General features: G+C 49.7%; 8 long non-coding RNA genes across 9 annotated transcripts; 4 read left to right on the top strand and 4 right to left on the bottom strand.

Moving 5' to 3' along the window:
• Nucleotides 1–43872: 43872 nt before the first annotated feature.
• LOC145531672 (uncharacterized) lies at nucleotides 43873–45866 on the top strand. Its single transcript, XR_014072650.1, has 2 exons — nucleotides 43873–43916; nucleotides 44090–45866. It is a non-coding gene; the product is annotated as an uncharacterized LOC145531672 (long non-coding RNA).
• A 6214-nt stretch (nucleotides 45867–52080) lies between these two features.
• LOC145533230 (uncharacterized) lies at nucleotides 52081–55620 on the bottom strand. Its single transcript, XR_014073929.1, has 2 exons — nucleotides 55515–55620; nucleotides 52081–52635 (listed from the first exon to the last, which is right to left on the bottom strand). It is a non-coding gene; the product is annotated as an uncharacterized LOC145533230 (long non-coding RNA).
• On the top strand, nucleotides 54120–61751 carry LOC145533226 (uncharacterized). Its single transcript, XR_014073925.1, has 3 exons — nucleotides 54120–55180; nucleotides 56910–61030; nucleotides 61508–61751. It is a non-coding gene; the product is annotated as an uncharacterized LOC145533226 (long non-coding RNA).
• Nucleotides 61752–74451: 12700 nt separating this feature from the next.
• On the bottom strand, nucleotides 74452–83002 carry LOC145533234 (uncharacterized). Its single transcript, XR_014073934.1, has 4 exons — nucleotides 82906–83002; nucleotides 76027–76096; nucleotides 75000–75245; nucleotides 74452–74863 (listed from the first exon to the last, which is right to left on the bottom strand). It is a non-coding gene; the product is annotated as an uncharacterized LOC145533234 (long non-coding RNA).
• An 18426-nt stretch (nucleotides 83003–101428) lies between these two features.
• Nucleotides 101429–102886, bottom strand: LOC145533229 (uncharacterized). Its single transcript, XR_014073928.1, has 3 exons — nucleotides 102801–102886; nucleotides 101933–102485; nucleotides 101429–101687 (listed from the first exon to the last, which is right to left on the bottom strand). It is a non-coding gene; the product is annotated as an uncharacterized LOC145533229 (long non-coding RNA).
• A 4362-nt stretch (nucleotides 102887–107248) lies between these two features.
• Nucleotides 107249–120625, bottom strand: LOC145533232 (uncharacterized). Of its 2 annotated transcripts, none has more exons than XR_014073932.1 (2): nucleotides 120399–120625; nucleotides 107249–107482 (listed from the first exon to the last, which is right to left on the bottom strand). It is a non-coding gene; the product is annotated as an uncharacterized LOC145533232 (long non-coding RNA). The 2 variants fall into 2 exon arrangements; XR_014073931.1 differs by lacking the exon at nucleotides 107249–107482 and adding an exon at nucleotides 117773–119252 and having other exon boundaries at nucleotides 120399–120619.
• Nucleotides 120626–120742: 117 nt separating this feature from the next.
• LOC145533231 (uncharacterized) lies at nucleotides 120743–123342 on the top strand. Its single transcript, XR_014073930.1, has 3 exons — nucleotides 120743–120799; nucleotides 120886–120939; nucleotides 121060–123342. It is a non-coding gene; the product is annotated as an uncharacterized LOC145533231 (long non-coding RNA).
• Nucleotides 123343–125870: 2528 nt separating this feature from the next.
• On the top strand, nucleotides 125871–139889 carry LOC145533233 (uncharacterized). The gene is made up of 3 exons (XR_014073933.1): nucleotides 125871–126305; nucleotides 131136–131373; nucleotides 139752–139889. It is a non-coding gene; the product is annotated as an uncharacterized LOC145533233 (long non-coding RNA).
• Nucleotides 139890–143029: the final 3140 nt, after the last annotated feature.

The following is a 143029-nucleotide window of genomic DNA, read 5'->3' as shown; positions in this document are numbered from 1 at the left end:
ATTTCAAATCTGAAGCAAAGCTCTGAAACAAGAGCATGCTTGCTTTGTTGGAAGAATAACAAAGAAGTCAGTGTGGCTGGAACAGAGAAGACAGGAGAGAGAGAAGACGGGGATGAGGGGACAGACTGTGAAGGCCTGGTGGCCGTGATGAAGACCCCGGACTTTGTCCTGAGGGTGCAAGGGAGCCACCAGAGGGGTTAGGGCAGGAGAGAACCTGGTCAAATGGATGCTTTAGGAAACCCACTCTGGCTACATGAGGGGAGGCAAAGACTGGAGAATTTGAAATGTGAATTGAGAAGTATTTGGGGGGCTCTGAGATGACCCATGTGCAACCTAGAGCAACAGTTTTCACATTTAAAACTCTGCACTAGTGTTTCTCAACTTCAGTCATCCAGCCACTGCCTTCGTTATGTACGTCCCCTACTGCCTATAGTATGTCGACCTACTAACTTACTTAGTGTTTTTCTTTAAACAAACACATTTATTTTACTAAAGTAGATTTACTTTTAAAGGAAATATTTTATTTCTACTGTACCAGTCAACTCAGGCTAGATTCTGCTGCAGTAACAAACAACCCAAGAAAAAAGAGCAAGTGGCAGGACCACATGCTGGCTCTCAAAGCTCCTGCTTGGAGGCTTAACTCAGATGCTATTGGTCAAAGGAAGTCACACTGCCAAGGCTGCCATCAGTGGGGAGAGTTACCAGGGAACTGCCAGTAGGAAGGACTGATAAACATTGAAAATAACACAATCTGCCACATCTATTGTAAATGGAAAACCAGCACCACTTGCCTTTGACAAAAGGCAAAATGTAACAAAATGTAAATGTAATGACAAAAATATAAATATGAAAACATTTAAGTTTATTAAATTGTGGCCAAATAACTTTGCCTTTTGAAGGCTCTAAGCCTAAGGCCCACTTGTTTTTTGTTTAAAAAGAGGATGGGTGAGCATTAGAAAGGCATTAAAGACATATGTCTCAACCTGTTGTTGCTGTTCAGTTGCCCAGTTGTGTCCGACTCTTTGTGACCCCATGGACTGCAGCCCACCAGGCCTCTCTGTCCCTCGGGGTCTCCCGAAGTTTGCCCAAGTTCATGTCCATTGCATTGGTGATGCCATCCAGCCATCTCATCCTCTGATGCCCTCTTCTCCTGCCCTCAATCTTTTCTAGCATCAGGGACTTTTCCAGTGAGCTGGCTAGTTCACATCAGGTGATCAAAATACTGGAGCTTCAGCTTCAGCATCAGTCCTTCCAATGAGTATAGTATTCAGGGTTGATTTCCCGTAAGATTGACTGGTTTGATCTCCTTGCTGTCCAAGGGACTCTCAGGAGTCTTTTCCAGCACCACAGTTCAAAGGCATCGATTCTTTGGTGCTCAGCCTTCTTTATGGTCCAGCTCTCACAACCGTTATGTGACCACTGGGAAGTCCATAGCCTTGACTATATGGAACTTTGTCGGCAGGGTAATATTTCTGTGTCTAGGTTTGTCATAGCTTTCCTTCCACGAAGCAATTGTCTTCTGATTTTATGACTGTAGTCACCATCAGCAGTGGTTTTAGAGCCCAAGAAGATGAAATCAAACTGTTATCTAGATGTAATAAGAACATTCAAAAGAAAATGGAGTGTTACTGGATGGAGCAGCCCTGTACCTACTAACATCTTCCCGTGAAGCATCATTGGTACTTGCTCTATACTTTGAGAGATTCTGATTTAGAATCACTCTGGAGGAGGATGTAGGAGACGAGAAGTTTGAGGGAGTGATGATGACAGCTGCGTTCTCCCAGGTGTTTGTTGTATAATATAGCGGCCTGGAGATGATGTCCCTGGATTACCCTATTTACACCTCAATTATCAGTTCAGTTCAGTTCAGTCACTCAGTCATGTCTGACTCTTTGCGACCCCATGAATCGCAGCACACCAGGCCTCCCTGTCCATCACCAACTCCCAGAGTTTACCCAAACCCATGTCCATTGAGTCGGTGATGCCATCCAACCATCTCATCCTCTGTCGTCCTCTTCTCCTGCCCCCAATCCTTCCCAGCATTAGGGTCTTTTCCAATGAGTCAACTCTTCGCATGAGGTGGCCAAAGTATTGGAGTTTCAGCTTCAACATCAGACCTTCCAATGAACACCCAGGACCCATCTCCTTAAGGATGGACTGGTTGGATCTCCTTGCAGTCCAAGGGACTCTCAAGAGTCTTCTCCAACACCACAGTTCAAAACCATCAATTCTTCAGCGCTCAGCTTTCTTTCTTCACTGTTCAACTCTCACATCCATACATGACCACTGGAAAAACCATAGCCTTGACTAGACGGACCTTTATTGGCAAAGTAATGTCTCTGCTTTTAAATATGCTATCTAGGTTGGTCATAACCTTCCTTCCAAGGAGTAAGTGTCTTTTAATTTCATGGCTGCAATCACCATCAGCAGTGATTTTGGAGCCCAAAAAAATAGTCTGACACTGTTCCCACTGTTTCCCCATCTATTTCCCATGAAGTGATGGGACCAGATGCCATGATCTTAGTTTTCTGAACGTTGAGCTTTAAGCCAACTTTTTCACTCTCCTCTTTCACTCTCATCAAGAAGCTCTTTAGTTCTTCTTCACTCTCTGCCATAAGGGTGGTGTCATCCGCATATCTGAGGTTATTGATATTTCTCCCAGCAATCTTGATTCCAGCTTGTGTTTCTTCCAGCCCAGCGTTTCTCATGATATACTCTGCATAGAAGTTAAATAAGCAGGGTGACAATATACAGCCTTGACGTACTCCTTTTCCTATTTGGAACCAGTCTGTTCCATGTCCAGTTCTAACTGTCGCTTCCTGACCTGCATACAGGTTTCTCAAGAGACAGGTCAGGTGGTCTGGTATTCCCATCTCTTTCAGAATTTTCCACAGTTTATTGTGATCCACACAGTCAAAGGCTTTGGCATAGTCAATAAAGCAGAAATAGATGTTTTTTCTGGAACTCTCCTGCTTTTTCGATGATCCACACTTCAGTTATGCCCTACCACAAAAGCACATTTATCTCCGCTTTACAGCTGAGAAAAATGAGACCCAGAGAGGTTCAGCACCTTGCTCAAGACCACCGGTGGAGGGGACAAGGAGACACTCCCAGGCTCTCAATAAGCCTGAGGCCTGAAGGTGTAGTTTCGGTCTTGGCCACTTGGTGTCACTCTTTCCAAGCTGTAGGAAGACTGCCCAGCAGAGATGGGCTTCATGGGAAATAGACGGGGAAACAGTAGAAACAGTATCAGACTTTATTTTTGGGGGGCTCTGAAGTCACTGCAGATGGTGATTGCAGCCATGAAGTTAAAAGACGCTTACTCCTTGGAAGGAAGGTTATGACCAACCTAAATAGCATATTTAAAATCAGAGACACTACTTTGCCAACAAAGGTCCGTCTAGTCAAGGCTATGGTTTTTCCAGTGGTCATGTATGGATGTGAGAGATGGACGGTGAAGAAAGCTGAGCGCCGAAGAATTGATGCTTTTGAACTGTGGTGTTGGAGAAGACTCTTGAAAGTCTCTTGGACTGCAAGGAGATCCAACCAGTCCATCCTAAAGGAGATGGGTCCTGGGTGTTCATTGGAAGGACTGATGTTGAAGCTGAAACTCCAATACTTTGGCCACCTCATGCGAAGAGTTGACTCGTTGGAAAAGACCCTAATGCTGGGTAGGATTGGGGGCGGGAGGAGAAGGGGACGACAGAGGATGAGATGGTTGGATGGCATCACCGAGTCGATGGACATGGGTTTGGGTAAACTCCGGGAGTTGGTGATGGACAGGGAGGCCTGGCGTGCTGCGATTCATGGGGTCGCAAAGAGTCAAACATGACTGAGCGACTGAACTGAGCTGAACTGACTGACTGGGGACCCTGGGCAGAGCTATTTACAAACTAATCCTGAAGAAGGCAAAGGGACCCTACCCTGTCCTTCCCGTGTATGTGCACAATCCCCGCCTGTTCTATTTCCCATCGTGCCCGAAATAAAAACCAGGTCTCACTATGTGTCCACCCTGAGCCAGGAGAGGAACTCGACAGGCATCATCTCATACAAGTCTGCTGGCAGCGCAGCAGTGTTTCCACACCGTGGATGAGAAAAGAGAGGCCGAGAGAGTTGAACTGATGTGCCCAGCTAATAAATGACAGATTCGAAGCTGATTCAAGCCCCAGTATGAGTTGGAAGCTTAAGGGTTTTGATGGTAAAGAATCTCCCTGCAATGCAGGAGACCCGGTTTTGATCCCTGGGTTGGGAAGATTCCCTGGAGAAGGAAATGGCAACCCCCTCCAGTATTCCTGCCTGGGAATCCCATGGACAGAGGAGCCTGGTGAAGCGGAGTCCGTGGGGTCGCAGAGTCAGAGTACAACTTAGCGACTAAACAGCAACCATCCTTAAGCCCTGCTTTCCAGCTCCAAATCTCCAAGATTCCCTGTCAGGAAGTCACCCTGGCTGTCGTTTCTTGGGGATCATTGCAGAGATATCCAGAGTGTAGATAAGCAAATGTGTGCACGGATTCCTGTAGCTGTTTCTCTAAATGGAAGTGCACTGCACTCCCTGCTCTGCACTGGTTTTGCCTTTTACTTAATAATGCACCTTGGAGATCTTTCCAGATCAGCACTAGGAGAGCATTCTTCACACATTCCATTGTCTGAATATAATAATTTATCTAACCAGTCCCCGGTGATACCATGTAGGTGATGCCAGTGTTTCGCTGCAGCAAACAATGCTGCGATTAATATTCCTTTCACAGGAGTCTTTCCGCGTATGCGGATCTGTTTCCGTAGGGATAAATTCTTAGCCCCTGAACTGCCCAGTCATAGGGCAGGGACATTTTTAAATTTTAACACTTATTGTCTAAATGCTTTCTGAGGTCGTGCCTACCAACTGCCATTCAGGGCAACGACTGACTTGAGCACGGTTTCTCCACACTCCAGCCAACGCCAGCTATGACCCGACTGCTCCAGCTTGGCCTTGCCGATTGGGGAAAACATGTTCACCGTGGTTGTCATCTGCATAGTCTTTCTTTAGGCTGGTAATTAAAAAATATACCTAAAGGCCATTTGTTTCTCTCTTCTGGTAGTAAAGCATTCACATCCTTTGCCTATATTTCTATCTGATAATTGTCTCTTCATCTGCAAGAGCTCTTTATATACTAAGAAAATTATGTCTTTGTTTCTCACAGATGTTACAAATGTATGTATTCTAAAATCCAGATATGTCAAACAGAAATGGGATCCCCTTCTGCACCATGTTTTTCAGGCCTGAGGTTATTTGACAATATGTTGTGGATCCCATTCTGTATAGCAAATGTGCCTTTGCAGCAAAATTATTTTTTGAATTTATTTTTAATTGGAAGACAATTGCTTTATAATGTCGTGCTGATTTCTGCCAACGACAATGTGAATCAGCATAAGTATACATATCTCCCTTCCCTCTTGAACCTCCCACCCCACATCATATCCCACCCCTCTTGCAAAATTATTTGTTTGAGAATTATTTAAAAATCATTCTGGATATATTGGAAGCTCATCCCCATGGCTCTGGATCTAGGTGAACACCCGTGTCAGAAAGGAGGATTATGAAGCATCTGGTATGCACTGTCTGTTTATGTATGTTAGTTAATATAATCCTACCCACAACACTGCTGTAACATCATCCCCATTTTACAGCTGAGGAAACTGAGGTCCAGAGGGGTCATAGATTTTGTTCAAGGTCTCCCTGCTGCTCTGTGGGAGAGCTGGGATCCAAACCCATGTCATTTTGTCTCCTAAGCCTTTGCTACCATCTTTCATGACCTTAAATCTCCACATTCCCACTGAGTCTGGATGAAGATGGCCCTGGGGTCAGTCCCTATTCCCCACCACCATCCCAGGCTGGAGAGCTTCACGCAGTTTAGGTATGAAGCCACCGGGAGGTGCTAGGGACACATCCCTTGTCTAACGGCGGCAGCCTGGAAGGGATGCATTGTGGCAGCCTAGGTCTTTAGGATTGCCAAATGGCCCTGGGTTTAGAACCCCTGTTGTACAGGTCACCCAAAACAACCAAAGTTGGTCCTGGTTCACACACAGAGAGTTCCGCATGTGGGAGCTCATTAATACCCAGAGGTGGGAACTGACACCATCTTTGCCTTAGAGACGAGGACACTGAAGCCCAGAGAGGTTCAGTGACTGGCCCAAGGCCAAACAGCCAGCATCCAGCAGACCCGGGGCTGGAGCCTGGTTCTCAAGCCCCAGCACCTGTGCCCTCAACCACTGTATTCTACTGTCCCTCAGGAAAGTATACATTGTGTGGGCATCAGATCCATAGGATCATTCTCTACTTCCACAAACAAATAACGTCTCTCCCAGCTTTCTTTCTACATGTTTTCATTTTCCCACTTTTGATGGAAACTCAGGTACGTGAGATTTTCCATTTTCATTGCAATTATACCATGAGAACACCAGCCTGAAGTGCCGTAATAAATGGCAGCCGACACCCAACCTCAACATCAGAGATGGGCTGGGGAGTGGCGGAGACTGCAGGCGCAGGTGGCTCGGCCCTGTCAGCCTTGGAACATTGCTTCCTGGCATGTGAGCTGGCCCAATTTTGCGAGGATGTGCTTAGTCGCACAGTCGTGTCCAACTCTTGGGACCCCATGGACTATAGCCCTCCAGGCTCCTCTGTCCATGGGATTCTCCAGGCAAGAATACTGGAGCGCGTTGCCACACCCTCCTCCAGGGGATCTTCCCAACCCAGGAATCAAACCCATGTCTCCTGCATTGCAGTCAGATTTTTTGCCGTCTGAACCACCAAGGAAGCCCAACAATATTGGAGTGGGTAGCCTGTCCCTTCTCCAGCGGATCTTCCTGTCCCAGGAGTTGAACCGGGGTCTCCTGCATTGTAGGCAGATTCTTTACCAGCTGAGCTGCCAGGGAAACCAGAGATCCAGATTTCTAATGTGAAATTTCCTAATTTTAAAATAATGACAATTAATTAAAAAGTTAAAAGCCCTGGGATGGCCAAAACAAAACATGTCTGAAGCCTGATTTGGCTTGAGAGCTGCCAGTCTGCAACCTTCCTGAAGGGTGCATTCAAGGTCCAGGAACAAACAGGCATCCTCTCAGCACCCGTGGCCTCTCATGGTCATTTTATTAATTCTTTTACCTATTCAGCCATACTTTCATTCCCTGTTTGCCTTCCACCCACCCACTCATCCATGGATATCCATCCATCCACCCATCCATCCATCCCTCTATTCATCCTCCATAGGCTAATTCATTTATCCAACCATCATTATTGTCCTAGACCCCGGCCTCACGTGCTGGACTCTGGCCAAGCCCTGGGGACACAGTGAAGCCTGCGAACCCACCCTTTTCCTCTAGAAACTCATCATTTGGTTTCATAGAAATGAGAAGAAGGAGGCCTATCATAGACAAGGATGGAACCAAGTGGTGATAAATTTAGACGCCACCATTTACCAGCTCGCCAACCTTGGACAGATCACTACATCTTTCAAGCCTTGGTTTCCTTCTCTGTGAAGTGAGGCTGACACAGTGACTCTCAGCTTGCTCGCAGGCAGGTTGTCAAGACCAGGTTAAGCCAGGTAACGCATGTGAAGAGGGGTAGGGACACGATGGGGTGACCCCTGTTAGGCCGTACGGACACGTGGGGCTGCGGTGTGAGGTGGGGTCACCAGCCCGGTCTGGGGTCTGCGGAGGCTCTGGGACGTGGCAGCGTCCACACGTCCGCCAGGCTCATGCTGGGAGAGGGCGTGCTTGCTCATTTTCCGCACAACTTCCCCCTGGTCGGCTGACACCTTCCGCCGGCCCAGAGCGCGCTGGGTTTCCCACTCTTGCCTCACTTCTAAAGGGCGGTTCTTTCTCTGACCACGCCGCCCCACCCCACCCTGCCCCAGTTTGTGGGAAAACTCTATGGAACAGAAAGGGCTTGCGGGCTCCCCCTTTCCTAGATTCGTTGTTATTTTTTTCCCTTTTAAATTGAAACCATGCTTATTAAGGAAGATTAGAAAAAAAACACATTAAACAAGAAGAAAAATTATTCCTTGTCCCATTTTTCTAATGCAACCACACTACAGTCTGGTTTTCTGTTTTCTTTTTCCTCTTTCTCCTAACCTAAGGTATTTGTGTGTGCATGTGTGTGTGTGAGTGTGTGTGCATGTGTGTGTGTGTTTGCAGGTTTGTAAATCATACGACTATTTAGTGTCGTGCTTTAGAAAGCTTTTCCATGATATCACAAGCATTTTCCCCCACTGCTCATCTTCAAGAACGCATGTGAAGGGCTGCATTAATTTATCTAGCAAATGTTAAGTGAGCACCTACTGTGGTCTGTGGGAGAGAAACGATGGAATAATACTGAGCAACATTCTGTGCCAGACACTGCTCTTAGCCGTTCAATTAAATTGCTTTTTCCTCGCAACCACCCTATGAGGTGGTGCCATCATAATGTCCACTTTATAGATGAGAAAACTGAGGTCCAAGGTTGTACAGCTAATAGGGGAGCCAGCATTTGAATGCCGGCGGGTCAGATGCAGAGCCTGGACTCTGGCTATGCTGGGTACTTTGTGTTTAGTCACTCAGTCGAGTTCGACTCTGCAACCCCATGGACTGCAGCCTGCCAGTCTCCTTTGTCCATGGGGATTCTCTAGGCAAGAATACTGGAGTGGGTTGCCATGCCCTCTTTGAGAGGCTCTTCCTGATCCAGGGGTTGAACCCAGGTTTCCTGCATTCTTTACCATCTGAGCTGCCAGGGAAGCCCTTTGGCCACCCAGAAATGGTGACCCGGATCCAGAGGAGTTGGAGCTGAGACAGAGAATATACAGGAGCATGAGACAGCCCTGAGGGGGCTCCAGACCCATCCTGGGCATCATGGAAGTCTTCCTGGAGGAGGAGGTATCATCTTGACTAAGGAAGTGGAAGGTGAGAACACTGCACAACGAGGGAGCGGCACTTACGAAGGTCTGAGGTAGGAGCAGTGTGGGGTGTTGACAAGCTGACAATGAAGCTGGTTGAGGTTGGGGAGGTGGGTGGGGCCAGATGGTGCAGGGGCTGTGGGCCCTGGGAATCTTGGGGAGCCCTGGGGAGCCCCAGGGAGTCGTTCAGCTGGAATGTGTCCTGACTGGGGAGGCTTTCCCTGCCCTAAGCCAGGCAGTGCCCCTGCTCAGTTCCCACAGGGAGTCTGAGACCCCCTGGGAACTCCTGGACAGTTCGTCACCTCCCTGTTATTCTCGATGGAAGAAGGTTCTGGAAGGTGGGATCTGGACTAATTCATTCACTTCTGTGGCCTGCGACCTCGATGGGTGCGCGCAGGTGAGATTCCTGGAAAGAGGTAACAGCTGACAGCCTGTGGTGATTCTGTGTCCAGACTGTGGCACGGCCGTGGAGACTGGCCCCTCTGTGGCCCCCTGGGCCCCTCAGGGTGCAAGGCCTCTGGAGATGGGCCCGAGGCCTGAGCTTTGCCAGGACTTTGCTCTGACTGGCCCACGGTGTCTTGTTTGGTTTCTGAGAGGCCCCGGTAAACAAGTCGACCCTTGTGGGGACCCTCTCAGAGCTGATGTGAAGGCCTTGAGGAGCCAGAGAGGAGCGGCTCGCGTGCAGCTGCCCCCACCCCACCTCCTCCCCTTCCCAGGCCTGGCTGGGAGCGCGGCTTCCCCCTCCTCTGCTCGGCCGGCCGGCCGAGGGCCTCCAAGGTAACTATTTGCTCCCGCCCCCTCCGCCAAGCCCACTATCTTATCAGCTCAAACACTTCAGGGTTCAGGCCAAGAAGCCAAAGTCAACTTTGAAAAAGTCTTTAAAAGGCCAAAACACAAACACCAGGGAGGACATTTGGAGGGGGTTGGAGAGGAGGGTGGGGGGGAAGAGCGCTGGGTTTCCTCTAACAGACTCGACGCTTGTGACTCTCTGGGTCCCCAGAGGTGTGTTGGAGGACAGTCACCGTTTTCAGTAGCGAATGACTGAATTCACCCACATCCATCAGTTGGGAATGGATAAATCATGACCCACTGTACAGTCTCTAAAATGAGCAAAGCCAATTCCTCTGCAGCGATAGGGAAATACATTGTAAAATGGAAAAAATAAAAAGCAGGGATACAAAGCTGGTTTATGTATAATCAATCAGATCCTTTTTGTGTAAATAGTAAAGGTGGGGATATATCTCCCCACATGCCTGTTGATGTGTAGAAATTTTCTAGAATCATTGCCTGGTGTCTGGAAATGTTAGCTGCTTCTGGGTCTGGAGTCAGGGGGAGACAGGCTTCTCATTATCCTCTTGATATCTTCTGAATGACTTAATATCATGTTAAAGTATTATTCTAGAAATAAATAAGCTAAATAAGAACATTAATGATTTTGTTCCAGGCAAACGGCTGTAGAAGGTAAAGTGACTTTTAGCACGGTCAGATTATTGAAGGTCTAGCTTAAGGGGAAAACCTAAGCCTAACTAGAGTCCTCCTAGTAACTGACCATATTCGACCAAGGCTTTCAAAGTTCTCCTGTGTTTTATAAACCTGGATGCTTAAAACGCACTTTCAAGACATCATCTCCTTGAACCTCTCGAACATTCTATAAAGTAGGATCAGATCCCTGGGTAGATTGATTCATTCATACAACAAATAGTTACTGTTTTAGGTGGTGAGGATGTTAGCAATCAACAAGACTGTCAAGACCCCTGATTTCAAGACTTGCCTCGATGGTCCAGTGGCTAAGACTCTGTGCTTCCAATGCAAGGGGACTTGGTTCAATTCCTGGTCAGGGAACTAAGATTTCACACGTTGCAACTAAAGACCTTGCATGCTGCAGCAAAGATGGAAGATCCTGCATGGTGCAACTATAACCCAGCGCAGACAAACAAATAAATATTAAAAAAAAAATCCCTGATTTCATGGAGCTTGTGGGACCAGAGGGAATGCTGAACAAGTAACAAGCAGACAACAGCAACGCAAAAAGCAAGTATGATCATTGAAGGTGGAGGGGCTGGGAGGAGAATGAGACCAGGGAATGGAACTGATGATGGGTAGTGTGGGTAGTGGTCAGCAAAGGGGCTCTCCAGGAGGTAATACTTGAACTGAGACATGAATGAGAGAAAAGAACCAATCACAATAAAATTAAGGAGAGGAAAGTAGAAGGAATAGCTAGTGCAAAGGCCCTGTGGCTATACTAAGCTTTGCTTGTGGGAGAAACAGAGTGGTGGCCAGTGTGGCTGGCGTGTAGACAGAGAGCCAAAGAGGGCTGGTAGGTCTACCTTGGACAGGGTGGCAGGGGCTGATCCTGGGGGCCTTGTGAACTTGGAATCCAGACGAACAAACTGAGGCTCAGAAAGATTATTTGCCCAAGTGAAAGTGAAAGTGTTAGTCACTCAGTTGTGTCTGACTTTTTGCGACCCCATGGACTGTAGCCTACCAGGCTCCTTCTGATTATGGAATTCTCCAGGCAACAACACTGGAGTGTGTAGCCAATCCTTACTCCAGAGGATCTTTCCAACCCAGGGATCGAACCTGGCTCTCCTGTATTGCAGGCAGATTCTTTACTGTCTGAACCACCAGGGAAGCCCAATCTGCCCAAGGTGACACAGTCATCAGTGGCCAAGCCAGGATTCAGGCCCAGGTTTCCTAGCTTCATATCCAATCCTTTAGAGAGTAGTGTACATCTACATGTAGCAAAAACATGAAGCATGTATTTCCATACGGCATAGCCCGTGTTCTGAAAACACTGGTGTCTTTTCTTTTCTTTTGCAGAGAAAAGTGTGCACATCCTACAGAGACTTCTCACCAAGGGACAAGCTCATCGAGTCAGCATCCAGATGAATGTTCCAGAATGAAACAGAACATCCCAAAAGCCCCCTGTATGTCTCCTCCCAGCAAATCCCCCCATGGTTAACAAACCCCTGTCCAGAGTTCTAACCCCAGAGCTTAATTTTACTGCTTCTGGACTTTATATAAATGGAATCACACAGCATGGGCTCTTCCCTGTCTGGTTTCTTTCACTCAGCATTACGACTGGAAGATTCATGAAGCTTCAACAGACTTTTACTGTGTTACTGCCCGGACCAAGACAGCACGAAGCACGCAGATGCTTCCCTCCTCCAAAAAGAGGCCACGAGGAAGGAGCTTACGTGGGAAGCCGTTCAAGGTATGTCGTTCCGTGAAAAAGGCAGGTACAAAACAATATGTGTAAAGCAATCCCTGTTTTGTTGGGGAAAAGAGTGTTCCTTTTATGTGGAGCCAAAATGATCCTAGAAAATGAGTTAAATTGTCTCTCAGCCATAGTGCACTATGAACTCTCTGTGAATCGAAACAGCCGCTGGATGGAGGGACTGCCTTGTATTTGAGGACGTGCTGAAGAAAAGATAGGATCTGCGCGCTGGACTCACCTGAGCTATTTAGGTTATATCTTTCTCCCTCCTATCCCCACTTTGGCCCTCTGTTCATGGAGAAACTGTCGAGTTAAGTGCCTGTATCATGGGACTCAACCCTGGAGTCAAGGTTTCATAGAGATTCTCCCTGCATGCTGGGGATGACAGGTGGATTTTATTTTTCCTTATTTGTTTATTCTAATTTGTGTAGAAAGAATAAAAGATCTGGTGTGTTAAATAATGACCACGGCAGTGGCAACAATCTGACAGACAAAAAGGAAGCCTTTTCTATCCGTAGTTGATGCTGCTGCCAGAAGGTCAGGCTGAGAAAGGGGATGTCACCTGGTGTACCAAGTCAAATGGGACCAGGGACAGAGCCTCGCTCCCCTCGTCACGGCCGGAGGTGTGGTGAGCAGCGCTCGTGTGGTCATAATGGAACGACTCTGCAACCAGACAGACTAGGAGGTGAATTCTGAGCTTGCCCCTTGCTAGCTGGGGGGTTTGGCGGCTACTGCTGCATAACAAACACCCCCAAACTTAGTGGCATGAAACAGCCATTTTATTCTTTTGGATTTATGTCCCTTGGATCCTGTGGGCCAGGAATTCAGACAAGACACAGAGAGATGTATCTCTCCGTTCTATAATGTTGCCAGTCTCAGCTGGGATGATTTGAAGATTGAGGGTGACTTGGTGACTAGAGGGCACTTGTATCGTGCCAAGAGTTTTCACTCGTATGGTTGGCGGCTGGTCCCTCTGCAGGGCTGGCGGGAGGACACCCTATGTGTGACTTCTCCATGTAGTCTATTCACTTGGGCTAGTTGGGTTTCCATATAACGTAGCGGTGGGGCTCCCAGAGCAAGCGTTCCACAAAATCACACTAGAAGTGCAGGGCGTTTTAATGATCTGGGCTCGGACGTCACCTAGGATCATTTGTGTTTTGTCAGTTGATGCAGTCATAAAGGTCATCCAAGATTCACGGGAAAGGGACAGGAGAGGTTGGTGAGACCTTCCTACTCAATGGGAGGAGAGTCAGAGTCACTTTATAAGAAGAACCTGAGGAGGATATCCAGAACCTGGAACCTCACAGATGGCTGGTCAGAGTTTAGCATGAGGCAGACATTTTGGAAAACAGTTTGGAAAAGCACTTCCTTGAAAGGTTAAACATGGAGTTTCATTAGTCATTCTCCTACATATATATATATACACTCAAGAGAGTGAAGACATACATCACACAAAAACAGAAGTCTGTCAGCAGATGAATGGATAAACAAAGTGTGCCATATCCACTCAGTGGAGTATTATTCAACCCTGAAAAGGGATGTGGTACTGATACAGGCTACATCCTGGGGAAACCACAAAGACATGCCAAGTGGAAGAAGCCAGGCACCAAACCCCACAGATTGTACGATTCCGTTTATACGAAACATCCAGAAGAGGCAAGTTCACAGAGACAGAAAGTAGGTTACTGATAATCAGAGTCTGGGAAGGGGTGAATGGGGAGTGACTGCTAACAGACAGAGTTTCTTCTGGGGGCAAGGATGATGTTCTAAATTAGTAGTGATTTTTGTACAACTCTCTGAATATACCAAAATCCACTGGTTTGTACACTTTAAAAGGATCGATTCTTTGGTATACAAAATATATCTCAGTATAGCTGCTTCTCAAAGAAAAAGCAAGAAAAATCACAAGGGTGGGAGACACGGCTGTGAACCTCTTTAGAAAATGCACAGGGTGAACAGGAGCTCATGTTCCTGGGCCTCATCTGTAAAATGGGGCTATTTGACAATCAGACGAGCTCCTAAGGTGTTTGGGGGATTAAAGATATGGCCCTGAGGCTGCATCGTGCAAGGACAGTGCGGCTGGATAGGGCGAAAGAGGAAAGTTTCTCATACCTGCCGAAAAGAGCCAGGTGGGACATACAGTAGTTATGACCCGAATCCAGCCTCTTCTCCCGCCTCCGTGCCAGCACCCTGATCTGGCCCCCATTACCTTGTGCCTGGACTACTGCAGTAGGTCTTCGCTGGTCACCCTGCTTCCATGCCTGTTCCTCACCCCACCCTCTACACACACACGCATGTACACAGTCCCCTCATGCAGCCACAGGGGTGTCTATTAAAGTCTAAGTCCAACCATGTCCCTCTTCTGCCCAGAACCCTCCACGGCTCCCACCTCATGCAGAGGAAAAGCCACAGATCCTATGAGGCCCTCCAGGTACCTCTGATGCCTCCCTGACATCATCTCTCTCACCGCCCCCGTCACTCTCCAGATGCATCAGCCTCCTCACTGCCCTTCAGACACACAAGGAACGGTCCTGCCTCAGGGCCTTTGCACTCGCTAGTCTTTCTGGCTGGAGCATTTTCCCCACAGATATTCTCAAAGTTTGTTCGCTCACCTGCTTCAGGTACTTACTCAAATACCACCATTTCAGTAGGGCCTGCCTCAGCCATGCCTCACAGTCTGTATCCACTTTGGCTGCATTATTTTTCTCTGGCATTTTATGTATTTTTAACTTATTTTTTTGTTCATCATCTGTCTTCCCAGCTGGAACGTAAGTTCTATGAAGTGGGGGATGTTGTTCTGTTTTGTTCACAGCTATAATCCCAGGGCCTGGCACATGGTAAGTGCGCAGTAAATATTGCTTGAGGGAATAAAGTGTAAAAACAAGCAATGAATGAAGCAGTGCTGACGGAGGATAGCAGGGAGTGGTGGAGACTGTGGCACAGCGGTAACCCTGGTCCCATCTGCAAGGAGCAGCTAACGCTTGGCTATATACAGCCTAACGCTTCCATGTGGGAATATGGACCCACTATGGCCAAGCGCCAAGTGTTTCAACGGAAACCAGAAACTTCTGTATTTATGTGAAACGTCTTGATTTTGAAACCATTAAACCACTGCTGATTAAAAATCCACGTCGGCTGCTTACATAGGTGTGTGCATGCAAGCGTGCTTAGTTGCTCGGTCATGTCTGACTCCTTGTGACCCCTTGGACCGTAGCCCGCCAGGCTCCTCTGTCCATGGGATTTTTCAGTCAAGAATACTGGAGTGGGTTGCCATTTCCTCCTCCAGGGGATCTTCCTGACTCAGGGACTGAACTCACATCTCCTGTGCCTCCTGCCTTGTAGGCAATTTCTTTACCCACTGAGCCATCGGGGATGCCCCTCTCTAGGTGGGAAGCTGCCATCTGTGACCTCTGACCTAGGTCACAAATGTTTCCAAAGGGGTTTCACAGAACCCCAGACTTCTGGGAAAGCTGACAGGACTTCCGAGAGCGGCAGCTGAAGAAGTAAACTTGGCCTTTGAGTGTTTCTGTGAAACGAATGGCATTTTCTTATTTAGGTTCTTGAGATGATTTTATTTCAGGGTGAGTTCCTTTCTCTTCTCATAACTCTCAATTCTACCCTCACATTTATGCTGTGCCCGGGCATCTTTCCGCCACGCTGGAGCAAAGATCAAAAGTAAATATTGGCAGAACATTGGTTTTACTGTGACCCAGATAAGGAACAGCCTAAAACGGAAATAGCGAGATTTTATTGTTCCTCCCACAACTTCCCTCCTCACCGGACTCCCTCAATATTTACTTATTAATTTCACTTCATACAAAGTCTTGGTGTTAATCTGGTTGCCAACAGGGCAGGGCCTGAACAACTCCAGGAGCTCCAGGCTATAAATAACCCCACGAACAGCGCCCCCTGGAGTTGTGCCATGGCTGCCCACACGTGTTTATTCAGATCATCATCTCATTCTCATTGACCGGGCAGAGGAATCCTTTTTGCTTCAACAAATTTTTCCTGCTTTGTGAAAGGAACATGAGCACATGGAGAAAAATTCAGACAGGGTAAGAGGGTTGTGGGGAAAACTGTCTTCCTTCTGCCTTCATCCGATCTCTCCCAGTTGCTGTCTCCAGAAGCTCCAACTGTTGCCTGTTTCTTGTGGGTGCTTTTAACTGTACATACGAATCTCCGTCAATCTCCCCCTCTGTCCAACTATATAGTATATCACACACATACACATCCATCCGTATATGTAGTATCTCTTTCTCTGTTTCCCATGTTGCCTGACATTTCTTTTTGTACCAACGGTTTGTACAAGGCATCGGCCAACGACAGTTTTCTCAGGACACATCTATCTTGCTGCCTGTTTTTGTACAGCCTGCAAGCTAAGAATGGTTTTTACATTCTCTTACATTTTTAAATGGTTGAAAACAAATCAAAAGAAAGATAATAATTTACGGCCCATGAAAATGATATGAAATTCAAGTCTCAGCATCCATGAATAGAGTTGTATTGGGACACCATCCTGTCTGTGTGTTTGTGTGCCCTCTGAGGCTGCTTTCATGCTCAGACGGCGTCCTTGAGGACTTGCAGCAATGGCTGTGTAGCCCACAAAGCCCCAAGTATTTACCATGTGGCCCTCTACAGAAATTGTGTGTTCACCGGTTTATATTGTACACGTTCTGCCTTTTTCACGCAACCAGAGCTCCTGGAAGTCTTCTGTTCTCAGCACATGCAGGCTTTGTTTATCTTACGATTTTTTGATTTTATGATAGTGTAAAAGTGATACGTGTCCAGTCGAAACTGTAATTCTGATTTTGAATTTTGATCTTTCTCCAGGCTCACCGTGGTCCAATCCTCTCTTGTGATGCTGGGCAGGGTGGTGAGCCATAGCTCCCAGTCGGCCCCATGGCCACCAGGGGAACAACTGATACCCTGACAGCCGTTCTGGATCCAGACAACCATCCTGTTCTTCCCTGTCAGCACGGTATCAATAGATGACATGAGATATTCAACATTCTATTATTAAATAGGCTTTGTGTTAATTGAATTTGAACAACCCTAGGCTAATGTAAGTGTTCTGAGCACGCTTAATGTAGGCAAGGTTAAGCTGTGATAATAGGTTAAGTGCATTAAATGTATTTTCTTCTTCTTTTTTTAAGGCTGCATTGTATAGCTTATGGGATCTGACCAGGGACTGAATCCTGGCCACTAGAGGGAATTCCCTTCAGTGCACTTTTAACTTAATATTTTCAACTTACGATGGGTTCACTGGGATGTAACCCTATTGTAAGTTGGGGAAGATCTGTGTTGATTGACCTCATTCCTTTAAACAAAGGCTCAAGCATCTCTCATTGCATCGCTGGGCCATCGTTGATCCAGTTCTTAGGACAGACTCCTGAAATTCTTGTCTAAATGAAAAGCGTTCATGTCTCAGGACAGTTTGAAAATTCCTGACAAGTACAAGAAATCCCAAGTTGTCTCTCTGTTTATAATTTATCTCTTGTTCTTTGAGAAACGGGATTTGCGGCAGCTTACAACAGGAGGGGCAGACCCAGTAAAACTGTAAAACTACTAAGACAGAGGTGAAATACCAGGAAAGGATTGGAGTCGAGATGCTTGCTCCTCTTGGCTTAGGAAGCCTGGATTATATTTGAGCTCAAAGCTTTATTTGAATCATATTTGCAGATGATGCAGAAATCTTTGTGGATGTTTATTTTCCTCGAGAAGGAGGTTGAAGGCAGAAGGCCTCTGAGAAGCTGGAAAAAATGCCAATCAGAGTAACAGAAGACAGTGTTTCCTACCCTTACAATTGCCAAATCTTGAATTAAATGAATTATTATTAACTTAATATTTTTCTTTAACGTACATAATTTTGTAAAAACCTTAAACATGGTTGTTTCATCTGGAGAAAAAATACCCATGAATTCATGGTTCTGATGAGTTAGTAATATGTGTGCTTTTTCAAATGTGTGTAAATACATAATAAACACTAAAAATTTTTTGAAAGCATAACTTTATCCATGTACCACCTACAATAATCTTGAAAACCAACAGTGGTGCTTGTGCTAAACATTTAAAAATGCTGGGGTGTCAGACACTGGTGGTTACCATGCCAACTGCCATTTCTCCCTTCCTTTCTGCTGACGGAACCCTGTCTTTGTTCTGCTGGTCATGTACCCAGGCCTGGGAAATAAACCACATTTGATTTAAGCAGTTATCGCCATCCTATTCTCCTGGACCCGTGATTGGTCTAGAGGTAGTCTTTTGACCCAGTTCTGGCCAAAGGGAAACTCTCCTGGGGGCTTCTGGGAAAGGATTTCCTCTCTGATAAGAAAGAGGCATATGAGGAGAGATCTGTTTGCCTCTTTTCTTCCTTTCCTGCTTTGGATGTAATTGTGTGAAGAGGTGATGAGTGAGCTGTGGCAACCATCTTGTGACATTAGGTGAACAGCCTAAGGACAAGTTGCTGACTTGCAGTTGAAGGCAAGGAGCATTGATTGGTCCTTTATGTTCACCCTGAGATTCCAAATACACCCTAGGGTCTCCAGTCTCCAGAAGTCTTTTAAAAAACAATAAATGCTATTATTATCTAAACTGCTATTGTGGAGCCTCTGAAAACTATCATAAAGGATCCAGCTGGCTTTGTCCTTTAGAGCTGGACTCCAAGAGCCAACAGATTGAGGGCCATATTCCAGCCCCACCGAGCACTCTGCTATCCTGGCAAGTGGCTTAACTTTTCTAAGCCTTAGTTCTTCTGATCATAAAATATTTATCTTTTGCAGTGATTTTTGAGAAAAAAAATAAAATTCATTTAAACACTTGGAATATGAAAGTACTGTTAGTATTAGCATCAATATTACTTCTTTAGTATTCATATTCTCCTCTAAGAAGGTGGGACAAAAAAAATAAAAAAAATAAAAAAATAAAAACAGAAGGTGAGACAGAGACAGGAGGTTCACAGGACCTAACTAAAGACCACTAGTCTAGCACAAGCAAGAGAAGATGATCAGAGTGTCAGAACTGACCACAAGCTGCAGATGAGTCAGTGCTTCATGGGACAAGCTTAGTGGAAGCCTTGGGGTCTAGACTACCAGTGTGATAGGCAGATTCCTGGCTGTGAACTTTCTGGTTCAGGATTCGTGACTCACACTTTCCAAGAGCACAGATTCTACGTTTGGTCATCTCATCTTTTTAAAGGATGTGGGAAGCTGTCCTGGGTCCAATGGCTTGGAGGCAGTGGCCTGGGGGCTATTTACGTAAGAGACTGGAAAGATTCAGGGGCAAGGTCGTCACTGCCGTATGTTTGGTTTACGGAGCAGCTGTTGGCCGTGTCTATAGCAGCCTGAATGGAAGGAAATAGACCGGGAGGTATAGCATGAGCATTAGGTGGTGAGTCAGTAAACTCGTGACTCCAGCGTGTGCCCCAAGGAAGTTTCTTCTCAGATCCAGACCTCAGTATCTCCCTATGTACAGTGGGGCTCCAGGGCAACCTAAGGTCTTCTGATAGATAGAAATGCATTTGGCAGCAAGGAGATGGAAATGCAAGTGACTGATGCTCAAACTAGCAAGGGTTTATTTTTCCCCATAATAAGAAGTTCAGAGGGAGACAGTTGTTGGTCTTGACTTAGTGGCTCAAGACAATCAGGGCTCTTGCTGGCATCTCTGCAGTTCTCTAGGCTTCCCCACCATGGTTTCAGGGTAGATGCTCAGTGCTTCTAATGATAAGAAGAGAGGCGGCACCATCCGCTCTGTCCCCTTTACCCCAGAGTGAAAGATATCCCTGCATGCCAGGAGCTCCCCTTGCATTTCTTTTGGCAGAGCTGATCACGTGGTGGGTCACATGCCTGAGCCAGCTGCCAAGGATGCTGGGAAATTGAGGACCTGGTCACTGCTGTGAAGGTGAGAAAGAGAGGGGAATGCGCATGGGCTTGCCAACCACACGGTCTCAGGGCTGCAAACCCCTGATCCTGGCCCCCAAGGTCTCGGGCATCCAGAGACACTGTTGTCCTCCTACGGCCCTTCCAGCGACAGTGGAAGTTGCGAGAACAAGATCTGGATTCGAATCGTGCCTCCGACACTGACTCTTTGTAGGACTGTGCGAAAGTCCCTGCATGTCTGAGACCTCACGTCTCCAATAGGATAGAATATAAAATCCAGCTCTTCCCTAGGGCTTCAGGGCCCTCTGCAGTTACACAGCACCCCGTACACCAAAGGGCTCTGCCTTTGGACCCAAACTGAGTTTACAGCTCTGCAGTTGCCATTTTGAAATCCTTACTGATTTCAGAACAAGTACCCTGCGTTTTCATTTTACATCTGGTCCTGATAATCCCATAGCAGGTTCTGTATGGTTTGTCAGACCCTGTGTGAATTACCCATTTACCCACTGGTATATAATCCAGGTCTTCGGGTTGAAAATGACAGAAACAAACCCAGTTCAAAAAGAGTTTAAGAACAAAGTGAGTGAGTGTGTGTGTGAGAATGTATAGCTTTATGCAAATTGGACTTCCCTCGTGGCTCAGAAGATAAAGTGTCTGCCTACAATGCTGGAGACCCAGGTTTGATCCCTGGGTCGGGAAGATTCCCTGGAGAAGGAAATGGCAACCCACTCCAGTACTCTTGCCTGGAGCATCCCATGGACAGAGAAGTCTGGTAGGCTACAGTCCATAGGGTCACAAAGAGTCAGACATGACTGAGCGGCTTCACTTTCCCTTTACGCAAATTGAATTCTTGAGATGGGTTCAGCTTCAGGAGTGGCTGGATCCAGATGCGTACTTGCTCTTTAGGAGCCATGCCCCTTCCAGCTCTCAGCTCTCTTTCCTTCTGCATCAGTTATAGTCACCCTCTAGCCCCAGGAACCCAAGCTGCCACTCTACCAGGTCAGCAAGCCAAGTGGATAAAAGCTAACTTTCCTACGTTTTCCCAGCATCAGTCTGGGGTTGACTAGGGTTGGCCTGACTTGGGTCCCATGCCCATCCCAGAACCAGTCCCTAGGAATGGGGATAGAATATGCTCATTGCCCAGGCCTCATACACCTATCGCTCTTGTTGGGGAGACAGCCCACTTCCTCTTGAGCCACATGGAGTGACAGTGGGGAAGGAGTGGGTCCCAGAAGAGGGCGGGGGGTGGACAGTGGTCAGGTACAAACAACAGTTGGCTATTGAACCCCCCCCAACTATCCCTGTTCCGAGGCCTCCTTTGTACGTGCTTAGTGCTCCATAGATGTTTGTTAAATGAATGAGTGATTATACAAAGTAAACCACTAGAAGAAAAATCCACCTGATTTATCAGAATTCATTGTGATCTTACAGATCGTTTCTGATTTTCCATGTCTGGCCCATTTTTTACTCTATTCTCCCAGGCTGGCATCATTTCAAACCTCAGAACCCTGATTCCTCCTGCTTGAGTGCGCAGCGAGGCTGCCTCATGGGGCCGAGTCGCATGCGGGCCCCCGCCCACCGCAGGCCCAGGCAGATGAAGGCTGAATCAAGAATGGCTCACTCTGCCCCGTGGGAAATGCCCAGGAGGCTCTAGCCCAGGGAGATGGCAAGCAGCGTGTGATAAAGGCAGGCGTCACCAGGTCTTTTTCCTGCCTTCACTGGCCGGCTTCAGCAGGGCACACTTTCACCCAGTTCTCTTTCGCATCAAGAGCTTCCAAAGACTCCTCTCTGTGCCTGAGTCACACGCAGGGCCTGGGCAGGGGATGCTGGAGCAGACAGACTTGGAGCCTAGTGCACTCAGGCACACACGCTCCACCTAAGGGGGTCCCTAGGACTCAGCTTAGGGGGTCCCTCCCACTGTGGCTCCGTGAAAAATGTGCGTGGTGTAGCCAGACCTTCCGATTTTTCAGTAGACTGTTTTAGAGGTTCACAGCAAAATCGAGCAGAAAGTACAGAGAATTCCCGTATCTCCCTGCTCCCACCCTATCCCACGCTCAGCCTCATCACCTACCAACAATCCCCCACCCCACCCCCCTGCCAGAGCGGTACGTTTGCTACAATCAGTGAACCTAATGGACACATCATTAGGGACCCAGTCAGAGCCTGTAATTGCATTAGGGTCCAGTCTTGTTGCTGTGCCTTCTATGGGTTTGGACAAATGTGTCCTGACACGTGTCTACTGTCATAGTATGGTACAGAATCCTTTCACTGTCCTACAAATCCTCTCTGCTTCGCTCAGTCATCTCTCCCTCCCTTCTAAGCCCCAGCAACTCCTGATCTTTTTAATGTCTCCATAAGGTTGGCCTTTTATAGGCCTTTTGATTATCTTATTGCATTTTCTTGCAATACCCAGGGTTTGGGCTGAACTGCCAGCGTCCACTCTGAATGGTAGATGCCCAGGTCAGTCTGGTTAAATATTTTGCATATTATTCCTGGACATATCCCTTTCTTTAAATGCTGATGATAAATTCTAATTTTATGAAAACATCATGCAGGCCAAATCAAATAGGCTGCAGGCTGCGTTTGGCTCGTGGGCCACCAGTCTGAGAACTCAGATATGGGGATGAAGAAGGGTGAAGTTGGAGTCTAAAAGCCCTAGTCTGCTCGGCTGCTTCAGAGCTGAGTGACCTTGGAATCACCTGGGTCTCATCTCGTCTGTTAGGTGAAGGCCTTGAGAATGCGATGATGCAGGCAGGGACACAGTCGGTGCCCACCTCTGAGGCTGGATGTCCTGGCATTTTCACAGGCTCCCGTGGCCTGCAGTGGGCACAGTAAACCAAGGCGCAGATGTACTGCTCTTGTAAAATCTGAAGACGGTAAAAACATCAAAAATTCCCAGACATACACAGGCTTTGAGGGTAGGGAGAAGTGAGAGCGCAGCGAAGGGAGCCTTGCTGCCTGCTTGGCTGGGCAAAGGGAGAATTTCTCTGCCTCCCAGAAACTCTCCATGACAACAACCATCTTGATGAGGGCAAAGTTGATCCACGGTTAGGAGCCAGGCTGCCTGGGGTCTAATCCTGGTCTTACCGTGTACTAGCTGTGTGCCCTTGAGAAAGTAACTTCACCTCTCTGTGCACCAGAGCGTCAGAGGTGCTGTTCTTATCGTGGTCTATGTGGTCGGTGCCCCTTGAGCTGGGCAGCACATGGCTGTCTCTGATGACCCTGAAGTTCTTGTCTGGAAGATCAAGGTCAAATGAATTAACTCATGGGTTGTGCAGGAAGTGGTGGATGCTCAGCACCAAGTAATGGCTCCCTAAGCATCCACCAAGGGAGGTGTTATTATCTCTGCTCTGGGCCACGTGCTTCACCTGCAACTAGCACTACTGTACGGTAATCGCCCATTTTAAAGAAGAGAAAACCGAGGCCCAGAAAACAGTTTCAGAGAAGGTGAGTAACTCTCTCAGAGTCACCCAGCTAGAAAGTGGCAGAGAACAACAACAACAAAAAGCAGGAATGAACAAGATTGCAAACAGCTAGTTCTGACTCAGCGCCCCTTGTCTCATGATGGGCCCATCGCTTTAAGCACATTATCTCAGTGCAGCTCCAACACCTTTGCCCTCCCCCGCCTCCCAGGGCTCCATGCCTTAAGAGGGTGTATTTTCCACTGTCCCTAACCTCCACTTCAGAGGAGAGAAGGGCCCCACTCCAGACAAGGCTGCCAGAGCTGAGTCTAGTTCTCAAGGTTCATGGATGGGTTCCCAGTGGGGTGCTCTGGCCCCGTGACCAGAGCCTCACCTCTTCTTCCCCTTTAATCCTCAGATTTCAAAGCACTTTACACACATACTCTAATTAGAGAAGACACCTTCCTGTACTCTAATAAACTCTCTTGTGGGGCCCCAGGGCATCAGGGCTGCAAACACTACTAATTCTAGGATATACTCACAGGATGTGGCCAGAACAGCCTTGACTCAGACTGCCTGATTCAGGGTAGCCCCCCTCCTCTCTCTCTCCAGTACCTGCTCTGTTTTCGATGTTGCACTGATCAGTTATTTTAAATTGTGTATTTGTTTAATAGCATATTGACTCAATATCAGCAGCTACATTTATAGGGCTGCCACTACATGCTGGTCTTGCATTTTGCTTTTACAGTCATCTCTCAGCAGCCATGGGCTTCCCAGGTGGTGCTGGTGGTAAAGAACCCACCTACCAGTGCAGGAGACATAAGAGACACAGGTTCGATCCCTGGGTCGGGAAGACCCCCTAGAGGAGGGCATGGCCACCCATTCCAGTCTTCTTTCCTGGAGAATCCCATGGACAGAGGAGCCTGGCAGGCTATGGTCCATAGCGCCACAAAGAGTCAGACACAACTGAAGTGACTGAACATTCACGTGCACACACACATGCTCAGTATCCACAAGGCATTGTTTCCAAGACCCCTACAGATAAGGAAATCTACGGATGCTCGAGTCCTTTATGTAAAATGTCAGAGTATTTGCATATAGCCCACTTTAAATCATCTCTAGATTACTTAAAATACCTAATACAATGTAAATGTTATGTTAATCATTGCTGGCATATGGCAAAGTCAAGTTTTGCTTTTTGGAACTTTCTGAAATTGTTTTTTCCAGACAGTTTTGATCCTCTGTGGGTTGAATCCACAGATCCGGAACCCTCCATGTAAAGGACCGACTATGTCAATCTCCTGGGGCACAGAGAGGTTAAGTAACTTCTCCGAGGTCACACAGCTAGTGAGGAAGCTGTATTTAATTGCTTATTTATTTATCTGGGTGTTTTGTGTTTTTCTCCCAACTCATCCATTCATCCAGTCATCTATCCATTTATTTTTCAAACACATTTCTTTAACAAAAACTATACGCCTGGCTGGGCTTTAGACCCTGGGGACACAGAGGTGATCATGTTCACTGCTGTATCCCCAGTACCTCATATGATGTCTGGCACGTAGTAGGCACCCAATAAATACTTACGGATTGAATTAACACGATCTGTACTCAGCCTGTGTGACAGCACAAGTCTTTGTGTAAATATTGACGCCTCTTTCTGTGCCCCAGGGAGAAGGAAAACCGCATTGTTGGCTCTTTTCTGGCTCTCCATGCTTTTTCCCATCTCCACACCTTTGCTAGAGCTCTTCCCTCTGGTGGCCTTTCCTTTCCCATCATGTAGATCAGAGGTTGACACACTATAGCTTAGGGGCCAAATCTGACCCATCATCTGTTTCTGTAAATAAAGTTTTATTGGAACACAGCCACATCTCTTTGTTTCAGGATTATCCATGGCTGCTTTTGATCTACAACAGCAGAAGTGAGTAGCTGTGGCAGAGACCTGTGGGTCTAAATACTTATTATCTGGCTCTTTATAGAAAAGGTTTGTTGGCCCCTGATCCAGCTGACTTTTCCATATCTTTTAAGAATGAGTTGAAATGCCTCCTCCTCCAGGAAGGATTCCGTGATCTCCCAGGCTGATTTAAGGGTCTTTACTATGTGTTCCAGTAGTCCCATCTTCCCTCTAAAACAGGGTTTCTCAATGTTCCCCTGCTCTAGGAACCTTTTTAGATACTTTTTTTTTCCTAGTTGCCCATCCTCCATGAAATTTTAATACACAGATAATCTGTATATCTGTTTTAATACACTGATAATCTGCATGTCTGCAGCCCTTTGAAGGGCCATAAACCTTGGTAATCTCTAAGTATTTTCTGCCTTTGTTGAGACTACATGTGAACATAACTCTTATTGTTCTGTAATCATTCAGTTGAACAGAATCTATTGAGCACCTACTATGTGCCAGGCCCTGTTCTAGGCACAGAGGACAACAAAAGCAAAAATAAGCAAATGGAACTACATCAAACTAAAAAAAAAATTTTTGCAGAGCAAAGGAAACCATCAACAAAATGAAAAGACAGCCTACTGAATGTGAGAAGATATTTGCAAATGATATATCTGATAAGGGGTTAGTATCACAAATATGCAAAGAACTCATACAACTCAACATCAAAAGAGCAAACCAATTAAAAAATGGGCAGAGGATCTGAATAGACAGTTTTCCAAAGAGGACGTACAGATGGCGGGCAGACGCATGAAGATATTGAACATCACTAATCATAAGGGAAAGGCAAACGGAAACTACAATGAGATTTCACCTCACATCTGTCAGAATGCCTACCATCAAAAAGACAACATATAGCAAGGGTTGGTGAGGATGTGAAGAAAAGGTCAGTGCAGTGCACTGTTGGTAGGGATGTAAATTGGCACAGCCACTATGGAAAACAGTATGGAGGTTCCTCAAAACATCACAGATAGAACGACCATATGATCTAGCAATTCCACTTCTGCATATCTTTCTGAAGAAAACAAAAGCACTTATTTGAGAAGATATATGCCTCTCAACGGGGCTTCCTGGGTAACTCAAACAGTAGAGTTCTCTCCTGCAATGAGGGAGACCTGGGTTCAATCCCTGGGTTGGGAAGATCCCCTGGAGAAGGGAAAGGGTACCCACTGCAGTATTTTTCTGGAGGATTCCATGGACAGAGGAGTCTACCGGGCTACAGTCCATGGAGTCTCAAAGAATCGGGCACGACTGAAGCAACACACAGATGTACACATGCCCCTCGAAATGTATTGCAGCACTGTTTACAATAGCCGAGATATGGAAGCAACCCACGTGTCCATCAATGGGTAAAGAATAGGTGGTGTGTATATATATACACACACATACATATTAACCCCTTGCAGATACATCATTTGGAAATATCTTGTCAGATATATTGTTTGCTTTTCTCTGATGATTAGTGATGTTCAGTATCTTCAGATACATCATTCAGAATCTGCTGGCCATCTGTATGTCTTCTTTGGAAAATTATCTATTCAGATCCTCTGCCCATTTTTTAATTGGTTTGCTCTTTTGATGTTGAGTTGTATGAGTTCTTTGTATATTTGTGATATTAACCCCTTATCAGATATATCATTTGCATATATAGATATATATACACACACACAGTGGAACATTACTCAGCCATAAAAATGAAATTTTGCCATTCGTGACAACATAGATGAACCTAGAAGGTGAAATAAGTCAGAGAATGACAAATACCGCTTGACATCACTTATATGTGAAATCTAAAAATCAAGACAAATGGACGAACTTGATAAGACACAAATAGTCTCAGATACAGGGAATGCACTGGTGGTTGCAAGAGGAAGGGGTGGGGCAATGAGTGGAACAAGGGAGGGAGCCTGAGGTACCAGTGCCCAGTTATAAAATACACCATTCAGGGGGGTGTGATGTACAGTATGGGGACTATAGTCAATAACATTGTAATAGCTTGGTATGGTGACAAATGGTAAATAGACTTATCATGGTGACCATTTGGTAACAGATATACATATTGAAACACTATGTTATACACCTGAAACTAGTGTAATATCTTAAGCCCACTATACTTCAATAAAAATTTTTTAAAAAATGATAGACAAACCTGAAAAACACTAATTCCAAGAAGAAGATATATACACCCGCATGTTCACTGCATTTTTATTTCCAATAGCCAAGACATGGAAACAATGTAAGTGTCCATTAACAGATGAATACATAAAAAAAATGTTGTGTGTGATATATATACATAATACTATATATATTATATAATAATTATGTAATATACACAATATAATATATAAATGATATAATTACATATATTATATATTATACTACTATATTATTATTGTTATTATATAAATATTACTGTATAATGTTATTATATATTAATACATTTTTATACATTATATAATATATATAATTATATTATATAAAATATATCATGTAAAATATAATTATATATAATATTAAAACATTATGTTATACATAATGTTATATATATAATTTACTATTATTCAGCCATAAAAAAGAATGAAATCTTCCCTTTTGTGACAACACGGACAGACACTGAGGGCGTTATGCTAAGTGACATGTCAGAGAAAGACAAACATCATATGATCTCACTTATATGTGGAATCTAAAACAAAAACAACTTAGCTCATAGATACAAAGAATAGATTGGTGGTTGTCAGAGGTGTGGGGAGTGGGGGCTAAACAGGTGAAGAGGATCCAAAGGTACACATTTCCAGTTAAAAAATAGTTACGTCATTGGGATGTGCTATACAGCCCGGCAGCTGTAATTAACAATATTGTACTGCATATTTGAAAGTTGCTGAGTGTGTAGAACTTAAAGTTCTCATCATAAGAAAAACTGTGTGTAGCTATGTATGGTGACAGACACTAACTAGACTTATTTTGACTATCATTTCACAATATAAGCAAATATCAAATTGCTATATTCTAACATATGTAACTAATATAATGTTATACATCAATTGTGCCTCAATCAAAACAAAGAAAGAAAAGCCTTGAGTTACAGTTGATTTGTTCTCCTGCACAACCCAGGTGTGACCTCTGGGCATTTGGCATTTGCTTGTGCTTTTTCCTCTGCCTCAGTAGCCCTTCCACATCTTTGGCTCGGTTAGTATCCCATCCCTATTTGCATCTCTCTGGTACTCAGCTGGTAAAGAATCCATCTGCAGTGCAGGAGACACTGGTTCGATTCCTGGGTTGGGAAGATTCCCCTGGAGAAGGGATAGGCTACCCACTCCAGTGTTCTTGGGCTTCCCTAGTGACTCTGATGGTATAAAGAATCCTCCTGCTATGCAGGAGACCGGGATTCAATCCCTGGGTTGGGAAGATCCCCTGGAGGAGGGCATGGCAACCCACGCCAGTATTCTTGTCTGGAGAATCCCCATGGACAGAGAACCTGGCGGGCTATAGTCCAGGGGTTTGCAAAGACTCGGACAAGACTGAGCCACTAAGCACAGCACATTTTCATCTCAGCTTCTATATCACCTCCTCAGGAAAGTCTTCCCTGATTTTCCAGACAAGATTCAGTCCCCTCTCAACCTGTCAGTGTCCTTACATCATTCATTCATTCATTATTTCTTTCCTTCACTTAAACATTCAACCACTTATCCACCAAACATCCATAGAGCACCCGCTCTGCTCTAGGATTTGTTCCAGGCACCGAGGACACAGCCACTGCTCTCACGGAGCTCACATTTGGGGACCATTCAATAAACAGGCAAACAGATAAGATAACATCAGACAGATAAGTGACAGGAAGTAAATGAACAGGGTCGCGTGGTAAGAGGGTGACTGGTGGGGTCCTCCCTAAGAAGGTGATGTTTGAGTCAACATTTGAATCAAGAAGAAGGAGCTGCTCATGGAAAGATCTGGGAAAAGCAGACCCGGGAGAGGGAGCAGCAAGAGCAAAGGCACTGAGGCAGGAACATAACCAGCACAACGGAGAAACAGCCAGGAAGCCCCTGTGGCTGCAGCACAGGGGAAAGAGGTGCGCCTAGAAAGGTCGGGGGGTGGCAGGCTGGGCAGGACCTTAAGATTTAATATGGACACTGGGTCCTGACCCGGGAGCAGAGGGCAGCCATCAGAGGGTTTTAACACGGTTCTATATTTCTTCACAGTCTCAGCCCTCTTCACCTTTTGCAGTTCTGTGTTTGCATGACTTTTGGAGCGGTGTCTGGCTTTTGACTGTGAGCACCCCACAGGGGTCCACCACGTCCCTTCTGATCCCCGAATATCTGTCTGCTTCATAGTAAGTGCGGCTCTCAGGTTGGGCGCCCCCATAAGCAGGTACTGAGACAGGAATGCAAGTTGTGTGTTTGGGAGGTGATCCTAGGAGGTAAGGAAGTGAGGACATGAAACAGGGAGGCAAAGGCAGCCAGTCTGGGGTACGTTTTTGAGCGGTCACTGTTGTGGCCAGCCGGGGCTCACTCCTGCTGGAGAGCACTGGGACCAGCAGAGACCATCTCGCCGAAGTAATCCCACCTGGGAGAGAGGAAGTGGGTTTTTATCCACCACCTCCATGTCACTGGTTGAGGGTTGCCACCAGGGCATGAACTCTTGGGCACTTCCGGCCCAACCAGCAGGGGCTTAACGTGCCCTGCTGGCCGGAGAGAGCCCTCAGCACAGAGACACAGGTGCCAGTGGTTGGAAGCCACTGGGTGGTGAGCGGGGGTGAGCATGGTCTATATTTAAGTAACTCATTGACAGCTGACCAATAGAAGAGACAAGGAAGAAATGCCTCTGAACATGGTAGCGTGGGCTCCACTTCCCTTACAATTTTCAGCGAATCCCCAGAGCTCCTCAGGGGGTTAGCATTTCTGCTCCAGTCTCTTGGTTTCTGTGTGGCCAGGATAGAAGGTTCTGGAAGTCTGCCCTGCCATCCCAGGAGGCTGGGGCTCACCACATCCTGGGAAACTGAGGAGGAGAAATTTGGATTTTTCTCTAGGAAGCAGTTTCCTCAACAGTCCACAAGGCTTTATCAGCGTTCAGCCCTCTCTTATTGGGCAGGCAGCCCTGGCGGTCTGGGCGCTCGCTACATTCCAGGAGCAAACAAAAAAAAAACCGTGCCCTTCTCACCCCGCCTGGGAAAACTGGACCGCACTGAGATGGCACCCTGCCCTCCGCCCACCACCCGGAAACTGGCCTGGTTGGCAACGGGGCGGGTAGGGAGGAAGGCAGAGCTGTTTGAACGCGTCCCTCACCGCCGCAGGAGGGGTGGGAGACGGCAGGGGTGAGCTGCAGAAACGTGATGAGGTTATCATTTCCTCTTGATGCAGATCCCCTCGCCCCATGAGTGGGCCTGTGCAGACAGAGATGGTGAGTGATATAAAGATGCGGTGGGGCAGAGAGACGCCTTTCAGACGAGCAAGTCAAAGAATCCTGCCCATTACCTGGAACCCGGAGGCCTCCTGGTCCATTGTGAGTGGAGGCCAGGGATGCATCTAAACATCCTACAACGCCCTGGGCACTAGGTAAGCAGTGGGCATCATTCCATGAGACCAGGCTTCCTCAGCCACGGCATTGCTGACATTTGGGGCTGGATAGTTCTCTACAGTCGGAGAAGGCAGTGGCACCCCACTCCAGTACTCTTGCCTGGAAAATCCCATGGACAGAGGAGCCTGGTAGGCTGCAGCCCATGGGGTCGCGAAGAGTCGGACACGACTGAGCGACTTCACTTTCACTTTTCACTTTCATGCATTGGAGAAGGAAATGGCAACCCACTCCAATGTTCTTGCCTGGAGAATCCCAGGGACGGCGGAGCCTGGTGGGCTGCTGTCTATGGGTTCGCACAGAGTCGGACACGACTGAAGTGACTTAGCAGCAGTTCTCTACAGTGGGGACAGTCTTGTGCACTGTTGGATGTTTAGATGCATCCCTGGCCACTCACAATGGACCAGGAGCAGTTGCCCATTCCCAGTCATGACCTTCGAAAAGGATTCAAAATTGCCCCTGGTTGAAAACCACTGCGTTAGACCCACGCGTACTTACACGAGGGCTTATTTTGTTCCAAGCCCTGTGTTCAGTGACTTACGTGTCTCAATGCATTGAGTCACAACCAACTTATCAGGTTGGGGCGGATGTGGCAGCCCCATACTGTCGTGCCCAGGTGCTAACCTGTCCTCCCCTCCTTACGGTGTTGCTCTGGCCTCATGTACAACATGCCTCCACCCCACATTCATATTGCAGCAGGGAAATGGAGAGGTGGAACTTGGAAGTTGTCCCCATGGCTTAACACCACATCCCATTGGTCAAAACTTGGTCATATGCCCACATCTAACTGCTAGGAAGGCTGGGATATGTAGTCGTTATGGGGACAGCCCCATCCTCAGCTACAAGTCCCCCATGGAGTTGGGGAAGGATCAGTTCAGTTCAGTTCAGTTGCTCAGTTGTGTCTGACTCTCTGCGACCCCATGGACTGCAGCATGCCAGGCCTCCCTGTCCATCACCAACTCCCAGAGTTTACCCAAACTCATGTCCATTGAGTCGGTGGTGCCATCCAACCATCTCATCCTCTGTCCTCATCCTTCTCCTCCTGCCTTCAATCTTTCCCAGCATCAGGGTCTTTTCCAATGAGTCATTTCTTCGCATCAGGTGGCCAAGGTATTGGAGTTTCAGCTTCAGCATCAGTCCTTCCAATGAATATTCAGAACTGATTTCCTTTAGGATGGACTGGTTGGATCTCCTTGTTGTCCAAGGAATTCTCAAGAGTCTTCTCCAGCACCACAGTTCAAAAGCATCGATTCTTTGGTGCTCCACTTTAGGACAACTGGCAGCCTCAACTATGTCGCGTTTCATAGATGGGAAAATTAAGGCACAGAGTGGTTAAATATTCATCCAAGATCACCCAGAGAATAAGGAAATTAAGAAAAGAAATGGATATAAAGTGTAAGTGCTCAATGCCAGCCTCCTTCCCTCCTGTATCCTTGGAAGGTCACCCATTGCCATTTATTGGTTCCAAAGGTCTCCCTTAGAGGAGGTTACTGAGTTTTCCTACACCTCTAGGACTGAAGAGTTTCCCTTGGCCTCTGAAATCCACACCCTTTAGGTCATCCAGGTGCAATTTTCAAACAACCCAAAGGTGTTAGACTCGTTTATTTAGTGGAGCAAAGGGTCCAAGACCCCTGTTTTCCTACACGTGCAGGTGGGAGAAATGTTGAGGCAAGCTCTCAGCTAAAAAGATTTACCCACACAGTAAGGACTCTGAGGCCGAGAGAAGGGAAAGGACTTTTTCAAGGCCGCGCAGCTGGCTCCTGGCAGAGTCAGGACTAGGACCCCCGATGAGGACCCCTGACGGAGCACTGTCTTCCCGTTTCCAAACCCTGGGAGGCGTCGCCCCTCCTCCACCTTCTCATTGCCTGTTCTCTGTCCTGAGCATCTGTCCCCTTTCCTGTCTTAATCCCTTCATCACTGTGTCAGTGAGATTTCTGGAAGAAGCTGAGGTTTACACTTTGGTGACACTGTTGTTGTCTATCCAACAGCCAGACTCTCTTTTCTTCAAAAGCAGAACCTTGATTTTGTTAAGGAGTAGGAGGTGATAAGTCCGGCCCCAGGGGAGGGATTAAGATGGGGCTAACTTAGTCATATTATCCCATTCTTCTTGATTTCAACTTACTTTCCCAGTCTCCTTTGCGGTGTAGAACAGACGTAGGTCCAGTTCTGGCCAATTCAGTGTGAGGAGAGTCCCTTCAAGGAGACTGTGGGAAAGATTATCTTCCCTGATTAAAAGAGCTCAAGGAAAAAGGAGGTTCCCCTCTCCCCTCAGCACTTTCTCCTGCCTTGAACTCTGTTAAGGATGTGATGCTAGGGGCGGTGGCAACTATCTTGTGACCACAAGGAGACAAGACTAATGACAAAAAGCCAATGCATAGGATGGCTGAGTGGAAAGGATGAAAGAGGCTGGATACTGGATGATACTGTTGAGGTGCTGCCTTAACCCTGAAACTATCTATCTCCAGCCATTTTGTCCTCTGAAAAAATTAAATGCCTTTACTGTTTAAGCCACAGTTAGTGGATTATTCTGAAATTTACTGCTGAAAGGGTTAAGTCACTTCAGTAGTGTCTGCCTCAGGACTGTAGCCTGCCAGGCTCCTCTGTCCATGGGATTTTCCAGGCAAGAATACTGGACTGGGTTGCCATTTCCTACTTGAGGGGGTCTTCCCCCCACCCCCAGGAACTGAACCACATCCCTTATGTCTCCTGCATTAGCAGGTGGGTTCTTTACCACTAGTGCTAAAGAAGGCATTCATAGCTAATATAATTATGCTCAGTCCACCATATTTTGGCCCTGGAGTTTCTACCCAACTCCCAGATGGTAGGACCATCACTTATTTTTACAAGTGGTCGACACATCTTTTTTTTCCTCCTTGGAAGCTGATGGAGAGCAGCCCATTCAGTTTGCTTCTGTCCTTGCAGGATGAGTGAGGTGTGAAGAAACACACGTACTAATTCTTGGAAGACTTTTGACACTTACTCAAAAGAATACAACGTTTGCTTATATTGAGGGGGGCGGCTTAGATTCTTTAATGTATTATTAACTCTCAGAGTTTCACAGCATTTGAGAATTTTGGACTTAATGAAATGTCTGTATCAATTAGAAATGCTTGGGTGCTGATAACCGAAGAATCACAATGACCAACAGTTATATGCTTAACATAACTTGCCAGGCACTTTAATAAGCACTCCTCCTACACTAACTCATTTATTCTTTACAACCCCACGAGGAGATGCTCTTTTCCCTCCACATAGGGAACGCAGGCACAGAGCTAGTAAGTGACCTAACTGAGATGTGACGCCAGATAGCTGACTCCAGAGGTCATGCTCTTAGCTGCCACTCTTTAGAGCCAAATAACAGTGACTTCAGCCATAAGAACACCTGTCATTTACTTAAAAAAGAGTTTAGCATGGAGTCCTCTGACCTTGCCCTTTGCCATCCTCAGCACGCTGGCTTTTGCCACCTAATTGGCACAAGACGGTGACTGAGGTCAAGCATTCCCAGGTCCCATGGTTGTATCCACGGCAAGCAGAGAAGGCAGTGGCAGCGTTGCCAACCCTCCTCAGTGGAAGAGAAGTCTCCCTGGAGCACTCCTCTAGCAAACTGCCTGTTGTATCTCATTGGTCAGAACCAGGTCACATGCTCACCTTGGACCAATCACTAGCAGACTGGAATGGCTACGCCACGATTAGCTGACCAATCACAATTTTCCCCTGGGCAAGGCGTGACTGGCACAAATTGGGGTTCAGTTAGAAAAGAAGGGAGATGGCTGTTGCGTGGGTAGAGGGCTGATGGCATGGATCCCAGCCGCTGACATTGCTGCGTGTGGAGTGAGCTGGGCTCTGCCTTCAGCTCTTTACATATATTATCAAGTCGTCACACTATTATGATCCCTGTTAGGATGAAAAATTTGAAGCCCAGAGAACTTCAGTTGACTTATCTTAAATCACCCAGAGAGAAGGAAACTGGATGCAAATGCAAACCCCTTAGAGACCCGCTCTCAACCCCTCTAGATGGGGTTGCCAGATAAAATAAAAGATGACCAGTTAAATTCGAATTTCAGATAAAGAAAGCAAATGTTTTAGTTTACATCTGTCCCAATTATTGCATGGGCTATACTTTTACCAAAAAAAAAAAAAAATCTGTTGTTGATCTGAAGGTCAAATTTAACTGGACATTCTATATTTTTATATGCTAAATTTGACAATCCTACTTAGGGTCACCAGGTCAGAAACCTCAGCACTTGTGTGGGAGCTTAACCGCACTCTGTTTGCATAATAAACACTAAGAAAATTCCACAAAGAAATATGCATTCTCCCATTTTTCTGGAAACCTGACCCCTCTTGGGTTATTTGTTTTCTTCTTTTCAAGAAGGGTACAGAGAAAATGTCCCTGCCCTCAGAAAAACAACAGTGTATGTATTGGGATAAATGGCCGCCGGCATTTGGCCTCAGGGCCAGGGAGACAGTAGGGAGAGGTGGGGAGTGTGGGTCAGGGGGAGTCCTTTCGGGGAGTCCTTTCTCACACTCCCACCCCCAGTTGATTATTGCTAGGAAGAATGTGGACCTAGCGGAGTCCAATCCTCCAAAGTTTGAAGGGAGGTAGAAATCTGAGTTTTTATGTAAAATCTCTTTATTTGTGAACACTGGCTCAAATTTTTATTAAAACGCTGCATGTGCCAAAGGAAACATATCTGCAGGCTTGTGGGCAGCCAGGGAAAACCGCTGCTGTTTCACTTGGGGAGATGAGGCTGCAGCTTCTGCAGGCAGGGGAGCAGAGGGCTGGGCCGGTGATAGGAGAGTTCGTGGGGCTAGAACTGCAGGCAGATGGTCTTCGAATCGCCTCTCTTCCAGATAACTGCTGTGTGACGGTGGGGAGGCTGCCTAGCCTCTCTGTTTTCCAAACCATTCAGAGGATGTCACTGTACCCCTCGTACCGTGAGGCTGGGAGGATTCCACTGATGAAGCAGATGCAGGTGAGGTGCCTGGCACGAGGTGAGGGCATGCTCATTCCTTTCCCTTCCCTGGGAATGGCCCACACTTACAAGTTTAGCTTGAACATGACTTGTTCGTGCCCTGCCTTCTCCCTCCCTTCCTTCCATCTACCTTCTTGCCCTCTCTCACTCCCCCTTCTCTTCTTCTTCCTCCTCCTCCTTCTTCTCCTTTTTAAAATTAAACTGTGTGAAGATTCTGGAATTCCAGTTGAACTATTTCAAATCCTGAAAGATGACGCTGTGAAAGTGCTGCACTCAATATGCCAGCAAATATGGAAAACTCAGCAGTGGCCACAGGACTGGAAAAGGTCAGTTTTCATTCCAATCCCAAAGAAAGGCAATACCAAAGAATGCTCAAACTACCACACAATTGCACTCATCTCACACGCTAGTAAAGTAATGCTTAAAATTCTCCAAGCCAGGCTTCAGCAATACATGAACCGTGAACTTCCACATGTTCAAGCTGGTTTTAGAAAAGGCAGAGGAACCAGAGATCAAATTGCCAACATCCAATGGATCATCGAAAAAGCGATAGAGTACCAGAAAAACACCTATTTCTGCTTTATTGACTATGCCAAAGCCTTTGACTGTGTGGATCACAATAACCTGTGGAAAATTCTGAAAGAGATGGGAATACCAGACCACCTGACCTGCTTCTGGTGAAACCTGTATGCAGGTCAGGAAGCAACAGTTAGAACTGGACATGGAACTACAGACTGGTTCCAAATAGGAAAAGGAGTACGTCAAGGCTGTATACTGTCACCCTGCTTATTTAACTTATATGCAGAGTACATCATGAGAAATGCTGGGCTGGATGAAGCACAAGCTGGAATCAAGATTGCCGGGAGAAATATCAATAACCTCAGATATGCAGATGACACCACCCTTATGGCAGAAAGTGAAGAAGAACTAAAGAGCCTCTTGATGAAAGTGAAAGAGGAGAGTGAAAAAGTTGGCTTAAAGCTCAACATTCAGAAAACTAAGATCATGGCATCCGGTCCCATCACTTCATGGCAGATAGATGGGAAAACAGTGGAAACAGTGGCTGACTTTATTTTTCTGGGCTCCAAAATCACCGCAGATGGTGATTGCAGCCATGAAATTAAAAGACACTTACTCCTTGGAAGGAAAGTTATGACCAACCTAGATAGCATATTAAAAAGCAGAGACATAACTTTGCCACCAAAAGTCCGTATAGTCAAGGTTATGGTTTTTCCAGTGGTCATGTATGGATGTGAGAATTGGACTATAAAGAAAGCTGAGCGCTGAAGAATTGATGCTTTTGAACTGTGGTGTTGGAGAAGACTCTTGAGAGTCCCTTGGGCTGCAAGGAGATCCAACCAGTTCATCCTAAAGGAGATCAGTCCTGGGTGTTCATTGGAAGGACTGATGTTGAAGCTGAAACTCCAATACTTTGGCCACCTGATGCGAAGAGCTGACTCATTGGAAAAGACCCTGATGCTGGGAAAGATTGAGGGCAGGAGGAGAAGGGGACGACAGAGGATGAGATGGTTGGATGGCACCACCGACTCAACGGACATGGGTTTGGGTGGACTCGGGGAGTTGGTGATGGACAGGGAGGCCTGGTGTGCTGCAGTTCATGGGGTCACAAAGAGTCGGACACGACTGAGTGACTGAAATGAACTGTGTGAAGATTCAGGGCCAGGTGTCAGGAGATGGGGGAGCAGGCTGTGATGCTATTCCAACCTGGAAGTGAGACTGGGGGAAGAGTCTCTTTCTCGTAGGGCCTCAGTTTCTGCCTCTGTGAAATGGGCAGGTCTGATTGCAGATGTATTATAGACACTCTTGCAGGGGGGCTAGGGTCAGGTAATTCTGTGGAGACGTCTCAGGGAGGGATAAGGGTGGGGATGGGGGCCTTGGGGGTGATGGGAGGGTTGTCTGGGGGAGACTGAGTCAGAGGGCACTCTCAGGGCTGGGAGCAAGAGAAGAACACCCCAGCAGGCAGTGCCCAGGAAGGCCATAGGAAGGCAGCAACACCTGTCATCAGGGAGCCCGTGCACACCCTCGGAGGAGAGTGAGGTCCCCGCCTGTCTCAATCTGACCCCGGGCCCATCCCTGGGACTTGGGGTCAAAGCTCTTAACACAGCCTCCTGCCTGGAACCCGGAAACCCCAAGCCCCTCCTCCAGCTCTCTGAGATCTGATCTCCACTCACCTCCCCTCTCACCCTCCTCACTCTTGTCAGTCCAGCGTCTGGTGAGTTTCTCGAATGGGCACCTCTCTTCCTGAGCCTCCAGGCCTGGGCACAAGCTATTCCCTCCACCTGGACTCTGGTCTCCCTCCTCTCCAGACCTCCCAAGATCACACTTCCTTCTGGTTCAAACATCAGCTCAAAATCACCCCTGTGGAAAACTCCTGCTGGTTCCCGGGTGATCGCGGGCCCTCCTGGAGCTCCGCCCATCTCCTCAGGGTGCCCACAGCCACCTGTGAGCTTTGTCTGCTTGTCCGCCCAGTCTGTCTGTCCTTCTCCTGAGAATGAGGTCAGTCCTGTTACTATAGCCCATTCATTGAAGGAATAAATGGGCGAGTAAGTGAAAGAACAGATGAAGCTCTGCCAAGGATCTGGTACGTTTCCCAGGCTCAGGGGGCTCTGCGCCCTCTCAGAGGGATGTCATAGTAAGTCAGATGCATCCTCAACCTCAGCCCTCCTGTATCGCCCTGCTGCACTGATAAAAAATCCCACACTTCAGCCAGGTCCTCCCAGTGTCGCCCTGGATCTAGCCCCGTGACCTCTGAGGACTCGCCTCCTCCCCAGCGGACCCCCGGCCCCATCCCATCTCAACCGCACTGGCCTGCCTTCTGTTTCTTCACCAACCAGGCCTGTTCTCGCTTCAGAGCAAGCACTTTCTGTTCCCGGCTCGCTCAGCCCCAGGCCGTCTTCTCATTTATGTGTCAGCTGTGTCACTCCCGTCTTCCTGCCTGGGAAATCCCACGGACAGAGGAGCCTGGTGGGCTACAGTCCACGGGGTTGCAAAAGAGTCGGGCATGACTGAATGCCTAAACAACAACAACGTCACCTCACAGAGGCCTTCCCCACACACATCTTCCCTCAGACCACCCTGTTTTGTCCCTTCACAGCATGGATCACTATCTGAAATGATTTTGTTCATTTTCAAGTACTTGATCCACTTTTATCAAAGCTCATCACTGTGCAGAATTAAGACAGTTTTCCCAGCTTCCCTTGCAGGTAGGTGCAGCCATGCAACCAAGTTCTGACTCCTGGGTTGTAACTGGGAGTACGTGTAGCAGTTTCTGGAATCTTTCCTAGAGATTCAGGCGTTGCTTGCCCTCTACTCATTATCTTTCCTTCTCCACCCTGCCACCTGGAAGGCAGAGGAGAAGGCTGGTGCCGTGGCCTCCATGTTGGGGCATGAAAAGGAAGACCACACCCTGGGAATGGCAGAGTGGTGAACAGGACAGAGGGTGGGACACTGAGCACTCTGTGGAATCTTCAAACCCTCCCTGAACTGCCTACATCTGAACTTCATTCATAGGAGAGAAAACTAAGCTCCCCTTTTTATGGTTGATGTTTTCAAATTAAGCTTCGTATATTTTATTATGAGTACACTTGTTTGGCCAAAGCAGTATAGTCTAATGAAAATGTCAGTTAGAATATAGGCTGGGTCTTTTTATTTTAACATATGCTCTATAGGGCTTTGTCTAGAATCTTAGCTGGAGTACTGGAAGAGCCCTGGGTCAGGGAAAGGAGGCCACTTTCCTGCGGCCACACAGCAGGGGAGGGGCAGAGCTGAAGTGTGATCCCAGGGCCCCAGGTCCTAACCCCCGACCCTCTTTCTCAGAAGCTCCTAGCTTGAGGTGTTGCTGGACTTCCCCCAGGACCATGGGCGAGGTGGTCTACACTCATCCTGCCTTTTAGGCCATTAGGCCAAGAGGCCCTTCCTTATTTCTCAGGGGCCCAGAATGTGCTGGGACTGTGAGAGAAGACCCCGAGTGTGGGGTGCAGTGGGGATTAAATCCCAGCCCTACTGCTGGCAAGCTGTGCACCTTGAGGAAGACCCCAGTCTTGCTGAGCTTCAGTTTTATGACAAATAATGTCCCTGGGCATGACGAGTGCCCTGCAGAGTCCCTGAGGTGCTGCATTTAGAATGTCTGGGGACTGCCCTGGGGTCCAGTGGCTGAGACTCCACGCTCCCAATGCAGGGGGCCCGGGTTCCATCCCTGGTCAGGGAACTAGGTCACACATGCTGTAACTAAGAGTTTGCACGCCACAACTAAAGGTCCTGCATGCTGCAACAAAGACTGAGGATCCCGCATGCTGCAACTAAGACCTGGCACAGCCAACTGAATAAATACTTTAAAAAGTAGAGTGTCTGATTTTCATGAAGGACAGAGTACTACATCCCACTATGTGGAAACCTCTCAAGCGCGGGTTGTATCATTGGTATTAAAAGGAGGTGGGCAACTTAATGCAAACTTTGGAATCAGTTTGGGTTCAAATCCTGGTCCCACACTTATTCACGGTGTGACCCTGAGCTAGTCACTTCCCTTGTTCTGACTTTCCTTGGTGTCCTCGTTGGGAAACATGGATTCATTCATTCATTCATCATGTATGTGCTGAGCACCTCTCAGGTGGGCCGATGCTGGGTGCTGAGATTCAGTGCTTAACAAGTCAGACCAAGTCTTCCTTGTGGAGCCGATATTGAGCAGGGAAGGGAGTCAGATGGCAAAGAAACAGACACACACGAGGTGAGCCAAAGCAGGGGGAGAAAGAGATGGAGAGAGGGGTTCTCTAAGACAAGGTGGTCAGGGAGGCCTCCCTGAGGATGTGGCAGAGACCTGAATGGTGTGAGATGCGAGGTTCTAGGGTAGCTGAGCCTGGTCTCCCCCATCACCCTGTAACTATTCCTGGGCCTCCCCCAGCTGAATTCTTCTCCAGAGCAGGAACTGCGTGGTGGCCAGCTCTGTGTCCTGGGCACTAGCCCAGGGATGACTGGGTGAGCCAGAAACACTGGCTCCCAGCCACCACCCCCCCACCCATGCTGCGAGCATCCAGTCCATCAGCAAGGCTGCCTGTTTGGGTTCCTAAAGTTTTCTTGAATCCATCCACTTCTCTCTGCCCTCCCTCACTTCCTGCCTGGACTACTGCAGCAGCCCCCGCCTTGGTCCCCCAGCTCCCACCTCACTCTCCCCACGTCATTGCCCACCCCACTCTCCCCACCTCTGTCTTCCCCATGGCATCGACATCAGTTTCCCACGGCCGCTGTAGCAAATGATCACAAACTACGTGGCTTAAGAGCATGAATTTATTTACTTACAGTTCTGGAGGTCAGAAGTATGAAATCAGTCTCTCGGCTGAAGTCAGGATGCTGGCAAGGCTGGTTCCTGCCGGAGGCTCTGGGGAGAAGCCGTTTCCTTGCCTTCTCCAACTTCTAGTGGTGACTTCCATTCCTTGGCTTGTGGCCCCTTCCTCCCACTTCAACGTGCCTCCTTTCAGTCTGGTTCTGTCATTCTCTCTGCCTTCTCCTCTCCCATGGTCAAACCTCCTTCAGTCTCCATCTTATAAGGACTCCCGTGATTCCGTTGAGCCCACTCAGATCATCCAGGATCATCTTCCTAGCTCAAGATCTTTAACTAAATCATAGCTGCAAAGTTCCTTATGCCATACAAAGTTACGTTCAAAGGTCTGGGGGATTAAGAGGAAAGTATTTTGGAAAGGGAGCATTATTCATCCAAAGGGATCTTATTAGAACCTAAGTTAAGTCTTGTGCCTTTTCTGCTTAAAATCACCCTATAACCCCCAGCTCCCTCAGAGCACATGCAAAGCCCTTACAGTGGTCACAAAGCCCTACACAGCTGTGTGCTGGTTACTTCTCTAAGCTCCTCTCCAGACCCATGCCTGCTTGCTGGGCCTCAACACTCCACGCATGCACCTGCCTCAGAGCCTTTGCACATGCTATTCCCTGGGTCTGGAGCCTTTCACCCTGCCTCTTCCCAAGACTAGTTGCTTGTTATCCTTCAGGTCCCACCTCCTCAGAAAGCCCCCTTGGACTCTACCCTCCCTGTAACAGCCCTTCCCTCTCCCCACAGTCTGAACACAGTCTGAAATTGTCTTCACTTTGTTTTCTTGTTGATTATCCACCATCCCCATAACACTGCTATCTCTTGAAGACCCAGTAGGGCTGGTCTGTCTGGTTCTCTGCTGTATCTCCTGCACCAAAGACAGGGCCTGGCACCTGGCAGTGCTCAGGAAAACTTTGCCCCACGCATCCCTGTGAGGCCAGCTGCCAGTGTCCCCCGTGCTGTTGTGAAGAAAATACAGACACATTCAAAGACATTCTGACTGTCCTGGTGGCTTTTTGGCTTATCTCTTTCCCCAGTCAGTGATTAAAACTGTGTCTTCACATGTGAAAAAACAGTGCGACCTCTTTATACGAGTCAAGCAAGGACTTCAGAGGGCCTGGAATAGAGGTGAGGTAAGGTCTCCTAAGGGGAGAACCGTCAGGAGTGGCCTTGGGTCTCGTGAGGGAAGAGCAGGGTCTTGGGGTGGGAGCCCCGGCAATGGGGCTCTCTGTCTGTGCCTCGGCTTCCACGTCTGCGACTGGAGGTTGTAACAGGGTTACAGCAGATGCTCACCTGCCCTCACCTTCCCGCAGGCTCTCACCTGTCCTCACCTTCCAGCGGGGCTCTCACCTATTCACACTTTACTGTGGGGCTCTCACCTATTCACACCTTACTGTGGGGCTCTCACCTGTCCTCACTTTCCGGCGGGGCTCTCACCTATTCATACCTTCTGGCGGGGCTCTCACCCGGGGCTCTCACCTATTCATACCTTCTGGCGGGGCTCTCACCTGCCCTCACCTTCCGGCAGGGCTCTCACCTATTCACACCCTACTGTGGGGCTCTCACCTGTCCTCACCTTCCAGCAGGGCTCTCACCTGTCCTCACCTTCCAGCGGGGCTCTCACCTGTCCTCACCTTACAGCAAGGTTCTCAGCCTCCATGCTATGGACACTGAGGGTTGGAGCATTCTTTCCTGGTGGCTCAGACAGGAATGAATCCACCTGCAATGCGGGAGACCCAGGTTCCATCTCTGGATTGGAAAGATCCCCTGGAGGAGGGCATGGCAACCCACTCCAGTATCCTTGCCTGGAGAATCCCATGGACAGAGGAGTCTGGCAGGCTACAGTCCATGGGGTCACTAAGAGTTGGAGACGACTGAGGAACTCTTATTCACTCACTCACGTACTCTGCTGTGGGGGCTGCCCTGTGAGGGGAGGGATGCTGAGTGGCATCACTGACCTCCACCAGTGAGATGCCAGGAGCATGTCCCCAGTTGTGACAACCCCAAATGACCCCCAATGTAGCCTAAATTCTTCTGAGGGGAAAAAAATCACTCTGGGCTGAGAACTGCCACCTCAGTTGAAAGAGATGATGTGGGTAAGGCATCTGGCTCACAGCCTGGCACTCAACAGTTGCTCAGAAAATGGGAGCTGCTATCTGGTCAAGAGGGTGGCCAGGCTGGACTCTTGGCTCTGCCACTTAACAAGTTAACAGGTGGCCTCGGGAGAATGACTCTAGCTTCCTGAGCCTCAGTTTCTTCATCTGGAAAATGGAATAATAATAACGCTCACTATCTTGGGACTGTCAGGGGGGCTGGGGACCGAGCCCCATACCCAGTAGCTGGTTCAACTTACTAACTCTGAGGATGAAAATGAAAGTGATGGTGGCTCCTGGGAAAAGTGGAAGTGAGAGAAAGGGCACTTTGCAAGTACAGCCTGGGGTCTCAAGACTGTGTGTGCCCCTGCATGAATGAGGGACACACAGTCACCCCTGCCCACCCCTGGGAGGGCAGCTGGCTCAGACCCTCAGCCCTGCTGGGGCGTTTAATAATTAAGCTGGATAAGGGGTGACAAGGCTGGAAGGCCAGCAGCGAGCGGGGCCTGGCCTTGTTTGGCTTTGGTGACGTGATGGCCCTGGGATCATGGCCTTCTCGAGCCCATAAACAGGGGGTTGGGCCCCGAGACAGGCAAGGCCAGGCCAAGGTCTGTGACAGTGGCCTTGTGTCCGAGTCATGCTGGGGGTGGGAGGGGGGCGCCCGGAGGCAGCAGGGACGGGGGCACTCTGGAATGGGGGCTCTTTCCTGCGGGGGCAGCTCTCCCCTCTCCCCTTGCTCACACCCTCTTTCTCCCTCTCCTGCCTTGCCCACCCTCTCTAGTTGCGGCCTCCAGCGTCTCCAGCTCTCATCGCCTGCCGAGTGCTGCCAGAAGGCTTCCTGCAGGTGGGCTCCCACCATCCCTGTTGTGGAGGGGGTACCCTGCCCCCTCCCCAGATGAGCAAGGCCTGTGACCATGGGTACCAGCACCCAGGTTTGAAATCAGAGGCTGGAAGTGCTGAGTCACCAGCCCCCAGGGCAGAGCCACGATCCAGCCCAGGTCTGGGGTCTCCCAAGCTTGCACTTAAACCCCACGCCCCTCTGCACCTCTCCGTCTGTTCTCTGCTGTCTGTCTGTCTGTCCCCCATCACCTGCCCGCAGCTTTCTCTAAACCACTTTCTATGGGTGTTTTTCTGCATCTCTGGGTCTCTCGTTTTCCACCTCAATTTCCCCTTGTCACGTCCTGGGTCTCCCTCCCCACTCCCTCCCTTGGGGTCCCTTCTTTCTGGTTCTGTGTTTCTCTTCTCCGCCTCTCTGTGTTTCTGCGTCTTGAACTCTGTCTGTTTCTCCCTTTCCTGTTCGCTCCCCCCTTGCCTGTCTCCCCCTGACCGCCCCGCCTCCGGGCCCGTCTCCCTGCAGCCAGCCCTTGTCCCCACGCCAGCACATTATGTCCCTGGTCAGAGCCTGACGTCAGGCGGGGCCTGGCGGGCGGCCACAGCCGCTGCCGGGCAAGCGGAGGGAGCCGTGCTTTCCCGTCCCCAGCGCCCGCCCAGCCCTGCAGCCTGGGGCTCCGAGCCTCCCCGCCTGGCCTCCACTGGCCAGAGAGTGGACAGCAGTGCTTGGCGGCCACCTGGCCCGGGGGCTGGGGACAGCTCCTGGCCCTGCCTGGTCCCCAAGAGGAGATGCTACAGCCTGGGGACAAGACCCAGGGCTGAATCCTGACTGTGTGACCTCGGGCGAGTCACCCAGCCTCTCTGAGCCTCGTCTCTGTAAAGCAGGACCACTGAGGCTCAAGTCTGAGGGGAGGATCAACTCTACCAGGCGGTTTACAGCCTGGGAGGTGCTCAGCCCACTGCGGGAACGCAGGATCACCACAGGGCGCCCCCACCCCCAGCAGTCTTCAACAGGGGAAGCCTCGGAGAGAGACGGGGGTCTGGATGATGCAGGACTGGGAAACACAGTTGGTCTTCAGAAGGCAGGGACCTGCATGGAGTGATGGGGGGGATGGCCAGGCACCATGAAGGAACACCCCACCCAAAGTACAAACAGTGCCCCTGCCGAGAAATCCTGCCCAAGCCCAGTTGGTCTCAGGCCCCATCAGAGCCTGAAGAAGTGGTTTAAAAAATGTCATATTTCTTGTTTGGTTTGTTTGGTTTTCTCCCCCTCTGATTTTCAAAAGCAGTGCCAATTTCCGTGAAGGACATCTCGAAGGGCACCTGAGCATCCTGGTTTAAAATAGACTTTGGGGGGTTAGACCAACCCGGGTCCAACCCAACTGTGTGACCTCTGGCCAGGGGCTTCATCAGCTGAGTCTCAGTTTCCTCATCTGTCAAATGGGAACAATGAACACAAGCACATTAGTTATTGTGAAGAGCAAGCAAAACGATGCCTTTCAAAGCACAGAGGTCTTTTTTCTTGTCTTTTTTATTCTTCTAATTTTAAATGTAGGAGATACAGAAAAGTACGGAGATGAAAACAAGAAGCCCCCCTCCAGAGAGAAACACGCAGATTTTTTTTGTGGAAATTTGGCTTAGTTAATTTATTTGTCCTAAGATCCTACTCTTGCATGCGTTTTCATTTTTCACAAAAATAAAACCTGATTTGAAGTTTCATTTTAAAATATCTTTACTTATTTTTATTATTGTTTTTTTTCATTCATGCATACTCAAACAGCTTAAAGGGCCTCCAGTGAGCTATGAGGTTGTCTCTCCCACCCCAGCCTCTGGCTCCGCTTCCTGGAAGCCAACATAGTTAGCAGATTCTCACATGTCCTTCCTTCCTTTCCTGGGGTTAAATCATCTTTGGACACATGACTTCCAATTCCTCTATTCATTTTGGGTTTGTTTGTGTTTTTCAATTCGCTTAATTATAAAGTATGACATTGCTTAAAAAAATTAGAACACACAAACAGAAGAAAGGGGAAGATAAGAAAAGTGGAATCTCCTGAAACCTTCCTTCCCCTTTACGTTTTGGAGCACATCCTTTCAGGCTTTTTCCATCACCTGATGTCTGTGTACATTCTTGCCATCCCAGGTGTCTTTTTTTTTTTAGCTCTGATCAAAGCTTGTGACGATATATTTGTATTTGATGATTAGATATTCTGGTCATTATCTGCCTTCTCCACTGTGCAGAAAGTTCCAGGAGGCAGGGAGGGTCATGTCATGTCTGCGTCCCCCACAGCCAGCAGGGTGCCAACACACAGTAGGCCTGTACTGAATATTTTCCACATGAATGAATGAATGGGTAACTTCCCTAAAGGGATTACATAATATATTATACTACCCTGTGACCTATTTTTTCACACTTAACATATCGGGTATATCTTTCCACATCTCTAGCTAGGCAGCAAATCTCCATTTTTCATGTCTGCACGGAGGCACCACAATAAACATCATTTTGATGCTGACCAGAGGCTTCTGCCCCGAACTGGGAAATTCTTTTTCAAACACAGATCTGTTAACGAATTCCATATGAGCCACCCGTGCCCCAGCCCTTTGGCCGTTTACTTTCAGCCTGACACTTCATTGGTTTTTTGGGACAAATCAAGACTTACTGTCTCTCCCTGACATGTTTTTCCAGAGAAGCTTAAGAGTGAAAAACTCATCCCACTCCCATCCCACTGTTTCCGCCAGTTGCCAGTGAAGTGTTCTGTAGATTTGCTGAAGTTGGGAAACTTGGTATAACCCTTGCCTTCCTGGCTGCCTTGTTGCAAACAGCACGTATCAAGCTCATTCCTACCTCAGGGCCCTTGCACTGGCTGTTTTCTCTGCCTGGAATACGCTTCTCTTGGCTTACTTACTTCAGGTCTTTGCTCAAATGTCCTCTTCTAAGACAGGACTTCACAACCATTTTTTTTGAAATTAGCCTCTCTAAGTTATTTACCCAATTTTACCTTTCTTCCTAAAGCTTCCTTTCTTCCTAAAGTTTTACCTGGTGGCTCAATAGTAAAGAATCCGCCTGCAATGTAGGAGAACTAGGTTTGATCTCCGGGTGGGAAAGAGCCCCTGGAAAAGGAAATGGCAACCCACTGCAGTATTCTTGCCTGGGAAATCCCACGAACAGAGGAGCCTGGAGGGCTACAGTCCATGGGGTCGTAAAGGACTGAACAATGAATATCATGTCACATTATGTTTTGTTACATTCATATTTTGGATCATATTCATTATTTAGTGTCCATCCCCACTGACTGTGCTTGTTGTCTTTCCTACAGTATCCCCAGCACCTAAAACAGAGCCTGGTCACTGTTGTTGCTCAGTCGCTCAGTTGTGTCCAACTCTGTGAACCCATGGACTGCAGCATGTCAGGCCTGTCCTTCACTGTCTCCCAGAGTTTGCTCAAATTCATGTCCATTGAGTCAGTAATACAATCCAGCCACCTCATCCTCTGCACTCCCCCCCCCCCTTCTCCTCCTGCCCTCAGTCTTTCCCAGCATCAGGGTCTTTTCCAATGAGTCATCTCTTTGCATCAGGTTGCCAAAGTATTGGAGCTTCAGCTTTAGCATCAATCCTTCTAATGACTTATTCAGGGTTGATTTCCTTTGGGATTGACTGGTTTGATCTCCTTGCTGTCCAAGGGACTCTCAAGAATCTTCTCCAGCACCACCAGTTAGAAAGCATCAATTTTTCAGTGCTCAACCTATGGAGCACTGTAGGCGTTCAATATTGGTTGAATCAAGAAATGCTAATTCCAAGATTCTAAGCTTCCTTCCAAGGCTGAGAACTGACTGCCATTATTCATTCATTCAAGATTTATCTGTTGAGCACCCTCTGTGTGCCAGAGCCTGTCTGGGTGCTGGGAGGACTACAGTGGGTAAGGCAAACAGGCCCTCCCCTTAGGGAGTGTGGTCAGTGGTCAGAGACACGACTACAGCTGGATGAGGACATCCAGGTTGACTTGTCGGCCTCGGGTGGTGGAGAGAGAAAGGGGCTTGTGTCCTGACAGGTGTGGGTGACATGTTCTCACTCAGCTTTTGCAGAGCTGGGTTAACTGTGAGGCTGACACAACCGGGAATGATATCCTTGTCGCCTTTATTGCCTGCTGTTCCTTCATCATAAGTGGAGAAGAAATGAAAAAGTGATGCCAGAAACCTCTCTGCATTCCTCCCACAGGCCCAGCTGGGTCTTTGCTTGTGGAACTAAGCACTGCCCTACTTTCCGGCTGCCCTGCACATTGCATCCTCCATGTCAGGGACGTTCCTACCCTAGTGGCCACAGCTCCCAGGCAGAGACGCCAGAAGACGTGCATTCCCAGCCTCCCTTGCAGCTTGGTGCAGGCCTGGGGCTTGGGGCTCCACCAGTCAGACACGCCTGTTAGAGATGAATAATCAGAGAAGGGCAGGACAAGAGGTGTGAAGGAGAATGGACCTAGTCATCAAGGACGCATTGGGAGGGGTCCCAGGAGAGCAAGCAGGCTCCTTTCTGGACAGCCCTTCCAGAAGACCTGGGCCTTGTTCCTGCCTGAAGAGCCCTCAGTTCTAACTCTGTGGTCCCCCTGGGATGACAAGTACTAACAGGTATTAAGAATGTTCATTGGAAGGACTGATGCTGAAGCTGAAGCTCCAATACTTGGGCCACGTGATGCAAAGAGCCAACTCATTGGAAAAGACCCTGATGTTGGGAAAGATAGAAGGCAGAAGGAGAAGGGGGCGGCAGAGGATGAGACAGTTGGATAGCATCCCGACTCAGTGGACGTGAATTTGAGCGAACTATGGGAGACAGTGGAAGACACAGGAGTCTGGCGTGCTGCGGTCCATGGGGTCACGAAGTTAGACGTGACTTAGCGACTGAACAACAACAAGATTATTCATGTTCTTTGACTCCTAAATCCCTCTTCTGGAATTCTATACTGAGGAAATAATCACAAATGGTGAAAAATGTACAGAGATGTTTACAGTAGAATTATGTAGAGTAGTGAGGCGTCAGAAGCTACCTAGACACCCAGTGACCAGGGAATGGGTTCAGTTAACTAGGCAATGATCCCAAAAAGAAGACAAGAACTGATTCCTCCAGCGAAATGTTAGTGGGATACTCAGGGTTAGGTACATCCTTGAGTGGCCAAAAAAAAAACCCAAAATAACAGGTGAGAGAAAAGTTTGTTTTTCTCTCTTACACGAAAGAAGTGTGGAGGTGTTAGTCCAGGGCTAGTTGGGTGGCTTCATACATCTGTCAGGGATGCGTGTTCCCTTTCTCTTGGGTTTCTACCATGGCCCAAGACAGCCGCTCAGTTCTGGCCACAGCTCTGCATTCCAGCCAGCGAGGAGGATGGGAGAAAAAGCACAGGCAACCTCTTGGTAAGGACTCGGACGTTATATCCCATTGGCCGGGACTTGTCACATGGACACACTCAGCTGCAAGAGAGGCTGGGGAGGGACTTGCCTGGTGGTCCAGCGGTTTAGACTCCAGGCATCCAATGCGGAAGGCACAGGTTCGATTCCTGACTGGGGGACTAATATCCCACACGCCACGTGGGCTAGCCAAAAAAAAGGGCTGGGGAATGTAGCTTTTTCTCTGGGGGGTCACTTGCAAGGCTAAAATTTGAGAATTTGTATTATTAAAGAGGGAGAGATCAGAGAATTAGAGGGAAACGTGGGTCTTTGCCACAATAACAACAATTAAAATAACGTCCAAGAGGATTCTGCAATAACATTAAAAAATTGTGGAGTCTAGGAAAAGCAAGGTTTGAAATTGTATGAAGAGTGTGACTGCAACTGCACAACAAAATTCCTAAACAGAGAAAGCTGCTCAAAGGACAAAACTGTTGGAAAGTTAGCCTTGGTGGGGAGTCCTGTCAGAGATGTCAGTTTTCCTTTCACTGTTTTTTCGGAATGTCAATAACTGAGCAGACCTAAGTTCCTGGAAGAATCCCTGTGCAGATTATAGAATCTACCTGAGCCATAGTTCATGCCATGCAATTTTTTTCCTTGAATGTGCCAAGGTGGCCAGATGGGGAAAGAAGAAATGAAACGATCTCGAGTCACAGACATGATTGTGAACAGAGAGAAAACCAAGGAACCCATAGAAAGTGGCTAGAAAAAAAGAGCCCTGGGACTTATCACAGGTTCAAATCACAGCTGTGCTGAAAGGCCAGCTCCGTGACTGGGGACAAACCAGCTGCCTCCCCATGTCTGCATCTACCCTGGGGAAGGAAGGAGAGCCTCCGCCTCTGGGTGTGATGAGGAAGCGGCTCCCGCAGAGAGCAGGCTCTCCACCAGATGCTCTGGGGTGATTCTGTCCTCCTAGGGGACATGCGGCAGTGTCGGGAGACCTTTACCACCGGCGCAGGGAAGACGTTACCGGCGTCTAGTGGACCACGGCCAGGGATGCTGTTAGCATCCTGCAGTGCACAGAACACGTTCCCTCCCCAGGGACGGTGCTGCGTGCTGTGCTCGGTCGCCCAGTCAAGTCCGACTCTTTGCGACCCCCTGGACGGCAGTCCGCCAGGCCCCTCTGTCCATGGGATTTCCCAGGCAAGAATACTGGAGTGGGTAGCCGGTCCCTTCTCCAGGGGATCTTTCCGACCCAGAGATTGAACCTGGGTCTCAGGCATTACAGGCAGCTTCTTTACCATCTGAGCCACCAGGGAAGCCCCTACAGAGACTACCCAGCCCCAGACGTCATTGGTTCTGAATTGAGAAGCGTTGCTCTCAACACGCGCCAGCTGTTACTACCGTGGAGCTTGTTTCCTGGCTTTTGCTGTCATGAACCGCATGGTAGTGGTCAGCGGGGTCACACGCCAGTGGACACGTGTTCTGAGCATAGAGTCGCTACAGCAGCCCTGCGCCGCCCTTTCCTAGCCTCCTGGATGCCCTGAGAGGTCTCCTGCCTCTTATCTCAAGCTCTAAACTAGGGGTTTGGAATGTGTCTGTGCCCAGGGGAGCTGGGAGAAAGCGCAGGACGGCCGACGGGGCCCGCGCGGTGATGAAGCCAGCAGCCCCCGCGGGCCGGTGTCTGCCCTGAGCTTCCTACCCTGTGGGGCTCTGCTCCGCGCCTTGCCTCCACCCGAAACCCCGAGGTCGGCGCTGCCATCACCTCCACGTCAGAGAAGAGGAAACAGGCTGCAAGGCAGAGCAGGAGACAGCAGCTGGCCACAAAGGCGGCTTGCTGTCCCCAGACCTTGCTGGTCTGGCCCCGGGGTCCTTGTCCCGACCGCACGTCAGAACCACCTGGGGACTGAAAACCTCAGGGTCCCCCGTGGCCCCACTGATCCGGTCAGGTCAGGCTTGGGTTTCGGAATCAAACTGATCTTAACTTGACTCTTGGCTCCTCCACTTTGTGGCTACGTGACCTGAGGTCAGTGACTTTACCTCTCTGAGCCTCAGGTTTGTGCTCTGGAAAAAGGGTAGCGTTAGCTGCCCCCTCAGAGGATGGCCACGAGGATTCAGCGAAATGTCCCACGTCACAGGCTGAGTGTGGGACTTGGTGCACAGTAAGCATAGGTTGAGTGGTGGCTTTTATTTTCATTTTTGGAGCAAGGTTTAGGCACATGTGTGTGTGTGTTTGTGTTTAAGCTCTTTAATTAATTCTGTTGTGCCTGGCTGCTGCTGCTGCTGCTAAGTCGCTTCAGTCGTGTCCGACTCTGTGCGACCCCATAGACGGCAGCCCACCAGGCTCCACCGTCCCTGGGATTCTCCAGGCAAGAATACTGGAGTGGGTTGCCATTTGCTTCTCCAGTGCATGAAAGGGAAAAGTGAAAGTGAAGTCGCTCAGTCGTATCCGACTCTTAGCAACCCCATGGACTGTAGCCTACCAGGCTCCTCTATGCCTGGCTAGTTACCTATCAATTCATCCATTATCCATCCAATCATCTATCCATCCATCCAATCATCTATCCACTCATTTATCCAACACGTTTATTTAACACAAACTGTGTGCCGGACTAGGCTTCAGTCCCTGAGGACACAGAAGTTCCCCTCATGAAACTGACAATAGCAGTGTTGAGAGAATAGAGTAGAAAATAAATGAATAAATATGTTACATAAAGTCATATGTAAACAGCGTGGGACGGAACTCCTCTTCCAGACGCGGTGAGACGCCCATGTCTTCTGTCTGCCTTTCCAGACACCCTCCCCACCCCTCACTGTGTCTCAGCGCAGATCTGTGTGCAGAGCGTCAACCTGGGGAGCCCACGTCTCCCCACAGCAGACACGAGAAAACTCACTTTCTCAGCCTTTCTCGCAGCTTGGGTGCAGGCGTAACAGTTGTGTTTGAGAAACAGCGAGGAGGCCTTGGAGGTAGATGTGGGACTTGAAGTTCAGACAGGCCCAGGGGATTGTCTGAAACTGGGCAGTGGGGGGGGGTGGAGGAGGCCGAATTTGAATCCAGGTGCACTGGATGCGTCAACGCCAGCTCTTCCCTGGTTTACGGTCCTCAATGCAGGAGGATAGCATTGCACTGAAAGGCAGGGATGGAAAAGTTAAGAAGTTCAGCCAGTGTTACAAGCTGAGGCCCACCTAGTTGTTTATCAGTCACCTACTGTAATCCAGGCCTGGGCCTTGCATTTCATAAGCATGGGCTGGCAACAATCCTACAAGGTAGGATGAGCAAATCCTAGGTTTGGAGAGGTCAAGCAATTTGCTTGAGGCCACACAGAGAAGGAATCGGGATACAAACCCACTGTTTATCTCCAAAACCTTTGTTCTTCGGAGTACACTCAGCTTCCACCAAGAAGACCCATTGAAGATGTAGCACCATTGTATCTGACTCTGACCACACTCCGAGTCAGGGTCGGCATCTCAGACTTCTTCCCACTTCCAGATGAAACCCAGAGGCACTACATATGTTAAGCTCGCAATAAATAACATGTCAACACTGCAAGAAAGCATAACCAACTTGCAGGATTTTGTTTGAGAATTTCAGAGGCTCAGAGGCTCTTCCTTCTCATATTAATTTTTTCCTGCTAAATATCCCTCACATGAAAACTCTAGCTGACTCATTCTTCGACCTTATTTAGTTCTTCTAAAATGGTGACTTTGGGATGGGGGCAGTGTAAGACGTTATTTCCCGCCATTCCCAACCTGGACTGTAGCACTTCTCTGTCCCACCTTCCATCTATCCATGTATCTATCTGCCATCAATCCACCCACTCACACATCCATCCCCCTGTCCTATTCACTCTCTCCAACCTTCCATGTGTTCCTCCACTGATCCATAAATTCAATCATTCTCCATCCATCCATCCATTTTACCCATCAATCCATCCACCCACACTTCTATCCACCTACCCTATTTACTCAACTCTATCCAGCCTTCCATTCTCTTCTTCACTGATCCATAAATTCAAACATCATTCATCTGTCCATCATCCATCTATACATCCATTTACTCAATAAAAGCATACTAACTATCCCCTTTGTGCCGAGCACTATGCTAGACTCAGAGACACTAGAAACAAACAAGACTTTGTGCTTGGCCTCACAGTATGATGGGAGAGACAGATATGAGGGATGGTATAGGAAGAACTCATTCAGTCATTTTTTCCACACATGTTCCATACCTCCTCCTCTGGGTTGAGCAGCAATAGATGCTGCAGAACAAAGATAAAGGAGGTGAGGTCTTGGGCACACGTCCTAGTGATAGAGACAGAAGTAAATATGAACCAAGGCAGGAAGTACTTGTTCAGTAATCTTTTTCTCATTCAGCATGTGTTCACCGATGCCTCCCAAATGCCAGACCTGAGCCCTGGGGACACCAAGATATAAAAGACTTGGCCTTAACCACTTGGAGCACAGTCTAGTGGAGGAAACAGTCCAATAGAGAATTTCAGCAGAACGTGATACGAGCTGCTATGATATGATGAGGGTAAGAGCAGGGGTCCCCGGAAGCGAGGAAGGCAGCCAGTGGAGCTTTCTAGAGGAGCTGGGGCCAGGTCTGAGCCCAGAGGATGACAGGTCTCCTCAGTTAGCACTGCTTTCCTGGGATCCCCACGACTTTCTTTCCTCCCTTCTTGCAGGACTGGAAGGTCAGACTCAGGGCCCCCTGGGACACCCCCTTCCCACCCAGGCAGCCCTCTGGAGGCTAGGACTCAAGTTCTGCCTTGGGATAAGGCCCTGGGCAGCTGGCCGGCCGAACCTTGGAGACTGTCCCACAGTGACCAAGGTCCACTGGTGACATTGAGGTTGTTCGTACAAATGTGCTCCATTTGCTAGGCAGTCTTGTTCACAGAAGAAAAACAACGAAGCTGCTGGCGTGACATATGGGGGTGTTGGGGGTGCTGAGACTGTCTACCGTGTATGGTGCCCTGGGGAACAGTGATGTGGGTGGCGGTGGGGGTGTGGGAAGGACAGAGCAAGGCGGAGAGAGACGGCGGCAGGGGCCAGAGCAGGCAGAGCCTTGCAGGCCTTAGGAAGGACTCAGGGCTTGATCAGAATGGCAACAGGAAGACTCTGAGCTGGATTCATATGGACTAGGACATAAGATTCAAAACCTCCAGAGAGCTTCACTTTGCTACACAGCAGAAACTAACACAACATTGTAAAGCAAACCATACTCCAATGACAATTAATAATAATAATAATAATAAAACCCCCTTCAGATATCTAGCAGTTAAATCACTTGGGTATTCATTCCTTCCCCCAATAGTTGAGCACCTACTCTGTCCCAGACACTCATCCAGGCACTGGAGAGAAAAAAAAGGGGAATGAATATAACAAACTCAGACTCCGCCTTCCTCGGACCAGAGGGGACACAGACCCTACAGCAAATAATCCTACGGTGAAACACAGACAGTGATCAGAACCATCAGGGAGGGCTTCTCTGAGGTGATGCAAAGGCAGCTGGTTTAGTACTTTATTTGGCCAGTGTACATGGAGCACCAAGCATGTCAGAGACTGTGCTGGGTGCAAGAGGTGCCGCACGAGCCAGGCAGACCCAGTTCCTGCCCTCGAGGAGTGGACAACCAGTGGAGGAGACACACCAATACGTGGACCGCACCAGCCTGGTGAGAGAAAGGCAGCTAGGGTACCGTGGGAGCAGGGAGGACTTCCTGGAGGAGGAGTGTGGGAAGGAGTTGGGCAGGAATTGTGCATGGGGTGGGGGAGGGGCTGGCGGGGGGTGGCGGGAGGAGATGCCGCGGACTTGGGAGAAGGTTCAGATCCACAGCAAGGAGACCCGAAACCGTGGATGCAGAAAGGCAGGGAGTGTCTGCGGGGCAGAAAGGCAGGAGGTGTCTGCGGGGCTCCCTCTGCCTCTCTCCCTCTCTCTGCCTCTCCACCTCTGTCTGAACCCTCTCTTTATCTCTCTCGCGACCTGTCTCTGTCTTTATCCATCAGTACCTGACAATCTCTCCGATTCTCTCCTGTTCTCGGCCTCTCAACTTCTCTTTCTCTCTGACTCTGTCTTGCCTGCTCTGGTCATCTTCGCGAGATGTCAGTAAGAGACAAGGATACTGGGGGGGAGAGAAAAACAAATGGGCGGGTGGGCAGGAAGCGAGGTCAGGAGCGCAAGGACAGCTGAGCACAGGGACGGGCGGTGACTGAATGTTCTGTTTTGGAAAGACAGCTCTGGTCAGGGGCGAAGGTGGCTGACCACGAAACTTGATAACCTGGTCAAACTCGGCTTCTCGCCAGCCCTCCAGCCAGCAGCCCTGTGACCCGGTGGACGCAGCACAGAACCTCCCCGGGGGGAGGGGGAGACGGGAAAAGGGCCCACAGGCAGTTTCTCCTCTGGCGGGCGAGACTGGCAGGAAGGGGTGGGAAGAGGGAACGGTGAATTCTCAGGCGAGCGCTCAGCGTGGCTTAGAGTGGGAAAGGCCCGCTTATCTCCGGATCCTTTTCCAAGGGTGAACAAGGTATTAAGTGCTCACTGGGTGCTGGGCACTGTGCTGACCCTCTCACGTGGAGCACGGTGGCCTAAGACCAAGGGCCATACGGCCAGAGCGTCTGACCTTGTATAAGCTACTTAACCTCTTTCTTCGTGTGTAGAATGGGACGGAAGCAGCACCTGTCTCAACCACTGGAGGTCTAGATTAATATGTGACGTGCTCGGCATAGCCCACGGCACACAATAAGTGCTCAAGAAAAACCTAAGTTGTTGTGATCTCAGCTTTGTAATACGAGAGGCAAAGCTAAGGAGGCAGAGTGAAAGAAAGTTAAAGCGTTACTCGCTCAATCGTGTCCGACTCTTTGTGAGCCCGTGGCATGTCCATAGAACTCTCCAGGCAAGAACACTGGAGTGGGTTGCCACTTCCTTCTCCAGGGGATCTTCCTGACTCAGGAGTAGAACCGCGGTCTCCTGCATTGCAGGCAGATTTTTATTTTTTTACCGTCTGAGCCACCAGGGATGCCCAGTGAGTCAGGTTCGAATTCCCACTTCACCCCTTCCCAGCTCAGTGACCCTCGTTAAGTCTCATAACTTAACCAGGCATCAGTTTTCTTATCTGTTCATTGAAGACGATTTTTTTGAAAAATTTGTTTGGCGGCTCCAGCGCTTAGTTGCAGCACGCGAGATCTAGTTTCCTGACCAGGAATTGAACCCCAGCCCCCTGCTTAGGGAGCACAGAATCTTAGCCACTGGACCAGCAGGGAAGTCCCTGATTAAGATGATCTTGATACTCACCTCATCAGGGGTTTGCGAGCTTCTGTGTGCGTATGACATGGATGGAAAGCATTCACGTCGCAGGTAAAGAAAGTGTACAGAGCATTTCGTTTTTTGCTCCGTGTGCCCAGCAGATTCCGCGTCTCCAGACCATCTGCGAGGTGCTTGTTCCTGCTGTGCTCTTCCCATCCTCAAAGACCGTGGCGGCCGGTTAGAGAGGGAGCAAGGCACCTCACAATGTGAGTCCTGACAACAGTCTTCTGAGGCACGCATTATCAACCCATTTCACAGAAGTGGAAACCAAGTTCTGAAGAGAGAAGCAGGCCGCCCAAAGCAGAGGTTCACAAGCACCTGCTCCCCCGGGCCGCTCTCGATGTGAGCTCCTGTGACAACCCCACCATTTCCTGTGCCGTCGGAGGCTCTAGGGCCTCGACCTCTCTCACACACTCAGCTGTGTGTTCCTGCCCCCACGTCCCCCAAGCCTGGCCCAGCGCTGGCCTCAGAAACGTTGGTCGTTGTCAGACAGAATCCCAAAGAGCTGTGCTGTCCCCGAGTTACCTCTCCACATCCTCAGCCTGCTTCCTCATCCTCTGCCCACCAGTCGGAAGGAAACTCAACGTGGCCCTCGCACCTCTGAACACCTCCCTCACTACCAGAGCAAGAAGCAGGTGACATGCACGGGTAGAGTGGACATGGGGACAGAACGGGCTCTGGAGCCCCAGAACCCTGGGTTCTCATGCTTTGGCTGTGTGACTTTGGACATGACACTTCCTCTCTCTGAGCCTCAGTTTTCCCATCTGTACAATGGGCACAATCATCATGATATCCACCCCTTCAGTTGATGTGCAGGATAGAGATACAGCATGGGGTAGATGCTGGGAGGGGTAACTGAGGCCCCCTCCCCCAACCCCAGTCCTCCAGTTTGACTCTTCATGGTCAATGGTGAGCAGCTCTTGAGACAGTAGCGTGATTAAGAGCATGAGCCCTGGGGTCAAACCCTGCCTCTGCCCCTTGTTAGCTGTGATCTAAGACTGAAGTGACTTAACCTCTCTGGGCCTTAGTTTCCCCATCCATGAAGTAGATGCAAATAATAGTCCCCACCTCTTTGAATTGCTGTGATGATCAAACGAATTCACAAAGGTAAAGAATAGGACCCTGGCAGGCACACGATGAGGGCTCACAGAAGAGTCTGCTGCTCTTCAGGGGTTGAGGGGGAGAGGAGATGTGGTGGCTTCTGCACAATGTACCAGCAGTTTGTGCCAGGGATGGAAGGGGGGACAGGGGAAGGATCTTGATCTGAACTGGGGGGCTGTTAGAAAGCTAGGCCCGCATACTGGGGGCAGGGTTTTGCTGAGGTCCCCCGTGGCCCCAGGAAGGGCTGTCCCACCCACATCCGTCCTCCCCTGGGAGCCGGCACAGTGCTTGCACCTCCCTAAGGGGGAGGCTCCGTCCTTCCTGCCACTCAGCCTGAAACCTTGGAGCCGCCCTTGATGTCTTGGTTTCTGCTCCATCTGGTCCAGCAGGGTGTCCTGTCCGCCTTTAGAACAGATCTAGAATGTGAGATCGTGAGCTTCCCTCCACGTCCCCCCTGCAGTGCCCTCCCCTGGGCCTGGTCACCATCCCCTTCCGCCTGGACCATTGCAGTCACCTCCTCTCTGGTTGCCACCCGTCTTCCCGGGCCGTGACAGGCTGCTCTCCACACACAGTCAGGGGCATCCTTCCAGAGCCTCTGCCCAGCTGCTCAGGACCCTCCGGGGCTCCCGTGGACCCCAGAGGAAAGCTTTGCACATCGCAGGAAGGATTCCGTCTCCCACGCTGCCCTGGCCACACTGGCTTCCTCCTCGCCCTCACATATGCCAGGCAACGTCCCAGCCTCAAGGCTACCACACTTGCTGTTTCCTCTGCCGGGAATGCGTTTCCTCCAGTTATCCGCATTGCCCAATCCCTCATGTCTTTCAAGTCTGTCCTCAAATATTTGCTCAGCGAGGCCTGCTCCAGCCCTGCTCCCGCATGTAGAGCTGTACCTCTCCGAGGAGCACCATCCCCTTCCCTGATGTATTTTTCTTCTTAGCACTGATTGCTAAGGAGACACATCTAGAATGCAACATACTCAGTTGATCTATCAGCGTGTGTCCCTAACTCCAAAATCTCGGTGGGAGGAGCAGGGTTTGGACACACTAAGTGGGGGCTGTCCCCGTACCTGCTGAGGCCTGAACATTCTTCCCGGACTCGGGACCCAGCAAAGCAAAACACTGAGCCCCTGACTCCTTGACACGCTGGCCTCATGGATCTGAATGCTGCCACCAGCTGAGCAGGGAACTCTGAACCAGCGACTGCATCGCTCCCTGGCCTCAGTTTCCCCATCTGTGCAGGGGATGATGATCCCTCCCTCTCAAGGCCATCGTGAGGCTCAGTGAGCAGAGGTCTCGGAAGTGCCCGGCACCCAGTGGGCCCTCGATCACCACTCTGTCCTCCCTGGTCCAGTCCCCTGGGGCTGGCTGTCCCCCAGGGGACTATGCTGGGAGCATTATTTTTAACTGTGACTCCGGCGGGCTGGGCAGTGACTCTGAAGGCTGCGGGGAGACCACAGGGAGAGCAACACCCCGGCTCTCAACACTGGGAGACCGCAGCGAGGAAACGTCAGGAGAGCCGCCCTGTGTTCACACTCTGCCCCGTAGCCCTTTCTGCGAAATTATGTCACGTCGCCCAGTGCTGTTTATAAACCGAGCACTGTTTATAAACTTTCCCTGCTTATAAACTTTCCCAAGCAGGGCGCCGGGGGAAGGGGCTGCAGCCCGGTCTCCCTGCTGCTCCACCACCCCCAGGAGCTGTCGACGGCCCCTCCTATGAGCCCACGTTTGCACACAGCAAAGTTGGGGGGCTGGCCTCTGGCCAGACGCTGCCCGTTTGTTTCAACACCTCCAAGTGCTCACAGCTGACCAGCCCTGGGTATTTTTAAAACCCTGGCCTGGGCCAACCTCTTTGTCACATTCCGGTCGGGGCTTGGATCGAGTGCATGCCCCACTTAGGGGAGCTGAGGGTTTGGGATTCGTTTGACAACAAACTTTTCACCAAATTCCAGGGCCTGTGAGCCTACTGTGTGCCAGGCCCTGTAGCAGAAATGGAAGCCCCCGGGGGCCAAACTAACAGAGTCTGTCCTCAAGGTGGCCTCAGCCTGGAGGGGACATGGTGACAAGTGCTAGAATGGAGGCTAAGACGGCAATTATAACTCAGATTTCGGGACTTCCCTGGTGGTCCAGAGAAGGGGGCCCAGGTTCGATCCCTGGTCAGGGAACGGGATTCCACGTGCCTCAACTGAGTTTGCATGCTGCAATTAAAGACCCCGCGTGCTGCAACGAAGACCTGGAACACCAAATATATAAATAAACTTAAAAAACCCCCCAAACTCGAATATCTACAGGGCCAGCAGGGCGTGTAACTGAATGCAGTGGGCCTGGTGTGAGGCGACAGGGAGGGAGGGGACCTCCGTGAACCGGCAAGCTCGAGCCCGTGTGGAGGCGATGGTCAATCCCCAGCTCTGACCTCTGTCATCATGAGAGGAGCAGGCCTGGTGTGCTGAGAGCCTCAGAATTTTCAAGAGAGGCTGTAAATCCAGGTCTATGTGGAATTTCATGCAAAAATCTCATGACTTTTAAATGTTGGCAATGAATTTTTAAAAAAATGTTAAAAACATTCTGAGAGCCAAACGAAAGCCATTTGTAGGCTGGACTCTGCCCACAGAATCAAGTTGATGGGGGCAAGCCGTTTGTGCTTGCTAATGAAAACAGATGCATTATAAAATGTTCACCAAATACAAGCTGAGCACCTACTGTGGGCCACTTCTACTGTTCTAGACCCCAGGGAAAGTGCAGAGAACAGACGGTTGCTATTTCTGCCCTCATGTGGCCTGTATCCCGTGTTGTGCTGGAGCTGGCTTGTCCTGGCCAGCCAACTCTGCAAGCTGGCTTTTACACAGCCATCATGAAAAATCTAATTATTCGAACTTACAGTTAAATTAATAATACAGATAAAGGCAATAGCTACTCAAAACTCGCCACTTTCTAATTGCCATACAGTTTTCTACGTTCTTGAGGTTATTGACAGAATAACTGCATCATCCACCATACTATATGGTGGAAAGAGTATCTGATGGCAGGACACCAGACATCTCTTCTCAACTCCACTTTCAGAGAAGTCATGCTGGGAGTTGAGACTGGCCACGGGTGGAGAATTCACACCATAGAAATTGGCAAATGTAAACATCAGAGCTCCCTCCTTGCCGAGAGCCGGTGAAACATTTAGCAGCGAACTATAGTGAAACAATTATACTGATAGTATGTAATATGTCAGATAGCGACAACCATAATGAAGGAAAATAAAGTAGGCTAGGGGTGGGTGGTGAAGGTGCTGGCTATTTTACATGAGCAGGTCATGGAAGTTTTCTCTGAGATGATGCTATTTGAGCAGAGACCTGAATGAAGTAACAGAACGAAGTAGACAGATATCTGGTTGAAGAAGTTTTGGGCAAAGAGAACAATGAGTTTCTGCCTAGGTTCAGGGACGTTTTCTAGTTCAGGAACAGGGAGGAGGCGAGTGTGGCAGGAACAGAGGGGGACAAAGGTCAGACCATACAAGGTCTCATGGGCCTCGGAGAGGAGGAGGTTTTTATTCTAAGAGGAATTCTAGAGAGTTTTGCGCAGGGGTGCCACCTGACTTAATTTGTCTTTTACAGAGGTACTTCCTGCTGTGATGGAGCAAAGCTGGAGGCCTGGAGACTAGGAAGGAGACAGGAGTCACAGTCAAGTGCGTGAGGGTGGCGGCCGCCTGTGCCGTGGTGCTGTGTCTACAATGGTGGCACAAGAAGACGGATCTGGATGTACTGACATTCGGCAGCTGAGCTGACAGGCCTTCGGACGGATGGGATGTGTGGGGTGGGGCAAGAGGGAATCAAACACGGCTCCCAGGTTTTGTCCTGAGCATCTGGGTGAACAGCGGCACCATTTACTGAAAGGGGAAGATGAGCGGAAAGGGCTGGAGTTTTAGGAGGGGAGATGGGAGGTTCTGAGGTTCTCTGTGACATTTGAGGGGTCTGTGTGACGCCCGTGTGGAGGTGACCACTCGCCACTTGGACATCAGGGTCTTGCCAGTAGGAGCACAAGGTGGTTCTGGAGGCAGTGTCTCATGGTTGCTATGGCAACACCCAGGCAGGGGGACAACACTGCCGGGGGGTCGGGAGGGGGGTTCTGGGAAGGTCCACAGTGGAGGAATTGTGACGGATAGGGAGAAGCATCTGGCAGGTGGAGAATGGAATAACGGCCTCCCAGGGGGAGGGCATAGCAGGGCGCAATGGCACAGTCTTTTTGGAGGATGGTGTCGGAGGGGCCCGGGGTGGGAGAAAAAGCTGGAAGGGCCCAGAAGGGCAGATCTCTCAAAGGGCTGCTTTTTTTTAGCCAAAGGAGGCCGGAGCGTACCCTCAGGGCGCGGGGCAGAGCCGTCCGCAGGTTCAGGGCACGAGGAACGCCTGCGGAAGGACGCACTGCGCCCACTCTGGCCTCGGGTCGCACACGCGGAGGCCCCCCTGCCCTCCGGCGCCCACCGCTGCCCTCAGCACCCTGCCCCCAGTGTGCATGGCAGAACACCCCTCCTACCCAGCTCAGAGCATGGGCCAATCCAGCCAGTTTCTTGGAGACTTTCACCGACTAACTAGGGAAACAAAATAACTCTGAAGAGAGGGAGGCAGGTCAAGGGAATATTCTGGAAACGTTGGTTTATGGATTCCCATCAGGTGGAAGGGCCAGGAGGTCACTTCCCCAGATTGAGGGATGACTGAGGTAAACACCGCCCGGCAGGGACTCGGTGTTTACGGGAACTTTGCAACCGATCTCAGGTACAGTCCTGGGGGACAGGGAGGCGTCCCTGGACTAGGGTCTGCCTGTCCCCTCTTCTTCAGGTCTGAGTTCAAAGGCAGGTTTTCTGCCACATATTTGCAGTCTGATCTTGGGCACGTCATCTTTCTGAGCTCAATTTTCTTCTCCGTACACAGGGGTGACAGTGTCCCAGGCCTCCTGGAGTTGCTGGGGGATGAAATGAGACAAAACAGATCAACAGTTTAGCCCAGGGGCCTGGCTCACGCCAAACTCCCAGTAGATGTCAGCTGTCAATCATTATTTGCAAATTTGTTAATTATCAATCACTTACTGTATAAGTAGGCGTTGAGCTGCAGACACTATCTCGTTTAAATCCCATTCCTTCCCTGTAAGAACTATCACTGACTCCATTTTACAGACAGGGAATCTGAGCCTCTGAGAATTGACTGGCTTCCCCAAGGTAAGTTGTCATAGGGGATGCAGCTAGGATTTGTCTAACCCTGCATTTGACCTCATAACCCATCCCTGTGTTCACTCTGGGTTCATTCCGGGTTCTGCCTCCTGTGAATCGAATCAGGCGCCAGAATTCTGGGAAACAATAATCCACATGACCCCCAGTATCCGTCCACTCCAGTTGGGAATCCTGCCTTTCCTGGAGCCAGCCAGTTCAGGCTGCACCCTGGGCCTGGGGCCTGGACAGGACACGGATGCTGGCGCCCCCCCGGCGGGGCGTGGAGTGGTAGAGCCGTCCTAGGCCAGCCTGCGGCTGCTCCTCTGAAATCAGGAGTCCAGCCGGGCACCCATGTCCCATCAATAAACGTGCCTCAAAATAGCTCACAGGGCCTGGCCAGGGCAAGAGGACTGGGACGTCCTGTTCCCACCGGCTCTGGCCAGAGAGTGACTGTGTACTTGGCCTTCCCCTTTGGAGGCTGCTGGGAGGGAGGGCAGAGCTCATCCTGCCTGTGGACTCACGGGAATGAGCTCAGCCCCTGGGCACCAGCACCCCCAACCTGGGACGCTGAGATGCTTCGCAATCGCGCTGCAGGCAGAACCGGGCCAATGGCTTTTATCTCTGTAGAAAGTCTCCCAGGGAGGTTAAGAACTTGGTGTGTGTTCGAATTCCTAGCTGTGTGACTCGGAGCAAGTGATTTCCCGGCTCCGAGCCTTGGTTGTCTCACCTGGAAAATGGGAACAAACATTTCCTGGGATTGCTGCGGTGCTGCAGTGAGAACGGGTTGGAGACTTGGCAGGTTTATTATCTATTCCTCTTCCTCTCTCCCCTCCACAGCGTGAATTCCACCAGGCGGGAATCTTTATGGTGCACTGATGAGTTCCAAGGCCCCTGGGAGGTGCCCACAGCCATTGCTGAATAAATGAATGAGTGAATGAATGAACAGAAATGCCAGGCACACAGCAAGCGCTCAGATAGTTTTAATGTGCCTTTGACAAGAGAGAAATTCAAGGATCAAATGTGACTCACAACCAGGATGGGTCAAGATGTGGAGAAAGTTCAAGTGAGTCAAGGGGAAGAAAGACAGATGTTACACATGAAAGGACCAGTGGGAACTGGAGCGCACAAAGCCGGGCAGGTGGCTGAGGCCACTGGAAGCAGGGCAACACGGGGACCGTGGTCACTGGTCTGGAGTCCCAGGTCTGGGATGCTAGGAGCACCAGTCTGTTGGTTTGACGTCCTGGGGAGCAGTAGCTCCTCACTTGCTACCTCCTGAGTCACCCCATGAATGTGAATATGAGGGCTCCGGGGCTTCTGCATCCAAGGATCTGAGTACAAGGGGAAGAATGAGCAGGTTGGGCAGCTCATGCTCATATAATCCTAGCAACCGCGCTGGTTCATGGTCCTTCACGTGCCTGCGGCCAGGCACAGGACTCTGCTTGTGCCAATGCTCTGAATCTTGTAGACAACCTTAGGAGATGGGCAAGGCTCTCATTACTCCCATTTTACAGATGAGGGCACTGAGGCCCAGCTGGTGTGGGCTGCCCCAGGTCACAAAGACAGTGAGTGGTCAAGCCTTCTTTGCAGCACTCTGGCCACATGTGACCGCAAAGAGTTCCCTGAACACACAGGTTCTTCTCTCCCGGGGCCTTCCTGAGCTGTCCCTCACGTAGAACACACTCGGCCTTGTCTTTGGCTGGGCCAGCATCCCACTTCCTCAGGACCCTCCTTGCACACGCCCCCCCCCCGACCTCTCCCCTCCCCCCAGCTCCTGCCGTCTCTTGTTGAGCTGTGATGGCTGCATATTCATCTGTCCTCAGGGTCTGAGGCTCAGCTGAGGAGTCTGAGTTTTCTCTGGGGCACAGTACCCAGTGCAGAGTGGGCACTGCTGGAAACTGTGGAATAAATGCACCCTGGGTTACAGCTGTGAACCAGGAGTCTTGAGTCCAGAATTGCACCTGGGCCAAATGGTGGGCAGAGGGGATGCCAAGACCACTGAGTCTCAAGTTACACGCTGGGGCCTGGTCTGTCCACATACAGACATACCCCTGTCCAGTGGTCAGTGCCCAGGCCCCAGGGCACAATAGTGTGCATCCAAATATCAGCATAGCAGCCTTCCCTGGTAGTCCCGTGGCTTAGAATCCACCACTCACTGACTTTGTGACCTGGGGCAGCCAATACCACCTTTCTGGGCCTCAGTGTCCTCATCTGTAAAATGGGAGTAATGACAGTTGTGCCCGTCTCCTAAGGCTTCCACAGGATTCAGGACCTGCCAATGGAGGGGGCACAGATTCGATCCCTGGTCCAGGCAGATTCCCTATCCCTCGGGGCAACGAAGCTTGTGCGCCACAACTACTGAAGCCTTTGCACCTGGAGCCCTGGGCTCTGCAACAAGAGAAGCCTGCGCATCACAACTAGAGAGTAGCTCCCACTCACAGCTAGAGAAAGCCCACGTGCGGTTACGAAGACCCAGTGTGGCCAAAAGTAAATAAATAAAGCAAATACCGTCATAGCTACCACTCTTCCAAGGGACCCTGGGCATGTGATTTCACCCCGTGGCCTCAATTTTCTCCATCTGAAAACTGGGAAAGCAATAGGGTTAGTGTGACCGTTAAACGAATTGAGTATCTCATTAGTGCTTAGAATCATGCCTTCCTGTGCTTGCTAGGTTGCTTCAATCGTGTCCAACTGTTTGCTATCCTATGCACTGCACCCCACCAGGCTCCTCTGTCCACGGGATTCACCAGGCAAGAATACTGGAGTGGGCTGCCACGCCCTCCTCCAGGGGATCTTCCTGACCCAGGGACCGAACCCTCGTCTCATTTCGTCTCCTGCATGGGCCAGCGGGTTCTTTACCACTAGTGCCAAGAATCATGCCTAGCACATGCCAAATGCTTTACAAGCACTAGCAGTATTATTATCATTAGGCAAGTTGGGTTATGCTGGGTCAGAAGTAAGAGGTTTGGGCTTCATCCCTGAGGTTGTGTAGCAGTGGGCAGATTTTTTCAGCCGGCTCTGAGCTGGTTTCGGCGACACGGAGAGAGACGTGAGGGTGATGCTAGACGATCGGCACCAGGAGCTGCTGGGCTGTGCTCACACTTCTCGGCCACGCTGACGGGCCGCTCACGACACCCAGAGGCAGAGCCCTGGTTCCCCATTTTCAGACAGGAAAACCCTGACTCAGCAGCAGCAAGTCACCCCACCAGGGCATATGGCCGATTAAACGGCAAACCAGGATTCGAGCCCAGTTAGAAGTTCCCTGTTGCTGCTGCTGCGGCTGCTCAGTCGCTTCAGTCGTGTCCGGCTCTGCGCGACCCGATGGACAGCAGCCCACCAGGCTCCTCTGTCCACGGATTCTCCAGGCGAGAACACTGGAGTGGGTTGCCATTCCCTTCTCCATCCCTGTTGCTACTATAACAAATTATGTCAAATTTAGTGGCCTAAGATAACAGACACTTGTTACCTTATGGCTCTGGAAGTCAGAAGTCCGACATAGGTCTCCCCAGGCTAAAATCAAACACAGGGTTCGCTCCTCGGACTCTGTTTCCTGCCTTTTCCAGCTTCTAGATGCCACTCACATTCCTGGCTCACACCACTCCAACCTCGGTTCCCCTCAAACCTCACCTTCTCTGACTCTGACCCTCCTGCCTCCCTGTCAGAAGGATGCTTGCAATTACACTGAGCCTACTGCATAATCCAGGCTAATCTTCTCATCTCCAGATCCCCCCCCTTTTTTTTTATTCTCAGAACTGGATTAGAAACGTCAAGCCTAATTTTAAAATTTTTTTTAAATTTCTAAGATAATAAACTTTCTAATCTTTTAGCAGTAATATTAGATGCCAAGATACATAGAACTATATCAATGTTTTGAGTGAATATAAATTAGAAATCTAGCTTTCTATTTGTACTAAGTCAAACAAGCAGATTTAATAGTCATAAATTTTTTAGCTAGGCAAAAACTCATCAGTTTTCTAACATAGATATATTATACATACTGTTTATATATATATTTGTGTGTGTACAAAAGCTTTTCTACTATGCCTGATAAAGTCTTGAGAAATAACAACAACAAAAAAAGAGATGGAGAAATTGGAAAACACGAACTAAATGGAAGCACTGAATATGAAAGAGAAAAAGTGAAACAAACTGGATAAAAGTGAAGCATCCTCATATAGTTCAGTTGTTTTTAAACACAAATGTTCATTAGAAACACAGCCCCATCTCTAGATTCTTTATCACGTTTCCCAAGTCCCTTTTGTCGCGTAAGACGACAGAATGACAGGTGCTGGGGATTAGGACGTGGGCATCTTTGGAGGAGCCGTCATTCTTCCCTGGGGGCTGAGACAGTAAAGAGTCTGCCTGCCATGCAGGAGACCCAGGTTCTATCCCTGGGTGGGGAAGATCCCCTGGAGAAGGAAACGACTACCCTCTCCAGACTTCTGGCCGGGAAATCCCATGGACAGAGGAGCCTGGCAGGCTGCAGTCCATGGGGTTGCACCGAGTTGGACGTGACTGAACAACTAACACTTTCACGTTCATCTTTGGAGGAACCATCACTCTACTTGCCACAAAGCTGGAATCCAGGCCCAACCCAGCCTCTGGGGCTTCCCCTGCAGGCACCCTAGGCTGCAGGCTCAATAATGTGAGGAGGCCCAGCGTGGTGGTAGGGAGTGCGAGGAGCCTGGGTCTCTCATGCAAGCCTGGGGTCTTCATGTGAGGAGACCCCAAGGAGGGAGGTGGGCCAGGCTTGGACACGGGGTCTGGTGGCCCTCAGAACACTACCCCAGCTGGCAGAGGAGAGGGGGCCCAGGGGGCCCAAGCTGCCAGTTTCTAACGGAAGCTGGAAACCCTGGTTTTTACGTGAAATCTCCAGTTTTTAAAAGTTGGCAAATGATTCAAAACTATGAGGGAAAAAACCCATACACACACGTGCACACACCCACATGTGCACACACCCACACGTGCACACACCCACACTGTATCTGAGGTTGCACAGAACACACCTCAGGCCAGGGGAGGCATACAGGCGTGAGCTCCCGACGGCCGGCCTGCCTGGGAGGGAGCAGAAGGCGAGGGCGTGCTGCGGGCAGGGGTGCTGGACGGCCCACGGAGGAGCTGAAGGAGGCCGAACCGCTTCCCTGGCTCCGCTAGGTGGGGGCAGCCTGGACACGGAGTGGCCAAGGGGGGCTTCGAGGAGACGGAGAAGCAGAGCAAAGTCACAGTGAGGCCAGTTCAGCCCCAGCCCGAGCCGCGACTCCAGGTGGGCAGGCCGCTGTGTGGTCCTGGGCAAGTTCCCTGGCCTCTCTGTGCCTTCCTCTTCTCGTGTGTCCAGTTCCACACATTCTGTGAGCAAATCCCTGATTTGTGCCAGGCACTGTTCAGGCCCTGGCACGGCATGAAGCAGGGCAGTCTCCTGTCTCCAGTGACCATGGCCAAGCTGGTGGTGTGGAACGGGGCCTGGGCTTAATCACCAAGTGAGAACCGGACAGAGGTCAGCTCCTCTCCCTCCACCAACCCTTGCTTTTGCCACCTTATCCCTAATGTAGCCGTGGCTCGTGACTTCCACTCATTCACTGAGCACCGACTGAATGCCACATATTCCACCCTCAAAATCTGGAGACTGATGTCGTTATGGCTCTCATTTTACAGGTGGAGAAACTGAGGCCAGGATGCATAGATCACTCAGCGAGGAAGGGGCTGTGGTGGGAAGGAACCCCTGACCCCAGAGACTATTCTCGCAGTCTCCGTCTGCCTTAACCTTTAGCTACTTACCAGTCCCTAGGAAGCTTAAAGCCATCAGCCGGGGCCTCCTTGAAGGTAACATGGAGGAAATGTCCTCTCTTTGTGCTAAACTCTGCCCGGAATTACCTCTTCCCAACTCCAAACGGGCCCTGATTCCTGACCTTGTTGACTGCATGGCTCTTGGAGCCTTGAGAGGTTTCACACAACCAATCCTCTTTCATCTTTCAGGACTTGGCATTTTTCTGTCTCTCTGCCTGAGGCTGTTCTGGAATCCTCTAAGCCATTTTACCATAAGTGTCCAGTCACTGGACCTACTATGTGCCAGGCAGTTGAGGGGCATGACCTCACTTAACCCTTAACAAGGCAGGTGCTGGGGCTCGGTGGGGTGAAGTCACTTGCCCAGAGACACAACCGTGAGCGGGATGGCTTCAACGTCACACTGTGAACCCCTGCACCACATGGCTGCGCTCCACCAGCTGATGGGAAGGGAGACTTTCCTGCTCTTCCCCAGAAACTTCACCCTCCTTCCGCTCAGCCCAGTCTCAGTGTCCGAGAATTTCATTTCCCATTAGTCCCCACGGGGAGCGCTCCTTCCTGGAATCGGGGAGCTGGGGTGCTAACGTGCTCTGAGGCCTCCTTCCCAGCCCCTTCTCTCATGTCCTGTGTGTGGTTCCCCGATGGGAAAGTCTCCCCCTCTCCTCCCCCTCTAGTCTCCATCGCAGGGGCGAGCAAAGAAGGGCATGAAAGGTAGGCACTGCGGGCAGGGTGCGGGGACAGGTTTTAGGGTCCCAGATTCCAACTGCCCGGGATAAGTCCGGTCATAAGGGCGGAGCTGCCCAGATCGAATTTGGCTCGTTCTTATCAGCTCCAGAGCTCTTGGGGCAGGCAGTGTGGAATCAAAGGAGGCCAGGGCTATTTGTTTACTTTCTTTCCTCCTTTTTGGCAAAAGGAGATCAAAGCCAATCCTCTGCTCTGCCCAGCTCCCCCTTCCTCCTGTCCTGGTCTCCCTAAAAAGACTAAAAGAGCACTAAAAAACCCTAAATTTGAGAGGGAGGGTTTGCCCTCCCACCTCATTATCCCTGGCGTGACTCTGCCCTGAGCCCTGGCTCATGCATTTCACAGGAACAACAGCAAGATTCCTGCAGGCGATAAGTGACAGATCTTATTATTCCCCTGGCACAGGGGGAAACTGAGGCACCCAGAAGGAAAGTGACTCTTCAGAGGTCAGTCAAGATTCTGACTCCTGGTCCAGGCTCTCAAGCCACATCCCTCCTCGGCATCTGTATTTCCACCAAGAAAAATGACGTGAGCATAAAGGGGGCTGATAGCAGGCCTCCAAGCTCCAATGTCCCCTGAGTCTCTCTGCTGTGCCAGTGCTGAGTTCAGGGGCTACAAACTCCAGCGACTTCAGGGCCCAGATCAGACGCACAGATGATGAGGGTGGCTGGGGTGGGGGGCGGGGGGGAGGTATGGGGGGGAGTAGGCAGCAGGGAGTTGGGGGGACGTGGTGAACTGGAAAGCCCTGGAGTTTCCACTCTGCACCAGCCCATGGCTGCCTCGGGAAAATGAGGGTCTTGTGTTTTCAAGGTTTTCAGGCAGAAATCCAGACATTTTATGTGACATCTGTGTATTTTTTTTAATATGGTGGAAGATGAGAGTCTTTTTATTTTAGTGATAACTAGACTAAATCGATAATGTGCTATGCTGGCATCCTGGATTCAATATTCCATTCCCCCAGTGAGTTCAAATACCACCTTTGTGATAGTTCTTCCCACTGTCCTTCTATTTCATACTTTTCCTTGTAAACTCCAAAATGAATGTATCCAATTAAAGAAATCCTGTGGGTCACTACTTGAAATTGCATTCGGTTTATATATGTTGGCACAATTGTCATTTGAAAGATGTGAAGTCTTCCCACCTATTTTATTCTCATCTTATTTCCTGCCCTTTGGGAAGATATTTTAGTTTTCTTCCAAAGTCTCTTGATTTTCAAATGATGGCAAAACTCCAAGATGTTGGAACCGCATGGCCTAACTAACACCTCCCCTGTGTGGGCTGCGTCTGGCCCAGGGCCCCCTTTTGCCCCCTGAGATTCTGGCAGCCTCACCCCAGGGGGTTGGGGGTGGGGGTGCTGAACATGCTGTCATTCAAAGATAACTCTGTCCCAGGCGGAGAGATCTCCGGGGCCAGGGAACTCGGAGCAGGCTGGGCTGAGAAACTCTGGGATGTTCACCCCTTGACACAGCCCGAGGAAAGGCAGGGTACCCACTTCCTTCACGTCCAGCCAGATAAGCCTGCAGAGGCGACACTTCCCTGCAGGGGCTCCGGCCAGCTCACTTTTGACCAGCTCTTAAAATAGCAATTAAAAGTAATCCAGATGGTTTGGTTTGGTTTTTAAAAAGAAAATTTTAAAAATAAGAAAACACAGTTAGTTGGTCCAAGAGTGTCTATTGAGGCCCGATAATGCCAGGGGCTGCTCAAGGAGCTGTGGATACGGTTCCAGCTTTGTGGAGCTTATGCTCTAGCGGGAAACACAGGCCGTAAACCCAGAAACAGATGGAAACAGAAAGGTACACGCCAGTGATGACGGGTGCACGAAGAGATGAAGGTGATGGGAGGTGGGAGGGTCCGCGTAGCCGGGCCCGGGGGTAGCCAGGAAGAGAGACGTCAGGGAATCAGTCTCCCTGGTACTGCCAACACCCAGGAAAACCTCTGTGACTTCTGGGCAAATCTCCTGCCAAACCGCTATTTATACAGTTAAAAAAAATTTTTTTTTTTAATTTCCATTTTACATGTTTACATTTTCTAAAAACCAAAAGTGGCCACATAGTGTTTTATAACCACCTTCTTTTCCTACTCAAAGTCTCAGTCTCCCATCTATAAACCAGTTGATCTTAGTAGCTACCCCACGTGAGGGTGAAGCAGGTGGCTGTGAAGATTACTACCCAAGAAAATGGCCTGTGGCAGATGATTGCCATTATTGCTGTTTTTTTAGAAGTCACTTTTCAAGGGCAGCCCTGAGAGGTGGAGAGCATCATTTCCATACTACAGGGGCGAGTGTAAAGGCTGAGATGAGAGCCGGCTGGGGAGAGGCCAGGACGCCATCGCCCCCTACCCCCACCCCTGGCCCCAGACTCTGTACCGTGAAACCTCAACCAGATAGAGCCCCTTCCTCCCTGGAAAGGAAGTCGAGGCTGAACCCAGGGACTTATTTTCAGTTGTTTTTCTCCTCTCTGTGATGGCGTTCGTTTTTTATGAACATCGCACTTATCTGATGTCACAGGTTGGGGGAATCCAAACCACAGACACAAATACGCCTTGTTATTCTTTGAAGGATTGTGCGGCGAGATAAGGGCGCTTGGTGCGGCGGGGCGGTGGTGGGGCCGGGGTCGGATGCGGCGTGCAAGGGGGCATGGTTTGTTTTTGCAGAACCGGGAGCGTCAGTGCTTGTTCTAGGGTTCGGAGCCACCAGCATCTTTGGTGGGAGCTTGGTCACCAGTCAGCGTCACCTGGGCCACACTGGGTGTGCTCTGCGCTCACTCTGCCCCAGGTGCTGCCAGAACAGCAGGTGGCAGGCGCAGGGGAAACCCAGAGGCATCATCGGGACCACAGCGTCAGCATCTCCTGAGAAGGTTGCTGAAAGGTCTGGTGGCCCAGCCGTGCCTGAGGCTAACACACACTGCTCCCTCCCATCTTCTGGTAGACTCTGAGTTAACTCGAAAATCCTGTTTGGTTTCCCTGTGTTTTTTTGAGACTCACTCGAACACCTGAATTCCCTCTCTGACCTAAGTGTAATGAGGCCTGCAAAACCCTGCTTCCTCCCTGGCCCCCAGGTGGACTCAGTGAGGTCCTGTGAAAACCCAAGTCAGGTTACATCTCTTCTCAGAGCCCTCCTAGGGCTTCCACTGCACCGAGGGTCGATGCCAAGTGCTCGTCACGGGCTGCAAGGCTCTGTCTGATCTTCCCCTTTCCTCCTCATTCCTTCACCCCTCCCACTCCCTGCACAGGCCTCCACCGTGCCCCTTTGGGCCTCAGGGCCTTTGCACTTACTGCTCCCTGACTTCCTTCACTGCGATACATTCTTATCAGAGAAACTGTCTCTGACTCCCACCAAAATGATGCCCCTTTCCCAAAATACCTACCCCTCACCCAGCTTTATTTTTCTTCCTAGCTCTTTGTCACCACCTGACACGTCAGCTACGTATTCTTTTGTTTACTGTCGTTGGACCTAAGTTCCTGGGGACTTCTGTCTTTCTCTGGTGCCTAGAAACTTCCTGGCACATTGAGTAAGCTCAATCATTTCTCCTTTTGTGTAAATAAATGCAAGAATCTTGGAGCCACCTGGAACTAAGCCCAGTGTTACGTGGCAGCCTCGATGGGAGGGGATTTTGAGGGAGAATAGATACATGTATATGTAGGGCTGAGTCCCTTCACTGTTCACCTGAAACTACCACAACATTGTTAATAGGCTATACTGCAATACAAAATAAAAAGTTAAAAAAAAAAAAAGAATCTTGGAGCCAACTACTACAGACCAAAGGGTTTAGCTCAGGTCTCTAAGACAATGGAAATCATAAAGGACTTTAGTCTTCTTTTTTTTAACTTGGCTTTTAAATTTTTTAAAAAATATTTTATCTTTTGGCTACACCGTGAGGCATGTGGGATCTTAGTTCCCCAACCAGGGATTGAACCCACACCTCCTGCATTGCAAGCACACAGTCTTAACCACTAGACCACTAGGGAAGCCCCTATAAAGGATTTTAAAGTGGGAACTTCGGTTGATTGGTTTGGGAATGATCACTGAAGCTTCTAAGAGAGGCCACATGCTCCAATTGTGGGACACACCTCGGGGGGGATTGCTGGATTGTGTTGTGTAAAATATAGACGATACCAGGGCCTCCTTCATCTCAGGGGTTAAATCAGATGATACAGGTATGATGCTTAGTCCTGTGCTTGGCACGTGGTAAGTGCTCAGCAAATGGTCGTTGTAAGTACCAACTATAGCACAAAGGAGAACATGGAGACAGGTTCTTGGATCAAGTGACTGCACGGACGGGCATGCACGAGACTGAGAATAAAGGGAAAGTATGGGGTGTGGTTGAGGCCAAGGGTACCAGGGTCTGAGTGGGAAAGCGCTGAGAGTCTGAGAAGTTTCAGTGAACGTGCCCACTTGGCAGGTGGACTCAGGAGAAATGTCGGGCCTGAGTTTACAGATTTGGGGATTAGCAGCCTTAAGCTGGTGACTGAAGAGCCAGGGCTGGCCCTAAGTCAGAGGGCATGTGCAGAAAAGGAGTAAAGCTGACCAAAGAACCTTAGGGGCCCCCAATTTCCCTCTTCTGCCCAGGGCTTTGCCCTGAGGCCTGACTTAGCTCCTCAGGCTGGAAAGGCAGTTCTCTTCTTGAGAACATGGAGTGACAGCGCCCTCAAATTAAAGAGAGTTCTCAGCCAGGCAGAAGAGTTGACGATGGCTGTGGTTGGGCAGCTGAGAAGGTCTGTCTCACCTCTATTGACCAGAGATTTTTTATCCATCCTCCTCTCTCCTCCCCTCACTGCAATCTCATTCCCCTCTCACTGCGTGTATTGGTTGTGCACTGGTACAATAACGCTACATAACAAACCACCCCACACCTTTTATTCTCTTGAATGTGGAGGAAAGAAGGCATACAGACAAGAAAACCATAGGTGAAACTGAAAAAGAGAAGTCAGTGAGGTAGGTAACCAACAGACAGAAATGACATTGGATCTGAGGAATTCTTCACTGTTCCCTGGATCCACGCCTCTTGACCCGTGACCTTGCAGTTCCTCCCACAAAAGGGGTGGAGCATATTCCCTCCCCCTTGACTTGAGTTCAGCCACATGGTTTGTTTTTGCCAACAGACTGAGATGAAAGTGACAGTGTGTCTGTAGGAGACTAGGCTTTAAGACACCTTGCATGTTTCCACCTGGCTTCTATGCCTCTGCCACCACTGTAAAGAATCCGCCTGCAATGCCGCAGACCTGGGTTCGATCCCTGGGTTGGCAAGATCCCCTGGAGAAGAGAAAGGTTACCCACTCCAGTATTCTGGCCTGGAGAATTCCAGGGACTATATAGTTCCTGGGGTCGCAAGGAGTTGGACATGACTGAGCGACTTTTACTTTCACTTCACCACTGTAAACAGACACACCTGGTGAAGTCTTTGGCTCCCAGAAGGTGAGAGGCATGTGAGGCAGGGCAGGGTCCCATCTCCCAGGCCAGCCTATGTCAGCAGACCTCCAGCGGAACAGCAGGCAGGTGGATGGGGCCAGCCCAGATCAGCAGAACCACCGAGCCACGCCCACACCAGGTCAGCTGGCCTGCAACAACCCCATATTCGAGAGAATAAAGCGTTTAGGGTGTTATGCAGAATTATCACAGCTGTGGATGATGATACCTGTGAGAACAGAAGGGAGATTTCAGTGAATTGAAAGAAGAGGATGGGATTTTTAAAATTCTGATTAATCGAGGTATGGCGGACACTGTTGACTGTTCAGCTACAACTATTGTCAACTCTTCTTGTCAGCTGAAAGAACCCTCTTTGGTCTGAGGGGGCACCGGCCTATGTACTCAAGTCAGGGGTCACCCTCCCAGCCTGAGGAGGGAAATCAGGTCTCTGGACAGAAGCCCATACTGAAAAGAGAAGAGTAGAAAAGGGGGAAAAGCGCGTGTCCTGGATAATGTCTTTGAGTCTTTGTATTAACGTCCCTTGAACAACTTGTGGTAGATATTGCTTAGTATCTGCCCAATACCCACTCTTCCTTTTATCCTTGTTTACAGAACCCTGATTTTATTGGGATGGCAGTCAGCCAGCTAAAAGCGCTCAGCCTCCTTAAGTCCCTGTGACAGCCGGGAATGGCCATGTGATCCAGGTATGAGACATGAATATTAAGCAAAATTTGCCAGGTGGGGCCCCTGGGAAAGCTTTCTGAAAAGAGACAAATATAATGGGCACTCTGCTCATCCCTGCCTTCTTCTTCCTGGCTACAGTGTAAATACGAGCTGGAGATAGAATGGCCATCTTGCAACCACAACCAACCATGAGGACGAAATCCACATGTACAAGAAGCAAACAAAAAACAGGAAAGAACCTGGGCCCCTACTGGCATCATTGAGGCATCCTATCAGCCCAAGATGCCTACTGGTGGACTTAGTAACAGGAGATGATAGAAACTTACCAATGGTGAGATTTGTGTTACTTGCAGCTGAATGCATGCCTGCTGGATCCACTTCCCTGCCTCTGGATTTCTAAACGCATGAGAAAATACATTTCCTTAATAATTAAGCATTTTGCACTGGGTTTCCTGTCCTTGCGGTTGAATGCATCCTAGGGTATCCTGCCTTTTGCAGTGAGGTGACTTCCAGTAAATGAGATATGCCTGATCTTGGACTTGACTGACATGGGAGGCGGGCAGGGATCCCTCCCACACCTCCTGGAGAATCAGAGGGTGAAAGAGAAGACTTCTGATTTCCAGGGCATCTTTCTGCCAGGACCAAGAGGACTAAGGCCTCAGGATTTACTTCGGCTTCAGATTATCTGTGAAAAGTTCTTACTAACTGATTTGTCAGTTTGCTTATTTGTTTTTGAAGGAAGAAAGCTAAGGTTCAAGGAGACAAATTTACCACCTAAGGCTCTCAGCCAGAGCAAGGTCTGCCTGTCTCTGGGATCATCTTCTTTTTCCTCCTCCTTTCTGGACCCATGTCTTCTCATCAATAGGATGAGATTAACTCAACATCAAAGCTTTTCAAACATTTCATCTCAAAGTGGGCAAAACCCTTTTATAGCTGAACTCTCACTTGTTGTCCCACTCATAAAAAAAGATAAAAGAAGCTGCTTGTAGTGCGGCAGGTCAGGAGCCTGCAGCCTCCTCCCTGGGGCCCTGGGCCCACTGGCATCTCACTGCCACCTCCTCGGGTTTGCAGCAGGCTTTCAGGAAACAGCAGCCCAGATTGTCCTGAGGCCTTCAGGAAAACCTCTGAGTCCAAGAGGGGAGTCTCTGATCTTTCAAACATTGCTAACATGTTTCTTGGAAGACAGTCACGCACACAGCAAACCAAAACCAAAACCAAAACCAAAAGCTTTATAACAGTGCAAACAGAATGAAAAGTCACCTCCTTCTCATCTCTGACTTGCCATTCTTTCCTGAAAATACAGGGCCTTGTCCTCTGAGAGATGGTCTGTGTGTCTCCCAATAGATGTATACACATATATTGCTCCATCTTGCCTTACACACACACACACACACACACACAAACTGTAGCATCCTGTAATCACTTTTGCATCTTACTTTTCTCAATTAATGTTGCATCTTGGCAATTTTCCAAATCAGTACTCAGAGGTCTGCTTCATTCACTTCGTGGTTACATGATACTGGAATACTATTTAATTTGTTCGGCTAAAAAGATCCTTATTATTGACTAAGATGTACAAACTACTATGAAAGTGAAAGTGCTAGTTGCTCAGCCATGTCTGATTCTTTGTGACCCCATGGACTGTAGCCTGCCAGGCTCCTCTGTCCTTGGAATTCTCCAGGCAAGATACTGGAGTGAGTTGCCGTTTCCTCTTCCAGCGGATCTTCCTGACCCAGGGATCGAATCTGGGTCTCTTGCATTGAAGGCAGATTGTTTACCATCTGAGCCACCAGGGAAGCCCTACAAACTACTATGCATAGAATAAATAAGATATAAGGATATATTGTACAGCCAGGGAATGTAGACAATATTCTATAACAACTTTAAATGGAGTATAATGTACAGAAATATTGATTCTCTATACTGTATACTCGAAACTAATGTAATATTGTAAATCAACTATATTTTAATTAAAACAAAAATAAGAAAAGGAAAAAACAAAGAAATGGGATACTGAAAACAAACAAAATTTTCCTCTTCTCAAATACTCAAGTTACTTCCAGTCTGTCACTGTGTTAAAGAATCCTGCACTTTAGGTGGGAGGTGGGAGGGAGGTTCAAAAAGGAGGGACATATGTATACTTATGGTGGATTTATGTTGATGTGTGGCAGAAACCAACACAATATTTTAAAGCAATTATCCTTCAGATAAAAATCAATACATTAAAAAAAAAAGAATCTTGCAATGAAGATCTTTAGTTCTTTATGCACGCCTCTTGGTACACACGTACTAATTTAGGTACTTGTTCTCACATGTGCACGCTCTCTCCCTCTCTCTGCTTTTTTGCTGTATTTTTTGCTTATTTATGTTTCCCAATTTTTATTCTATGAGCATGTCTCATTTGTGGAATAATTAAAAGGATATGTTTATAGGTCCGGGCCTCAAGCTTCAGCCAAGTTAGATAAACAACCCCACGCATAAGCACAATTGAGAAAGGAAAAAAAAAAAATTCAGCCTCAGCTGCTGAGGCCTGTTTGGCTGGAAGGTTGCATATCTGGAGAGTTGTGTGCCAAGGCGCAGCCCTGCCTGCTGTGACACGTCCTAAGTGTAGGGTCTGGGTTCTGGTCCATTCCGTGTCGTTCACTCGCGGGTGACTCCAGGTAAGTCACCGAGACCAGCTGTGCTATTGGAAGAGCGTGTACTTTGTGCCAGGCTCTGAGCTAAGCGTGCTATCGTGTCTGGGAAGGCTGGTATCATTATCCCTACATCTCAGAGGAAGAAAAGAAACTTGGGTAGATGAAGGACTTGCCTGTCTCCTCCAGGGCCGTCAAGGAATGACCATCCACCCAGCCTGGGAGCTGGTCCTGCTTCCTCCCTGCTTCCCCTGCAAATCCCGGTTCACCTTCAAGTACCAGCAGCTCTACCTTCAAAATACACGTGTGTCTCACTGAATCCTCACCACACAGCTTTCTAGACCCTCTGTGATCTGTGCCCCCCTGCCGCCACCTCTCTAGTTTTGTCTCCCACCCCCACTGCTGCCTGGCTCCCTCTGCCCCCCTCACCCTGGGCTTCACTCCCAACCTCAGGGCCTTTGTGCTTCCTCTTCTACTTGGATTCTTTTCCTTCCCTGCAGGTCCAGGTCTAGGTTGATGCAAGTGAGATGCTCAGGGTGAAAACATTAAGGAGGTAACCTCCTGACCTGCCAACCAGCCCCTGAGTGACCCTTGGTCAAGCCCCCACTCCCATTTTGCACCCCATGTCACTGGTTTATCTCACCTGGCACTGCTTCTCAGACTTGGTTCTTCTCATCACTGGGGCTTTGGCTTAAATGACCCCCTCCCATCAGAAAGACCCCCTTGACCACCTTAGTTGTGGATACTCCCATCACCCTCTAGCCCACCACACTGTCTCATTTTCATTGCTCTTCTTACACAATCATTTGTTCTGTGCCTATCTCTGCCCACCAGGTGATAAGCTCTGTGAGGATGGGAATCCACCCTCTGATACTATCCAGTATATTCTTGATATGTCCCCAGCATCCAGAATAGAGCCAGCATTCAGTTTATCACAGACTCAGTAAATAGCCCTGGGGTGAATGAATGAATGAGCCTGTTACAGGCAGAGTCATGATTGCACCCGGGTTTTCCTGCCTCCAAAGTCAGTCCTCCCACCCACAGCTGAGAAACAAGGTCCAGGGCACCCATGTCTGTGGTTTGTGTCACGGCCTGTCCTGATAGGAAGCCCAAGTCCCAAGGACAGGCTGCCGGAGGAAACTTCTAGGCAGGGTGGAGCTTGGCCGCAGTCACGGGGGCTGCTGTCAGCCTCAGGGCTTCACGAGGCCAGCTGGGCCCCACCCCCCTCGCTCTATTTTTATTTTTAGAGGCGAGTTTTTGGGCACCAAGAACTCTCCTTAGGAAAAGCCCAGCAAGAGGACGAGGGAGGAGGTTTTGAAATCCGGTGGGAAAGTAGGTCAGGCCGGGGTGCTGGCGGGTATCCAGACGATAAGGCCTCTGTGGAAGTTTAATAACGTGAGCGGCCGTATCCATGACATAATTCATAACTGAGAGGAAATAGCAATTAAGGGGCAATTGTGCAATGTGGGACAAGCCTCCTTCGCAGCTCATAAAAGCAGGAGGAGAGAGAGGTGACGCTGCCATTCCGGGGCCACTGGGGGCTGGGCCGGCAGTCTGCGGGGACTGGGCGCCCAGTTTCTACACTGGGGGGTTTGCACCCGTCTTGCCTCTCCCCCTCAGGCCTCAGGGAGCTAGGAGGACATGGAAGGCAGAGACTCCCTTCAGCTAGCACCTACTATGTGCCAGGCTGGGCTCAGGGCTGGGGTTAGAGCCGTAAACATGGCATTTTGCTGCGACTGAGAGATGAGGTTGCAGCTGCACTATTTTGATGCTGCCTTGTCAAGATGGAAAATTGCTTTGAATATCAAGAGAACTGTACAACAGACACCCTGACACTTATTCCATCGTCCCCCCCTCCCGCTCCAGTTACTATGGATTTTTCGTTTCTCCTTTATTCATTCTCTATTGCTTGATCTTTGCAGCAGCACTTGGCTTTTATAATCAGTTACATACACACACACTAAATTCACATTGGCACCTTTTCTCTTTCTTAAATAAGCCAAGCATGCGCTCACCCCAGGGCCTTTGCACTTGCTGTGCCCTCTGCCTAGAATGCTCTCCCCAGAAGTCCCCATAGCTCACACCTCACCTTCTCCAGATCTTCACTCAAATGTCACCTTCCCTATGAAGTCTTAGCTGACCAACGTTTTAGAGCAACAAACCCATCTGTTGTTCTCTATCTACCTCTTCGACTTTATTTTTATCTACAGCACATACTACCAATTAACCCTCTCCATCTGCTGTTCATTTTTTTAATGCTTGCTTGGTCCCACTAGTGTGTTAGCACCACCAGCAAAGGGACTTTTGTCCATCTTGTTCTTGGCTGCAACCCCAGTGTCAGGAACCGTGCCTAGAACACTGTAGGTGCTCAGGAAATATTGCTGGATGGATGAATGATTAGGTAATTGCTATGATTATTGACTGATAAAAAGGCTGACCATTTGCTGGTTTGGGGGCTGCCTCAGAATGCCTCCTGGGTCAAGCCCTTCTCAGAGGCTGCCAATGGGACTAGAGGTTGGGATTGCCAAGGCCGGTTCAGCTAGCCCAGGTATTGGAGACTGGTGCCTGTTCTGATTGGTCAGTGCTCAGCTTAAAGATCACACCTTCTCCCTCCTCACTGCCTCCTTCAAAGTTAAGATTCTAAATGCATCGACCTGCTGGCTCCACGCATCCATGAACATTCTTGTGAAACAGAGTGGAGCTCTGTATGCAAAAGAGGTTCGCTGCAGATTTTTTTTCACAACAGTGGGCGTGCCTAGTACACGTGCATGCACACACACACACACACACACACACAGTCAGGAATATACTTGCTCCCAAGCACACATTCAGACACACTCTGTGCTCAAGTTGCAGACCTGGAGATACACACACACACACACACACACACACACACACACACACCATGCATACAATTAAAAACACACTCATTTTGTCATTCACACACCCAGACGTACACTCACATGCCCAAGCATGTTTGTACATTCAACAATAGACATGTCTCCCCGTCCGGTACCCTCGCTCACAGCACACAGATACCTACTCATTCACACCCACACTCAGTCACACATACATGCACACACATACACACACTCATTCACCTTCTTAAAGCCATGCATTCACATACTTACACATCCTTACATAGTAAGCCAAACCACACAGAGTGGACACCTCACAGACACCCCAAGCCACACTTCCTGGGGTGCCCACTCTTCCTGAAGGCCAAGGCCCCTGGGAGCCGGTCCTTGGCTGTGTTTAGAGGAGGAGAGATGGGCCACACGCCCCTGGATCTCCCCACTCTGACCCCGAGCAGCCCTGAAGCTTTGTGGCGGGAACAAGCCAAGCCAGGGCCAGCTCCGTAAGCACAGGGTGCGTGATGCCTGCATCGCCGTGACTGTGCCGCCTCGGGGCACGTCTGGCCGGCTCATCTGTGCCCAGGGCACCCGCCCACTTCCTCCCCATCAGAGGGCGGGCCAGCCTGCTGACATCAGGCGGTTTCTGGGCTGGTCTGTCACCTAGAACAGAGGAAGGAAGCAATGTGTTCCAGCCGTGGGGGCCGACCCGAGGAGCCGGGAACATGCCTGGCAGCTCGTGACCCAGCTCTGCTGAGGCTGGGCTACCCGCCACTCCACCTGGGCCCCTGTGACCCAGGCTGGGACCACCGTTCAGGGGACTGGGCCCTCTGAATTAGCACCCCACTCCTATCCCCACCCCTCACCCCCACCCCCCGCATGTTGCGAGCTCCTTTCCTTCCATCCCTGAAAACAAGGACAGCAATTTTCTGTCCTAACTCGCCATGGATTATCTCTTTAAACCTTCAAAACACCAACCCTATGGCTAGGAGATATCATCGTTCTAGCTTTACAAGTAAAGAAACTGAGGCACAGAGAGGTTAGGGACTACCCCAAGGAGTAGGATTTGCCCCCCTGCAGCTGTGGCCTGGCTCCAGACCCCTCCCCCCAATCACCCCACCCTCTCCCAGCTTCTCTGCGTTGTTTGCGTTTGTGAGCCTCCAATATCCACGGCCTCTGCACCTCACATCAATCTGAACTCCGGCAACAATCTCACCAGCTGGGTGCCAGTATTAGCTGTACCAGCATTATTAGCTGGGTACCAGTATTAGCTCCAGTTAACAGATGAGGAAACCGAGGTTTAAATGACCAGCCTGAGGCAGATAGCGAGGAAGAGGCAGGTTTGTGACCAGGGTCTGAGAGCCCTTTCTGCAGTACCAGGCCATCTCACTCACGTGCCAGAGGGCTTTGATGGGACCAGAGGCAGGGAAAGGGGGACCATGGGAGATCTGAATGGCCATGATGGCCATTCAGAGAAATATTGGCCACAGAGAAATAATAATAATAATGGCCCTTGGATCCTAAATAATAATAATAATAATTCATAATGGCCACAGAGAAATAATAATACATTTATGGCAAGGACAGCAAAATTTTTCTACCTTTTAAAATAAGCGGGAGATAACGGACATAGAATAAAATGCACAGATGGTGATGGATTCTGTTCAATGAGTTCCGACAGATGCACTCAAGAATCAACCACCTAAAACACGACACAAACCTCTCAAAGGCCGAGTTCCCTCGTGCCCCTTTCCAAACCAGCCTCAGCCCCAGATGACCGCAGGCCTCTGCACTGTCATCCTAGGTCATCCTGTTCCGCATCGTAGGTTAGTTTCGTTCCACCTAGAGTTTCAAATAGAGGAAGTCACGCAGTGCATGCCCTCTGCACCAGCTTCCTGCGCTCAGCGGGATACCTGTGAGGTCCACCGTGCTTCTGCAAGCGTCACTAGTGGGTTCCTTCACAGCTGAGAAGCGTCCCCCTGTGAAAACGCTTTTTTATCCGGCCTCCGGGGGATGGGCCTGAGTTTCCAGTGACGGGCATGTCTGTGTACACTGAGCACAGTTGCTGAGCCAGGCACAGCTCTAACCTGGAGTCCTTCACAGGCGCCGCAGCTGGCCACCCCCCACTCCGGTCGTTATCACGCTCCCCACTTGGGGGCAGGAGGAACTGCAGGCTCAGGGTGAGAAATTCAAAGATGCAGGGCTCATGTAGGCCGAGGCAGATGAGCTACGCTGAGCAAGAGGCGGAGGGAGACCCGGTGATGGCAGGAGGCCCTGGCCCTGGAGCGCATGCTCAGCGGAAGCCAAGCTGGAGTACCAGCAGTGGCCGCAGTGGCCTGCCTTGGTCAGGCACCTGCTGAGCTCCCGGGCCTGTTCTAAATACTCTGCGGGAATTAACCCATTCAGTCCTCTGTTACCCTTCATGACAGTTGGGGAAACTGAGGCACAAGGTGGCTGTGTCCTACCCCCAGGGCCCCACAGCTGGTGAGGAGTGGAGCTGAAATTGGACTCTGGCAGTCTAGCGCCACATGCTTCTCTTCACCACAAGTCTGAACCAGCTCAGCAGCGCTGCTTCTGTTTACTCGGGGCCCCTAGGCAGGCAGGCGCAGGGCCCGTCTCACCCAGAGGCGTTTCCTCTCCTGATCTTCCTCTTGGTGCTCAACAGTGAACCTCCCCGGGGTCTGGTCAGTTTAGGATCCAAGGGCCTGATGCTGGGAATGCAGGCGACAGGAGGGACGGTCAAGAGCAGGGCTCTAAAGCCAGCCTGTGAATCCCAGCTGCGCTGTTTGCTGGCTGTGTGACCTTGGATCAGTCCCCTCCCGTTGCTGAGCTTCCATTTCCTTATCCATAAAGCCAAAGATGGTGACGAGGATAGTGACCTCACGAGGATTCAAACCAAAACCAAATGCGATGGGTGTGGAATTACTAGGTAGGTCGTATGAGCCGCTCAGTCATGTCCAACTCTTTGCAATCTCGCAGACTGTCCTAGAACAAACATTTACCTGCGTTTTGCTATCTGCATGGGACCTCTCAATGCTTAACCCAAATTCACAGCAACCTTGCAAAGCAGATGCTGTTTAATTCCCACTTTACAGATGAAGAAACCAAGTCTTGAAATACCATCTCCATGCTAAAAATCTACACCCTGCCAGGATGTCTCACTTGAACTCAGGCCTGAATATCCAGCTGTGACGGCACAGGCCTGATGGATGACTCAGCCTCCAGGTAAGAAACGGAACCTCTTCAGCTCCCTGCACGACCTCACCCCTGCTGCAGTCTTCTTCACTTCAGAAAGAGCACACCTCTCTCTTTCAAGGGACTCGGGCCCGAAACCTGAGTGTCCTCACCGACTCCTCTGTTTCTCCAGCCCTCTCTGCCCCACTTCGCATCCATGAGCCTTCAGAAGGCATCCGGATCTGATCACGTCCCCTGCCTCCACAGCCCCACCCCGGCGTGAGTCACCAGAAACTTGCTCAGAGGATTATTCCAGAGTCCTCCAAACTATCTCCTCCATCCTGTCATTTCCCCCTACCCGAAGGAAGTCAGTTCATGTCTCTCCCACGCTCAACCCCCTGCCATGGCTCCCATGTCCCCCAGAGTGAAAGACAAGGTCCTGGCGGTGGCCCGTAGGTCTTGCACAGTTGACCCTTGCCTTGCCTTCTGACAACTCCTCTCTGGCCACACCGGCCTGCCCCCTGCTCCTGGAACACACCAAGCACTCTTCAGCCCCAGGCCTTTGCACTTGCTGTTCCCTATGCCTGAGACTCTCTTCCCAAGGATAATCACATGGCTCCTCTCTCATCACCTTCAGGTCTTTGCTCAGAGGAGAGTGTATCCAGGCCCTTCCTTGACCACCCTGTTTAAATGAACAAGTCCCTTCATGAGCACAGCTTGGCGCCCTTCTCTTCATGGCACCCATCACCAGTTGACATGTGCAACCTTATTAATATTGTTAGTAGTAGTAGTTTGGAATATCTCTATCCACGGTGCCCCGAAAGTGCCAGACTGTTTCTGGGGAGACATTGCAGCAGCCTCATCACCTCTGGGTCTGGTGCAGAGTGCTTACTCAATAAATGTTTACTGAATGAACAAATGGAGATCGAGGGGATTCACTGACTTCCCCGGGGCCACCGGGTTAGGACAAGTTGGAGCCAGCGTTTGAACCCAGGGGTCTGAGTCCCAGGCCGTGTCGCTAACCTCCCAGGGCCTGGTTCTAGGCCAGCACCCCAGAGATGGTGGCTGTCACTGTGATGATTTTTAAGGCAATACGCCCATCCTTCCCCATCCGCAGGAGAAGGCTGGGGAGGGGGCAAAAGGGAGAGGTCAGGTCAGCTGTGTGTCCTCCAACCAGTGGGAGATGACTCATCAACCCCATGAGGACAGGTGACTTCCATCCTTGCCCCCGGGGGACTCTGGCCCGAGATAAAGGGAGCACCCTGCTTCTGGGAAGAGGCGGACAAACAAGTGGGCGAGGTGGCTAGGCCACTGCCTGGGGGGCTGCACGTCTGGGCTGGAGGGCCACAGGGTTCAGTCGTGAAGCGGGGGACAGCCCAGAATGAGCCCTGAGCCTCCCTTCTGGGGTCAGAGACACAGCCTGAGCCCTCTTATCAGGAAAATGGAACTTTTCCTGTGCAGTCAGCACCCCAGCCTCCCCCTCAGGCGGTCAGGGGAAAGCGTCTTGGTGCATTTCCATTTCCCCTTGGCATTTTTCCCTGGGTCAGAAAAACCAGAGCCAACCGGCAAACACATTTTTGAAAAGGACCGTCAAGGGGCTGCAGACTCTCTAGTCTGACGGGCTATATTTGATTTATATTTTAATTTTTAAAACTCCTAACTTGGGACTTCCCTGGTGGTCCGATGGTTAAGAATCTGCCTTGCAACGCTGGGGACTCGGGTTTGATCTCTGGTCATGGAACTAAGATTTCACTTGCCTCCAGGCAACTAAGCCCACACACCACAACTAAGGCCTGACACAGCCAAACAAAATAAATAAATATATACATATATATACCTCCCAACTTAATAATGGGTGTATTTATGTGTGTTAGTTGCTCAGTTGGGTCCCACTCTGTGCGATCCCATGGACTGTAGCCTGCCAGGCTCCTCTGTCCATGGAATTCTCCAGGCAAGAACACTGGAGTAGGTTATCATCCCCTTCTCCAGGGGATTTTCTTGACCAGGGATTCAACCTGGGTCTCCTGCATTGCAGGCAGATTCTCTTACCATCTGAGCTACTAGGGAAGCCCCACAACTTAATAATACTTAAAGATGGCTCTGTTGCAAAAAGATTCAAGCACACACTCTCTATGGTAAGTTAAATGTATCTCCCCAGGATTGGACTTGGCTGCAAGCAACAAGTACCAGACTCCAGTGGCTTTGCTGGCTAGAGATTCTATTTTCCTTGGGTAAAAAGAAGTCCAGAGGAGGACTCGTTCAGGGAAGTCACCAATGACCACTCTCCTTGTCTCCCACTTTGGTGTGTGACTTTCAAACTCACGGCTCAAAACAGCTACTTCACTGCTTGGCGCACCAGGCTCAGCCCAGGAAGAAGGCGGAGAAGGTGCAAGATCTGGGTCAAATCCTCTTCTTAGATTGAAGACACGGCGGCTTTGTCAGAGCCCCACCTGACTGACTGATCTCTACTTACATCTCACTGAGCAGGATTGGGTCACGTGGCCCCAGACTGCAGCCACCTGCCTGCAAGGTGGGCTGGAAATGTGATCATTTGGGGTTGGTCTGTTGCTGGTCCATTCAAAGCTGGGGTCGTATTCTCCACCTTCCAGTGTGATTTCGACCCCTAGTCGGGGAACTCAGATCCCACATGCCTCGCAGACGAAAAAACCAAAACACAAAGCAGGAGCGATATTGTAACAAATTCAATGAAGACTTTAAAAATGGTATACATAGAAAAAAATCTTTTTTGAAAATATTTCTTCTTCCCTGGAAAATCCTGTGGACAGGGGAGCCTGGCGCCCGGCTACGGTCCATTGGGTCTCAAAGAGTGGGACACGACTGAGCGACCGAACACGTTAGTGAGAAGAAGGGATGATGAATCAGGTTTAGTTTGTGTGATCTGACTACAAACAGATTGTAAATGTGATTTCTCGACCTTTTTTTCACCTAAAATTATGCATTTAGAGATTTGCCTTATTATTTCTGTCTGCTGTCTAGAACTCTGTAGGATAGCTGTGACACAGTTTAAGTACCTCATCCCATGTTCATGGATACTTAGCCCCCCCTAAATATGTCCACTATTTGAAACAATGCCTCAGTGAACATCCTCACGAAGGACTTGTCATACCCCTCGCCTTTCCCTTCTTCAGGAGATCTTCCCAACCCGAGGATTGAACCCAGGTCTCAGGCATTGCAGGTGGATTCCTTTACCAGCTGAGCCACAGGGAAGCCCAAGAATACTGGAGTGGGTAGCCTATCTCTTCTCCAGGGGATCTTCCCAACCCAGGAATCAAACTGGGGTCTCCTGCATTGCAGGCAGATTCTTTACCAGCTGAGCCACAGGGAAGCCCAAGAATATTGGAGTGGGTAGCCTATCTCTTCTCCAGGGGATCTTCCCAACCCAGGAATCAAACTGGGGTCTCCTGCATTGCAGGCAGATTCTTTACCAGCTGAGCCACAGGGAAGCCTGCCCAGGTTCTACAAAGTGTGCTTGCAACTGAGGCCGCGTCCACTTACAAGGTCAGGAAGTTTTCCCAAATCAACAGGAAGCTTTTGCCAGTTTACACTCCCTCCCACCGTGTGTGAGAGGATCTGCTTCCCTCACACTCACCAGACAGGATATTATCACTTAAATATTCCCCTCGTGTGAGGGGGAAAAGATTATTCACGTTAAAATTTGCATTTCCCTAACTAGTATTGAGGTGAAGCCCCTTATCATCTATGTATTAGCTGTTTGTATTTTCTGATGTGCTAATTTGCTTTTTAAAATTATCTGGCATTGTCTCTCACTGATTTGTTTCTTTCCTTTCTGACTGGTAGAAGTCCTTTTCTATTTGGCCTACTGATTTATGTACCATAAACTGCGTCCATCCAAGGCAGGTGTGCATGCTAAGTCAATTCAGTGGTGTCTGACTCTTTGTGACACTATGGACTGTAGCCCTCCAGGCTCCTCTCTCCAGGGGATTCTCCAGGCAAGAATACTGGAGTGGGGGTGCCATTTCCTCCTCGAAGGGATCTTCCCGACCCAGGGATCGAACCCATGTCTCCCATGTCTTCTGTATTGGCAGGCAGGTTCCTTACCACTAGCGCTACCTGGGAAGCCCCCATTAAAGGCACGGTTTCACAGTTCTGGTACTACTGACATTTGGGTCAGATAATTCTTTGTCTAGGGGGTGGGAGGTGCTGTGTGTTGTTTTAATAGGATGTGTAGCAGCATCCTTGACCTCTGCTCCTAGATGCCAGTAGCACATCCCCATAGTCATGACAACCACAGAAGTGTCAGGACATTTCCAAATGTCTCTTGGGGGCAAAATGATACCCAGTTGAGAGCCTCCAATTTAAAAGTGTACGGTTGATGAGCTTTGATAGATATGTGCACCCAAGAACCTACTAATACCTTCAAGAGTTTTATATTTGGGTTGTAAATATTTCTCAGTCTGAGGGTTGACTTCAGATCCAACATCTGCCTTTTTCTATTTGAATGGACTTAGTAAAGTCATTTTTTTTTCACTCTGAACCTCAGTTTCCCCATCTGAGAAGTAGGGATAATAATCTGACCTGGCAGTGATGTCGTAAGTCTTGAAGGCAATGAGGAATGTGGCTGGCAGGTAGCAGGTGCTCAATAAAAGCTACACCCACCCACCTCCCCACCTCCCCACCTCCCCACCCTTCCTCACTCTGTGTACTCATTTAGTCAACAAATACTTACTGAGCACCTCCTATGTACCAGGCCCTGTGCTAGGCTCTGGATATAGTGAACAAGACAGACAAGGTCCATGTGCTCTACTGGGAGAGACAGAGAAGAAATGAGCAAATACATGAATGAACAAGACTAATGTGCCTACAATGCTGCTGATCAGGACTGGGAAGTCAATCAGATGGCCCGGTGTGGTGGACACCTGGGTAGGTGGTGGCTGTCTAGGAGAACAAGGAGGTGACAACTAAGTGGGGAGCAGAAGAAGAAGTTGGAGCTGCAGGGAAGGGAGGCCCAGGCAGAGGGAACAGCAAGCACAGAGGTGGTGCAGCTGGAATCAGCTGGACACCTTTAAGGAACAGCAAGGAGCAGGAGTGGCTGGGACAGAGCGCTCACAGGGAGGACAGAGCTGGGACTCAAGGCCAGTGAGGTAAGGAGATGGGGCGGACCATGCAGGGCCTTGGGCTTCCTGGACAGGAGTTTTCTTCCATTCTGACTTGCAGGGAGAAGTCAGAGGACAGGTTTTAGCTGGGGAGACCTGATTCCTCCGCTCACCCAACACGGAGGTCCCTGCACCTCACCCTGCAGATGGTATATTTATTGGATTATAGTGTGCCCACTTTTCTGGGTCTCTGTCTGCTGCTGCTGCTGCTTAGGCGCCCAGTCGTGTCCAACTCTGTACAACCGCATGGACTGTAGCCCACCAGGGATCCTCCAGGCAAGAATACTAGAGGGGGTTGCCATGCCCTCCTCCAGGGGATCTTCCTGACCCAGGGAGCAAACCCGGGTCTCCTGCATTGCAGGCAGATTCTTTACCACTGAGCCACCAGGGAAGCCCCGTCTGCCTGCTGGTACCCTATAAATAACACTGATCTTAACCACACTAATGACCAACTTTTCTCTACAAGACCTCAGGCCTCAAGGCCCCTTCACATCCACTTCCCCACTTGAGTCTTGTACCAACCCTGAGAAGTTAACCTGGGCTATGGGTGCCCGTTATTTCATAGATAGGGAAGCTGCGGTTCAGCCACACAGCTGGAAAGCATCAAGTTGGGACTCAAACCCAGGGTTCTTTCAGTTAAGCCTGCTTCTCCTTGATCCCAGGTCAGCTCTTAGGGTGGAGGGTCAGGGGAGAGTTTCCTCTCTTCCTTTCTAAGACAGCCCTTGATTCTGGGGCTGAACCCTGCAGTGCTCCTATCGGGCCTTTCCTGCGGCAAGCCTCCTGGGCTGCCCACAGAGGGGGGAGCCCTGTCCCCAGCCCCTCTCAGGAGAGGAAGGAAGGCATGCAGTTAGGGCTGGGCCCACGGCCAGGTAACGTTGGGGCCGAGCCGGAAGTGCGGCGGTCCAGGACCACGTGGGATCAGGGCCCACCTGTGGGCATTCGGCGGCCTCGGCCCTGTTTCTGAACCAGTTCCCTGGGGCTCCTCAGCTCCCCCATCAGCTTGGGGTCTTGCAGACCTGGACCTGGTGTTGGCTGGGATGCCGCTGGGCCAGGCCAGCCTCTCTGCACCCCGACCACTTAAACCAGGCTGTGAGCCCCCAGGATCTCACGTGTAATGGGCACCCAGGAAACACGTGTGGAACTGAACTAGGGCCTGCCTCAGTCTCCCCGGCTTGCCCTTCGGCCTCTGAGGCTCGTCCTCATTCATCACGTGCCAGCCACAGTGCTAGTTGCTGGGGATACAACAGCAACCACCTCCCACGGTGCTTGTCCTCAGAGAGCTTACGGTCTGGCTGGGCTGGTAGATGAGGAGCCAGATAACACCGTGCTCAGCGCTGAGGGCGAGGGTGGCAGGGACTGCCAGGGTCTACCAACTTCCCTCATCTTTCTCCTCAAAACGCGAGAACCTGGAGGTGCTCCCAGGGCACATGCAGCCAAGAGAGAGATTATATTTCCCAGCCTAATCTGCAATTAGCTATGGTCATATGGCCAAGTCCTAGCCGATGGGATGCAAGTGAAGTGATGTGAAACCACTTCTGAGTCATGCCCTCAGAAGGAATGACCCTTCTCTCTTCCTACTGACTGGAATGTAGAGGTGATGGAGGAGCTAAAGCAGCCATTTTGGCCTTCGCTGGAAGCTGTGGAATGAAGAGAGCAGAGCAACTATATAGAAGGAACCAGTTTCTAGAATGAACTTGCAGAACTGAAACAACCCACCAAACTTGGACCTTCCACATCCATGCTGAAATTAAAATTCTGTCCCATTGAGACAGTGTGGGCTCTGTCAGAGCAGCTCAGATGTAGCCTGACTTACAGAGAGGCATAAGCACATGTTGTTGGGGAAGCCTCAGAGGTGTTGAACCCAGCCTGATAGGTATGGAGGGCTTCTTGGAGGAGACTATTTTAGATGGAGGCTTGACAACAAGAAGGAGGATATTTCTAGACAAAATTTTCAGGCAGATGTGTAGCATATGAGTAAATCTGGAGGTAAGAGAGAGCATGGAGCTTTCAAGATACCTAAAGGACCTGATGGTGGCTGAATCAGGGAATGAGGGGGGCAGGTGAAAATGGGGCTAGCTGGTTGGCAGGATCTACCTTGAAGGGCCTGGAAAAGCCATGTTAAGCCTTTTGAATTTTGCCCTGAGGGTAAATGGGACCCATTACCTGATTCAAAGAGCCAACTCATTAGAGAAACCTCTGATGCCGGGAAAGATTGAGGGCAAGAGGAGAAGGGGGTGGGAGAGGACGAGATGGTTGGATGGCATCACTGACTCAGTGGACATGAGTTTGATCAAGCTCTAGGACATAGTGAAGAGCAGGGAAGCCCGGTGTGCTGCGGTTCATGGGGTCTCAGAGTCAGACATAACTTAGAAACTGAACAACAACAACTGGAGGTTGGAGGCAAGAGGGTGAGGTGATCTGATGTGCTTCTTAGAAAGATCTCTATGGTTACAGGGTGGGAAATGGATTTATTCATTTGTTTTTTTAAAAAAGAACACAGGCTATGCTACGTGCCAGGCACTGAGGATTATCAGCGAACAAAACAGATTTGGTTCCTATCCCTGTGGAATTTGCAACCTGGTGGAGGGAGACATGACTCAAGTAACCATGTAAATAAGCACAGAACATGATAAGGCCAATGCAGGGAGGAATGCATGGCTGTGAGTTGATATAAAGTGGGGGTTGACTTGCGGGAATCAGCAGAGCTTCCCTGGGAAAGGTGATGGAGGAACAGCAGCGGGAAAGCTTCCAGGACGAGGGGACAGCACAGGCGTAGGAGCCCTGAAGGCCACAGGGAGGACGAGGAGGGTCAAAGGTGATGGTAAGGTTGGAGAAATGCCAGCATAGATGGTGAGGGAAAGCAGGGGATCTCCAGGGCCAGTCGGTTTCTGGCTTGACCAAGGTGGACAACAACAGGGAAGGAATAAGGAAGGGGAGGGAACTGGAAGTTGAACTCTGAGTTCAAATATGGCATGTTGGATGTGACGTGCCTATGAGCCTTCCAAGTGGAGACGGTGAGTGTGCGGTTGGATACAGGGGTCTGCTGTGCGGAGTGGCTCCGTGGTCAATTGGAGATGTGGTCATCCCACGCGTGACTCCCAGGCCAGAGCTCATCAAATGCGGGCCTTTGGGCCACATAATGTATGCCAGGAGCTATACCCATGGGAGATACAGTGCTTTCCCACTCTGTCTTCTCAGCCAGTCCAGTTTTGTTGGATGTCCATCTGCCAAGGTGCTCAGGGACAGTGCCTCTCCTCAGCCTCCGCATGAATTATTATGGGTCTAAGAACCAGTCAAAGCTATGGTTTTTCCAGTAGTCATGTGCGGATGTGAGAGTTGGACCATAAAGAAGGCTGAGCACCAAAGAATTGATGCTTTTGAACTGTAGTGCTGGAGAAGACTCTTGAGAGTCCCTTGGACTGCAACGAGATCAAACCAATCCATCCTAAAGGAGATCAGTCCTGATAATGTTCCTTGGAAGGACTGATCCTGAAGCTGAAACTCCAATACTCTGGCCACCTGATGCAAAGAGCTGACTCAATGAAAAAGACCCTGGTGCTGGGAAGGATTGAAGGCAGGAGAAGAAGGGGACGACAGTGGGTGAGATGGTTGGATGGCATCACTGACCCAATGGACATGAGTTTGAGCAGTCTCCAGGAGATAATGAAGGACAGTGAAGCCTGGCGTGTTGCATTCCATGGGGTCACAGAGTCAGACACAACTTAGTAACTGAATAACAAGAACAAAGCCAAAGACGGTTGTCCTCACTTCCCCCGATTCGTTTGCAATTGGGCACATGCTGCAGCCTTGATGAACGGGAAGTCTTCGGGGTCTTCTGGGAGCGGTGGTCTCCCTCATAGAAGAGGACACGCGGGGGAGGTGCCTTTCCCCCTCTCCGTGTTCTCTCGTCTGTGTTTGGTGTCCGGAGCTGCAGCACCCGTCCTGAACCCGTGAGGAGAGCCATCAGCAAGGTGCTGAGAACAGCAGAGCGGGAAGACGGAAAGAATTCGAGTTTTTATCCACCTCTTCATGCCTTCAAATTTAACGACCATTATTAGCTGAAATTATGAACCCCTCTTCCCTTTTTTGCCACCTTCATTTACGTTCTAGTCCTGTGGCTAAACACATTCTGACTCAGAAAGTGCTTCATATGTATCGTTTTATTTAATCTTCTCAGTAACCCTCTGAGGTTGGTATCACTATTATAGCCATTTTGTGAGTGAAGAAACAGGTTCAGGGGAGGTAAGGGACTTTCCCAAGGTCACAAAGACAGTAAGTTATACAGCTGGCGTTTGAGTCAAGGCTAGTGTGATTCAAGAGTGCAACTGGGTGAAAGCCACAATCTTCATTTTAAAGTCTTTCCCTTAACACGTTTTTAGTAGGAAACCATAGCCCTGTTCTTATTTTTCCCTGGAAAACTGTTATTATGGTTGGTGGGAAATTTAGAGTGGGCTGCGTTTCTTTGTACACAGTTAATGGCTTTGATTATATGTTTCTGGCTTCTTCATTCTGAGAAAGGCTTCCATTGGTTGTACAATATAATCAAATCATTTCTTATATAAACAGTCGTCTGGCACAGAGTCAGCGACAGTTCCATCAGCGGGAAGGTGAAAATGAAACTGTGTTCCCAGCTCCGGAAAGCAATCTGCTATTCAGCAGGAAAAGATCAAGGGTTAATGACACGGAGTTGGGCAAAGGCTGCCGCTGGGGTTCTGAGCATTATCAGGAGGCGGGAACAAAGAAGGGTTGTTAAATGGGTTTGTTACAAAAGTTATTTCCTAATGTAATTCATGAAATGCTTGTCAGAACATTAAGCACATCCTTCGAAAGCACAAGAGAACGTAAAAATAAGAAGAACAAAAACAGAAAGAAAAGAGTCTTCTGAAAGTCAATTATGAAACTCTTAGAAAAGGTGAATATCCTTAATATACAAAGAGTTCCTGCAAAACAATAGGAAAAGGTAAACACCTTATTATAAAATTGACTATTCACAAGTGAAGAAATACAAGAGGCAGGCCTACATATGAAGCAGGGTCTAGCCTGCTGGTAATCAAGGAAATGCAGATAAAAGCCATAATGATATATCATTTTCCACCTATCAGCCTGACATAAAATGGCAGTACATGCCATGATGTTCAGTGAGCAGAGATTTTAAAGCACCACAGAAATCTAATTTTGGAGCTCTTATTCTAAGGATATAATAAGCCAAGCATTCACCATGGATGAGGGTATTCACTGCAGCATTGTTTATCATAGTGAAAAATTAAGGAAAAACCTAGAAATGCCAAACTATGATTATTCATTAAGTAAACAATGGCAAACATAATAAAGCACTATATTAAAATAAAGTTTTGTTAAAACACTAATTAAAAATGGCAATGTAGAGATGTCACAACATGTTATAGAGAAAAATTCTTTTTATATTTTGATTTTTTAAATTTTATATATTTTTTAATGGAAAGATAATTGCTTTACAGAATTTTGTTGTTTTCTGCCAAATATCAACATGAAGGGAAAAAATTTTCCACACGCATAACCTAACTTGTACTCAGTTGAGGTGCACATGCTCGAATATTAAAGAGAGCATCCTAAAAGATGCTTACCAAAGATGGCAGCAGAGTTTATTTCTAGGTGGCAAAAATTTCAGTAGCAATTTTTACTTTCATTTAAGTCCGTTTTGCAACCTTGCCACTATTGACATTTGCTATTGTTGCTCAGTCTCTCAGTTGTGTCTGACTCTTTGTGACCCCATGGACTGCAGTCTGCCAGTCTCCTCTGTCCATGGGGTTTCCCAGGCAAGAATACTGGAGTGGGCTGCCAGTTCTTCTTCAGGGGATCTTCTGGGACCCAGGGATCGAACCCACGTCTCCTGCACTGGCATGCGTATTCTTTACCACTGAGCCATTAGCGACAGGGCCAGACATATTTTTGTTTTGGGGGGCTGTCCTGGGCATTGCAGGATGTTTAGCAGCATCCCTGGCCTCTACCCACCAGATGCCAGTAGCACCCCGACCCCTTCTCCCAGTCATAACAACCAAAAGTACATCCAGACATTGCCACACGTCTCCTGGGGGACAAAACCACAGTCGTTTGAGAAGCACTGTTTTAAATACTTTTCTGCATTATTTAAATATTTTAACAACAAGCATGTATTGTTATCATAATCAGAAAAAACAAACACATTAAAAAAATATTCGGTAAAGTCATTTGCGGCTTTGTGGATTGGCTGTGGTTTCAGTCAATGGAATTCAATCGGAGAGCAGAAAAATGTGTTATCTTCCTGCCTTGGAAGCAAGGTTCTGGTGAACTATCTAGACATTTGGCAAAGTTTTCCCTGGATTGGTCTTTGCTCAAAGAACTTTTTTCCTCCAGATTTTAATATAATTAAACACCAGAGTGGATGTTTTGACTCTCTCGCCATCTCATTCTCCCTGCTCCAGTTTTGGTGGGTGCCACACTTCTCTCTGAGCTTTCCTGGTGGCTCAGACAGTAAAGAATCTGCTTACAATGCAGGAGACCTGGGTTCTCTCCCTGGATCAGGAAGATTCCCTGGAGAAGGGAATGGCAACCCACTCCAGTATCCTTGACTGGAGAATCCCATGGACAGAGGAGCCTGGAGGGCTACAGTCCATGGGGTCACAAAGAGTCGGACGCAGCTGAGCAGCTAACACACTCACTTCTCTCATGCAGCCCCCCTTTTGAAAGGAGCTGATTGTTCTCCTACTTCCAAATGCAAGCTAATTTGTTAAATCTCAGCCTGGTCATGGCTGCTGGCTCAAGGACGGACACCTAACCAGTTCAGTCCATTGAATCCCTAGAGGTAACTCAATGCTGTGGATTTCTGTAAAAGATGCATGCCAAGTACTCTTAGAAGCCACTCGGAGAGACCTCCTGCATCTGAATGGATTGAGGCCTGGGATTGCTGTACCCATTTTAACACCATAAAGAAAATGAGAGGAAAATATCAACACACAGAAGCTGCAGAACCTGGTGAAACATAGAGGAAAAGATTGGAGTCCTAATCAAACCAAGCCTGAAGCTCACCCTTCTTCGAGGCTTTTTGTTTACGGGAGCCAATGAATCTGTCTGTAGTCAATCTCCTAAGTTTATTATCTACAGTGCCAAACTAACTGATACATGCCCTTTGATGACAGAAATCTCTCCCAAACTCTACATGCATATCATGGCAGCAAATACATATTAGCCACATGCTGGATGCCTTTTCATACTGGATGCCAGGTCCAATGCCCAGTCCTGGAAAAGCAAGATGACACAACCCCTTCCCTGACCAATGCGCAGCCTGGTTGGCTGGGGAAAGGGATGGAAATAGGACAACAAATAGGCAATGTGATCTGTGCTGTGACGACAGGGACACAGGACCCAGTCTAGGCGTGGGGCGGAGAGAGAAAATCCTGACTGAGCCAGCCTTGGAGGCAGAGTGGGGAGAGGAAACGGAGGTCTGACAGGGGAAGCAGCGTGCTTGCCAGCCCGGACGTTTGAGAGACTGTGGCGGGCTCAGGGCAGGGAACCACCTGGAGAAAGGGAAGAACTGTTGCGGGAGGGGAGGCATGATGCCAGGGCACATCAGAGGACCCCACATAAAGGGGGCCCAGGAAAGAGCACCGCAGCTCTGGGGCCAGGACCCTTGCCTCTCCCATTCCTTGATGCAGTCCAGCTGTTGGCAGAGAAGGTAGGAGGTGGGGAGGGGGTACTTGTCGAAGCCCAGCTTTTCATTGCAAGGCTGGAAAAACCAAGGCATCAGTAAAGATGACACTTTATGACAAATATTCTTTCAACAGCATTCACTCCACACAAGCCCGACTCTGTTGGAGGGCAACAATCAACCTGGGCTGTGGCCTGATGGGAGACAGATAATCACCTCATGGTTCTTAAATATGTAAACTGTTGTCAATGATGCTCTGTGCAATGTTTGACATCTCAGAGAAGTCACGGAAGGCTTCCCAAAGGAGGTAGCACTTGAGCTGAGGACTGAAGACTAATAATGAGTTAGTTCCTTTGGCAAAGTCAGGAAAGAGAGGGTTTGGGAAGGAGGAAATAGCCTGTGCAAAGGCCCTGTGTCAGGAAGTTATGTGTGAGGATGAAGGGCTGATATGAAGGAGTCCTTTCTTAAAAGTCTAAGGACTGTGTTTTTCATGGCAGCAAGTGTGTATGGTGACCACGTTGTAAGGTAGGTCTCATTGTGACCATTTTACAGATGAGGAAATAGGCACAGAGAAGCAAGGTCATCTGCCCAAGGACACACAGCCAGGAAGCAGTGGAAGAGGGAATTGAGCTCATGTTCTTAATTCTACCCTGGCATGTCTCTTTGGAGTGTCAGCCAGGAGAGGATCCTGGCCTTTGACAACTCAGCAGTTCTCAAAGTGTGCTCCAAGGATCTCGGGGGCTCCCCAAGACCCTTTCACAAAGTTCACAAGATTATTTGCCTTTTTCACTCTCATTCTCATGGGAGTATAAAGGGTGGGAAAAGTTCATCATAGGTATTTAGATTCCATGGTGCAACTAAACTTTAAGAAACGACCACTGACAAGTTTTCGCGTAGCACTAAGGAATATTCACAATATTACAATATTCTCTGCTTTCCAAAGATGTGCCTTTGTAAAGCTGAGGTTCTGTTTTTCAGATATTTCAACCAAAGCAAAAAAATCACAACAGATGGAATGCAGAAGCAGATACGTGATCCAGATGTCTTCTCTTAGGCCGGTCATTTGAGAGAGGAGCTAAACTGTAAACAATGCCACTTTTCTCACTACATGTTTTTGTTTTGAAATGTATACTTACTCTAACAACATGTTAATTATATGGACATGTGCTGGAATGATTGTTATTATTAAGTGAACAAGATAACTATTTTATAAACTTCTTAGTTTTCTTTTCTAATATGAATATCAGTTGATAACAATCCACATAAACAAAAGCTCCTTGGGCTTCTCAATTATTTGAAAAACTGATTTTAAGATTCTGAGACCGAATGTCTGGGAAAGCTGACTTAACGGATAATCCTTCTTCTCCCACGCCTCCCCCACACTGACCCCCAGTTTTCTCCCCGTCTCCCCTGTCCCCCTCCCTCCTGGAGGGCAGCCCGGGGCCAGTCTGTGGTCAGTGCCTCTAGGAAGGGGGTAGGGCACCAAATCTTGGGGTCCCAGGAGGCTTCCTGGCTTCAGAGTTTCAGAACCAAGGGGAGCAGGAAGAACTCATGCTTGTGACAAAGCATCTCACAGAGGGCAAGCCTCCCCGCTCCAGAACCAGGGGCGGGGTTCCGGGGCAGGGACAGAGAGAGGAGTCGGGGGTGGACCACCTGCCTGGGGTTGAGCCCAAAGAAGCCAGACTCCAGGTAGGAATGGCTCCTCCGGGATGCTCTGGGAAGGCCTCCATCCAGCCAGGGGGCAGGGAGCGGCCAGGAAGCAGCCAAAGGATCCCAGGACACGGGCATCACGTGGCCCCTGGCTTTTGGAGTGAGCCCATCGCAGACTCACAACCCTGCTCACCCTGGTCCCCAACACCTCAGCCTCACTAAAGGTTGGAAAAGCTAGGAACCCAGGATGGGGAAGTGGTGGGAGGCAGGTGTGGGAATCAACCATCAGATGGTTTGCACTGGCCTGCCAGAACGATGGCGCAAGATGGAGATTAAGTTCAGCTGCAAAAAAACACAAAATCCATACAGCTCCATCTGGTGAACTGGGACCCAAACCCACTGTGTGTAGAAGCCCTGCTTATCTGGGATGTGACTTCCTAGCCCAGCCTCTTTCTTTGGGCATCAGAGAGGTGCAGTCACTTGTTCCAGGCTGCATAGCAGGAAGGGGCAACTGGGATCCGCGCTCAGGCTGGGCTCCAGCCCCCATGCCTGTGACCACCGAGCCATGCTGCTAGGGCAGGCTGTTTGTCTCCAAGGCCAGGCCAGCCTCTGCCGGAGTGCGGGGCTCAGAGGCTGGGCCTGGGGTTATAGCCCCTGGGACTGGAGGTTTGGACTCGCAGGGCCCTCAGCGTGGGGGGCGGTGGGAAGCAGAGGGCTGATCATCAGTGTAGGCGTGAGGAGCTGGGCTGGGTCCTCTTGCACAGGCCTTGCCTCAGGTGTCCCTCTGCCTTTGGAGTACCAGGGAGGGGCAGGTGAGGCTGGCAAGACAGGTTCTGCAAGGTTCTCTGCCTGAGCCAGTGGCTTCCCGCACCCTCACGCTCTTCCTGGAGAGGAGAGTATACAGATGCTCCAGAAATAGGCCCGGAGAGGCTGAGAACAGCCAGAAGTCGCACAGAGGGTTGTGGGCGAGCCACGGCCACTCCTGAGACAGCCTGGAGGGAAGCAGGGTCTGGGGTGGGGGCGGGGGGACTGGGTCCCGGCCCCAGCCTCCCCCTCGATGAGGGCTCTGGGGGTGCAGACGGGTCCCTGACCTTGGCTACTGGGTCACTGTCCTTGGTGCTCCTTGTCTCACCGCTACATCCAAACCATCAAAACTCTCATTTGATGCCCCAAACATCTCTGAAATCAGACCACGCCTCCTCACCTCCATGATCACCCCCCGGGCCAGGCCACCACCCTTGTCCACCTAAACTGCAGCAGTCTCTCCTCTCCGCTTCCATCACTCCCACTGACTGCCTCCCCTCCACCTGCAGCCAGAGGGTTCTGATAGAACCCGAGTCATATCATGTCCTTCCTCTGCCGACAGCCTGCCGTGGCTCTCAACTCCCTCGGGAAAAATACAAATGCCTGACCATGGCCACAGGCTCCGGTCTCACCCCCTCTGTCCACACCACTGCCGGCCCCTCCAACCTGGGACTCCAGCCAGGTCGAATGTTTGCCATTTCTCAATGCCCCATGTTTTGCCCAGAATCATGTCAGATTCTTTTCAGTATCTCTGCCACCTGCCCCTTCTGCAGACCTGGGGTGTGTCTGTTGAGTGACTGTCAGGATGAATGGGGACAGAGAGGGAGGTGAGGCCATGCCAAGTGTGGACTGAGCCCCAACCCCAGGAGAAGGCAGGCACAGTGCCTGTCCTGGTGGAGATGATGACCTGGGGCGCTGGGCGGTGGGGAGGGCAAGCGACCTGACAATCACGAGACAGTATCGTCAGGTCACTGATGGTGGGTTGTGGGAGCACCGAGAAGACTCCTGATCCCACTGGGAGTGGAAAGGTTGCTCATGGGTGGCCTGAAAAGGGACTGCCTTACAGAGAGGAGCGGGAGGACGAGGCCAGAGGGCTGGGGGGGAGCTCTCAAAAGGAACAGCAGCACGAACCCACAGCGGACCCTGTGGCTCCCTCCCAGGGTGACTCTGCTCTCCCCAGGGGATTTGGCTGGGCCTGGAGATGTTTCTGGTGGCCCTGGTTGGGGAGCGGTGTCGTGGCGGAGGTCAGGGGTGCTGGGGAACGCCACAGCGCACGCTCCCATGGCCTACAGGATGTTCCCACCTGAGGCTGAGCCACCCCAGCCTAGAGGCTGGCCCTTGGGGGCCTAGAAGTTGGGTCTGGCTGGAGCGACAATGCAAGAAAAGCTCAGTGAGACAGAGGAGGGAGAGATTCAGCAGCGGTGGGCTTGTGCAGGGATGTGCATTCAGGGATTGTAGGGAGTGGAGGCCCACCAAAGACAGGATTTAGGCAGGGGCAGCGGGGGGGGGGGCTGCTCAGATTCAGGTTTGGTAAGACACCTCCGGCCGCAGCATGGACTGGACTCTAGGGGTCCCAAGGTGGAAGGCGGCAAGGACAGGCTGAACTGCCTGAGATTCTAAGCAGATGCCTCTGGCTACGCCTGGAGAAGGGGTCCCAGGGCGAGGGCAGAGCAGGGCGGCCAGGTGGGAGGCTGCTGCTGTGTCCAGGTGAGCAGTGTGAGGCGGGGCAGGGAGATGGACTAAGTTACTTAGGAGGTGAGGTCCCAGGGTGGACGGGGAATGAGAGGCGGAGAGACAGAGAGCTGCTCAGAAGCTTCTAGGGGCCTGGACATGAGTCCCCACGGGTGTTTTTTTTGTATCATGGCTCCCAAGGTTTAAGAGGGTGTTTCTGGCAAAAGTCCCAAGTTCCCCAGCCATTTCTCAGAAGCATGAGTTTCTTCTGTCTGATGGGCTGGCCTCCAGTCCCTCCTCTGCCACCACGCAGCTGGTGGCCTAGGGTGGGTCCTTTCGTTGCTCAGAGCCTCGGGCCACTCGTCAGTCAAGTGGGCATAACAGAGGCTTCCTCAGAAGGCTGCTCTGAATTTTAAAATAAGATAATATGTGGAAAGTCCCTGGCATATAGTAATAGCATTCAATAATTGCCTGCTAGCATTATTATCACTATAGTACTATTACTATTACTATTGGGGCACAGAAAGTAATCCACGTTAGCTCCCCTCCCCAGAGGGAAGGGCTGGTTTTGGCTTCAGATCACCTGGGGATATCAGAGCCAATGCAGACCCACAAACAGAACCCAGGGCCAAGTTCCCAGGAGGATATACCATGGGGATGGTCCAGTCACAATTGACAGTCTGGAAAAAAGTTGTGGTTTGGAGGGCACCGGCGTGGAAAGCAGAGGGCTTTGGAACTGCAGGAACTGAACAACGACCCGGCTCCCTCATTAAGATGCTGTGGGACCTGGCGCAAGCTCCCGAGCCTCTCAGAGCCTCGGTGTCCCCTTCCATTGAGTGAGAACTTTCTAGCTTCCTGCACAGGTGGCTGGGAGGTGAAATTGCACCCTCTCTTCTATTCTTGAGACACAAGAGGTGACAGCCTTCTGGGGATGGCATCTCGGTCCCTTTGAGAGCTGAGGGCTCGTTGGTGCCAGGCACTTGCCGCTGTTGTCTCATGGACCCTCACACCGACCCTCAATTGTCCTCCCTGCTGCGGTAGAGGACACAGAAGCTTGGCCGCACAGCGCCGAGGCCATGACGAGTTTGCTGCCCTCCCAGCCAAGGTGCCCCTTCAGTCTCTAGACAGTCATGGGCCCCGTGTTCCAAGCCAGGAAGGGGGGCCAGACGGTGGCAGATCCACGGACGCCTGTTGCACGATCAGCTGAGGGTGAAAACGTGGTTCCTCATTAAACAGAGGAGCCAGGACAGCAGCGGCCTCTGCACAGCTGGCTTGGCAGGGGGTTGGGGGGGCTGCCCCTTGCGCAGCCTGGAAGGGTCTGGCTGGGGTGCAAAGGTCCCGGCCCCTGTGTGCCTCCTCCACCCCGCTCAGCCCCACCTCCGCCAGCTGCCTGCTTGGGGTCTGACCCTTCCTCTCTTCATGCCTTGGTTTCCCACCCAGCAGCAGGAGCAGGGCTTGGCCAGTTCTGTCCTGTTAATTCCCCCCAACCCCAGGCCTTTGCGCTGCGGCTCTCCCTGCCTGGAAGGTGCTCCCCACATCTAGATCTTCCTGGGAAGGCCCCTTCTCCTCTTTCAGGACAGTCCCCTCTCAGCCACGCTGACACTGTCCCGTCACCGTGTTCTATTTCTCCAAAGCGCTTGTTTACCTGTGTTGAGTCATCTGTTGTCATCACCACAATGGAATGTCAGCTCCCAGGAGTCAGGGAGTTTGCGTCTCTAGACACACAGTGTCCAGCTCAGTGCCTGGCCTACAGTAGGTGCTCAATAAATTAAATAAAGAACAGCCCCTGTGTGTCTTGGTCCCTTTTTATCACACCCTCTTTGCTCCACACTAGGAAGCCATTATACAGATGAGGAAAACTGAGGCAGATGAAAGGGGACACACCTTGTCAGGGACAGTCTCCACAAAGAAGGCACCTGCTGCGCAACAGCTGCTGAGCCTTAGCTCATAATCCACAGTTTCTGGGGCTCTAAAGGCAGGTGGCCTGGCTTCAAGTCTCTGCTCTGCCACTCTCTGGCTGGGTGGCCGTCAATGAATGACTGTGCCTCTCTGTGCCTCAGTTTCCTCAGCTGTAAAAATCTGATAGTTGTACTTAACTTCCAAAGTTACTACTGAGAGGGTCAGATGAAAAAGTGAAAGTCCCTCGGTCGTGTCTGACTCCTTGTGACCCCTTGGACTATACAGTCCATGGAATTCTCCAGGCAAGAATACTGGAGTGAGTAGCCTTTCCCTTCTCCAGGGGATCTTCCCAATCCAGGGATAGAACCCAGGTCTCCTGCATTGCAGACAGATTCTTTACCAGGTGAGCCACAAGGGAAGCCAAAGAATACTGGAGTGGATAGCCTACCCCTTCTCCAACAGATCTTCCCAACCCAGGAATCAAACTGGGGTCTCCTGCATTGCAGGCGGATTCTTTACCAACTGAGCTATCAGGGTCAGCTGAGTTAATACATAAAAAGTAATGTTGAGGTACCAATATCTGTCAGATATAATGTTCCATAAGATATTTGTTGAATTAATGTGGTAATTATCCCATTTCACAGATGGGAGAATCAAGGCATAGGGAGGTGAAGCTAAGTGAGGAGTGGAACTGGGTATTGAGTCCATGTCTAGTCAACTCTAAAGGCCACCCTTGGGCAAAGAAGGTAATTGGGGGAGAATCTAGGTCTTAAGACTCCCAGGGGATGGAAAACCAGTGACTAGAGGGACTTCCCTAGCGGTCCAGTGGTTAAGACTCTGTGCTTCCATGGTAGGAGGAGCAGGTTTGATCTCTAGTCAGAGAACTAAGGTCCCACATGCCACGGGGTACAGCCAGAAATTAAAAAAAAACAACAACAAATGACTAGAATTGAGGGTCCCACCTTGGGGTGGGGGCAGGCACTGGAGATGACCCCGTTACAACCCTGAGAAGCCCCTCGCCACTATTCTCTGTCCATGTGGTTCGAGGGGAGTTGACCTCATCTCCGGTGTTAAGGACGGTCACCTAACCTTTGTCACAGAGTCTGGCCATGGCCACAGGCTTTGGTTCAGAGATGGCCACACAACCCCACCTAAATGAGAGCTGGTCCTGGAAAGAGCACTCCCTTTTTCTGAGTTACTGGCCTGATAAGGTAACAGTAGTAGCCGTAATAGTAGTGGTAATAAAATAATAGCCAATATTACAGAGCTGTAGGTGTATTCAGTGCTGTTTAGTGCTTCACAAACATTAATTAATTCAATTCATCTTCCAGAGAGACATGGAAAACTGGTGACATCATTCAAGCACCTGGATCCAGCGATGTCAGAAGCAAGCTCACCCCTGAAGTTTTTTTTTTTTTTAATGACCCAATAAATTCTCTTTTGCTTAAACCGGTCTGAGCCGGGTTTCTGTCCCTGACTAATCCACCTGCCTTCCGGACATTATCTAAGCTTCTATCTCCCCATCATTACTGTAGCTGCGGTGGCACGCCCATTAACTGTTTTATGCCTGTCGCTGACTCACAGGTTTCCACTGCAGTTCTTGGTCCCTCCTGCCCATACAGAGGCCCCGGGTCTGCCCCAAGCGGGAGACTGGGTGTGCGGGTGACACACACACCTTTGTTCCAGGAAGGAGCTCTGTGGGGTTTGCTGGGCTCCAAAACAGGCCTCCTTATTAGCGTGATGCCTGTTAATGCAGAGTCCCGGCTCCCGCACCAGGCCAGCCGCTTTGCATGCATGCTGATCTCATCCGGCCGTCCCGACACCCTGCGAGGGAGGCACTGTCATCCCCGCTTTAAAGCGAGGCAAACGAGGGTCTGAGAAGCAGGGCCTGAGTTACACAGCTCCCAGCTCCTCAGCTGGGCCCCTTCCAGGACACGAGGCTCACTGCCCTCAAGGTTTATAAACTTGGTCTATAATACCTGTGTTGAGTCTATATATATGGAAAATGCATGTATGTATGTGTTATATAGGTGTGGAATTCACATGTGTGTAGAATGTGGGTAAGTAATATATGTGTAGACACTATATGTGTATATGTACATATGTAGAACTATACGAATGTGGAATATATGTGCGTATATATATATAGACTCTATATGTATGTAGAATACATGTATGTGTGTATATAATGTATGAAAGGGTCTATATGCCATGGAATATATGTGTATATATGTGTAAAATCTCTAAGTATGTGTGTGTATAATATACATATAAAATGTATGTGTATGTTGGATATATTAATATATATATAATAAATGGAAAGGGTCTATATGTGTGTAGAATAGGGCTTCCCTGGTAGCTCAGCTGGTAAAGAATTCACCTGCAATGCGGGAGACCTGAGTTCAATTCCTGGGTCAGGAAGATCCACTGGAGAAGGTATAGGCTACCCACTCCAGTATTCTTGGGCTTCCCTGCTGGCTCAGCTGGTAAATAATCCACCTGCAATGCGGAGACCTGGGTTCGATTCCTGGGTTGGGAAGATCCCCTGGAGAAGGGAAAGGCTGCCCACTCCAGTATTCTATATATATAGTCTATATATATCCATTAATATATATATAATAAATAGAAAGGGTCTATATGTGTGTAGTATATATATGTGAAATTTTTATATGAATGTAAAATATGTGCATATGTGTGTATATGTGTAAAATTTGTGTGTACGTAGAATATATGAACATGTGTGTAAAATGCAGGTGTGAAATCTCTACGTATGTAGAGTGTGTGTGTGTGTGTGTGTGTGTGTGTAGGATCTATCTGTATAGAGAGTGTGTGAGAGTGTGTGTGTGTTTGGAACCTCCTGGGTTTGCCTGTCCTGCGTCTCTGGGGAGAAGGTAGGCTGTGCGGTGAGAGAAGATAGTGACCAGCTCTTCCCAGCTCCACTTCTACTGTCCTGGGCAGCTGTCACCTCCTCCCTGGCTTCCCTGCTTCTGTTCCCCCTCCCAGCCCACAGTCCGTTCTCTGTCTTGGGCCGCAGGCATCCTGTTAGAATCTAGACCAGATCAGGGCTCCATGGCTCCCATCGTGGAGTAAAACCAAAGCGCTCACTAGAGCCCACAAGGTCCTGCCTGGTCTGGCCCCTTGGGGTATTCCTGACCTCATCAGTTTCCCTTCTTGGTCCCAGACGCAGTGGCCTCGGTCATACCAGGTGCATGCCTACCTCGGGACTTTTGCACTTACAGTTCTTCTGCCTCAAACATGACTTCTCTCAATTTTAGCTGAAATGCCACCTCCCCATACAGGCCCTCCCTGACCATCCCATCTAAAACACCACCCTGATTCTCTCTGGCTTCTCACCCTGCATCGAGGTCCCAAAGATTCTCCCCCTATGGCATTCCGAGCTGGGTGTATGGCTTATCCCTCATCGTCTGTCTCTCCTGCTAGAACTTCAACCCCAGGATCGCAGAGACGGTGCCTCCCCCTGCTTCGCTGGGCACTAAGTCCTCAGCCCCCGGTCCACGAGCGAAGGGGCGCTAGCCAGTCACAAACCTAGCCAGGACGCAGGTCACATCGCCTCTAGAGCCACACAGGATTTTCTCACCTGGTCTCTTCCCACCACTGTCTTCTCTCCACACCCCCCTCCTTGACCTGGAGACTCCCTCTCTTGCTCCCAGAAGAGGCTCGAGCTTTCTCCTGGGGGCTCTTGGTGTCCTTCCTAACTCCTCCGTCCTGGCCTGACCACGGAGGGGTTCTACCCCTGCAGGTCCACGGGGTCAGAGAGCAATGGCTCCTCGCCCAGCCTGCCCGTCTAGGACCACGGCCATCTTTCTTAAGCTCACAAGGCTTCCAGCTCTTCTTCACAGAGGTGAGGGAGGGAGGAGGAAGGGGGCAGGAAAGCAGCCCCCACCCCGCCATGCAAAGGCACCGGATTCCAGAAACGTCACACACACACACAGCGGGAGGTGCTGGGCTTGGCCTGCCGGACTCTGGAGCTGGTCTGAACTACAGGCTCACCCCGCTGTTTCCTTCTCGTTTGGGGCTAGAGGTTAACAAACAGAACTTTTCTCGGCTTGCATTTCATTGTTTATTTTTAAAAGGAGCAAAAAGGGAAGTGTCCAGAACAGCACTCCCCACCAGGGCAGTTCTCTATGGCCGCTGAGCCCCAGGGGGAAATTCTGTCTTCTGGGGCAGCCCCGCTTGCTCTGCGGGAACCCGATGTTCCAGGTAGCTGAATATCCGGGCAGCTGAGGGTGACCTCCTCGACCAGGGAGCGGAAGAGTGTGGCCTGCGGTTCACTCTGAGCTCTGTTAGGCAAACGCTTTTAAATTTTACCAGCTTTGAGATATAACGCTCATACCATACAATTCACCCACTTAACATGTACAATTCAGTGGTTCTGAGTACATTCATGGCATTGGCATAACCATCAACCCCATCTATTTTACCTCCCCGAATACCCCAGGCCCGTGAGCAGTCATTTCCCACTCCCCCTCCCTGCAACCCCTGGCAACTACCGATCAGCTTTCTGCTGCTATAGATTTGCCTCTTCTGGACATTTAATATGAATAGAATCAGACAGTGTATGGCCTTCTGTGTCTGGTCCTTTCACTTAGCATAATGTTTGCAAGGCTCATCCACCGTGAATCGTGAATCAGTACCTTGCTCTTTTTTTTTAGTTTGTTTAGTTTGGGCTGAGTCGGGTCTCAGTGCGGCCGGGGGATCTTTCGTGCCCGCGCCTTGGCATCTCTCTGGTTGCAGGCTCGGGCTGACACCTGGCATCTCTCTGGTTGCAGCCTCGGGCTGTCTAGAGCACGTGGACTCAGTAACTGGTGCAGGGGCTTAGTTGCCCCTCGGCATGTGGGCTCTTAATTCCCTACCCAGGGATCAAACTTGAGTCCCCCGCCTTGGAAGGCAGATTCTGAACCACTGGACCACTAGGGAAGTCCTGCTTCATTCCTTCTTAATGCTAAGTGGCGTTCCATTGTATGGCCAAACCACACTCGTTGATCCATTTCTCAGCTGATGGACATCTGGATCATTTCCACTTTTTTGTCTTCTGTGAAGAATGCTGTCATGAACATTCATGTGCAAGATTTTGTGTGGATGTGCGTGCATGTTGAGTCACTCAATCGTGTCTGACTCTGCAACCCCATGGACTGTAGCTCACCAGGCTCCTCTGACCATGGGATTTCCCAGGCACGAATGCTGGAGTGGGTTGCCATTTCCTCCTGCAGGGGACCTTACCAATCCAGGGATGGAACCCATGTCTCTTGCATCTCCTGCATTGGCAAGCGGATTCTTTACCACTGCACCACCTGGGAAGCCGCACAGGTTTTCAGTTCTCTTGGGGATATACCCAGGCGTGGGCTTCCTGGGTCATATGGTAACTCTGTGTTTAATCTTTCAAGGAAGCACCAGACTGTTTTCCAAAGTGGCTGCATTGTCTTTACAATCCCTCCAACAGAGTATGGGGGTTCCGATGGCTCCATATCCTTGCCAATACTTGCTACTGTCCGTCTTTTGATCCTGAAAGGTTCAGGGGTGGTAGGCCAATGCTTTCTCTTACTCAGTTAGAAACATTTAAAAGTTGAGAGTCGATCAAAAGATCTGGATTTCTGACTTCTCTTGAGGACAATGGTTCTCTGGTGTGACTGGGGCGAGTTCACTGTGGACTCTGACTCACGGTCGTCCCTCCAGGTCACCCTGGTCCTCACCCAGCCACCTCCCTTGTTGCAAGGCCCATGACTTCTTGGCTCATCTGTATTGCTCGTCTGAGTCCAGCTGAGATTTGCAGAGACACCGAGTCTTCATCATGCAGTCTTTCTGGAATCCTCTTCCCTCAAGCCAACTGGGAGGTGAACTGCAAATGTGTTTTAAGTCACAGTATTCCGCACTGATGCATTGTATCCGCCTGATGGTCCTGGAAGAACTCTACTATAGAAATATCTGGTTGATGAGCGAATAAGCCAGTGATACATTTTAAAACAAAAATTCCAATTTTTTTCTTCCTAGCGTTTTCTTTTACAAAAATGCTCTGTTAAATGTCTAACTAATCGTGACTGAAGTTGCACACCAGACTGCTTGGGCTCACCCTGGAGCTCCTCAACCTTTTAGCCCATTACTCACCCCTCTGGGTTTTGTCTTCCTCATTTAGGAAATAACAGTAAGTGAGGAATCGACCCCAAAGCTAGTCCATGTAGAAAGTACTCAGGACACTGTTAGGATTGATAGCTATCATCATCATCGCTTCTGTTTCCATCTGTGAAACGGGCCAGGGGCTTCCAGAACCAGGGTGAACGCAGGTATCATCTCGGGGTGACTCAGGTTCCAGGCTGCAAAGTGAAGGGTTCACAGGAAGGGACCCGGTTCCTCTGAGAAATGACAAGGAACCAACTGCTTGATGAGTATGAGAGGAAGTGAGTGAATGGTGGTTAGCAGGAGCTGGAAAATGCATGCTTGCTCGAGTTGCTTAATCTATCCGGTGACAGGGAGGCCCTCCGATTCCCTGGGGGAGCCAGGTATGGGTCCTGGGGTCAGGAAGGTGCCCGGGGCACAGAGTGGGACACTGCGGAGCCTGCCCAGTGAGGCAGAAGCCCCCAGGCCTGAATGCTGGAGGCGCTGGAGAGCGTGGAAGGATCCCACAACCTCCAGCTCCGGGGCCGGAGCAGTGGTGATGACGCAGGGTCTTTGGAAGGAGGCGTGAAGGCTGCCTTGGCCGTTTCTGGCTTAATGCCCATGTTCCTCCACCTCTCACCTTCCTGAGGCCCTTCTTTCACGGCTAAGGAGAAAGACACTTCTCTCTCAAGCTGGCGATGTGGTGGCTCCCCTGAACCTCAGGAGACTCTCAGGGGCTCACACTTCTCCTTGAAGTCTCTTTACCTGCTTCGGTGGAATCCTTCCTCTCCACCCCAGTCTCATCTCTTGAGGCTGCCAGTCTTGTTCTGCACCTGCCATCCACACTGGGTCTGCCCAAGTTCCTCCTTCCCTTGCTCCAAGTAATAACAACAGGAAGGGGTTCCCTTCCTGTGAGGCCTTCACCCTGCAGCCTGGAACCTGAGTCACCCCGAGATGGCACCTCCGTTTACCCTGGTTCTAGAAGCCCCCGTCCCATTTCACAGATGGAGACAGAAATGATGATGACAGCTACCAATACTAACAGTGTCCTAAGCACGTCTTACATGGACTAACTTTAGGGTAGATTTCTTGCTTGTGGTTATTTCCCAAATGAGGAAAGAATAGTGATAGCCCACGTTTGCTGAGCACTTACCGTGCTCCTGGCATTGCGCCTGTTACTTTACAGAAGAGAACTCATCTAATTCATCCTTATAACACCCTGGGAAATAGGGGGCCCCATTACCACCCCCAGCTCACAGATGGGGAAACTGAGGCCCCGAGAAGCCAAGTCTGAACTCCATGGAGGAACTGGCAGGTGGTCTCCTGGAAGTCCTCCTGCCTGAGCCCTGAGTTCATCTCCAGGTCGCAGAATATGTCCGGCAGCCAAGTGAGGATCCAGGCGTCTGATATCTCTGGCAAGAATGATTCCCTCTGCATTATTTAGGAGGCAGGCGAGAAATGTCAAGAGCAACTTAGAAACAACAATACTCTTGGGATTTAGCATTGATCCGGTGCTCTTGGCTACAAGGAATAACAATTCATTCTAAAGAAGCTCAAGAATATTGGAAATAAAAGCAAAAATAAACAAATGGGACCTAATTAAAATTAAAAGCTTTTGCACAACAAAGGAAACTATAAGCAAGGTGAAAAGACAGCCTTCAGAATGGGAGAAAATAATAGCAAACGAAGCAACAGACAAACAATTAATCTCAAAAATATACAAGCAACTTCTGCAGCTGAATTCCAGAAAAATAAACGACCCAATCAAAAAATGGGCCAAAGAACTAAACAGACATTTCTCCAAAGAAGACATACAGATGGCTAACAAACACATGAAAAGATGCTCAACATCACTCATTATTAGAGAAATGCAAATCAAAACCACAATGAGGTATCATTTCACACCAGTCAGAATGGCTGCTATCCAAAAGTCTACAAGCAATAAATGCTGGAGAGGGTGTGGAGAAAAGGGAACCCTCTTACACTGTTGGTGGGAATGCAAACTAGCACAGCCACTATGGAGAACAGTGTGGAGATTCCTTAAAAAACTGGGAATAGAACTGCCATATGACCCAGCAATCCTACTGCTGGGCATACACACCGAAGAAACCAGAATTGAAAGAGACGCGTGTACCCCAATGTTCATCGCAGCACTGTTTACAATAGCCAGGACATGGAAGCAACCTAGATGTCCATCAGCAGACGAATGGATAAGGAAGCTATGGTACATATACACAATGGAATATTACTCAGCCATTAAAAAAAAATACATTTGAATCGGTTCTACTGAGATGGATGAAACTGGAGCCCATTATACAGAGTGAAGTAAGCCAGAAAGAAAAACACCAATACAGTATACTAATGCATATATATGGAATTTGAAAGATGGTAACGATAACCCTATATGCGAGACAGAATAAGAGACACAGATGCATAGAACAATTTTATGGACTCTGAGGAAGAAGGTGAGGGTGGGACGTTCTGGGAGAATAGCATTGAAACATGTATATTATCATATGTGAAACAGAACACCATTCCTTGTTCGATGCATGAGACAAAGGCTCAGGGCCAGGGCAATGGGATGACCCAGAGGGATGGGATGGGGAGGGAAGTGGGTGGGGGGTCCAGGAAGGGGAACACATGTAAACCTATGGCTGATTCATGTCAATGTATGGCAAAAACTATTACAGTATTGTAAAGTAATTAGCCCCCAACTAAAATAAATAAATTTATTAAAAAAAAAAAGAAATATCAGAGGAAATATTAAGATGTAATTGGATGAATTTATATTTAAAATTAAATTCAGACTTACACAAAAAAAATAAAAATAAAAAAATAAAGAAGCTCAAGCATTTCCCTGGTGACTCAGTGGTAAAAAATCCTCCTGCCAACACAGGAGACAGGGGTTCCGTCCCTGATGCAGGATGATCCCACATGCCATGGGCAGCTAAGCCCGTGCGCCACAACCATTGAGCCTGAGGTCTACAGCCTGAGCTCCACAGCGAGAGAAGCCACTGAGATGAGAAGCCTGCGCTCCAGGACTAGAGAGTAGTCCCTGCAGCAACCAAGACCCAGCAGAGCCAAAAATAAACACGTAACAAAAAGAAAAACCAACCAGAAAGAATATTACAAAATCAGAGGCTTCAAAAACAAGGAAATGATCATCTTGTAGCTTGGAAGTTTGGAAGTGATGGGGAATCAGGGATTGGTTAGTTCAGCAGTTTAATAACATCAACAAGGACCCACGTGCTAGAGTTGGGCTTTGCCCTCCAACTGACTCTCAGTTTTGGCTCAAGACGGCTGCAAGCACCATGACCTCTTCCCAACACTAGAAGGACAGAGCCCATTCCCTCCCTTTTTTTTTTCCCTTTATCTAAGAACTTTCATATATTGGGTTGGTCAAAAAGTTCATTCGATATAATTTAATTCGGTATAATATAATTATTTTTTAATGCTGTATCATTGAGAACTCCACATAATGTTGTTTTATAAGTGCTCTTTTTATTTTAGCGAGAGCATTTAACATCAGATCTATCCTTTCATCAAACTTCTTAGTGTACAACACAATGCGGTGGACACCCGGAGGTGGAGCAGATCTCAAGAACTGAACTCCTCTTACACAACCACACTTCACACCTGTTGAAAGCGACTCCCCACTTGCCCCTCCCTCCAGACCTGGCCAGCCTGCACTCTACTCTGCTGATGACTTCCACCAGTCTATATGCTTCAGGTAAGTGGACTCGTACGGCGCCTGTCCTTCTGTGACTCGCTCAGCTCACCTAGCATGTTGATAACGATCCAGCAATCCCACTTCTTTGAGTCTATCCAAAAGAATTGAAATCAGGATCTCCAAGAGGTATCTGCGCGCCTTCATTCCTTGCCGCATTATTCACAATAGCCAAGATGTGAGAACAACCCACGAGTCCATCGACAGAGGAATGGATAAAGAAAATGGGGTATACATATACCATGGAATATTATTAAACCTTATTAAGGAAGGGACTCCTATTTTGTGCTAAGTGAAATACGCCTCTGTCTCTTTTGACAAGGAAGCCTTTCCCAGAAGCTCCCAGCACATTTCCCGACACGTATCATCAGCCAGAATCATGTCCCTTGCCCTACCCTGAGTCCGTGAGATGGGGGGATTTCCTGGGCAAAATGAGGGTCTGTTAGGAAGGCTGACATGAGGACTTGCTGGTTATCACTACCAGGACATCTTCCTTGAACTACCTGCTTTCTTACAGCTGCCTTCATTTCTTTGCTATTCTGACCTCATTCTCCCCTTTCCTCATAAATTCCATAAACTCACCATGTTCCTCCAACAAATCCCCTTCCTGCTTAACTTAGTCGGATCTAACCCTGACTGAGACACCTGAATTTCCTAAATGATCATCAGCGCCGTTGTCACGCATTATCATTGCTGGTACTTACTGAGCGTTTGCTAGGTGTGAAGTCCTATGCAAAGCTCTTTGCCTCCACCAGGGGTTCTCAACCAAGGGTTATTTGCCCCACAGGGGGCATTTGGCAATGTCCAAAGACACCTGTGGTTGTCACAGCACGGGGCAGGGATTGCCACTTGCATCGAGTGGGCAGAGAAGTAAGGGAAGCTTCTAATCTAAGTTGCCGTGGCCTCAACTGCAGAGGATGAGCTGGCCCCAGATGCCAGCAGTCAGCAGGCTAAGAAAGCCCCTCTTAACCAGTTCTGGAGGGAGGACTCCTCATTACAATATTTCAGAGAAGAGTTCCAGTTCAGAATGTCCATCACGCCCAGATTGAAAACCTTCCCCTTACACTATTGAGCAGAGAGTGGCCAAGAAGCATTGCTGTGTGCCCAGCATCATGCTGAGCAGCTGTGGGGCCAGAGGCTCAGCCTTAACCCTCAGGAGTTCGAGCCCATTTTCCTTCTTTATTCTGTTTGCCCCCTGCCTTGTTCTGAAAGTTGCTTGAGGCAGCTAGAGCCTGGGGTCATTATCCAGGAGAGAGAAAAGAGACAAATACTATATCAGTTCCATAAGTAAATATGCAAAACAGTCCCTTAATGAGAGAATTTCACTTGGGATCATGAAGGGACAGGCAGTGAGATGGCAAGAGATTTATACAGAAGAAAGCTCATGTATTTCTCAGGAATTCTTAGAGCTGCAAGCAATGGAAATCCAACATGAAGTTCATTTTAAGAAAGAGAAGTAAAAAGGACTTCCCTGTGGCTCAGATGATAAAGCGTCTGCCTGCAATGCGGGAGACCTGAGTTCAATCCCTGGGTCGGAAAGATCTCCTGGAGAAGAAAATGGCAACCCACTCCAGTATTCTTGCCTGGGAAATCGCATGGAAGGAGGAGCCTGGTGGGCTACAGACCATGGGGTTGCAAAGAGTCGGACACAACTAAGTGACTTCACTCACTCACTCACTCAGAAAGAGAAACAAATTGACTTATATAACTGAGTTCAGGGCTAGTCCAGCTTCAGATATGGCTGGATCCGGCGTACCCATGCTGCTTTTAGGACTCAGGCTGGCCCCACCTCTCCACTGCACCTTGCCCTGCGTTGGCTGCATTTTCAGGCAGTCTTTGCTCTCATGCCGGCTCAGGGGCCACGGCTCCTCCAGGCTAAGATCCCACTAGCTCAGCCACTTCAAGGCGACAATTTCTTCTCTTCTGTTCCACAGAGGAGGCTAGTGGGCTACAGCCATAGCGTCACAGAGAGTCAGAGAGCACGAGGGCTCAGTTTCTCCGAGGCATGAAGTGAAAGTTGTTCAGTCGTGCCCGACTCTTTGTGACCTCATGGACTACACAGTCCATGGGATTCTCCAGGCCAAAATACTGGGGTGGTTCGCTTTTCCCTTCTCCAGGGGATCTTCTCAACCCAGGGATTGAATGCAGGCCTCCAGCATTGCAGGCGGATTCTTTACCAGCTGAGCCACCAGGGAAGCTCTGATGTCTGTGGGATCTTCATTCACCCACTAGGGATCGAACCTGGGTCCCCTGCATTTCGAGGCAGATTCTTGACCACCTGGGAAGTTCTAGAGTGGTGCTTTCTGAAGACGAACAGTGAGGAGCAGAAGGGCTGCAGCACAGAAAGGCTGGGAGGAAGCTTGGGTGGCTGTCGCAATTGTCCCAGGGCAGGTACGGGGCACTGGGACGGGACAAAGGCCTCGGGGAGGTGGCCGCCCGTGGCTTTCCTCATTTATCTGCCCACAAAACACCTCAACTCAATCATGTTTCCTAAGCCGACAGCAGTATCTGCTCCCACCTCCCTGGAAGGAAAAATGGTCCCTCCAGCCTCCTAGTTACTTGGACCAGGAAGCCAAGAGCTGGCCCGCTGGCCTCTCTTTGCTCTGTGACCCCTTCAGCCCCCAGCAGGCAATGCCGTTGGCTCTGATTTTCAAAATACACCCTGAATGCCACTTCTCACCACCCCGTGGCGGTCACCCTGGGTCGCGTTGCTCCTCCCAGCCCCCACCCGCACCCTGTCTCCCCCTCCGCTCCTCACCCCCGTGTATTCTCTCAGAGCGGCCAGAGGGATCCTTGAAAAAGACAAAGCCCCGTTTGTTACAGGAATTGAAAGGCACTTCCAGCACTGTCCTGCCCGGAGCTCTCCAGTGGGACTTCATCCCATCCGAAGGAAATCCAAAATTCCCTGGCCTGGAGGCCCTGTACCATTTGACCCCACGACTCCTTTGACCTTTCCTCCCCCACTGTTCCCGAGCTCACTCAGCTCCAGCCCCACCGCCCTCCCATGTTCGGCAAACACTCCTACTCGAGGCCTTTTCACGGTCCCCGGGGAAGGCGGCACATAGTGGGGTGCTTAGCAGATGTGGGGGTGTGAATGGAGAACGGAGAGGCAGAGGCCTGAACCCTGAGGAGGCGTGCGGACAGGGTGGGGGCCCGTGGGAGGACCCCAAGCTGTGCAGTTAGGCTGGTCCCTGAGGAAGGGACTGTGGCCGCCCCACCAGCCCCACACCCCGCTTCTACCGACCTGCACGGTGCCCACCACATGCCCCGGGCCAGGAGTCAGGACAAAGGAGGTCCCTTCTCCAGCTCCTGGCCCTCCTCAGGATGCAGGGACGCTGAGTGCAGGTGGCAGGGGGCTGGACATGATGACCCTGAGAGGTCACTACGTCACCCAGGTGGTCTTGGAGGTCTCCCTTCATTCTTGCTTTGACAGACTGAAAGATCACGAAGCCACCTCTTCGACAAAGCATGCGGAATGGACAAATATTTGCCCAGCGGCTCCTTGTGCCGTGAGCGCCGGCGGGGGACTTTTCTGCCAGAGCTGCCAGCTGGCTTACCCCGCTTCCCTGCAAACCAGAGGGTTCTGCTTGGTGTTACACAGAGGAGGACGGGGTCCTGGGAAGTGGGTGGTGGGGCTCCAATATCCGGGGATGTTTACCAGCGCCCGGTGCCTGCAGGAGCAAACCTGTCTTTGAGCCACGGAAACTAAAGACAGAAAATACTGGGACATCCTTGGTGGTCCAGTGGTTGAGACTCCATGCTTCCACTGCAGAGGGCACAGGTTTGATCCTTGGTCCGAGAACTGGGATCCCACAAGCTGTGTGGTGTGGCAAAGAAAAATTGACAGAAACTTCTGGGCTCAGCAGATCAGGACAAAGGGCAGAAAAGAGAATGGGACCCTAATTCCTAGGTGGGCTGCCTGGGTTTCTGTGCTCCCAAACACCCATGTCCAAGCCCATTCCCAAGTTAATAATTTCACCCACGTGTCAGGCCCTAGTCCAGTATTTCATACCAATTACCTGGTTTCATTCATTCGACAAAAGTTCACTGAGCACCAACCCTGTTCTGGTTATTAGTAATGACCAAAAGACCCAAAACTTCCTGCTTTCCTGGAAATGACACTCTAGTGCCACGACAGATTAATATAACATGTCCTGTGTGAAGCTTCCCTGGTGGCTCAGATGGTAATAAATCTGTCTGCAATGCAGGAGACCTGGGTTTGATCCCTGGGTGGGGAAGTTTCCCTGGAGAAGGAAATGGCAACCCACTCCAGTATTCTTTCCTGGAGAATCCCAGGGATGGCGGGGCCTGGTGGGCTGCCGTCTATGGGGTTGCACAGAGTCAGACACAACTGAAGTGACTTAGCAGCAGCAGCAGCATTGTCATTATCCCCATTTTGCAGATGAGGAAATGGGGACAGAGAGAAGCTGTGTGACTTGCCCAAGGTCACAACGCTGTTAAGTGTCAGAGGTAGGATTTGAACTCAAGCCCGGTGGCTCCAGAGTCCTGGTTCCCGAGACGATGAGGATGCCTAGTCCCCTGTCTTTAGCACAGGCACCTGCATAGCCGTGGGACAGGAAGGGACTCCGGGAGGAAAGGCTGCCAAGGAAGGGGAGATGAGATTTGGCTCTGACACTGGACCAGCTCCCAGATGTGCAGCTTTAGAAGGTATTTCTCCTGCCTGGGCCTCAGTTTCCACTTCTGCAAAACGGGGAGCTGCAATTCTTTTTTTTTCCCCTTTTTTTAAAAAAAATTTGTTTATGTTTTTATTGAAGGATAATTGCTTTACAGAATTTTGCTGTTTTCTGTCAAAGCTCACCATGAATCAGCCATAGGAGTACATATATCCCCTCCCTTTTGAACCTCCCTCCTATCTCCCTCCCCATCCCACTCCTCTAGGTTGATACAGAGCACCTGTTTGAGTTTCCTGAGACACACAACAAATTCCCGTTGGCTATCTATTTTACATATAGTAATGTAAGTTTCTGTGTTACTCTCTCCATACATCTCACCCTCTCCTCCCCTCTGCCCGTGTCCATAAGTCTATTCTCTATGTCTGTTTCTCCACTGTTGCCCTGTAAATAAATTCTTCAGTACCATTGGAGCTGCAGTTCTTGCCTAGAGTGGGGGCACCCCGGGGTGACCCCCAGCAGCCTTCATACTTGCACCTCCATAAAAGACCTTTTCACTCCCCAACACGAGCACCCCGATGGCTCCACCGCACTCGGAACAAAGTTCAGCTCCACTCCCTGCTGGGGTGCTCTCCGCTCACTCCCCCTGCTGCGGCTGCCCTGGCCACCAGCTGCTTCTGTCCATCCCCTGGCGCGGGCCTGCCTCGGCTCTTCGCCTGCACCCCCTTTGCCTGGAACCCCTTTCTGCACAGAGGGACAACAAACGGGACTCGCCCTCTCCCTAAAGCCAGAGCTCTGCTGTCCCCTTGGCCCAGATGGAGACGGAGACACTGACAGAGGAGGGCAGCCTCTCTCGACACCCTGGAACACACACCAGGGACAAGGCGCCAGAGACACATCTGGAGGCAGACACACACCCCGCTGCAGATGCACCCAGGAAGGCACGCTGGGATGCGGTAGATGCAGGGGGCCACAAGCCTGCTCAGACACAGCGCCCCAGCCTGCAAGGCATGCATGTGCACACTCAGCGATGGTGTCAGACACACCTGCCCCTCTGTGCACACACTCACACCCACACAGGTGCGGGCACACACCTCCCTCAGGCGCCCGGAACAGCCCTGTGCCAAGTGTCCTGGGCTGGGGACGGCCCGCAGCCAGCCAAGGCGAAGGTGTCCCGGAGAACAATGGCGCCCCTCCCCTCCCGCCGCGCAGACACAAGGAGCCATTGTCAGGCCACCGCACACCACGGGGCAGACTCTCCACAGCCTCCCGGCGGTGGCTGCCCCGAGTGTGGGGGCGGAAGGCTGGCGGCTCCCCAGGCACACCTGCTCCCATCCGCCCACCCCGGACCCCGCCTCCTCCAGAGCCTCCCGCCAGGTCCTACAGACCCCGAGGGGCCTAACCCTCCCGCCCACCTCCCCTGTGGGTCTCATTAACCCTCCTGGCGGGGGAGGGGGGGGGGAGTCAGTGTTACCAGGGGCAGGGCTTGGTGGTCCAAAGTGTGGAACGTAGATCGAACACCCGTGCTGTGTGACCCCGGGCGAGTCACTGCACCTCTCTGAGCTCCGCTGCCTCATCCGTAAGATGGGATAATGCCACCAGCTACCTCACAGGGTTGGGAGGATAGCAAATGGAGTCAGAGCATACAAAATGCCACGGCAGGGGGTGCAGCCTAAGATCCAGGAGGCCTGGACTCCACTGCCAGCCCTGCGGCTTCCTGGCTACAAGGCCTTGGATAATCGGTGTCCCCTCCGGACCTCAGCCTTCTCACCGTGGAGTGGGAATGGTCATTGTCCCTCCCGCCAAGCTGGTGTCCACTCCAGCTGGGGGTGGGTCTGGCACACAGTAGGCACCCAATCAATGCTGACTATGATCCATTATCTTACATGGACGGGGGCTCCTTTATTCATTGCTACCTTCCCTTCATTTGTTTGACAGTATTTCCTGTGGACCTACTATGTGCCGTGACTGGTGCTGAGCACAGCCTGAGGTTGCTGGACCACAGTGGGCCTGGTAGATGTTTATTGACTACCTGAATGAAAACTGTGGTGCTGGAGAAGACTCTTGAGAGTCCCTTGGACTGCAAGGAGATCCAACCAGTCCATCCTAAAGGAAATCAGTCCTGAGTGTTCATTGGAAGGATTGATGCTGAAGCTGAAACTCCAATACTTTGGCCACCTGATGCAAAGAACTGACTCATTGGAAAAGACCCTGATGCTGAGAAAGATTGAGGGCGGGAGGAGAAGGGGACGACAGAGGATGAGATGGTTGGGTGGCATCACTGACTCGATGGACATGAGTTTGAGTAAGCTCCAGGAGTTGGTGATGGACAGGGAGGTCTGGTGTGCTGCAGTCCATGGGGTCACAAAGAGTCAGACACGACTGAGTGACTGAACTGACTGACTGACTGAATGAATGAATGAGAGAAGGCAATTCAGTGCCCCTCATGCCTTCCAGGCACCCCAAGGACACCAGCTCAGAGTGGTTGGGTGGTCTGGTTCAGCCTCTTAGAGGCTTCTGACATCCAGCCAGGGTCCTTTGTTGGTAAAGTGGCAACCGGACTGATCCCAGCTCCCGAAGTGAGGCTGTGGTGACGAGCAGTGTGAAAAGGGGAGGTGCTGCCACTCAGAGAGCAGCTACCATCTGGGGTCACCCTGCCAGGGGTGCCCTGATCTTTTCAGGACCTGCTCCTTCTCATCCTTAGGTCTCTGCACAAACAGAACCTCCCCCAGGCAGCCGTATACCCACCTCCTGATCCCCGCTGTCACACTCTGATCAGTCTCATCAGAAAACTTTCAGCACCACCTGACCTCAGGTTATGTGTTCCTCGGCTCGTTTAGTTTACTATTTCCTGCTAAACCAGGGTTTCTCAGTCTTGGCACTCTGGACATTTGAGGTCAAATCATTCTTTGCTTTGAAGCGGTGTCCTGGGCATGCCATGATTGGTTTAGCAGCACCCCTGGCCTCTCCCCACTGATGCCAGTAGCATCCCCTCCTCCGCCCACATTGGTTATGACACCACAAATGCCTCAAACATTGTCAAGTGTCCCTGGGTGACATAATAGTACCAGCTAAGAACTGCTGTCTGCGATAATGAGCTCAAGGCGGGCAGGGATCCTTATCTATTTGGTTTCCTGCTTTATGCCCTAGTGTGTACAGTAAGCATTCAATACATTCTTACTGGGTGAATCTTAAAGAGATACATCGCAAAGACATATGCTCTTCTTTTTCTCAGAATGCTTTTCCACGCCTTTGTCTGGTGAACTCCTACTCATACTTCAAGACCCTGGTAGGCAATGTGTATGAGAAAAGTGGGCTGAGCAGGGACTGGAAGGAAGAAGAGAATATCTGCTACGTGCTTCTCTGAAAGGGGAACCATGACCCACTCCGGCTTCCCCACGCCCTGCAGGAAAGCGGACCCCGCACAGCCGGAGATTCCTGTTTTTTAAGAGAAGTCAGAGAAATGGATTTTATGTCAACTCTCCTGGTATCTTGAATGTTGGTAACTGATTCATATTTTAAAAAATTACATCAAGGGCCAAACATATTCCTGGGCTGGATAGGGCCTGTGGGTGGCAGCAAGGTTTGCCCTGAGGAGTTTAGGGGGTGTGGCCACCTCTGGGTACCATAAAGTGTTAGAAGACAGTTCTTCTTCATGTCTCACTTGTATCCGTTTTGCTGTAGTAGTGTGGAAGGGGGTCCTCATAGGGCAAGGCAGCTCTGATGGGCAGAGGTGAAACTGCCAGCAGAAGATGGGGTTCACAGGTGATTGCTCAGCCCGCCCTAGGCCGGCTACAGGCCCAGTTCAACCCAGAGCCCGGGGTGGAGGTCCAGGTGAGGGGTCACATCCTGGGGCCTGTGTCAAGCCAGTCTGTGGCTCTGAAATTTCCACATGGTGGGCCTAGTGTTGGGGCTGTTCACCCCAGATTCCCTGGCCTCTCTAAGAAATAAAAACAGGGAAACAAAGGTGGGGGCACGGCCTTGCTGAGAGCTTGGCCTGTAGTCTCGTGGGCAGGCACAGGGGGAGCCAGGAGGCGGACTTCTCTGGAAAGTCCCTTTGCTTCGGGAACTGGCCGGGTGCCTGGGAGAGTGGACACCCGGAGTCTCCTAGTCTCTGAGGCTCCAGCCGTATCCAACAGCTCCTCTGACATCTGCCCTTCCTGGGACAGAACTTTCCAGAAACGGAAAATTGAAAAAGCCCCTCTCTGCAAACCCTGGGCTCCCTTGATGGGAACTAGGGGGCTACAAGGCAAGGGCATGAACCCCAGGCCCAGGGCCTGATGTCCCTTGAAGCCACAGCCAGCTTCTCCTCTGCTCACCCCGCCAGCCATTTCCCTCAGCCAGACCCTGAATCAGCCAGGCCCAGGTCACAGCAGACCCTGTCACCACCGTCCAGGAGGCTGAGGCCCCTGGACCACACCTCAGAGTCTCACCCAGGGAGTGGGCCTGGGTTCTCCAGTGTGGGTTCTGCGTCTACAGCAGGCATCCTTTTGTGATGGGAAGTCAAGCATGTGGCACGTGATTGCTGCTGGGAAGGGAGAAAAGGAAGTAACACTTTACTGAGCAAGGACTCTGCTGGTCTGAACTATCTATACACTCAGTCTTCAGCGTCACCACACAACCCTGCCTGTATTCAACAAACATTTGGTGAGCACCTGCTATAAGCCAGGCCCTGAGGGTTTAAAACAGAATGACACAGAACTGAAGTCTGCCCCCTTGGAGCGCAGTCTGGAGGACAGGGATTAATAAAGTCCCCAAATCATGTCAAGCAGTGGAGGGACATTAACACAGGGCAAAGGGGAACCCTGGTGGCTCAGGTGGTAAAGAATCTGTCTATAATACAGGAGACCCGGGTTCGATCTCTGGGTCGGGAAGATCCCCTGAAGAAGGAAATAGCACCCCACTCCAGTATTCTTGCTGGAGAAATCCATGGACAGAGGAGCCTTGTGGTCCATAGGGTTGCAAAGAGTTGAACAGGACTGAGCAACTGACACTTTTGAAGGGTTAAAGAGTAATGAGGAGCAACTTAAAAGATCAGAGCTGCCTCCTGAGGGCGTTTCAATAGAGACCCCAGTAGGGTAAGGAGGGATATCTGGAGGAAGGATCTTGCAGGCAGAGGACACAGCGAGTGTAAAGGCCCTGAGGCAGGACTGTATTGAGCAGGTCAGCAGAGCACAAGTTGCCCAGTGTGGTTGGAGGAGAGGGCAGGAGAGAAAATAGAAGGGGATGAGGTTGTAAGGGGGGCAGGGGGGTGGTTACACAAGCCCTGGGGGCCACAGGAAGACTTTGACTTTTCCGCGAAGTGAGGTGGGAGCCACGTGAGGATTCCGAGCAGAGGAGGGTCGTGACCTGACTTCCTATTAGTCTCCCCATGTTAGAGATGAGGAAACCGAGGTTCAGAGAGGTGAAATCACTGGCCCAAGGTCACACAGCCAGTGAACATCCCTGGAGGAATTTGAACCCACATCCATCTGACTCTCAGTCTTTCCATTTCCTGACAGCCCCTGGTTTGGGAGGACCTTCCAAGGTGGCGCAGTGGTAAAGAAACCGCCTGCAATGCAGGAGGCCTGGGTTCGATCCCTGGGTCGGGAAGATTCTCTGGAGGAGGGCATGGCAACCCACTCCAGTATTCTTGCCTGGAGAATCCCATGGACACAGGAGCCTGGCGGGCTACAGTCCATGGGGTCGCCAAGTGTCGGACACATCTGAGCGTGCTCGGGCGCGCCTGGTTCTGGTGTGAGTCAGGAGGCCAGATCGGGGCAGAGTAGGGACTTAGAGCTGCTGTTTACAACTCCCGCCTCTGCCCAGCGCCACACCTCCTCACTCAGGCCCTCTCCCCCGCCATCCTCCAGCTGAGCTCCTAACCTTTAAGACCATCCCCTCCCCGGTACAGACTGGCTTTCCAGTAATGGACCAGAGGGGCCATTCAAAGGACCCAGCATGCGTGGCGGGGTGGCAGGCGAGGACCTGGAGCGCCTGGGGCCGCTGTGGTTCTGCCTCTACGGTGCAGAGTGGCCAGGGCAAGTCACCGGCCCCCAAAGTCAGGCTTGTTTCGAGGACAATCACTTTCTTTTTCTTGTAAAAAGAAGAGAAATGGTCGGCCCTTCAGTTTCACTCTGAGCCTGTCGATGTCTTTCCAGTAACTGAAGGGCAGGGGGCTGGGCCACTGCCCGGAGGCGGCCTGTGGATGCCTGGGGCGCTGTGGTTGATGCCACCTGGCCCCCCTTGCATCACCCCGCTCTCCACACCCCTCCCGCCTCCTCCAATAATTGCGGTCTTCGGCTTCCCTTTAACACCAAATGCAAAACTCTGCTGGAGGTAAGGCAGAAGGGAATCTGTGTGAATCTCTGAATTGTGGTTGAATAGAGGTATTCTTAGGCGCCTGCTTGCAAGGGTGGTGAACTTTTGGTGCTAAAAGCAGAATTGCTTTTCAGTAAATGTTATTACTCAAAAGGAAGTTGTCACCGCCACCGCCACCCCAAGCCTCTTCCAACTGCCGCACTGTCAGGCCCAAGGCGGGGAGGGGGGGGTCTCTGCATAGCTCCCCAGGACCCCACCAAGCCCGCACAGGAAGCTCTGGCCATCTCAGCTGACCCTGGCCAGCTAAAGCTGACATTCAAATGCCCACACACTGCCCTGGCATCATACTTCAAGGTACCAACTCTTTGCTTACTCAGCATTTGTGTCTCTGAGCCTGAGTGGTCTCAGAGGAGCAGAGCCAGAGCTGAGGGCGGGGTTGAAGCAAGAGCTGTCAGTTGTCTGTTTCTTCAAGAACTGCAGTCCATCTGGGCAACTCACCCCTCTTAATCTTTGCTTCCTCTTCTCTAAAATGGGGAGGGGGTGATGATGCCCCAAAGAAAAGAGCTAAGCATCCCAACTGGTTATGGTAGATGTTTAATAAATAAGGATATTATTAATAGTCAAAATGACACTAAATTGAAATTAGACTAGGGCTCAGCTCCACCATAACCTTGGACAAGTCCATTCCTCTCTCAGCCTCAGCTTTCTCCTGCGTAAAGTAGAAATAGTAATAATATCTATTGTGCAAGATTGTTGGGAGACTTTGATGAGCTGGAGCGTGTAAGTCATGAGGCATACAGTAGGTAGGCAGTCAGCATTCCTTCCATCCCTTCTCTTTGCTGCCTCAGAGAGGCTAACTCCTGGGCTCGTGGTCCCCTGGAGCTGCCCAGGGAACCATCTGTGTTCTTCCTTCACTGAGAAAGGTCCTTGAGAGTGTGCCCCAGAGCCCAGTGGCTAGACAAGAACCAACCAGACCAACCTCAGGGCAGCCGTTTAGTACACAGCCCTTAGTGAGAAAGGAGTCAAAACAAACCTCAAATGGCAGGTCACCATCCCAACCTAGGGAGCTAGCCGGGGGCACCCTAAGGTCCAGTCGCCCGCCTATGGCAGCCCTGCAGTGACAAGGAGTTTACAGAGCAGCGTGCACTGGAGCCCAGGGCCCTGTGTAATTCACAAGTCACCTCTTGGAGTCTCTGTACCAACCCCTTGAGGCAGGGCCTCCCGCTGCTCAGCAACTTGCAGGGGTGGAAGCTGAGGCTCAGGTAGGTGAGAGGTCTGGTTGACTGAGATTTGAACCCAGCCGGTGCCATCGGCAAGCCACACACTTAACCACTGCACGACATCCGCTGTTTGAGATTCTGACAGTGCCTCCACGTTACCAAAGATGCAATTATGTTCAGCAGTGGCTAGGTAGAAAAAATTTGTATTCGTATTCTCTATGAAATTTTTTACGTTGAGATTGGTGTAGATTCGGGGCAGTTGTAGGAAACAGAGATTCCTACTTACCCTCTCCTCCATTTCCCTATGACAACATCTTTAAAACAATGGCACCACCAGCTTGCTGACGCCGATCCAGCCAAGATGCAGAACGTCTCCAGTCCCATAAAGGTCCTTCCCAGTCTTCTTCCATAGCCCCAGCCATCTCCCACCCCCAACTCTGTCCTTTCTCCTGGCCACCACTAATCTTGTTTCCATTTCTACAACTGTATGAGCGTAAGAATACTCATAAATCCATACATAAATGGATTTCCCTGGTGGTACCATGGATGAGAACCTGCCTGCCAGTGCAGGAGACATGAGTTCAACCCCTGGTCCGGGAAGAGTCCACATGGCGTGGAGTGACTGAGCCATGCACCACAACTGCTGGGCCCACGTACCGCACCTGTTGAAGCCCCTGAGCCTAGAGCCTGTGCTCTGCAATGGGAGAGACTGCCGCAGTGAGACGCCCGCCGCCCACAACTAGAGAGTAACCCCCACTCACCACAACTAGAGAAAGCCCAAGCACAACAAGGGAGACCCAGCGCGACCAAAATATATACATAATTAAAAAAAAAAAACAATATAAATATTCCTAAAGAAAATCAATCCTGATTACTCATTGGAAGGACTGATGCTGAAGCTCAAGCTCCAATATTTTGGCCACCTGATGTGAAGAGCTGACTCATTGGAAAAGACCCTGATGCTGGGAAAGATTGAAGGCAGGAGGAGAAGGGGGTGACAGAGGACGAGATGGTTGGATGGCATCACCAACTCAGTGGACATCAGTTTGAGCAAGCTCCGGGAGTAAGCCTGGCGTGTTGCAGTCCATGGGGTCGCAAAGAGTTGGACACGACTGAGCAACTGAGCAACGACAATGTAAGTGGAATCATATGGTTTGTAATCCTTTGGGACTGACTTATTATTTTTTTTACTCAACATAATTCCCTAAAGATTCATCCAGACTGTTGCATGTGTCAATATTTTGTTCCTTTTTATGCTGAGTAGAATTCCAAGGTATGGATGCACCAGTTTCCTTAACTGTTCACTATTGCAGGGCATCTGGGTTACTTCCACGCTTTGCCTATTATAAATCAAACTGCTATGAACATGTGTGTACAGGTTTCTGTGTGAATCTAAGTTTTCATTTCTATATTCAGGAGCACAATAGCTAGATCATCTGGTAGTTTTTAAGACATTGCCTAACTGTTTTCCAGAATCCTGTACCATTTTACATTCCCACTAGGAATGCATGAGTGATCCAGTCTCTCCAGTCCTCTCCAGCATTTAGTGTTCTCACCCTTTTTCATTTTAGTCATGGGGATGGGTGTGTAGTAATACCTCATTGTGGTCTTAATTTGCATTTCCCTAATGGCCAGTGACGTTAAACATCTTTTCATGTGTTTATTTGCATCTGTGAATCCTATTCCATAAAATGTCTGTTCCTGTCTTTGGTCATTTTCTAATTGGATTTCTTTTTCATTGCTGAGTTTTGAAAGTTCCTGATACATTCTCAACACTAGTCCTTTGCCAGATGCATGGTTTTCAAATATTTTCTCCTGCTCTATAGCTTGTCTTTTCAATCCTCTTTAACAGAGCAAAAAAATTTTAATGTTGATGAGGTACAATTTATCACTTTTTTCATCTTCTGAATTATGCTTTTGGTGTTCAGGTATAATAATTCTTTGCCTGGCCCTAGATCCTGAAATGGAGAAGGCAATGGCACCCCACTCCAGTACTCGTGCCTGGAAAATCCCATGAACGGAGGAGCCTGGCGGGCTGCGGTCCATGGGGTCACTGAGTCGGACACGACTGAGCGACTCCACTTTCACTTTTCACTTTCATGCCCTGGAGAAGGAAATGGCAACCCACTCCAGTACTCTTGCCTGGAGAATCCCAGGGACGGGGGAGCCTGGTGGGCTGCCGTCTATGGGGTCGCACAGAGTCGGACACGACTGACGCGACTTAGCAGCAGCAGCAGCAGCAGATCCTGAAAATCAATTTTCTCCTACTTTAAAAGAAATAAATGTTTTATAGTTTCATGTTTTAGTTGAAGTCCATGATCCATTTAATCTTTGTTATAAGGTGTGAGATTTGGGTCAAAGTCAAGGATCTTTTCTTTTTGCCTATGGATGTCCAGTTGCTCCCACACTATTTACAGTAAGTCCCCTACATATGAACCTTCAAGCTGCGAACTTTCAAAGATGCGAACTTGCGTTTCATCAGTATCAGGTGTGAGTGACATTGCAGCTTGCCTTCCATCTCCTGTTGCTGACGGTCCTTCATCTCAACCATCCCCCTCCTCCCCTCCCTCCTCCAGGCAGTAACTCTTCCTGCGCTGGACACCAGCCCCTGGATGGCGGCTGTTGTTCTCTACTACTGTACTTTTCAAGGTACTGCACTGTAAGATTAGAAACATTTTCTGTATTTTTTGTGTTTTTTTAAATTTATTATTAACAAATGGCATGTTGCGGTCCATGGGATCACCAAGAGTCAGACACAACTGAGCGACTGAACTGAATTTATTATTTGTGTGAAAGGAATTATAAACCTATTAAGTATAGTACTGCGGAAACAATTGTGTTAGTTGGGTACCTAGGCTAACTTTGTTGGACTTAACAAACAAACTGGACTTACAAACATGTTCGCAGAACGGAACTCAGTCATGTGTAGGGGACTTACTGTATTAGAAAGGTTATCCTTCTGCTGAATTGCTTTTGTAATTTTATCACAAATCAGCTGGAAATGTTTATGGGGGTCTAAGTCCTTTCTTCTACTCCATTGATCGTATGTCTCTTCCTCTGCCAATACTACTTTCTCTTGTGTAGTAAACTTTAATATTGGGTAGAATGATTCCTCCCACTTTGTAGAAAATTGTATATGGTGTTTTACTTCTTTGATAAATGGGGTGGCAAAGCTCTGTTCCTCAATTTACTTGTTTAAAAATAGACTGTTGAAGCAGGAATGGCCGAGGGTCCACAGAGATGTGTGCTCCTCCTCTGAAGGGTCCAGCTGTAGATAAGTAGCTGCCCAGCCAGGAGACTACATTTCCCAATTGCCTTCGTGTCTGGGTGGAACCATGTGACTAGTTCTGGACAGTGGAGCGTGGCAGGGCAGGCTGATGGGTTCCTTCTCCATCTCCTCTCTCTGGTTGGATCTTAATCCCCAGGGTCACTTTGAACATGGCAGAGCCTCCAGCAGTTGGGATACCTAAGTGACTGTGTGAATCAGGGGTCCTTCTCCCTGTGACTATCCCAACGGACAAAAACAGCAGCATTTATAAATGAAATACAACAACACTGTTAAAGTTTAAAAGTTAAAGTAAAAAAAAAAACTTGTAAAATGTCCATCCATGTACAATTTACAACCATTTCCCACACCTCTGGCATATTCACAGTTTGGGAAATATATATCCTAACCCTGTTTTAGAAGTCAGTCCACATTCCTTCTACAACTAGAAAAACAGAGGTCCAGAGAGGGAAGGGGTTTGCCTAAGGTCACAGAGCAAATCCAGGGCTGAGCCCAAGTAATTCCACTTGCTATACATAACTGATTTCCATGAACCTTTGATTCTTTCTTTCAAAGGGTGGACAAGTCTGAGCATGTGTCATCCGAGGCTCCAAGTGGACGATTATAAAAACAAATCATAATTAATAATTCCTTAGGAGGCAGGTCAGAGAGCTTCCGGGGCAGGGTGGCGCCTCTGAGGGCTGATTTGGAGGAGAAGTAATTTTAAGACTTCCCGCCTTTCATCGGGGGATGGGGAAGCAATTTAAAATAAGCCTAATAAACATGGCCCACGCAGTTGTGACCCGTGGAATGACGCTCTCACCTCCAGAAGCCGCTTCGGCCTTTATGATGTGGGATTTGTCTGTGTGCTGAGGTTAAAGAAGAGGGGAAAAAAAAGGCCATGAGGGATTTATCGGGGAAAAACAACATCAACAACAATAATTTCTTGCAGAACTGAGTGGGTCAATGCCTGTGGGTGGCTGAACTGGTGAGTCAAAGGGCATCAGAAAGAGCAACTTTGGAGGACGCAGGAGGAGAGAGGGCAAGGGCCCTGGGGTCAGGTTCGCAGACCCTGGTTCAAGCCTGATCTGCCGCTGAACAGCTGTGAATCCTCAGCCACTGACTTCACCACCCTGTGCCTCAGTCTTCCCCTCTATGAAATGGGGAGTATATCAGTACCTACCACCAACGGCTATCTAGGACTAAAGTGAGGCAATGCGAGTGAAGCTGCCAGCACAATGTCTCTCACACAGTAGGCCCTCAACTCATGCATACCTCACTCCATCATTGCTGGGTAAGTGAGTCCTGATGTCAGTTCAGGACATCGAACTGAGATACTCATACGCCGGGGTCCCATGGTTCTCCACCCGGGCTTCACATTTTAAAAATATTGGTTCCTGGAACCCACCCCAGAGATCCTGCTGCAGTGGCTTCTAGGGGCAGGTTGGAGACCCCCACCCGTGGGACAGCAGGGTCCCCTGTGGGCCTGAGTAGACGCATGCCACGCAGAGATCAGCCATCCGTCCGCGTTTCTCCCTCCGCACTCAGCACTGTGCTTGTGGTTCAGCTCTAACCGTACGGCTGCGCGTGTGCCTGGTCCATTGCTTCTAATTCCTGATTTCTGCATCCTCCCTATTTCTTGTGTCCCTTCTTCTAGCACAGACTCCAGGTTGCTCCCTGCTACCCTCTCCACATTCATGTCTGACATTGTGAACTTTCTCCATGAGCACCCCTGAGGTGGGGGAAATGTCTCTGAGGCTTCCTATTATCATTGAAGTTCAACCCAGTAGCTCCAGTGACTGAATCTCCAAGGTGGGGCCTCAGACCCTGAAGGTTTCTAAATGCTCTCCAGGAGTGATTCTGAGGAGGAATAACACAGATGGAGACTCACTTGCTTACCAAAATCTCCATAATCAAAATACCGAACAACCCAGAGAGAAGAAAGTTCAGTGAGTTAAAAATGGAATTTCGATTCCTTTTCCAGTATGTTTACTGAGGGCCCATAACAGCTAGGTCCTGGGGATGCAGAGATGGTGACCAGAGTTAGCTTCAGAGTGGCCAAGAGACTGGAACTCAGAACTTTGAGACACCAAACAGCACACTCTACACAAGCAGAGTTATTAAAGGGTGATTACAACCCTCTGTGATAAAGGCTAATATTAGATGTGCATACAAGGAATGGGGTGAAGTAATTGACTGATTTAAGAGGGTTAGGGAAATTTCCCTTGGGAGAGTGAAGGATGGGTTTTAAAGAATGAATAGGAGTCTGCTAGAAAAAAGATCAGGCAATAATCACTTGTAGCAAATGCTGTTGGTGTCTACCCAAATCCCCTAGATGAACACTCCCACTCACTGCAAATAACTATGTTTACTCTCTCTACTTGAGAACTTTGGTCTGGCTGTGGGCATGTGCATAGCCAGAAGTTCCAGAAAGTTGATGCCCTGGAATGAGACCTCAGCTAACCACTGACGGGGAGTTGGCAGATATACGGCTGGTTTCCTCTCCCATTGGCTGGAAAAAGTCTGGGGTCCATCATCTACACTGGCTCCCTGAGTTGGTTTGAGATCCCCCCGGACGTTGCTGGCCTGATAACCACGTGTTTTATTTGCATCCTTCCCTGTCTTGCTCATCCACCCTGCTATGGGGACTTCCCGGCATCACTTTCCGAATGTACTCCTTGAACTTGAATCCTGTCTCAGGGTCTGTTTCTGGAAGAACTCAGACCAGGACAGCATCCTGCATGGAGGAGACAGCACAGGCAAAGGCAGAGGTTGGAAAGCACGTGGTTCATGCAGACGATTCCCCACACCCGATGCACAGGATGCCATATGGAGAGGAGGTTGAACAGTCATGTGGATGGACCTCAACTGCCACGCTAGGATCCCGGACTTCTTCCTGCTTTTTCGGCTCAGGAAGTGGGACCCCGCTCCAGAGCAGGTAGGGAAGTGAGCTGTTTATTCAGATTCCTCAAGGATGTGCTGGTGAGGCTGGCGGGGTAAGGGTGCCAGGTTCTCTAGTCTCTGCATCCATGATCCTCTGGCTTTGGGGTTCATCTGAATAAGATTCAAGTCTGACCTGGACAGAGGCAGGAAGAAAGGCAGGAAGAAAGGCTGATATTCTAGGAAGGGAGATGAATCATAAATAATATATTTAATAAAATTACTGAGGGTAAAAAAAATGCAAGGCCGAAAAACAAATCAAAATAGGAAGAGTGAGTGCAGGGCTATTGTCAATGGAGGGGAAAAGGAAGGCAAAAAAGAAATGATGGACCAGATCTGGTAGGGGAACCGCAAGTGCAAAGGCCCTGAGGCAGGATTGAGATCGGCTACTGGAAGAACAGCCTAGAGGCCAGTCCGCCAGTGGCCCAAGACCACTGTCTTTGGCTGGCAGAGACAGCCCAGCTGGGTAATGACTGCCCATCCAGTTTGGCTTTCAACAGGACACGTTAACTAATCTCTCTGGGCCTGAGTCTCCTCCTCTGTGCAATGGGTACTGTGATGGCACCACACTCATGGGACCACTGCAGCACCACGTGAGTCTCCCTTCTCTTGCCCCTCTGCCCTGTAGGGGCAATTCTGAAGGACAAGAGGAAACAGTGTCCTGAGCTGTCTGTAGAGAGCCCAGGGCCAACTTCATCTTGTAACTCCCCCACCCACCTCTAAAAACCCAAGGTCTCCAGAAGACTCTGGGGCCCACCCAGGTAGGAATCATCTCTGGGCTGTGGCCACAGTGCCCCCATCACACCCCTGTTACACCCAGCTCCAGTATGGACCACAGGACACCCCTGGGCCCAGCTTGACAGTTTAAGCCTCAAAATTTAGTTGTGGCAAAGTTGAGTCGCTGACTTGCCAGCAACTTCCCATCCTGGGCTGTAGGGGGGCCAGGCCGGGGAGGGAGAACAAAGGCTTTTGTTTGCCCAGCCGCAGAGGAGGATGAGAAAGAGCAGCTCCTGCCTGATCCTGTGGAAGCCCCCAAGGCTGCCGGCTCAGGCCTGGAGCCAAAGGAGACAAGTCAGAACAGCCAAGTGGGAGACCCGGAGCCCAGGGTTGGGAAATCGTGTTGGGAGAACTGCCCACCCATCCCCCCATCCATTCGTCCATCCATCACCTATCATCTATCTATCAATCTGTCTCCCTATCCATTACCTACCAATGCATCCATCTATTACCCATCTCTTACCCATCCATCCATCCGTCATCCATCCATCACTTGCCCGTCCTTTCCACAAGCACATATTGAGCAGATGGAGGCCCAGGCTCTGGGTTGGGCACTGGGAAAGCAGCTGTGAATAAAGTCCCTACCCCTAAGGGGCTGATATTCTAGGAAGGGAGATGAATCATAAATAATATATTTAATAAAATGACTGAGGGTAAAAAAAAATGCAAGGCCGAAAAACAAATCAAAATAGGAAGAGTGAGTGCAGGGCTATTGTCAATGGAGGGGAAAAGGAAGGCAAAAAAGAAATGATGGACCAGATCTGGTAGGGGAACCGCAAGTGCAAAGGCCCTGAGGCAGGATTGAGATCGGCTACTGGAAGAACAGCCTAGAGGCCAGTCCGCATGTATGCTAAGTCACTTCAAACCCATGGACTGTAGCCCACCAGGCTCCTCTGTCCATGGATTCTTCAGGCAAGAATACTGGAGTGGGTTGCCATGACCTCCTCCAGGGGATCTTCCTGACCCAGGGGTCAAACCTGGGTCTCCTGCAGTGTAGGCAGATTCTTTACCATCTGAGCCACTAGGCAAGTCTAACCATCACTGAAAGAGGAAAGGAAGGTAGAGGGAAATAAGGAGGTAAAACTGCCAGGGCCCTGCGGGCAGAGAGACCCAGCTCCTGCTCTGGCTCTGCATAGGCAGGGAATGGTTCCTTTTCCTCCCCAGACCTTGGAATTTCCATCTGTATAAAGAGAGCCTAGATATGATTGTCCTTTCCCATCTAGGGCTCTGTCATTAAAAAAAAAAAAAAAGATGGCCTTGCTCTTGCCTGAGAGCCAGAAGAGCCAGGTTCTAGACTGCAAGAGTGAAGAATGCAGACCATGGAGTTAGGGATTTTAATCTCTCTGTGCCTCGGTGTTTGGGGCCATAAAATGGGAATAATAATACCTTCCACCCCTTGGGGCTCTTACCAGGAGCCATAGGAATGGTGCAGGGAAAGCATCTCTTTGGTTACCTTCCTCGTCCCTGTTACATTATGATTCAGGGAGACAGTGATGGTGGATCTTGCTAACCCTCCTGTTCAGAGGCAGAGTGTGAAGCCCTGGGACGTCCCTCTGGGTGCTGCTGGCCTGGACTAGCTTCGCGAGGCCTGGGGGCAGGATCTCCAGAGCTCGAGTCTAATCCTACAGGGATTGCTGGAGAGGTGTGGGGATAAGGCCCTGCAAGCAGCTCAGAGGCCTCCCCCTCCCCCAGACAGGCAGCTCAGCATTGGCACAGGGCTCATCTTGGGACAGGCAGCGGAGCCTCCCGCGTGGCTCCACCACGTCCACCGCTGGGCCCTCTCTCAGCCTCCCTTTCCAAATGCACTGCTCGGGTTCTGGTGCCTCATCTGATCCATCCCTGCCTTAGAACCTTCGTGCTTGCGGGGCTGGCCACCAGCTCTGCTCCCTCCCCTCCTGCAGGACTCAAAGGCCACCTTAGTCTCTAAGAGAAGCCTTCTCTGACCATCAGGGCAACACAACCCCACACCCCCCATTCATTCTTCCTCTCTACGCTGGGTTCCTTTCCCGCAGAGTCTTCCTAAACACTCTCTGAAGTTCCTTGCTAAGTTCTTGGTTTCTTCACTGCCTGATTCCTCCACTATGATGTCAGCTCCACAGGACAGAGGCTGCCCATCTTACCCTCTGTATCTCAAGCAATGAGCACATAGCAGGTGCTCAGTCAATTTTTGCTGAATGAATAATAGGAATGTAATGATTCCTTTATTTTTTGAAAAACATTTTCCCGCTTAAAAATTAACTTTAATTTCATAATGGACATTATTATACTCTTTGAATTTTTTCTTTACTGTTACAATTTATGGTTAAAATTCCCTTTGACCTTCAATCCAGACACTCCCTGAGGTGGTCATGTAACAGGTTTGGCCGTGTCCTCCCAGACTTATTCTTGTACACGTACACACATAGAAACGCATAACATTGCCGTTGATATTGTGTGTGTGCAAGCATGCGTGCATGTGTGTGCGTGTTTATATAAATGGTGGACTAGATTGGGCTCCCAACTTGCAAAGAACGTAAACAACTCTGAGTAATTGGATGTTTAAATTTTATGTGTCGACTTAGCTAGGTTATTGTGCCAGTTGTTCGGTCAAACATTAGCTTCACTGTTGCTGTGAAGGTACTCTGTAGGTGTGACTAGCATCTACAGTCAGTTGATTTTAAGCAAAGGAAAGTATCCTCCATAATGTGGGTGGGCCAACCACTTAAAGGCCTTGAGAGTGAAAACTGAGGTTTCCTGGAGAAGAAGGAATTCTGTCTCCGGATTATAATATAGAAATCCTCCCTGAGTTTGTGGCCTGACAGCCTGCCTACAAATTTCAGACTTGCCATCCTCCATAACTGCATTCTTAAAGCTAGATGATAGACAGAGAGATCTATGATAGAAAGATCATCTCCTATTGATTTTCTTTTCCTGCAAAACCCTGCCTGTTACAGTAATTTAAAGAGACACAGGGGACTTTCCTGGTGGTCCAGTGGCTAAGACTCCATGCTCCCAATGCAGGGGGCCTAGGTTCGACCCCTGGTCAGGGAGCTAGATCCAAAACACCTCAACTCAGAGTTAGCAGGCTGCAACTAAGAGTTCAGATGCTGCAACTAAAGATCATGCATGCCACAACTAAGACTAGGCCCAGCTATATAAATAAATAAATATCTTTAAAAAAACTAAACAGGGACACAGTCTCTTACAAGTAATTTAGGAAAAAAACAACAACAATCAATCAAACAGACATGAAAGACAAAGAGTCAAGCAGACATTTCACAAAGGAGATGCAAAATGACCAGTAAACACACAGAGGGGTTTGACATCATTGATTGTCAGGGAAATGCAATTTAAAACCACAGTGGGATATCACTTAGGAGGGTTAAAATGAAAAATTCAGAAAATACCAAGAGTTGATGAGGAGGTGCAACATCCAGAAGAAACTCATACATGACTGGTAGGAACACAGAATGGTGCACTTTGGAAAGCTGGTGATTTCTAACCAAATGAGACATGCCCTTACCACACGACCCAGCAATAGGTCTATTACTCAACAGGAATGTAGACAGATGTTTGCCGACAGATGTTTGCCAAAATATGTACACAAGAATGTTCGGAGCAGCCTTATTCATAAACAGCTTCAACCTAGAAAATACCCACATGCCCCTCTGTAGGAGAGGGGATGAATGAACTGAGCCACATCCAGACGATGGCCTCTTGCCCAGCAATAAGGATGAGTGACCTGCACCCACATGCAACAGCATAGATGAATCTCAAAGACATCAACATCAAGAGACGGAGCCAGACACCGTAACATATCATTTAATTCTATTTAAGTAAAGGACTAGAAACAGACACACTACCCTTGGTTACCTTTGGGAAAGTCATCACTGGCAGAGGGCATAGGGGAGCTTCTGGGGGACAGGAACACTCTGTTTCTTGATGTAGGCTTGATGCGCTCACTTGTGGAGATCCATCACAGGTTTGTCACTTATGACCTGTGCGTTGTTCTGTGTGTGTTCTGTACTTGAGGAAAAAGTCACATTAGGGAGGGGACATTCGTGTACCTACGGCTGATTCATGGTGATGTTTGGCAGAAACCAACACAATTCTGTCAAGCAATTATCCTTCAATTAAAAAGTAAATTTTTTAAAAAGCTCAAATTAAAATTAGGGGTTGGGACAGTCTAAGAGAGTTGAAGAACCAGATTTCAAAGTTAGCAGGGATAGTGCCCCAACCATAGGACTAGATCGGGTGAGACCTTTCTGCTGCCTCTGGACTACCCCTCACTCCAAGTTTGGGTAGGTGTGTCTGATTGGTTGAGCCCAGGTCATGTGACCACCCCATAGCTGCAAAGGAGACTGGGAAGTGTGAACATCTAGCAGGTTCACCATCAGTGGTGGAAGTGGGTAGGGTCTGCCTCAAAAGATGGGGAGTCCTTAGACCACAGCGAGGTGCTTAACCTTTTCCCCACCAACAGCTGTTTAGGTCGCTTCCAGTAACCATTTTGGCACATATTCCTTGTGCCTGATGTTTCTCTAAAGGAGATACCAAACAACAGAATTCCTGTGTTCTAAAAAAGATGAACTTACAGTTTTACTGTATACTGTAAAGTTATCTTCCTGAGAGACTGTTCCAATTCATACCTGGACCAGAAGAATATGCGTGGCCATTTCCCACGGTCTCCTGAATACTTTATATTATCAGTCTTTTATTTTTGACGAATGCAGGACTCAAAAACCTTGTCTAAGTTTTGTTAGTTTGTATTTGCCTGATTACCAGCAAGGCTGGACATCTTGCATGTCTATTTGCCTTATGTGTTTCTGTTTCTGTAAGTTGCCTGTTTCCATCTACTTATGCTGTTATTCTAGGCGGTCAGGTTTTGGGGTTTTTCTCTTATTGCTCTGCAGGGATTCTTTAGCTACTATGGAAATAAATCATTTGTCTAGATTTACGTTGCAAATATTTTTACCCAGGTTGTCATTGGTCTTTTAACTTGGAAGTGAACACACACTGTTCCCCCAGGCTCACAACTTTTCTGAAGCTGGGAAATCAACATTGAGGCAAAGAGGGTGGGGATAAAGAGGAAAGGGGATCTTTCTGACCTTACCCGGTTTTGTTCCCACTAGCTCTGAGGACATTTTGCAATATCTCTACCAGTCATCCTTTCATTTCCTTGTTCTTGTCACCAATAGGAAATAGTATTAGAGCCGCAGTCATAGGACTACTTAACTTCTACTTTAATTTTTTTTTTTCAAGCCAGAAGTTTACCAAACTTGGTGTGGAGAAGAGTAATTCCCATGTCCTTTAGTATTCTCAGAGTCCCTAGTGGGGAGTCGGCCAGGCTTACCACCTCTTAAGACTGTCATTCATTTGTTGACTACCTGAATAAAGGAATTAGATTAATGCCAAAAATTTGCAAATTCCTTCAGAAGCTGCCACTAGCTGACAAAGGGGCAAGTGTTGTATAGGCATATGTGAGCAAATGGTCTGGAGGTGGAACTGAGCAATGCTTTAAAGTATCCTTGAAAATCTTTTGCTCTTCATAAAAAGGCAAGAGCACATGGTTTGGTGAATACAGATACATTTTAAATGCACAAAGTCAGCAGTTGGCAGACTACAGCCCTTGGGCCAAATCCGGCCCTCTGCCTGTTTTTGTAAATAAAGTTTTATTGGCACACAGCCACATCCATTAGTTTCATATTGTCTGTGGCTGCTTTCCAGCTACCATAGCAGAGTTGAGTAGTTGCAACAGAGACCATATGGTCCACAAAGCCCAAAACATTTATTATCCACTAGCTTTATAGAAAAAAATTACCAACCCCTGAACTAAGCAATTAAAAAGACATAACAAGTTATAACTTCACAGTATTTTTAGATATATAAAACAGAAGAAATGAAAAAAATGATTTTAAAAAAGTGTTTGGCCAATCGTGTATGGCTAGATCTTTCTAAGTTAAATGCATAGAAGGCAGAATCCACTGCATAACATGGTGAAGAGTAAGACTTTGAATCTAGATTATTTTTTAAAAAATTCTAGCAGCTGAGTAATTTTTTTCAAATTACTTTAAGCCTCTCAACCTCAACTTTCTCACCTGTAAAATGGTAGTGATGATAGTAGCAACATCATAGGATTGTGTATTTAGTGGGATTCTTAGAACAGTGCCTTAGAATCTAGTGAATGCTATATAATTATGTGCTATTATTACCGTCATTTCAGTACACAGACAGATTGATGTCCTGACTGTGCTACTTCCCAGCTCTATGGCCTTGAGCACATGGATGTCCCTCCCCAAACCTCAGTCTCCCCATCCATAAATGGGATCATAGTTTCCATCACGTGGAGTTTCTGTAAGAACTATGCTTAACACGGCATCTGGCATACCTTAGGCATTCCACACTTGGTGGATGTTATTGCCACTGTTCCCATTATTCTGACTTCCTTTCTGACCCCAGAGCCTCCACACTGTCTGGAGATCAGCCCTCCTCCTGCTGTGCAAGGCAGGTCATGGCTCTGGACCCTCTGTGTACCAGCACTGACTGTTTCCACCCAGCAGTTGTTTATTTAACTGTCCTCTTAAGTAACTCTCCAGCCATCAAAGGGCTGTTTACAAACCCCACAATTAGCTTTCCTGGAACAGCAAATAAACAGAAACCTAATTAGGTATGTTTCTCCTGGCTCAAGGCACAGTGATCTGAAGGCTTGGGCATCGTAGCCATCAGTTAAATAAACATTCATGGGATGTATGGATGAATGGATGTAGAGATGGATGCATGTATAGAAGAATAGATGGGTGATGGATGGACAGATACTGTTTAAGATGATGGAGAGACAGATGAATGGAAGGACAGACAGACAGAAGGTGAAAGGGATAGAAAAATGGACAGAAGGATAGGTGGATGGATGGATGGAGGCTGAATGGAAGGGACAGACATTAATGGAAGGACAGGTGGATGGATAGATACTTGGAAGGTAGATGAGTAGGTGAATGAGTAGGTGGATGGATGGATGGATGGATGGGTGGATGAAAGGGTGGGCGGATGGATAAGTGAATGGAAGGTGGGTCAGTGGATGGACAGGTGAATGAACGAGTGGGTGGACATTTGTGGAATGCTAGAGTAAGAAGGCAACACGAACTGAAGTTCCAGGCTCTTTCTGACATCTGGGCCCCGCCCTGCTCCTCACTGAGATGCCATGTCACCACTCAGCAGAAGGGACTCTGGCCTTATGATATCAGAACGACCCTGGGTTTAAATTCAGTTCTGCTATATCTACTCTGTGACCTTGAGCAAATCTTATTACTCTCTGGGCCTGAGTCGCCACCTCCATAAAACGGATGCTAGCAACTGTCTCCACTGCACGCAGCTTCTGGGAGGTAAATGGGTTAAGTGTCCAGGCCACAGTCCTTGTTCTGTACATGTAAATGCCTTTTCCACCACTGCTGGTGGATTGCCCAGACCGTGTTCCAAGGATTCACCCTGATGGAGGGACCAAAGACTACCTGTATCCTGAAGAGCAGGGCCTGTTCCCACTGTGGGTGAGGGGCAATTGAGACTGAGCCCAGAATTTGGACCTCCTCCCTCCCCGGCTCCCTCAAGGGTCTCCACTTGGTTTTCCAGGTCTGGGAGATGAGAATGATGGTGTGAGAGCCAGACTGCTGAGATTCAAATCGCTCTCCTCCCACTTTCCAGCGGGTAACTTCGGGCAAATTACTAACCACTCTGTGCCTTGGGAAAATGAAAGTCCCTACCCCAAAAGATTATTGTGAAGGTTGAATGAATTAATACAATGAAGTGTTTCCTACAGTGCCTGGCACAGCGTAAGCATGGCTAGTTACTCTTATTACTGTATAATAGTTATTATTATTATTACTACTATCATTACCACCTCTCCCACGACCCCTTCGCCTTCCTGGCCAGAGGAATCTCTGGCGTTCCCCACCAGAAGATGGCCTTCGAGCTGGGCTCGAAAGAACAGAAGGCTCCCCATAGAAGGGCACTGCCAGCCAGGGCACTGCCAGGGCAAAGGCGTGGAGGGGAACGCTCCCCAGGAGCGAAGCTGGAGCGTCTTTGGCCAGAGGGAGGTGTAACTCCCGGTGGCAGAGGCTGGGCGGGGTGCCGTGAGTCAGGGTTTGGCCCTGCCAGGCCATGGCAGCGCAGTTTCCCATCAAGGGCCCGGGCGGGGTGGCTGTGGCTCCCTCTGGCCAGAGGTGAGGGTCTGAGTCAGCCCTCGTCAGGTAAGAGGAGGAGGATGTGGGACTTTCCCACCTGTGCCCTGGAAGCCCGTGTGAGCTGGGCAGGGCACCTCCCACAGAGGGCGGGTGGGCAGGGGCCTCTGCACCAGCTACAGTTGGTGCTGCCCACCTCCACGGCTGACCCCGGGGCCCTGAGTCCAGGGAGAGGCCTGGGAGCGTCTCCTCTCCTGACACTCGGGCTGGGACGCAGGACCCCAGCCAGGGGCTTTTCCTAGGGTAGGAAGAGAGCTCTGGAGTCCAGTGAGGTCTGGGAAGCCAGGGAAAATCTCCCTTAACAGGAATATTTATTTGAACCAAGACCTGAAGGAGGGGAGGAAGTGAGCGGTGAATGCTATATCTGGGGAAGAGTGTCCTCAAGAAAGAGAACAGCAGGTGCAAAAGTCCAGTGGTGGAGGCCTGGGTTTTGGAGGAACAGGGAAGAGACGGCCCAATCACACAGGCCCTGGTGGACCATGAGGAGGAGCTCAGGTTTTAGAGGAGAGGAGAGCCCTGGGGCGGTCAGAGCAGCAGAGGGATGGGCTGGCTCAGGCTCTGATGAGACCTCTGGCTGCACATAGAGAGCGGGTGGGGGTGAGGAGCAGGGCACAGAAGCAGGTGGCCTGCAGCGGTCCAGGTGGGTGATGGGGCAGCCGACGGGTGGGGACCCTGAAGGCGGGCAGAAGAGGCGGGTTTCTAGGGACTCCGTCGGGCGTCAGTCAACACATCCTTCCTGAAGACTCACGCGTGAGCCCTGTGTGGGAACTGTGGATACGGGGATCACGAAGACTGCGCCCCTGCTTCCAGTTCAGGAAACAAGACGTACATAAATCAGTATGATGTGACCGGTGCTCAAAGCCGGGGTGAGCCAAGGGCATCCACGCTGCACCAGGCCCTGTCTATGCAGGCTTAACTCAACCTGGTGAGATGAGAACAACCATGAACCCCCATTTGACAGATGATGAAACTGAGGCTCTCTTGGGGAAGTTAAGGAAGCAGTGTGTCCAAAGTCAGGAGACTCCTCCCTACTAATAGGATTTGCACCAAGGTCCGCCCAGCTGCAGGACTGGGCCCACCTGACCGCTCTGATTTCTGGACGGGCTCATGTAATCAGGGAGGGCTTCCTGCAGAGCTGAGACTACAGCTTGGTTCCCAGGGGTGGGCAGCATTCCGTCAGGGCACAGAGGGGGCATTCCAGACCTGGGCATGGCAGGGGCCAAGACCTAGGAGTGAGGTCAGCTCCCTCAGCCAATGTCTCCTAAGCCTCGCTGAAAAGTCACCTTTAAAGTCATTCACACTTTTTATGAATGATTTTTTTTTTCCTTTGCTTGGTTGGTTTTTTGAAAATCATTTACTGAGGTAAAATTCACATAACATCAATTAGCCACTTTAAAGTGAACAATTCATGTGCTAGTCACAATGGTATTCACAGTGTTATGCAACCATCACCTCTCACTAGCTGCAAAACATTTTCATCACCCCAGAAGGAAACCCGGTACCCATTAAGCAGCTGCTCCCCACTCTCGAGCCCTGCAACCCAGTCCTGAGCAACTACCATTCTGCTTTCTGTCTCTACGGGCTTATCTATTCTATTTATTTCACAGGGAATCGTGCCATAGGTGACCTTCAGGATCTGAATTCTTTCACTTGGCATGATGTTATGGAGGTTCATCCTCTTTGTAGCATGTGTCAGTAAAATAAACGTTCAAGGAAAATTTGTATAGTTACTGTTCTACAGACAAAGCATAACCTCAAAAGCAATGATCACAAAGAAATATTATTAAACTCTAGCTGGATTCTGTGGCCGGCTGAGGGCTCCGGGCCCTCAGGGTCTGTTCTGCCTCCTAAAAGGAGATGAGCAAGCTTTGGAGACCTGGGAAAGGCCTGCCAGCACCCACGTGCGGCTGTCTCTGTGGGTTAATCAGAAGAATCAAAGAGAACTCTGAAGCGACCAATGCCCTGGAGGTTTCTGAGATTCCCAGGGCAGACACAGGGAGCGTGTGGTCCATGAGGATGTCTCCCCAGGGCCTCGGCAGGTGGACCCCAGGGAAAGGCCAAAGACAGGAGCCTGCTGGGGAGCCAGTGCCCCAGCCCAGACCCAATCCAGAGAATTCCATGCTAACTGATGTCCCCTCTTTCCCAAACCCTTTCACATCCCTTCAGCAGGACAAGTGACACCTAGGCTAATCACTGGACTCTGTTCTATTCCCTTGATGTGTTTGCCCACTTCTATGCCAATACCGGGCTTTCCAGGAAGTGCTAGTGGTAAAGAACCCGCATGCCAATTCAGGAGATGTAAGAGATGCGTGTTTGATCCCAGAAGATCCCTTGGAGGAGGGCATGGGAACCCACTCCAGTGTTCTTGTCTGGAGAATCCCATGGACAGAGGAGCCTGGAGGGCTACAGTCCATGGGGTCTCAAAGAGTCGGACACAACTGAACTGACTTAGCAGGCATGCTTGCCAGTACCATAGAGTTTTACTTTTTAAACCTCCACCATAGATCCTAAAGTCGGGACGGACAAGTCCTCCCTCTTAATTCTTCTGTTTCAGAGTTGTCTTGACTCTTTTCGCACATTTCTTCTTTCACGTGACTTTAGAACCTACCCTTCTCATGGACAGGCCTAGAGATATTAAGTGACAGACCCCCAAGTCAAAGGGCTTCAAGC

This window comes from Giraffa tippelskirchi, chromosome 13 (genome assembly GCF_054371585.1).
Source record: "Giraffa tippelskirchi isolate mGirTip1 chromosome 13, T2T-mGirTip1v1.2.pri, whole genome shotgun sequence".
Classification (NCBI taxonomy): Eukaryota; Metazoa; Chordata; class Mammalia; order Artiodactyla; family Giraffidae; genus Giraffa; species Giraffa tippelskirchi.
The sequence above is the reverse complement of the archived record's forward strand: the minus strand, read 5'-3'. Positions and strand labels throughout refer to the sequence as shown.